Here is a 144179-nt window from a genome sequence, read left to right as displayed (position 1 = left end):
CCCGAGGCTGTCCCCCCCCATCCAATGGGCTGCGGATGGGGGGGCTGATAGCCTTTGTTGTAAAAGAAAAGATATTGTTTTTAGTAGCAGTACTACAAGTCCCAGCAAGCCTCCCCCGCATGCTGGTACTTGGAGAACCACAAGTACCAGCATGCGGCGGAAAAACTGGCCCGCTGGTACCTGTAGTACTACTACTAAAAAAATACCCAAAAAAAGACAAGACACACACACCGTGAAAGTATAATTTTATTACATACATACACACATACATACATACTTACCTTAAGTTCCCACGCAGGTCGGTCCTCTTCTCCAGTAGAATCCAAGGGGTACCTGTTGAAGAAATTATACTCACGAGATCCAGGGGTCCAGGCTCCTCGGGAAATCCAGGGGTAATCCACGTACTTGAAAAAAAAAAAAAAACGGTGTCCCGACCACGAACTGAAAGGGGACCCATGTTTGCACATGGGTCACCTTTCCACGAATGCCAGAAACCCACTCTGACTTCTGTCTAAGTGGGTTTCTTCAGCCAATCAGGGAGCGCCACGTTGTAGCACTCTCCTGATCAGCTGTGTGGTCCTGTCCTCACTGACAGGCAGCACACGGCAGTGTTACAATGTAGCGCCTATGCGCTACATTGTAACCAATGATGGGAACTTTCTGCTCAGTGGTGACGTCACTTTAGGTCAACCGCAGGGCAGAAAGTTCCCATCATTGGTTACAATGTAGCGCATAGGCGCTACATTGTAACACTGCCGTGTGCTGCCTGTCAGTGAGGACAGGACCACACAGCTGATCAGGAGAGTGCTACAACGTGGCGCTCCCTGATTGGCTGAAGAAACCCACTTAGACAGAAGTCAGAGTGGGTTTCTGGCATTCGTGGAAAGGTGACCCATGTGCAAACATGGGTCCCCTTTCAGTTCGTGGTCGGGACACCGTTTTTTTTTTTTTTTCAAGTACGTGGATTACCCCTGGATTTCCCGAGGAGCCTGGACCCCTGGATCTCGTGAGTATAATTTCTTCAACAGGTACCCCTTGGATTCTACTGGAGAAGAGGACCGACCTGCGTGGGAACTTAAGGTAAGTATGTATGTATGTGTGTATGTATGTAATAAAATTATACTTTCACGGTGTGTGTGTCTTGTCTTTTTTTGGGTATTTTTTTAGTAGTAGTACTACAGGTACCAGCGGGCCCGTTTTTCCGTCGCATGCTGGTACTTGTGGTTCTCCAAGTACCAGCATGCGGGGGAGGCTTGCTGGGCCTTGTAGTACTGCTACTAAAAACAATATCTTTTCTTTTACAACAAAGGCTATCAGCCTCCCCATCCGCAGCCCATTGGATGGGGGGGGACAGCCTCGGGCTTCACCCCTGGCCCTTGGGTGGCTGGGGGGGGGGAGACCCCTTGATTGAAGGGGTCCCCACTCCCCCAGGGTACCCCGGCCAGGAGTGACTAGTTGGATTTTTGATGCCACGGCCGCAGGGCACTATATAAAAGTGACCCCCGGCTGTGGCATTATCTGTCCAGCTAGTGGAGCCCGGTGCTGGTTTTAAAAATACGGGGGACCCCTACTCTTTTTGTCCCCCGTATTTTTGGAACCAGGACCAGGCGCAGAGCCCGATGCTGGTTGCTTAAATATGGGGGAACCCCTGTCATTTTTTTTCCCATATTTCTGCAACCAGGATCGGCTCAAAGAGCCCGAGGCTGGTTATGCTTAGGAGGGGGGACCCCACGCAATTTTTTTTGAAAAAATAAGCACTTTCCCACCCCTTCCCACTGATATACATGCACGGATCTCATGGATCCGTGCATGCCTATCCAATCACGAATAAAAAAAAAAAGGTCTGGTTTTTTTTAGCACTTTTTTACGAGTTGTAATTTTTCACGGCAGTGTTTGTTTTTTTTTTGCTTTGCACTTCTTAGTAAATGACCGAGATTCATACTTAAACAGCCGCGTTTTGACCGATGGTGTATTCATTCGTAATTTTTTACTTGGACTTGCAAAAAATTACGAATGCCCTCATCTCTGCCGTGATTAGTGTTTAGTAAATTACCGAGATGACACTTTGATGAAAAAACGGCATCTCGGTCAAAATCGGGAGCTTAGTAAATTTCCCCCACTGTGTGCATGTGTCCCAGTTGTCTGCGCACAGAGCAGTAGTACAGAGGAGGTAATTCAGACCTGATCGTAGATGTGAGAAAAAACGCACAACTACGATCAAATTCTTTGTCATGCGGGGGGATGGCCAGCACAGGGAAAGTCCGACCTGCATGCCGGATCCATCCCCCATCCCCCATGCAGACATGCAAAAGCATCGCATGGCGGCGATGCCTTCACATGTTTCGAGTAGCCCTCTGTCTATGCAGCCTAGCTGCACAGGCAGACGGCTACTCGCCATGTTACGGGTCACAGTGGCAGCGTGTGATGTCACGCAACCCACCCCAGCAACGGTCCGGATATGTCTCTGTTGTCCAGACTGCGCCCCTTAAACGGAGCGTCGACGTCCCGTTCCTACCCCCCTCCAGGTCCTAAAATGTTTTCTGAAGAGAACGCAGTTCAGGACCTGGCACGTGCGCGTACCAACGTACGCGCATGCGCAGATGTGCAAAAATTGCTCCATATCAATTTTGCACATCAGCGACAGGATCTGAATGAGGCCTTCTGAAATGTATTAGAACTGTATTGGGTGTTACTGCATAGTGACTGGGAGGTGACAGAGGGTTGGCTATTGAGACGCATAGAGATTCTGCCTCTTATGGGAGTGTTATGGAAGTGTTGCTGAAAGTGGTTGCATACAAAGACACGTCAATGCTCACATTGCAGGCCATGCTCCGACCGAGAATCTACAGAGCACCTAGCACAGGGCTGGTCAACTGATGGTTGCTAAAGACGCACCAATCGGTAGCTGAGCATCTGAAGACACTCAAAGTGACCAACTCAGTCTTTGTACATGGCTGTGCACAAGGAAAGGGCTTTGTGGTGGTTTTAGCATAAAGTCACAGACACTACAGTGTCAAAAGACAAAAACATGGATGTGGCAGACACAAACATGGATGTGGCAGAATCAAGGTGTTTTAAAATGAATGCCTGTGGGGACGGCTCTTCAGCTCCATCTTCTGAGTATATCCCACATCAGTGTATCTACATTCCATATTCCTTATCATGGTGTTTGGTTTTGTCCTCTCTAATACTTCCCTAATCTCAGGATAAAGCACTCGATTTTCTTTACTTTTTTAATTCTTGCCATTGTTGAAAAAAAATAACTGCTTTCATGAAAGAGACATTAAAGGGTGAAGTTAAAGTTGTATGTTATAAACAGAATACCAAAGGCAGGGCTATTTAATTGCCAGCTTGCTGGCACGCGACCTGATTCACTAAACGTAGTGATGTGCAGCAGCCAATAAGAAATTAGAATCTACCTGATTTATATTGGCTTGCTGCGCTGTAGCCGCAGCTTGCTGAAGGGTATCGGATTGATGCCCTCCAGTAAATACACCCACTGACATCATCATGAGTCATCAGATCATATGATCAGACCATGTGATCTCTCATATTACACATACAGTGTGCCCAGGTCCTGCAGGATGCTGCTTTAGCATAATTTTTGTGGGTTCATGCTGTTGCTTGCACTACCTTGGAAGAGTCAAAAGTAAGAAGTTGACAGGCATGTAAGGAAAGCACTGCTGGGAGGGCAGATAATGTTTGCATAATGTGAATAAGGGGCTCTATGGTGGCATAATGTGAATTGAATAAGTGCACTGCTGTGTGGCATAATGTGTATAAGGGGTACTACTGTGTGGCATAATGTGAATATAGGGCTCTACTGCATCATAATGTGAATACAGAGAACTGCTGTGTGGCATAATGTGAATAAAGGGCACTACTATGGCATAATATGAAGCTGGGGCACTACTAGTGGTGGCTCCAAATGTGTGGCTGCAGCACAGTCCAAAATTCAAATAGGTTAGCCACACCCACTGCCCCCCCCCCCCCCCAAACACTGCCAAACATCGCCTGCAGGGACACACTCGAAGTTACTGTGACATCCCTAATTTAATTTTTAAATGTGCATCTGGAGCCACTGGGCACTGCGTTGTGACATCATGTGAATAAGGGGCTATACCGTGGCTTAATATGAATAAGGGCACTACTGTCAGTAACTGCTGTGGAGCCTGATGGCATATAAAGAGGCATGCGTGATTATGATGGCATATGTCTAATATATTTTAAACTTTACTTGTGTTCTTATATTAAAACTCAAATGTTTGACCCTCCCATATCTCTCGAACTTTTCAAAGCAGACAGTTCAAAATCTCAGTTGAATAGCTCTGACCTAAGGGTACTAAATCTTTGAAACATCTATGCATCAAACCTGGACTCTTATTTATCATATTGTGGACTGAATATTTATTTATTGCTAATACAACGTCATATTGGGTAACACACAGGAGATACTGTGTATGAACTATTTTTCCATACCTGTTATCCAAAGGTGACAGTGATTAACAGTCTCAGGTAGTGATGTTTTAAACTTTCGACTGATATAAAGTGGAGAAGATAGCCATAAGAGCAAATGAACTTCTATTTATTATTTATCTAGCACAGTGTAAAATGACAGAAGCTGGTTGGGTTGGTTGCTATGGGCAACTTGTCCACTTGTCTCTCTAAAGGGTGTGATGAATCTCCCCCTTAATATTTTGTTTATTTTTCCTTTACATGCTGGCGACTCCCACCAGCTGCATGACAGCACCTACAGTACACTGCTTACTGTTGATTTGACACGCCAACTGACAATTTGACACACCTATCACATAGGACCACTTTCAAATATTTTCCTGAGTCAGGTTAACTTAGAAATTCCACCCCTTCAAAAAGTGACCACGTATCGCGGTTGAAATCACACTGTAGTAGAAAAGTCAGTTGTATGAACAAGCTTAAAGTCAAGAAAAATAATAAGATTTTACTCACCGGTAAATCTATTTCTCGTAGTCCGTAGTGGATGCTGGGGACTTCGTAAGGACCATGGGGAATAGACGGGCTCCGCAGGAGACTGGGCACTCCTAAGAAAGATTTAGTACTACTGGTGTGCACTGGCTCCTCCCTCTATGCCCCTCCTCCAGACCTCAGTTAAGGAAACTGTGCCCGGAAGAGCTGACATTACAAGGAAAGGATTTTGGAATCCAGGGTAAGACTCATACCAGCCACACCAATCACACCGTATAACTTGTGATAACATACCCAGTCAACAGTATGAACAACAACAGAGCATCAGACAAACCTGATGCAACCATAACATAGCTCTTATGTAAGCAATAACGATATACAAGTATTGCAAAAGTAGTCCGCACTTGGGACGGGCGCCCAGCATCCACTACGGACTACGAGAAATAGATTTACCGGTGAGTAAAATCTTATTTTCTCTAACGTCCTAGTGGATGCTGGGGACTCCGTAAGGACCATGGGGATTATACCAAAGCTCCCAAACGGGCGGGAGAGTGCGGATGACTCTGCAGCACCGAATGAGCAAACACAAGGTCCTCCTCAGCCAGGGTATCAAACTTGTAGAACTTTGCAAGTGTTTGAACCCGACCAAGTAGCTGCTTGGCAAAGTTGTAATGCCGAGACCCCTCGGGCAGCCGCCCAAGAAGAGCCCACTTTCCTTGTGGAATGGGCTTTTACTGATTTTGGAGGCGGCAAGCCAGCCGCAGAATGAGCCTGCTGAATCGTGTTACAGATCCAGTGAGCAATAGTTTGCTTTGAAGCAGGAGCACCCAGCTTGTTGGATGCATACAGGATAAACAGCGAGTCAGGTTTCCTGACTCCAGCCGATCTGGCTGCATAATCTTCAAAGCCCTGACTACATCTAGTAACTTGGAATCCTCCAAGTCATGAGTAGCCGCAGGCACCACAATAGGTTGGTTCACATGAAAAGATGACACCACCTTTGGCAGAAATTGCGGACGAGTCCGTAATTCTGCCCTGTCCATATGGAAAACCAGATAGGGGTTTTTACATGACAAAGCCGCCAATTTTTGACCACTTTCCACGTGAGATATTTTAACTCCACGGTCTTAAGCGACTCAAACCAGTGAGATTTCAGGAAACTCAACACCACGTTAAGATCCCAAGGTGCCACTGGTGGCACAAAAAAGGGGCTGAATATGCAGCACTCCCTTTAAAAACGTCTGAACTTCAGGTAGAGAAGCTAGTTTTTGTATGAAGAAAATGGATCGGGCCGAAATCTGGACCTTAATGGACCCCAATTCTAGGCCCAATGTCACTCCCGACTGTAGGAAGTGAAGGAAACGGCCCAGCTGGACTTCCTCTGTAGAGGCATTCCTGGCCTCACACCCAGCAACATATTTTCGCCGTATACGGTGATAATGTTTAGTCATCACGTCCTTCCTAGCCCTTATCAGCGTAGGAATAACCTCATCCGGAATCCCTCTTTTCTACTAGGATCCGGCGTCCAACCGCCATGCCGTCAAACGCAGCTGCAGTAAGTCTTGGAACATACAAGGTCCCTGCTGCAACAGATCCTGCCCTAGAGGCAGAGGCCATGGGTCCTCTGTGAGCATTTCTTGCAGCTCTGGATACCAAGTCCTTCTTGGCCAATCCGGAACAATGAGTATTGATCTCACTCCTCTTTTCCTTATGATTCTCAGCACCTTGGGTAAGAGAGGAAAAGGAGGAAACACATAAACCGACTGGAACATCCACGGTGTCACCAGTGCGTCTACAGCTATCGCCTGAGAGTCTCTTGACCTGGCGCAATACCTCTGTAGATTTTTGTTGAGGCGGGATGCCATCATGTCCACCTGTGGCAGTTCCCACGACCTATAAGCTGCGCGAAGACTTCTTGATGAAGTCCCCACTCTCCCGGGTGGAGGTCGTGCCTGCTGAGAAAGTCTGCTTCCCAGTTGTCCACTCCCGGAATGAACACTGATGACAGCGCGCTTACGTGATTCTCCGCCCAGCGAAGAATTCTGGTGGCTTCTACCATCGCCACCCTGCTCCTTGTGCCGCCTAGGCGGTTTACATGAGCCACTGCAGTGATATAGTCTGACTGAATCAGAACCGGTTGGTCGCGAAGCAGGGTCTCCGCTTGACTTAGGGCGTTGTATATGGCCCTTAGTTCCAGGATATTGATGTGAAGGCAAGTTTCCTGCCTTGACCACAGCCCATGGAAATTTCTTCCCTGTGTGACTGCCCCCCACCCTCGGAGGCTTGCATCCGTGGTCACCAGGACCCAGTCCTGAATGCCGAATCTGCGACCTTCGAGAAGGTGAGCACTCTGCAGCCACCACAGGAGAGACACCCTGGCTCTGGGGGATAGGGTGATTAACCGATGCATCTGAAGATGTGATCCGGACCACTTGTCCAGTAAGCCCCATTGGAAGGTCCTCGTATGGAACCTGCCGAAGGGAATGGCCTCGTATGATGCCACCCTCCTTCCCAGGACCTGAGTGCAGTGATGCACTGACACCTGTTTTTGGTTTTAATAGATTCCTGACCAGTGTCACGAGCTCCTGAGCTCTCTCTATCGGGAGATAAACCCTTTTCTGGTCTGTGTCTAGGATCATGCCTAGGAGAGGCAGATGAGCTGTAAGAACCAACTGCGACTTTGGAATATATAGAATCCAGCCGTGTTGCCGTTACACTTCCAGAGAAAGTGATATGCTGTTCAGCAACTGCTCTCTTGATCTCGCTTTTATGAGGAGATCGTCCAAGTACGTGATAATAGTGACACCTTGCTTCCGCAGGAGCACCATCATTTCCGCCATTACCTTGGTGAATATTCTCAAGGCCGTGGAGAGACAAAACGGCAACGTCTGAAATTGGTAATGACAATCCCGTACCGCAATTCTGAGGTACGCCTGATGAGGTGGATAAATGGGGACATGAAGGTATGCATCCTTTATGTCCCAAGTCACCATAAAATCTCCCCCTTTCAGGCTTGCAATAACCGCTTTTAGCGATTCCATCTTGAACTTGAACCTTTTCAGGTATATGTTCAGGGATTTTAAATTCAATATGGGTCCGACCGAACCGTCTGGTTTCGGGACTACAACATGGTCGAATAATAACCCCCTCCTTGTTGAAGGAGGGGAACCTTGACCACCACCTGTTGAAGATACAATTTGTGAATTGCAGTTAACACTGTTTTCCTCTCGTGGGGGGAAGCCGGCAGGGCCGTCGGTGAGGGGGCATCTTCTCAAAGTCCAGCTTGTATCCCTGAGACACAATATCTATTGCCCAGGGATCTAACAGGGAGTGAACCCACTTGTGGCTGAACTTACGAAGGCGTGCCCCCACCGGGCCTAGCTCCGCCTGTGGAGCCCCAGCGACATGCGGTGGATCTTTGTAGAGGCCGGGGAGGACTTCTGTTCCTGGGAACTAGCTGTGTTGTGCAGCTTCTTTCCTCTGCCCCCGCCTCTGGCAAGAAAGGACGCACCTCGGACTTTCTTGTTTCTTTATTTGAAAGGCTGCATTTGATAATGTCGTGCTTTCCTAGGCTGTGCAGGAATATAAGGCAAAATATCAGAATTACCAGCCATAGCTGTGGAGACCAGGTCCAAGAACCCTTCTCCACACAATCCTCAGCCTTCCATATGCCTCTTACGTCGGCATCATCTGTCCATTGCACATTCTACAGGACACGTCAAGCAGAAATCGACATAGCTTTGACTCTAGGACCCAGTATACTCATGTCTCTTTGGGCATGTTTTATATATATATACCTATCTCTTAAGACAGCATCTTTAATATATATATATCTCTATATATACATATATATATATATATATATCTATATGCATACTAGGGTCTCAATCTCTGCTGATAAGGTACCTGTCCACGCTGCCACAGCGCTATAAACCCATGCCGACACAATCGCCGGTCTGAGTAGTGTACTAGAATGTGCACGCTATCTGCAGGATCCCTGAGAATAGCTAGTGCTACCTTCTGTGCAAACGTGACATCCTAGGGGAAGATTCCCATCACATCCTGGCCCTAGTGGGGAAAGGATACTGCCTGAGAATTCTTTGTGGGAAGCTGCAGTCTCTTGTCTGGAGATTCCCGCTCTTTTTCCTCATGAGAGGAGGGAAATTTACCTCAGCTTTCTTCCCCTTAACATGTGTATCCTTGTGTCAGGGACAAATGAGTCATCAGTGATATGCAAATCATCTTTTATTACAATAATCATATATTGAATACCTTTCAGCCATTTTGGCTGTAACTTTGCATTATCGTAGTCGACACTGGAGTCAAACTCCGTGTCGATATCAGTGTTTATTATTTTGGATAGTGAGCATTGTGAGACTCTCAAGGTCTCTGTGACATAGGGACAGACATGGGTAGATTTGCTGTCTGTTCTCTAATCTTTTGTGCAATAAATTCACCTCAGCACTTACACATATCCAAACAGGTGTCGGCGTTGTCGACGGAGACACCCTCTCACACACATATTTGCTCTATCTCCTCCTTGGGGGAGCCTTTTACCTCAGACATGTCGACACACACGTACCGACACACCACACACACAGGGGATGCTCTATTTGAAGACAGTTCCCCCACAAGGCCCTTTGGAGAGACAGAAAGAGAGTATGCCAGCACACACCCCAGCGCTATATGACCCAGGAATCACACAGTAACTTAGTGTTAACCCAGTAGCTGCTGTATATATTGTTTTTACGCCAAATTTATGTGCCCCCCCCCCTCTCTTTTTCACCTTCTCTATCGTGCTTCTGCAGGTGAGAGACTGGGGAGCTTCCTCTCAGCGGAGCTGTGGAGAGTGCTGAGGAAGAAGGCCCCGCCCCCGCAGCGGCGGGCTTCTCCCGCGATTTTGTGTAAAATTAATGGCGGGGGCTCATGCATATAACAGTGTCCAACTGTATATATGCTGCTTTTTGCCAGGAGGTAATCAATTGCTGCCCAGGGCCCCCCCCCCTGCGCCCTGCACCATACAGTGACCGGAGTGTGTGGGTTAGTGTGGGCGCAATGGCGCACAGCTGCAGTGTTGTGCGCTACCTCATATGAAGACAGGAGTCTTCTGCCGCCGATTTTGACGTCTTCTTGCTTCAACCCACCGGCTTCTGACTTCTGGCTCTGCGAGGGGGACGGCGGCGCGGCTCCGGGAACGGACGACAAGGTCAGGTCCTGTGTTCGATCCCTCTGGAGCTAATGGTGTCCAGTAGCCTAAGAAGCGCAACCTAGCCGTTAGTAGGTTTGCTTCTCTCCCCTCAGTCCCACGTAGCAGAGTCTGTTGCCAGCAGAAGCTCTCTGAAAATAAAAAACCTAACTAAAATACTTTCTTATTAGCAAGCTCAGGAGAGCTCACTAAAATGCACCCAGCTCTGTCCGGGCACAGATTCTAACTGAGGTCTGGAGGAGGGGCATAGAGGGAGGAGCCAGTGCACACCAGTAGTACTAAATCTTTCTTAGAGTGCCCAGTCTCCTGCGGAGCCCGTCTATTCCCCATGGTCCTTACGGAGTCCCCAGCATCCACTAGGACGTTAGAGAAATATTATTTTAGAAAAAAGATTTTGTATCAATATAAATAATTTTAGCCAAGTTATTATGAAGGCACAGCATAAATATTAATCACAACTGGAAGTACAATCAATAGCAAATAGAATACAGAAAGAAACAATTCACCTTTCAGACAAAAGCTCACCGTCTGTCAATTTATATTGCTCCTGAATCAGCATGGGTTTTGTTGCAAATTTATATATTCCCATAGGACTACTGCAAACTTGTATAATACTTTATATTGGTGCTTTCTGTGAAATATATTGTTATGCTGCTGTGTGATGTAAAATTGCTGCTCTAAGTTAAAGCAGCTTTACAAATACTGCTCTACAGATTTTGTATTCAAAGTGGAGAGACTTTGCAGTAGTTTCACAGTTAAGTGAAAAACAGATGTAATTTTGTCCTCCCCATTGTTATCCAAATATTACAATACTTCCAATTACTTGCATTTGCTAATAACTGTATGAAAGAGGCAGCTTGACAAAACTATTCCTTGCTGTAATGTGGGCTGACACATATGCCCACCTTAACATACAGTAAATAATTGCTTCTTTAAGGTAAAGGGGGGTACACACAGAGAGATCCGTGCTTGATTTCCAAGCAATCTGACTAGTTTGTATGCATATAGCGATAATGATACGTGGCCTCGGGGGGTACACACGTAGAGATGTGTGCTGAGCTATCTATCACAGACCGCTTATCGCACATCTCTCCCCCTGCCCAGCAATGTATGCTGAGCAAAGAGGGGGGGGGGGGGGGGGACGCTCACTTCACACTGCTGTGAAGTGAGCGACCTACTAGATTGTGCCTGCAGGGACAATCTAGAACAGGCAATAGTGACGCACAGGGCCGCGCATCGTTATCGCTATTGGCATACACACAGAGAAATCTGTGCTTATCTAGTCAGATGTTAGAAAGTAAGCACAGATCTCTCTGTGTGTACCCCCTTCACCATCACCTCTGCAAACAGTAATCTGACACTAAGGTAACCAGAGGATCCTACCAACACTGACATTAAGGTCACCAATGGACTCTACCAACACTGACATTAAGGTTACCAGAGGATCCTACCAACACTGACACTAAGGTCACCAATGGGCTCCACCAACACTGACATTAAGGTTACAAACGGACCCTACCAACACTGACACAAAGGTAATTATTGGATCCTACCAACACTGCTAAGGTTACCAGAGGATCCTACCAACACTGACACTAAGGTCACCAATGGACTCTACCAACACTGACATTAAGGTTACCAGAGGATCCTACCAACACTGACACTAAGGTCACCAATGGGCTCCACCAACACTGACATTAAGGTTACAAACGGACCCTACCAACACTGACACAAAGGTAATTATTGGATCCTACCAACACTGCTAAGGTTACCAGAGGATCCAACCAACACTGGGCTAAGGTCACCAATTGACCCTACCAACACTGACAATAAGGTCACCAATGGACTTTACTAACACTGACACTAAGGTAACTATTGGATCCTACCAACACTGTTAAGGTTACAAGCAGATTCTGGCTGGCACTGGGCAACAACAGAAGATCAAGAAGAAAGAAGCAGACATCTAACCTCTGGGTCCAGAGGAGGGCTCTTGGAAAAGAGTTGACTCTTGCCCTATGCTGCCTAGGTGAGGCCTGCATCTGTCAAACTGACAAGGTCCATCAATAAAAAGATGCTAACCTCTGTGTGGAAGGGCCAGGGCAGAGATGATATGTTACAGGTGTGTGGAGCAGTACTCCAGAGCTGCAATCATGGTAACAGCTGGCTTCCTCTGTAATTATTTCTGCTGTTGGTATGTTTGTTCCTTGTAGGACAAATCTATGTGATACATGTGAGTACTAAGACAGAATGAGGGCATTTCACAGTTATGCTGTCAGGTCAGTATGCTGTCGTGTCAGGTGGGTAAGCTATCATGCAAATGACATAGACAATTAAAGGGTGTCTAAAGTGCTTGTATAAGTGATGATGAATACCAGACCAGCAAATAAGCAGTCAGAACCAGTCCCTTCCTCGCTGTGTCTGACTGGTGTGTGTCTAGTCCCAATATTTTTATTATGTTCAAGAGTAATTTGGCTGTCCAGCATCTCAGCAACTTGACAGCGGGTGAAGTAATGTGATGGACTAAATATTCTCTAACTCAGTGATTCCCAAGCTGGGTGTTGTGGCACCCTGGGCTGCCTAGGGCACTTGCAGGGGTGATCTGGGTTGGTGGTCCAGGACCAATTCAAAATATTTATGGTCACTCTAATAGGCAAAACCAGTGCTTGGGGCTTCCAATCATAAACTATGTTGACAAACAAGCAAATCATGTCCCTCACCACTTAACCGAAAGTAAGAATGACATATAAACACAATTTACTTAATTTTTTTTCTACATTTCTCAATAAGAAAGTTTTGGCCTAGGAGTGCCATAAAGAATTTAATACTCTAGCTTATTTTAAAAAGTTTGAGAACCACAGCTCTAACCAGCTCTCAACAACTATGACATCCTCCAAAAAGCAGATGAGGACTTGAATGAAAAGGTGCTGTACAAAAACTATATTCAGGTCAGGTTAGGCTATAAGAAAATTCTAAATGTCTAGTTTGGAATTTTCACAGTCAGAAACATCACCAAGATTGTCGGAAGAAACCTTTCCAATTACCAATAACGAAGAACAATGCTTAATTAAGGCAGAATTTGGGGGGGAAATGTGATGTGGACTGATGAATCTAAAATTTTCCTTTTTGGTCACAGCAATAATGATACATTTCTTTGCATAAAACTAGCAAAGAAAAGAACGCATGGGTATGGATCTATTATGCTTTAGTGCTGTGTAACTCAGGAGGTGTATAGAAGAAAAGATTCAACAAAATATAAGCAACTCCTAAAACAAATGCCTGGCAATCAGTGCCGGATTACACCCTGTGGAGGCCCCTAGGCAGTTGAAATCTCGAGGCCCCCTCACAAATCATATCCCAATACGTTTTGAATTTTACCAACCAACAGTCTATGATCTGGACACTGTAATGTGAATCTGATACCTATAGTTTATATGCTTTAAGTTGTTAAAGGTATTTTCTCTATAGTCTTTAATGTAAAGTATTTGTTTCTTTGAGTTGATTCATTTTTTGCATCTTTTGGAAACAATTAAAAAAATCTTGACATTTTCTTTCAAGATCAACTCAATATTATTTTGATCTATTGTTGCGGTGCCCCTTAAAGGCACGGGGCCTAAAGGCCGGGGCCTACTCTGCCTATTTGGTAATCTGGCATTGCTGGGAATTAATGTAAGATCCAATATTTGGGGATACTGCAGACCTTATTCAGAGTTGGATCCAAACTGCATCAAAACGCAAAAGTAAAATTTGCCTTGAAAACAATTACAATTTTGCCACTTATGCTGAGTTGAATGCAAGGATGAGATGTTATATACTCCTGCATAAGTAGCAATTACAGCTCCCTCCTCCTGGAACAAACATCAGGGGGTGGGCTTTATTGTCAGTACAAAAGATGCTAAAAACACAGCACACCTTTCATACACGTTACCGTAATGGAATGTAAAGTAGATAATAGGTACCTAAGTCACATGAATATGTTAAAAACAAACTGAACAAGATGCAAACATAATATTTTAACAATTCTCCAAAATCCACTTTAACAGATATACTAGTACTATGGACCCATCTTTCACCAAGCTGCTAGCTGTTGTCCCTGGCACTATTTCCCTCGTTCTCTTATCCCATCTATCTCTCTCTCTCCCCCCCCCCCCCTCCTTCCCTTTCTTTGCTCTGTCTTTCTTCGTCATCCTCTCTTCCGTCCCCTCTCCTTGTCTTTTCCCCCCAACCACTGTGTCTCTTTCTCCTCTTCTTCCCACATCTCTTTCCCCATCTCTCTCCCTCCCCTCCTCTCTCCCCAGTCTCTCTCCATTCTCCCTCTCTCCTCTTTCTCTTCTCCCCATCTGCCTCTCACTCTCTTCTCTCAATCCCTAATTTTTTATTGGTCTTGAAGGTATTTAGTAACAATGGGGTGTGCATATGCACATGCATCTGCTTCAATGTGTAAGTGTAATTCCAATAGCTTAAGGTAAATGTAATGTTACTTGTGGAAGTAGATTAGTGCCCTTGTGATGTTGGACCAGTGTGGGTGCATTTGAATGTTGCTAAATGTAGACAATTCTATTGGTAATGGGGAAATTTGAGCAATACATGTGTACATGTGGTACCCCAAACGTGTGAAAGTGTGAGCACAGATACGGTAGGTGTAGATGGTACCTTACATTAGAGATGACAGCTCCTGTGGACCTTCCTTTCTTCTGGCAACAATTCCACTTGCTCTTCCTTTCCACACTATACCAGAGAGGCCAGGCACAGTAAAATTAATTAACATGACAATCTTGATAGGCAGAATAATCTGGCAAATTTATTATTCACAAAGTTGAGGCTAAGGACATTATTTACAAATAATGAGATGAAGCAATGATGTACTAGATAACAGATAATTATAAACATACCAAAGACATGTAGTTTCACACAATAGTGATTATGGAAATAGATGAACAAAGTATACTTATTGCCATTCAATTGACATTTAGTACCAAAATATATGACAATATTAACGTGTACTAAATTCTTATCAATAACTCTGTATGGTGAATAACCAGCATACTGTGGCACACTTGTCAGTCAAACACAAGTCAGCAGTATTGGACCTGCCTTCCAGCTTGATTGATACAAGTGTGCATAGATTTAGGTTCAATTGTGTGGTGAGGGACAGGATTTCCTTCTGTTTGTCCACATATTTATGATTGGCAGCCACTGGTTTTGCCTATTACATTGACCTTAAATAATTTTAATTAGTCCTGGACCACCAATCCAAGCTAACCCTGCAAGTGTCCTCCTGGGGCACCCCAGGGTGCCATGGCACACAGTTTGAGAACCACTGGTCTAGCTTGCAAAATTAAATGTTATTTCTGCACTGCTCCACAAAATGTGAAACACAATATGCCTCTTCCATACTTCAGTGTCAGCAGCTTCATCCACCCTACCACACCCTGCAGATTTTGTTCTGTAACAATTAGAGTGGATGTAGTAAAGGTTAAAATGCAACAAGAACTCAGAAAGTCCCATATGCAGTGCCGTTTCTTGGGCTGGCGAGACGTGCAACCGGACGGGGCGCCCGCCGCGGCACTTTGCGGGTCCTTGTCTCCCTCTCCTCCCTCTTCCCGAGCACTCCTGCTCGGGGGGGGGGGGGAGTTTCGTGGAATGACGCGGTTGCGTTATGACGTCACAACGCAATCGCGCCATTCCACAAAACCCCGCCCCTGGTGCAGGAGTGCTCGGGAAGAGGGGGGAGGGGGAGACAAGCTGGAAGGAGGAGGCGACCGGTGCAAGGGAGGAGAGGCGGCTCGACCTGAAGAGCGGGAAGATCCTCTTCATATGTAAGTAGTCTCTCTCTCTTTCCCCCTCCCTCTCCCTTCCCCCCCCCCACTTGACACTTGCCTACATAATGTGTAAAATGGGGACACTTGCCTGCCGTACTGTGTAAAATGGGGACTCTTGCCTGCCACACTGTGTAAAATGGGGACTCTTGCCTGCGTAATGTGTAAAATAGGGACTCTTGCCTGCCGTACTGTGTAAAATGGGGACACTTGCCTGCTGTACTGTGTAAAATGGGGACACTTGCCTGCCGCGCTGTGTAAAATGGGGAGTATTGTCTGCGTAATGTGTAAAATGGGAACTCTTGCCTGCCGCACTATGTAAAATGGGGACTCTTGCCTGCCGTACTGTATAAAATAGGAACTCTTGCCTGCCACACTGTGTAAAATGGGGACTCTTGCCTGCCGTACTGTGTAAAATGGGGACTTTTGATTTTTTTTCCTCCTGTGGTGGCTGTGATGATATCAGATGAGGCCACTCCCATTTTAATGAGACCACGCCCATTTTAATGAGGCCGCAGGCACGCGGATACTTTTTCTTTTTATAGCTATGGGGGGGAGCGGGGGCGCATTTTTTTATGTCAATGGGGGGTTGGACGCATTTTGAAATCTCACACTGGGAGCCAAATTGGCTAGAAACAGCCATGCCCATATGGACCAAGCACTGGAATGCAGTAGATTCAGGAGCTTGGCCCAGTGAATAACGCCATATTGTGTTACCCAAAAGAAGTATATAGTCTTCTTTTTAATATTTATTTTGAGAGAGATCCAATCAGATCCCTCCCAGCACCCCCGCAGCGATACACATCATCTAATCCCAGAAATATTTCTATAGAAAAAGACAGCTCTTAACGGGAGAGCTGTTCTTTGTGCATTTCTAGGTACATACTGACGTTATTAACATCGGTATGTACCCAATAAGTGGCGGGATGTATCGCATTTGTGATGTTTTGTACATCACGCCATTTTACTTTTATCATATTAAAATTAGTAAAATTATTTTTTTTAAACTTTGAAACTGAATTGCAGCAATGTTGAAGAATTGCAGCAATGTTGTTTGTTACTTGGGACAAGCACATTACTATTCTGAGTTCAACAAATGTAAAACTACTAGATTACACAAGGATTTACTGTATCAGTTCTACACACTGACATTATATTGCTCAGTCATATGAAGCAGCAACAAACGTATGTCTTCATCATTTCTAGAAATACTCAGAAGAATAATCTCTAGAAATGGAAATCTTTTCCACACTCCATTACCTCTAAGAAAGTCCAGATGCCAATTAGGATAAACTGACAGACAGTTTGGAGTATTATTTTGTAGAAGATAAAAGAAGAAGCAGCTATTTATGTGGAAATTAAAGTACAGGTACACCACCGATTTTCCGGCATCCTCGGTTCAAGTGCCGTGCCGGATTATCGATTTTGCTGGATTAACGGTGGAAAATAATTTTGCACCTTCAGAACATTTCTAAAGCAATAAATAGTAAAATATATGCTACAGTATAATGTTAATTAATGAATAAACACAGTAGTGTGTGATGCTTGCTGTGTCACCTGCAGTGCCCTCAGAAGCTGTACTCACTGACACTTGTGCGCGCTGTGTCTTCCGCCCATGTGCGGTACTTGCTGTGACCTTGGACGCCATAACAGCCCCACTGATGCTTGCCGTGTCACCTGCAGTGTCCGTGGAAGCTGTACCCACTGACACTTGCGCATTGCGTGTTACGCCCATGCGCAGAAAATGTTCCAGATTAAAGGATGTCCCTAACCCCCTTTAATCCGGACAAATCAAAATTGTCCGGATTAAAAGAGGTTCCGGATCATCGGTTGCCGGAAAATCGGTGGTGTACCTGTATTAAAGTGCATTTTTCTTCTCTTTGTTATTCTATATATAATGATGATATTGATACAATTTTATAATGGTATGTACACAGCCTTCTTAAAACTGGTAACATAATTCCGACCAGTCCTGTATGTGTGAATAAAATTGATGTACAGTATATGGCTGTCACTTTGACTTGATTTTATTGGTGTCTACATATGCTTTTGTGATTTTGTATTGAGACCGGGGGTGTATCTAGGGGTCCGAGCGCCCCTGGCAAAGTAAGGGCTGGTGCCCCCCCCCCCCCCCCCCACACACACATATTTGAAATAAGGAGTGTATATCAAAAAAGGGCGTGGCCTTGTGGGGAAGGAGCGTGGCCACATAATAGTACTTCCAATTCAAATGATGCCAAACAGTAGCATATTACGCCGCACAGTAGTGTCTCTTATTCACATTATGTCACGCAGTAGTACTCCTATAGGAAACGTTGGGGCAGATGTATTAAGCCTGGAGAAGTGATAAAGCAGTGATAAGAGGAAGGTGATAATGCACCATCCAATCAGCTCCTAACTGTTAATTTACATATTGGAGCTGATTGGCTGGTGCATTATCACCTTGCACTTATCACTGCTTTATCACTTCTCCAGGCTTAATACATCTGCCCCACTGTCTATAGAAGGCATATGGGGAATGCAAATAGAAAATAGAAATGTCGACCAGTGCTAGTAAATATATTTCTATTTTTATAAGAGGAATGCGGTCAAACCATATTCAGGGATGCGACTGCAATATTTCTGTTCTCAGCGCACCGTCGATTGGATCACATTGGCTGTAAACACCTCTACCTGATTGACAGGCAGAGGCGGAGGGCGGGGGGCAGTGATGGACCTTTGCGGGGGCAGCGGGGGAAAAACGGGGTCGGTCCGTCTGCATTTTTGGGGTGGCTGAGTAACATCACACACAGCCACCCATATGGGAAAAATGGCAGCAGACCACCTGCATACGCAGCCTAGCTGCAGCTGCAGGGGGTCGTCCACAGTTGCTGTGATCACAATTAAATTGCAGTCGCAATCACTGAGCAGGCCATTCAGCATGCTGGCCGGCCTCGCCCTGCGATGGATAAGCATCCCCCAGCATGCAATAGAAAGGTTTGCAGATTCTGCTTTTCAGCAGAATCTGCAATCCTTACCGAATAACCACCACTGCCACTAGTACATCTGATCCCGCCCATAGGCACACACATATACACTTACATACATATTGTCACTCACAAAACAACACATACAGTACATACTGTATGATATACAGTACAGTCACACATGCACTATATACAAATAGTTACACACATACACACATATATACAGTCACATACATATATAGTTACACACTTATTCACATACATAGTCACACACTAATACACATATAAATACAGTAGATACTTATACACACAAACATACACATATAGTCACATACATAAATGCAGTCACAGACACACATAAAGACAGACTATATAGTGTTTACCTCCCGCACTTCACAGACAGGGTACACTCAATGCATGTACTTTAGTAGGTCCTTGTCCTCTCCCTCTCTCCTCCATGCTGCTGGGTTGCCTGGCACTGACTGAGTGCTGTGTAGCCCCACTCCCCGTTTCCATTCCGTCCACTTCCCGAAGGTCAATGCCGTGCAGTACAGTCTTGTGCCACCCCTCCCCTCACTTAATCCGGAGTGTACCTTGTGACTGTCTGTTACTGCCGACGCCGGTGTCCAGCGGCACAGCATTGCACTAGTGATCAATCAGACTCAAAGTAAACTACAGCTCCCGGAGCTCACGGCAACAAGGGATGCTGGGAGCTGTAGTTTATGTTGAGTCTGATTACGAGTGAGTTGCGGTGCGCTGCCACCTGACACTTGCGCCAGCACTAACAGACAGTCACCAAGTCTGACAGTACTACTGGATTCTACCCCCTGGACATGGATGGCACTGCCAGGCGGCACCCCCTCCTTGCCTGGAGCCCCTGGCGAGAGCCATCCTGGCCAATGGGTAGATACGCCCCTGATTGAGACATATGTACCATTATATGTATTTTGTTAAAAAGCTCAATAAAATTATTTTTTTTTAAAAGTGCACCTTTCACTTTGCCATAAAAATGAATGGGTATTTTTTTATTTTTAACTGCTATTTTTTTTAATAAAACATAAATTTTCACATGAGGTTAAATAAAAATAATTCAGAAGACTAACACCAGTCCAATACGTTCCTGATAGACCACACCCGAGAAAGAGTTACTCATGTATGCGTGAACTGGCATGTTAAGAAATGCAGACACTTTATGCTATGATAAGGAACTTCAAGACTGTTTGAGACACAATTTCCTCATCAGACATCGGCTCCTAATTTTTAAGGAATCTTGAAGTATCGGTCTGATTCATTACATAGGCCACGCAGGAGATTATCACTGATATCTCCTGCTGGGTGGTATTCAGGTGACCGGCGGTCGGGAGACCGACAGTTACATGACCTCCACCAACATCCCGCCCCCTCACTATCCCAATGGTCGGCATGCCGACCAACAAGGACTATTTCCACTTGTGGGTGTCCACGACACCCATAGAGTGGGAATAGACCCTGGGGTACTGCAGGTCATCACCGAGCCCGCAGTGTGGCGAGCGCAGCAAGGGGGTCATTCCGAGTTGATCTCATTCTGAGTTGATCGTAGCTGTGCTAAATTTAGCACAGCTACGATCATCTTCCCTGACATGCGGGGGGACGCCCAGCACAGGGCTAGTCCGCCCCGCATGTCAGTCCGCCCCCCCCCCCGCACAAAAACACTCAAAGCACCCCATACTGCATGTAGAGATGAGCGGGTTCGGTTCCTCGGAATCCGAACCCCCCCGAACTTCAGCCTTTTTACACGGGTCCGAGGCAGACTCGGATCTTCCCGCCTTGCTCGGCTAACCCGAGCGCGCCCGAACGTCATCATCCCGCTGTCGGATTCTCGCGAGGCTCGTATTCTATCGCGAGACTCGGATTCTATATAAGGAGCCGCGCGTCGCCGCCATTTTCACATGTGCATTGAGATTGATAGGGAGAGGACGTGGCTGGCGTCCTCTCTGTTTAGATAGAGAGTGAGACACTTGATTTACTAGTAATTTAATTTTAGTAATTTTGGGGAGCATTAGGAGTACTCAGAGAGTGCAGAGTTTTGCTGATAGTTATACTAGTGACCACCAGTTTTATTTATTATTTAAAATCCGTTCTCTGCCTGGAAAAAAACGATACACAGTCACATACCATATCTGTGCTCAGCCTCAGTGTGCTGCATTATAATATCATCTATGTATATCTGACTGTGCTGAGTGCTCACTGCTCACACAGCTTAATTGTGGGGGAGACTGGGGAGCAGTTATAGCAGGAGTACATAACAGTGCACACTTTTGCTGCCAGTGTGACTGACCAGTGACCACCAGTATATTGTCTGCCTGAAAAAGTTAAACACTCGTGTGGTGTTTTTTTTTTTAATTCTATAAACGCAATTTGCTGACAGACAGTGTCCAGCAGGTCCGTCATTCATTATAATATAATATATACCTGCAGTAGTGATATATATATATTTTTTATATCATTATCATCCAGTCTATACTAGCAGACGCAGTACGGTAGTCCACGGCTGTAGCTACCTCTGTGTCGGCAGTGCTCGTCCATAATTGTATACCTACCTGTGGTGGTTTTTTTTTTTTCTATCTTCTTCATACTAGTAGTTTAGGAGTCTGCTGCTGACAGTGTCCAGCAGGTCCGTCATTATATAATATATACCTGTCCTGCAGTAGTGATATATATATATTTTTTATATCATTATCATCCAGTCTATACTAGCAGACGCAGTACGGTAGTCCACGGCTGTAGCTACCTCTGTGTCGGCAGTGCTCGTCCATAATTGGATACCTACCTGTGGTGGGTTTTTTTTTTCTATCTTCTTCATACTAGTAGTTTAGGAGTCTGCTGCTGACAGTGTCCAGCAGGTCCGTCATTATATAATATATACCTGTCCTGCAGTAGTGATATATATATATATTTTATATCATTATCATCCAGTCTATACTAGCAGACGCAGTATGGTAGTCCACGGCTGTAGCTACCTCTGTGTCGGCAGTGCTCGTCCATAATTGTATACCTACCTGTGGTGTTTTTTTTTTCTATCTTCTTCATACTAGTAGTTTAGGAGTCTGCTGCTGACAGTGTCCAGCAGGTCCGTCATTATATAATATATACCTGTCCTGCAGTAGTGATATATATATATTTTTTATATCATTATCATCCAGTCTATACTAGCAGACGCAGTACGGTAGTCCACAGCTGTAGCTACCTCTGTGTCGGCAGTGCTCGTCCATAATTGTATACCTACCTGTGGTGGTTTTTTTTTTCTATCTTCTTCATACTAGTAGTTTAGGAGTCTGCTGCTGACAGTGTCCAGCAGGTCCGTCATTATATAATATATACCTGTCCTGCAGTAGTGATATATATATATTTTTATATCATTATCATCCAGTCTATACTAGCAGACGCAGTACGGTAGTCCACGGCTGTAGCTACCTCTGTGTCGGCAGTGCTCGTCCATAATTGTATACCTACCTGTGGTGGGTTTTTTTTTCTATCTTCTTCATACTAGTAGTTTAGGAGTCTGCTGCTGACAGTGTCCAGCAGGTCCGTCATTATATAATATATACCTGTCCTGCAGTAGTGATATATATATATTTTTTATATCATTATCATCCAGTCTATACTAGCAGACGCAGTACGGTAGTCCACGGCTGTAGCTACCTCTGTGTCGGCAGTGCTCGTCCATAATTGTATACCTACCTGTGGTTGGTTTTTTTTTTCTATCTTCTTCATACTAGTAGTTTAGGAGTCTGCTGCTGACAGTGTCCAGCAGGTCCGTCATTATATAATATATACCTGTCCTGCAGTAGTGATATATATATATTTTTTATATCATTATCATCCAGTCTATACTAGCAGACGCAGTACGGTAGTCCACGGCTGTAGCTACCTCTGTGTCGGCAGTGCTCGTCCATAATTGTATACCTACCTGTGGTGGGTGTTTTTTTTTCTATCTTCTTCATACTAGTAGTTTAGGAGTCTGCTGCTGACAGTGTCCAGCAGGTCCATCATTATATAATATATACCTGTCCTGCAGTAGTGATATATATATATTTTTTATATCATTATCATCCAGTCTATACTAGCAGACGCAGTACGGTAGTCCACGGCTGTAGCTACCTCTGTGTCGGCAGTCAATCGTCATCCATAAGTATACTAGTATCCATCCATCTCCATTGTTTACCTGAGGTGCCTTTTAGTTGTGCCTATTAAAATATGGAGAACAAAAATGTTGAGGTTCCAAAAATAGGGAAAGATCAAGATCGACTTCCACCTCGTGCTGAAGCTGCTGCCACTAGTCATGGCCGAGACGATGAAATGCCATCAACGTTGTCTGCCAAGGCCGATGCCCAATGTCATAGTACAGAGCATGTAAAATCCAAAACACCAAATATCAGTAAAAAAAGGACTCAAAAATCTAAAATAAAATCGTCGGAGGAGAAGCGTAAACTTGCCAATATGCCATTTACCACAAGGAGTGGCAAGGAACGGCTGAGGCCCTGGCCTATGTTCATGGCTAGTGGTTCAGCTTCACATGAGGATGGAAGCACTCAGCCTCTCGCTAGAAAAATGAAAAGACTTAAGCTGGCAAAAGCACAGCAAAGAACTGTGCGTTCTTCGAAATAACAAATCCACAAGGAGAGTCCAATTGTGTCGGTTGCGATGCCTGACCTTCCCAACACTGGACGTGAAGAGCATGCGCCTTCCACCATTTGCACGCCCCCTGCAAGTGCTGGAAGGAGCACCCGCAGTCCAGTTCCTGATAGTCAGATTGAAGATGTCAGTGTTGAAGTACACCAGGATGAGGAGGATATGGGTGTTGCTGGCGCTGGGGAGGAAATTGACCAGGAGGATTCTGATGGTGAGGTGGTTTGTTTAAGTCAGGCACCCGGGGAGACACCTGTTGTCCGTGGGAGGAATATGGCCATTGACATGCCTGGTGAAAATACCAAAAAAATCAGCTCTTCGGTGTGGAAGTATTTCAACAGAAATGCGGACAACATTTGTCAAGCCGTGTGTTGCCTTTGTTAAGCTGTAATAAGTAGGGGTAAGGACGTTAACCACCTCGGAACATCCTCCCTTATACGTCACCTGCAGCGCATTCATCATAAGTCAGTGACAAGTTCAAAAACTTTGGGCGACAGCGGAAGCAGTCCACTGACCAGTAAATCCCTTCCTCTTGTAACCAAGCTCACGCAAACCACCCCACCAACTCCCTCAGTGTCAATTTCCTCCTTCCCCAGGAATGCCAATAGTCCTGCAGGCAATGTCACTGGCAATTCTGACGAGTCCTCTACTGCCTGGGATTCCTCCGATGCATCCTTGCGTGTAACGCCTACTGCTGCTGGCGCTGCTGTTGTTGCTGCTGGGAGTCGATGGTCATCCCAGAGGGGAAGTCGTAAGACCACTTTTACTACTTCCACCAAGCAATTGACTGTCCAACAGTCCTTTGCGAGGAAGATGAAATATCACAGCAGTCATCCTGCTGCAAAGCGGATAACTGAGGCCTTGGCATCCTGGGCGGTGAGAAACGTGGTTCCGGTATCCATTATTACTGCAGAGCCAACTATAGACTTCTTTGAGGTACTGTGTCCCCGGTACCAAATACCATCTAGGTTCCATTTCTCTAGGCAGGCGATACCGAAAATGTACACAGACCTCAGAAAAAGACTCACCAGTGTCCTAAAAAATGCAGTTGTACCCAATGTCCACTTAACCACGGACATGTGGACAAGTGGAGCAGGGCAGACTCAGGACTATATGACTGTGACAGCCCACTGGGTAGATGTATGGACTCCCGCCGCAAGAACAGCAGCGGCGGCACCAGTAGCAGCATCTCGCAAATGCCAACTCTTTCCTAGGCAGGCTACGCTTTGTATCACCGCTTTCCAGAATACGCACACAGCTAAAAACCTCTTACGGCAACTGAGGAAGATCATCGCAGAATGGCTTACCCTAATTGGACTCTCCTGTGGATTTGTGGCATCAGACAACGCCAGCAATATTGTGTGTGCATTAAATATGGGCAAATTCCAGCACGTCCCATGTTTTGCACATACCTTGAATTTGGTGGTGCAGAATTATTTAAAAAACGAGAGGGGCGTGCAAGAGATGCTGTCGGTGGCCAGAAGAATTGCGGGACACTTTCGGCATACAGGCACCACGTACAGAAGACTGGAGCAACACCAAAAACGCCTGAACCTGCCCTGCCATCATCTGAAGCAAGAAGTGGTAACGAGGTGGAATTCAACCCTCTATATGCTTCAGAGGTTGGAGGAGCAGCAAAAGGCCATTCTAGCCTATACAACTGAGCACGATATAGGAGGTGGAATGCACCTGTCTCAAGCGCAGTGGAGAATGATTTCAACGTTGTGCAAGGTTCTGCAACCTTTTGAACTTGCCACACGTGAAGTCAGTTCAGACACTTCCAGCCTGAGTCAGGTCATTCCCCTCATCAGGCTTTTGCAGAAGAAGCTGGAGACATTGAAGGAGGAGCTAACACAGAGCGATTCCGCTAGGCATGTGGGACTTGTGGATGGAGCCCTTAATTCGCTTAACAAGGATTCACGGGTGGTCAATCTGTTGAAATCAGAGCACTACATTTTGGCCACCGTGCTCGATCCTAGATTTAAAACCTACCTTGGATCTCTCTTTCCGGCAGACACAAGTCTGCAGGGGTTCAAAGAACTGCTGGTGAGAAAATTGTCAAGTCAAGCGGAACGCGACCTGTCAACATCTCCTCCTTCACATTCTCCCGCAACTGGGGGTGCGAGGAAAAGGCTCAGAATTCCGAGCCCACCCGCTGGCGGTGATGCAGGGCAGTCTGGAGCGACTGCTGATGCTGACATCTGGTCCGGACTGAAGGACCTGCCAACGATTACGGACATGTCGTCTACTGTCACTGCATATGATTCTCTCCCCATTGAAAGAATGGTGGAGGATTATATGAGTGACCGCATCCAAGTAGGCACGTCAGACAGTCCGTACGTATACTGGCAGGAAAAAGAGGCAATTTGGAGGCCCTTGCACAAACTGGCTTTATTCTACCTAAGTTGCCCTCCCACAAGTGTGTACTCCGAAAGAGTGTTTAGTGCCGCCGCTCACCTTGTCAGCAATCGGCGTACGAGGTTACTTCCAGAAAATGTGGAGAAGATGATGTTCATTAAAATGAATTATAATCAATTCCTCCATGGAGACATTCACCAGCAGCAATTGCCTCCACAAAGTACACAGGGAGCTGTGATGGTGGATTCCAGTGGGGACGAATTGATAATCTGTGAGGAGGGGGATGTACACGGTGATGAATCGGAGGATGATGATGAGGTAGACATCTTGCCTCTGTAGAGCCAGTTTGTGCAAGGAGAGATTAATTGCTTCTTTTTTGGTGGGGGTCCAAACCAACCCGTCATTTCAGTCACAGTCGTGTGGCAGACCCTGTCACTGAAATGATGGGTTGGTTAAAGTGTGCATGTCCTGTTTATACAACATAAGGGTGGGTGGGAGGGCACAAGGACAATTCCATCTTGCACCTCTTTTTTCTTTCATTTTTCTTTGCGTCATGTGCTGTTTGGGGAGTGTTTTTTGGAAGGGCCAGCCTGCGTGACACTGCAGTGCCACTCCTAGATGGGCCAGGTGTTTGTGTCGGCTACTAGGGTCGCTTATCTTACTCACACAGCTACCTCATTGCGCCTCTTTTTTTCTTTGCGTCATGTGCTGTTTGGGGAGTGTTTTTTGGAAAGGCCAGCCTGCGTGACACTGCAGTGCCACTCCTAGATGGGCCAGGTGTTTGTGTCGGCCACTAGGGTCGCTTAGCTTACTCACACAGCTACCTCATTGCGCCTCTTTTTTTCTTTGCGTCATGTGCTGTTTGGGGAGTATTTTTTGGAAGGGCCATCCTGCCTGACACTGCAGTGCCACTCCTAGATGGGCCAGGTGTTTGTGTCGGCCACTTGGGTCGCTGAGCTTAGTCACACAGCTACCTCATTGCGCCTCTTTTTTTCTTTGCGTCATGTGCTGTTTGGGGAGTGTTTTTTTGAAGGGCCATCCTGCGTGACACTGCAGTGCCACTCCTAGATGGGCCAGGTGTTTGTGTCGGCCACTAGGGTCGCTTAGCTTACTCACACAGCTACCTCATTGCGCCTCTTTTTTTCTTTGAGTCATGTGCTGTTTGGGGAGTGTTTTTTTGAAGGGCCATCCTGCGTGACACTGCAGTGCCACTCCTAGATGGGCCAGGTGTTTGTGTCGGCCACTAGGGTCGCTGAGCTTAGTCACACAGCTACCTCATTGCGCCTCTTTTTTTTCTTCTTTGCGTCATGTGCTGTTTGGGGAGTATTTTTTGGAAGGGCCATCCTGCCTGATACTGCAGTGCCACTCCTAGATGGGCCAGGTGTTTGTGTCGGCCACTTGGGTCGCTGAGCTTAGTCACACAGCTACCTCATTGCGCCTCTTTTTTTCTTTGCGTCATGTGCTGTTTGGGGAGTGTTTTTTGGAAGGGCCATCCTGCGTGACACTGCAGTGCCACTCCTAGATGGGCCAGGTGTTTGTGTCGGCCACTTGGGTCGCTGAGCTTAGTCATCCAGCGACCTCGGTGCAAATTTTAGGACTAAAAATAATATTGTGAGGTGTGAGGTGTTCAGAATAGACTGAAAATGAGTGGAAATTATGGTTATTGAGGTTAATAATACTTTGGGATCAAAATGACCCCCAAATTCTATGATTTAAGCTGTTTTTTAGGGTTTTTTGAAAAAAACACCCGAATCCAAAACACACCCGAATCCGACAAAAAAAATTCGGTGAGGTTTTGCCAAAACGCGTTCGAACCCAAAACAGGGCCGCGGAACCGAACCCCAAACCAAAACACAAAACCCGAAAAATTTCCGGTGCACATCTCTAACTGCATGCCATAGTCTCAGGAATTAACAGAGACTGAGTAGCCCATTACCTTAGTACGGAACACTGGCTCCATTATACGTTTCACGTGTGAACCTGCCTGATTGAGAGACATGCTTTTACTGTACAGAAGAGCAAAAAGCGCGGAAGCTGTGTTATATCTACACCCTAAACTTCTAGGGTGAATGCTAATTGGGGTGCTCCAGTCATAGTGCGATACTGTCTATGAGGAATAAGTACATTAGACTGTTCATGCTTTAAGCCCATGTGGGTTGCAGTAAGAAAGTGTTTGAGCAGAGACTGTGAAAAATTGTATATACTCGTATATCTGCCTAAGAATTACTAGTGAAGATACTCTACCTAATACTTATTGTTGGGAACGACTAGACTGTGAAAAAAACTTAAGTGACATTCCAACGCAGTCCTCCAAGTTAATCTCCACTCCTTGTGGATCACCAACCGGCCATAACTGGACCGGGGACCATTCAATGGGTCCCATCTAATTGGAATTATACCTTGTTCACCAAATCAAATTAACAAACCATGTGCACAGGTTACTGGACAGAACTGGGACATTGATGTGTAGTAGTTATACTCAGGTACCCGACAGAGGTTTAAATTAATATACCAAAGAACAAAGTTTATGTATATCTAATTAAGAAATGAACTCAGTAATTAAAGAAAGTTGTATGGTTTACTGTTAAATAATCAACCGCCCCTGTTGCTGCCGTCCTATTGGTGCAGGTACAGGGTGACTTGTCCTTTTTGCCTCTGTTTAAAGGATATGCAATATCCATTCATTCTGTACAAAGCCTGACAGCATCTAACCGTAACAAGCGTGCAAAATGCCAAACAGCTCTTCCTGCTTCTTCAGAGAGGAAAGGCAGATAACGCCTGTAAGAGGAGGGGAAGCAAAGGCTGGAGAAGGTATCTGACGGTAAGTGACCTCTCTTCTCAGTGCTGCCATACTGTGGGTGCCTATGGCAGTGCTCAGGGAGCTAGGTGCAGCACCAGATTGTAGCCTGCTATTAGCAGTGGTAGACTGCAAACAGAGAACATCCCTTAAGTCATACCTCCCAACTGTCCTGATTTTCGTGGGACAGTCCCTTTTTGGGGGGGTCTGTCCAGCTATCCCACCCGCTGTCCACAGTGTTGTGCGGTGGGGGGGAGTTGGGAGACTTCCATCAATCAATGCTCTGCTTAACAAAGGAGCAGTGAATAGATGCTGTGCGCATGCACACAGCGTCTATTCAATGGAGACAGAGAGAATGGAGGCATGCCAGCAGCTCACTGAGTGCTGGTCATGCCCTCTTCAGTGACAGTAAATTGGGGCGTGACTCGCAACTGCAGTACTGCCGTGAGGCCATGACCTCTTATAGGCCATGCCCCTTTTTGGCTACGTGCGCTGCACACATGCAGGAGTCCTGCTTCTGGATTCTAAAATATTGGGAGGTATGCATTAGTACATACTGAGAAGCGCTATGTACAGGGATTTTCTCTGCCTGTTTTCTGCTTTTCTCCCCTTAGTACATGGATCCCAGAGTTACAAGATGATTGGTTAGTACTTTATCTTCAATCTTTTATAAATCTTTCCATGTGCCTCTTCCAGAAGGCAGATTCACAGGCAGCTGCAAACCAATGTGTGAGTTTTAATGGTGACAAGGACAAATAAAATAGATTATTTAATATAGACCAAAACAAATAATGCTCTATAAGAATGTCAGTCCCCTCTGAGCCTCAGTCTACATTATAGTGTTTCTCTTGTAATTGTCATTTCAAATTTCTCTGCTTTAAAGCTTTAAAATAAATAAAGTGCACTTGGTGGGGTCAGGAATTTAAATAGACCATTATTGAATGTTCTTTTTAATTACACATATCAAGAAGGTGCTGAAGAGGCCACAGCTGAATACTTTATTTGGGTCACTGAGATATTGCAGAAGTTATTAAATTGCATATTAAAAATCCAGTGTTTCCATAAGTAATAATGAAGCATTTACTTTATCGATCATTTACTTTCAGAAGGAAAAATAGAATTCCTGAATGTGCGTATCACTACATGGCACCATGTAAAGTGATTGATCAATGCGCAATCATTCCTTTTTTAGTTTAGTTTGATGTTACATTGCTAACTTCATTATTCTTTAATGCACTTTAACTTTTCATAAAATGGAAGCAGACATCCATTTACTGCCCCAGAGAAGATTTAGTAAGTAAATATTTCATGCTTACAAGGTTAAAGAGAATTACATGTACAGGAAAGTAAACCATCAATTAAACATTTCCTGTAAAATAATGGAGGCATTTTCTACAGTACAAAACCAGCACATTCATAATATTTTCTAAGAATGACGGAGGTGAAAATGTACATATATCCTTGACTAAGTGACACAAGAATATCTGAATTAAAACAAAAATGTCAAAATTAAGCAAAATATGTTTTATCATATACCCCCAGCTTTCACTGCCTGTAGCTGACAACAGGGCTGTCTATTCTTATGGATTCAATGGGCACTTGCCCAAGGGCCCCAGGGGTCTAAGGGCTCTAGGATGATAGCTGAGGGTCCTCTTTTTCCAGGGGTACCAGATTTTTGAAGATCGGCCCTGGGGAACTTGAGATATCCGACTTCTAAGCAGTTGTCCCCATCCGAGCATGTTAATTGCTCTTCCCAGCCAGATATCTTGGGTTCTGTCTGAGTTATGGGCCCTACAGACATGTCGATCCGCCACCGAGGTGCCCAACGGCCGATATGGCCGACGGGCGACCCGGCGGCGGGGGGGCAGTGACGGGGGGAGTGAAGTTTCTTCACTCCCCCCGTCACGCGGCTCCATTGAAGTGCAGGCAAATATGGACGAGATCGTCCATATTGGCCTGCATGCACAGTCGACGGGGGACCAGCAATGAACGAGCGCGGGGCCGCGCATCGTTCATCGCTGGAGCCTCCACACTGAAAGATATGAACGAGTTCTTGTTCATTTATGAACGAGATCGTTCATATCTTTCAAACAAATCGGCATGTGTGTAGGGCCTATTAGAGTTTTTCTGATGGTATAATCCAAAAGCTGATGTTATAATCCAAAAAATTATGAATACAGGTTGAGTATCCCTTATCCAAAATGCTTTGGACCAGAAGTATTTTGGATATCGGATTATTCCGTGTTTTGGAATAATTGCATACCATAATGATATATCATGGTGATGGGACCCAAGTCTAAGTACATAATGCAATTATGTTTCATATACACCTTATATACACAGCCTGAAGGTAATTTTATCCAATATTTTTAATAACTTTGTGCATTAAACAAAGTGTGTCTACATTCACACAATTCATTTATGTTTCATATACACCTTATACACACAGCCTAAAGGTCATTTAATACAATATTTGTCATAACTTCGTGTATTAAACAAAGTTTGTGTACATTGAGCCATCAGAAAACAAAGGTTTCACTATCTCAGTCTCACTCAAAAAATTCTGTATTTCGGAATATTCCGTATTTCGGAATATTTGGATATGGGATACTCAACCTGTATTAAGTCTACTCCACTATCCACCCCTCCCCTATGTATTATACACCCCACCACCACCCTGGAAGTCATGTATAGGGGTCCCTTCATTCAGCCCAATGCCCCCTTCTACAGTTTAGTGTTTGCCCACCCCATCTCTCACCATCTCTGCAGTGCAGGAGCAATGAGCAGAAATTTCTGCTCCAGGTCCTACATGCTGAGCGGAAGATAGAACATCCTCTACCACCCGCGGTACACCAAAGCTGCTGCTGATAGCACCTCCCACCCCTACCCCTGCAGGATGGGTAGGGGCCTCAGTGTATTGCTGTGCCCAGGGGCCTACACTGCTGTTAAGCCAGCCCTGGCTGACAACAGGAGGCACCTTTTCCAGCACACGGTAAGCAGCAAGATCTGCTACATGTAAACACCATACAGTGTTATAGAGAGCTAGTACCTGTGGATCTGAAACAGACGTGGGTAAAAAAAAAAAAACACCTAAGATCTCCGTATGATCCTGATTGATATAAATGTGGTGATTGGTGGTGTAAGACCGCTGGGTGCTGGGTAGGTATAGATCATGTAAAGCAAATTAGAGAATAAAAAATTGCTTTATAAGTAAAAAAACAAAAAAAAACAATAAGGAATGCAGTTGAAAAACACATTAAAATATATGAAAATGACAAAAAGCATGTAAAAAACATGTGATGTGAATACACCGGGTATGATCACCTTTTCATAGACAAACTTGTTTATGGTGAATGCCATCACCCATGAGTACATTTCATACCACTTGTGTTGTTTTCACATTACATGTTTTTTACATGCTTTTTGTCATTTTCATATCTTTCAATGTGTTTTTCAACTTCATTCCTTATTGTTCTTTTATTTATTTATTTATTTTTACTTATAAAGCAATTTTTTATTCTCTAACTTTGCTTTTCGTTATCTATACCTACCCAGCGCCCAGCGGTCTTACATCACCAATCACCACAATCATACAGTGTTAGCAAGCACTAAATTGGATTTCATTTAAATTTTTGCCAACTTATCTCCCAGCCTCATATAATCGGAATGTAAAGGTTACCATGTAGTATAGTATAATAGCAAACATATTTTATTGTTTCGTCTGTATTTTTCCCCCCACTTGAGCTATAGTTAATCTTGGTAAAATGAAAAATGTGCAATGATTTCTCTGAATATTGGGGTTCATTCTGAGTTGATCTTAGCTGCTATGATCAGGCACTCAGACATGCGGGGGGACGCCAAGCACAGAGCTAGTCCGCCCTGCATGTCAGTGCCGCCCCCCCCCCCCCGCAGATATGCAAAAGCATCGCACAGCGGCGATGCTTTTGCATTTGAGGAGTAACTCCCGGCCAGCGCAGCTCCTGCGGCTGGCCGGGTGAACCTCTTCGCTTCCCGGGTCGCAGCGGCTGCGTGTGACGCCACGCAGCCGCCACGGCCCGCCCCCCCCCCAATGGTCCGGCCACGCCTGCGTTGGCCGGACCGCGCTCCCTAAACGGCCTCCTCCCAACAGACCGCGCCCCCCCATCCTCCTCCTGCCCAGCGACCACCTCTGCCTGTCAATCAGGCAGAGGTGATCGCTAGGGAACAACGGCCTTCAGTGCCGGCGCATGCGCAGATCCGACCCGATCGCTGTGCTGCGATAAACTGCAGCGACCAATCGGAATGACCCTCATTGTGCAGTAATTGAGGTAGTGGGCCTAATTCAGACCTGATTGCTGCTGTGCGTTTTCGTAAAGCAGCCGATCAGGTCTGAACTGTGCATGCGCCGCAGTGCGCCGGCACATGCCAGACAGCCGACGGCCACCTCAGCCCTGCAATCACCTCTGCCTGATTGACAGGCAGAGGCAGTTGCTGGGTGGAGGAGGTGGGCCGGCAGCGTTTGGCCGCCATTTTAGGGGCGTTGTCCGGGCAATGCAGGCATGCCCAGACGGTGCGGGGGGCGGGCAGCGGCAACTACGATCAGGTCTGAATTAGGCCCATACTTGCCCACCCTCCCGGATTGGCCGGGAGGCTCCAGAAAATCGGTTTTGATCCCCAAAATTCTGACATAGATTTATCCCCAAAGTCTGACACAGAACAAAAGACTCCCATACTTTTCAACAGCTTACTCCCCCACATAGATGATGTCACAACTAAGTCTCCGATGACTGGGTGGCTTGTTTATTAACTTAGGGTCCATCCCAGAACTTAACTTGAAATTTAGGTAAAATAAATGCACATAATTTCTCCTGCTAAAATAAATATGATAGGTTTACATCAATCTCCATTATTTAAGATGTAATATTAATGTAAGTACAGCTATGTTGTGATGCGTGATTGCCCAGATATTTTCTTACAAACCATAAGTCCCAGGTATTCTAAAATCACACAGAACCTGCTTAATGATTTTAGATATTTCTTCTATGATTTCAGGGAACTTCTAGTTGTTATAGAAATATTAATTTTGCATCAAAAAGAGATACAGAGGCTGTGATCTATGCTTATAGTGCTGTCACACCTGGTGACCAAACTGCTGAGTACTTGTTCCTGCTGTGCTTGGTTCCAGCTTCACATCTCCAACTAATTAATATGCATGCCGTAGACAATGACTGTATGTATTTTACCTGGGGCACCTGGTCTGCACAGGTAATTACAGTATCCTGCTAACAGGACATCATAATGAATGTGCATACTAATGAAACTGCACTAGACTATTTCTAGTTTCCTGAGGGAGATTTACATTTTAATGAAGACCTTCGTTCAATTGACAGTTCACATATATTTTTATATACAGGTCAATTTTCTCATATCCAGAATGCTCGGGTCTAGGAGCATTCCGGATATGGGATTCTTACGGATAACAGAATGCCTGTTATCCGGATGGGTCCCGGGAGTCCACGGCATCCGTTTTGGTCACTACCATCATCAGGGGATACTCCCCTGATGACAGTAGTGACCGAAACGGCTGTTGGGAGCTGGTACTGGGTATGATGGATATCCCCAGGATGGAAGAATTCCATGTGAGGATAAGTATGATATGCTGAACTGTTCTGCCAATATGCTGCTTGTTCCCGCATTTGTCTTGGATGACATTAAATTGTGATGAAAAGTATTGAAGTGCTGGTCTCATCTTCATCATAGCCCCTGCTGGAGCCTCATGGTGTGGATATTTACATATTTAATCAATCGACCTGGCACCCTTGCATAAAGGACTTTAGTTGAGTGCGGTTTTCTTCGTTTACAAACACACACACACATATATACTGTATATATATATATATATATATAGTGATCCTTTGAGTAATAGTACAATTATTATTAATGAAGCTATTCCCTTCCCTCAATGCCCTAACATGCTTTAATCTCAACAACCATATAAAAATATGTAAGATTATTTTACATCTTTAAATTTAGTTAATGCTACTGCAATAAAATTAAATAGGGTATACATTACTGCATTTTTGCAACTGTGTTAGTAAAATGATTCACATAATATACAAACTAATAACTTCAAATTATGTGACATAAATTATTTTCCAACAATGAAAATCTATGTAGTACACAGGTATTATAAATAACAAATAATGCAATGACATTTATAACTAAGGTAAAGGTTGTATTTATGACAAATTGTTTTCCAAATGTACATTCTAATCTAAATGCTACGTGAGATTTTGAAACTAATAATGATCTGTGCCAAAATGTAATAGATCAGTTATTGGCATTGCCTGCCTTTGACTGAAGCAAATCTTTGTGAATTGATACAGTTATGAAGATTACAAATAGTTTTAAACATAATCATTAAGAACAAAGGTTATCATTAATAACAAATTAATTTTGGAAACAAATATGTAGCATTTAATCCAATCCTTGCACTTTAGCACATTGGCACGTTAGTACATTATTTCTTTATAATTATAATTTGATCCTGTATTTCATTAGTGCATATAGGGGGTCATTCCGAGTTGATTGCTCGCTATGGATTTTCGCAGCGCAGCGATTAGGGCAGAACGAGGCTAATCTGCACATGTGTATATACACCGCAATGCGCAGGTGCGTCGTACAAGTACAAAGAGCTTTGTGGTTTTGCACAGGTTTTAGCAACGCTTCCAGTTGCACTGGCAGACGCGAGGAGATTGACAGGAAGTGGGAGTTTCTGGGTGTCACTGTCAACTGACTGTTTTGTGGGAGTGTTTGGAAAAAAAACGCAGGCGTGGCCGGGCATTTGCAGGGCGGGTGTCTGATGTCAATTCCGGGACCGGACAGGCTGAAGTGATCGCAAGAGCTGAGTAAGTCGAGAGCTGCTCAGAAACTACAAAAAACGTTTTCGTCCTGCTCGGTTGCACAGGCGTTCGCACACTTGCAAAGCAAAAATACACTCCCCCGTGGGTGGCGACTATGCATTTGCATGGCTGCTAAAAGTAACTAGCGAGCGATCAACTCGGAATGAGGGCCATAGTACTGTATAAGAAGAAATAATTAAATAATTATATATCCTGGCCCAAGATGACCGTTTCTTTCAAATATTATAAAGGCCAAAGAAAATACATTCTGTAAAACCACACTCCACTATGAAACACACACAGACCATGCAAACTAGACTCCTGCAAACATACTTACCTGGAGCCTGATTCTGAGTCAGGCCCAGTGTCGATGCTGCACAAAGTTGGTCGATATTTAAAATCTTTGTCGAGAGGAAATGCCCTTTTGCAGCCCATTATCCGGCATTGTGGGGCTGCTGACAGCCGTGGAACACCAGAAGCACCCCTGGCATGTCTCTTACTCATCCATCCAAGTTCCCTTTGGGATACCCAGCTCTCTACCACTATCCGTGCTGCTGTAAATGAATGAAAAATTTCTTAAGGACAGATGATTCATATGGGATGATCAAGAAGGGTCTCGAGGATCATTTAGCTGAGAAAGTATGACGTAAATTGCACAGCAGTTGTAGCTGTAAGTTGGGTACGTCCACTTGTTTTCTCTCTGTGCACTGCTGACTGACCTACCGTAAAAAGTGGACATCTGAGGAATTGTTATAAAGATACCTTTATGTGTGGAACCTACATCACTTGGGTGGGGATGCTGTTAAGATACCGGCTTTCAGGATCCTGGCAGTCGGAATACTGCTGCAGGAATTCCGACACCTATCAGAATGCTGATGCCGGAATTCCGACAGCCAGCAGCCCGACCGTAAGTATAGCATGTGGGTTAGGGTGGTGGGGCGGGGGGTTAGGTTTAGGCGCCACCCGGGGGAATGGGCATAGAGTTAGGCTGAAGGGGGAGGTTAGGGTTAGGGTTAGGCTGCAGGGAGGGGGGGTTAGGCACCACCAGGGGCGGAGGCTAGGTTTAAGGGGGGTGGGAGAGATAGGGTTAGGCTGCAGGGAGTGGGGGTTAGGTTTAGGTACCGCCGTGGGGAGGTTATGGTTAGGCACTAAGGGGGGGAGGTTAGGGTTAGGCTAGCATACTTACCTCCCCCCTATTGGGATTTTAAAGATCGGGATGCCGACACCGGTATTGTGAGCGCCGGCATCCCTTCTGCCGGTCACACATAACAAACCCCTTGGGTGTATGTACGGTACACCAATTTGAATATATTTATATGAGAACGGTGAAGGATAACTTGGGGAATATCACTCTTTTATTTGAAATATCCACCTGTTTGGAACCTACTACACTATATTCCATTTTTTCTATATTCTATGTATTTTGAGAACATTTCTTTCTGAAGATCTACAATCACTTACAGATTGAAAGAGAAAAAAAAGCCAAGGTCCGGATTCTCTACAGTTTATAGGAGAATTCCAGATATGAACATATATACGTATTGTATACTATTTTTTATGTATTAGTGAGTGCTTTTATTGACTGTGTTCACTTTTTTGTATGTAATGTTATGTGTATGTATGTATGACATACTATGTACATAATTTTAACTGCCGCTACTAGTGTACATACTTTTTTGTGCCTTGAAAAATGGTATATATTTATATAAGTGATGGTGCCCTGTTTGTTATTGGTCTGCATCTGCATACAGTATATTACCTTTTAAATGACTCAAACTAATCCTCACTATTTCTAAATTTTTGCTCCTACACCCACCTAATTCTTCTGCATTCTACTTTGTGAAAGCAAGTTGATTTAACTTTTTATACACACTGAATAGAATGTAAAAATGTAGATTAATTGGTTAATGCTCCAGGTTACCCACAAAACGGCAAAAGTAGCAAGCTAGAAATGTAATTTAGGGCAGCACTACTGACATAATGATTAGCATTACTGCTTACAGCTCTGGGATCTTGGGTTCAATTTCACCAAGACCCTGTCTGTGCGGACTTTGTACTGTATGGTCTCATCAAATTTGCATGGGTGTCTTCTGGGGTGCACTTAAAACATACTAGTAGGTTAATTGAATACTGACAAATATATTAATCTTAGTGTATATGTGTATACATGCAAAGGCATTTCTATAATGGGTGCGGTCTGTGCGGTGCACACAGGCCCCTGGGTCCAGGGGGGCCCACACCGCACACACTGCACCTATAGAATATACTTACCCCTCCGGAGTCCCACGGTGGAGGCCCTGCTGTGCGGGCACAGATCACTTGGAAAATGATCGCCGCAGCTATTTCCGAGTGATTTGCGCATGCGCACTGGAGGTGTCCCCGGGAACAAGGTGCGGGCGCCATGTTCCCAGAGACCTGCGCATGTGCAGTAGACTCTGGCATTATGCCAGAGTCTACTGTTGCCAGAGAAGAGGGGACCCACAACGGAGGCTGCCCGCTCGTCCCCTCCTCTCTTAAAAGGCCCCTATATACATGTAGTAGTAATTATAGATTAAACTCCACTTGAGCAGGGGCTAGTGTGAATGACTGGAATATTCTCTGTAAAATGTTGCTGAATATGTGTGTACTATATAATTTGGCAGTATCAGTAAAGATTGGGCTGATGAGCAGGTGATTCAGTGTAGAGCTAGAGGGATCCACCCACACAATGCACAGAAATGGTGTGTGATCACAACAAGATGCTCTCTCTGGCGACAGAGCCCAGTTGGGGTGCTAGCAATCAAACAGTCCAGATAGGGACTGCTGTCAGAGCCCAGTGTGCTCTATACCTGCAGGAGGCAGGAAGAACCAGAAAACTCTGACACTGCATTTGTGAAGCTGTGACAGACAGCCAAGTCAGGCCGGAGCCTGTGATATACCTGCAAGAAGCAGGCAAGACTTTGTGAGAGACTTTGTGATGCAGACTAGCTGCCCAAGTATAGCGACGTTCGTAGCAGTCAGGGCCAGTTCTAGACCTTGTGGCGCCCAGGGCGAAAGTTTCCTTTGGCCCCCTAATAGGCAAAAAATGGTTAGTGCACGCCGTAGTAGTGCGTAAAAAATTAGGGGCATGGCTTTATAGGGAAGGGGGTGGTCACAGTTATGCCCCCTGTAGTTGTGCCCCCTGTAGTTGTGCCCCCTGTAGCTGTGCCCCCAGTAGAATTGTGCCCCCTGTAGCTGTGCCCCCAGTAGATTTTCCCCTGTAGTTTTGTCCCCTGTAGCTGTGCCCTCAGTAGCTATGCCCCCAGTAGTTTTGCCCCCGTAGTTGTGCCCCCAGTAGATGTGCTCTCAGTAGTTGTGCCTCCAGTAGTTTTGCCCCCTGTAGCTGTGCCCTCAGTAGATGTGCCCCCAGTAGTTTGCCCCCTGTAGTTTTGCCCCCTGTAGTTTTGCCCCCTGTAGCTGTGTCCCCTGTAGATGTGCCCCTAGTAGACGCTTACAACAAAAAATACTCCCCAGCCCCGCTCCTGCTTCCCGACCGCTGCTGCTGCTGTCCTTTGTCTCCAGCCGCCGCTCCTCGGATCTCTGGGAGAGACGTCATGACATCTCTCCCATAGCGCCACACACTGCACAGACACTGGAGGTCAATTATGACCTCTAGCATCAGCGGCCGCTCCCACAATACCGTGCGGTGCGCGATGATGTCAGGCGCACCGCACGACACCAGTAGTAGCTCTTGCCACGGCAGCGGCGGCAGTGCCCGCAGGACAGCGGCACCCCAGGCAAAATGCCTGCTTGCCCGTGGCAAGAGCTGCTACTGGAAGCAGTATGATAGTGCCCTACATGGGGGCTAGGGTGTTTGTTGATTTTGGTTTCATTTACGCTGTTAGTAAAATATAATTTTATTTATTTACCTAAAAAAAGCTATGTGTGGACCCTGATTAAACACCTAAACACTGAACCAATGCACCCCTCTACCAAGTTACTTACCCCAGATTACCACAATAACTGTTAATAACAGTAATATTGTTAGCAATATTAGATAGATAGATAGATAGATAGATAGATAGATAGATATTGTATCTCATCAAATCCACACAATACATATAATCCCACTGTAGTAATTCATACACAGCGCTCAGAACTGGATCCCATCTCTTTAATCCTCTTACTTTCATACTCATTCTGCAACAGTGACCTCAGGACTAACACCAATACTCGTACTTTCTCTCACTGCTAGTTCTGTCTCTTCTGTCTTCAGTTATGCTATAAATATCCCAATGCTCTGTTACAGAAAAAAATCATTTAAAATGTGTAGGTTTACACTGAATGAATGGTAAAGGAATGCATTATTGGTCATCATGCCACTTATTCAGGGTCCCATGATCTGCTCTGTTATAATTTATTGCACCCTATAAAGAAAAAATACAATTATTAATCATAGTACAGGTTGAGTATCCCATATCCAAATATTCCGAAATATGGAATATTCCGAAATACGGAATTTTTTGAGTGAGAGTGAGATAGTGAAACCTTTGTTTTCTGATGGCTCAATGTACACAAACTTTGTTTAATACACAAAGGTATTAAAAATATTGAGACCTTCAGGCTGTGTGTATAAGGTGTATATGAAACATAAATTATTTGTGTGAATGTACACACACTTTGTTTAATGCACAAAGTTATTAAAAATATTGGCTAAAATTACCTTCAGGCTGTGTGTATAAGGTGTATATGACACATAAATGTATTATGTGCTTAGATTTAGGTCCCATCTCCGCAATATTTCATTATGGTATGCAGTTATTCCGAAATACGGAAAAATCCGATATCCAAAATACTTCTGGTCCTAAGCATTTTGGATAAGGCATACTTACATTGACATTCTAAGTCCCTTATTTCTACTGTATATACATTAATACTTCATTTAGATACATACTGAAAAACTCACTATTGTGGAGCGGATACTGAGTGAGAACTAGGGCAGTTTGCATAGGGTGAATTTGCTGTGTGCATGCCCAGCAAATACCTGTGGAAATCTAAAGGGCCATACACACTTAGCAATTACGATGGTCGATATGAACGATAAATTGTTCATATCTTCCAGTGTGTATGCATCAACGATGAACGATGTGCGGCACCGCGATCGTTTATCGTTGATCTGTCCTCGATTATATATGTAAGTCAATTAGGACAATATAAATGTATGTGCTCTCATATCAAACTGACCATTGATATCGTCCAGTGTGTAGGCAGAATCGACCATCGATAATATCGTTGGTCGATAATATCGGTAACATCGCCCAGTGTGTAGGGCCCATTACATGTACGACTTATAATTGGATTGAGGTAGGAAAGGGATGTTCCCACCTAGCCTTGGTATATTAAGGGCTTGTTCACACAAATGTTGCTGAAACACACTGGCAAGTTTAACCATATAAACTGGTTACGAGGCTGCGGGGTCAGTGTAAATACGTGAAGATGAGCTTGACAAATGCCAATACTGCCTCATCATAGTATGATAAGTGAATCACCTACACAGCTGATGCCACTGCAATTATTAATTGCAACTTTTAGCTGATTAAATGCACTCTTGTTTGTGGCGCTTTCGTCAAGAATGGAGATATTCTTCAGAAATATGGAAATGTCAAGCAAATATTTGCAAATATTTATACACAGTAAATGACATTATTAATATTTGCTGCTGCTATATTTTTAACATGAGTTTGCCTTTATTATGCGAATGGCTGTCTTTTGTCTTTTTCAACAAGGTCAGCATTGTGTATATGTACTCAATTTGGTGATTTTTTCTGACAGACAGGGGTGTATCTTGGGGTCCGAGTGCCCCTGGCAAAGTAAGGGACTGGTGCCCCCCATATTTGAAATAGGGAAGGTGCATGTGCAAAAAAGGGACATGATCTTGTGGGAAAGGGGCATGACCATACAGTAGTTCCCCCAATTCAAATTACGCTACACAGTAGTAACCCTTATACACATCATGCCCACACAGTAGCAGTTCCCTTTACACATTATGCACACACAGTAATTCTTATAACCCTGAGGAGACATCAGCAGTGCCTGGCCTGGCTGAGGACGCAATGCCACCCAAGGACAGGTAGTATAATCAAATAGTAGTGCAAATAAGTGCAGTGCAGCGCACTACCCACTGGTGCAAGTAGAAAAAAAGTCAGTGGTACGCCGAAAAAATGGGTGTGGCCACAAGCCACATGGAGCGTGGCCAATGAAAATGGGGGCATGATACACATATGACCCCAAAACTGCAGTGCCAGATACACATATGCCCCCAATAGAGCCAGATACACATATGCCCCCACAGTGCCAGATATGCCCCCACGGTGCCAGATATGCCCCCACAATGCTAGCTATGCCCCCACAATGCCAGATACACATATTCCCCCATGTTGCCAGATATGCCCCCACGTTGCCAGATATGCCCCCACATTGCCAGATATACATGCCCCCACAGTGCCAGATATGCCCCCATGGTGCCAGATATGCCTCCACAGTGCCAGATGTGCCCCCACAGTGCTAGATATGCCCCCACAGTGCCAGATACACATACGCCCCCACAGTGCCAGATAAGCCCCCACAGTGCTAGATATGCCCCCACAGTCATATAGTCATAGTCCCCATCTCCCTCCCAGCATATAGCCATAGTCCCCTCCCAGTAAATAGCCATAGCCCCCACCTCCCCAAGCAATAGCCGTAGATCCCCCCAGCACATATCTGTAGTCTCCACCTCTCCCAACAGTCATACAGTAGTCCCCACCTCCCTCCCATCACTTAACAATTGTTCCCTGCCAACAGAGGGCCTAATTCAGAGTTGATCGCAGCAGCAAATTTGTTAGAAGTTGGGCAAAACCATGTGCACTGCAGGGGGGATAGATATAATGTGCAGAGAGAGTTAGATTTGGGTGGGGTGTTTTCTAACTGAAATCTGAATTGCAGTGTAAAAATAAAGCAGCCAGTATTTACCCTGCACAGAAACAAAATAACGAACCCAAATCTAACTGTCTCTACAAATGTTATATTGGCCACACCTGGAGTGCACATGGTTTTGCCCAACTGCTAACAAATTTGCTGCTGCAATCAACTCTGAATTACCCCCATAGATAGCCATAGTCTCCCTCCTTCCACATAGCCCTCACCGCCCCAAGCACATATCCATAGTCCCCATCCCCCTCCCTGCACATAGCTGCTGTAGTCCGTCCTCAGCACATAGTAGTAGTCTCCCCCACTCCCAGCACATACGTAGACTCCCCACACAACACATAGCACTAGTCCCCACCACACAACATCCCAGCAGATAGCCATAGCGTCTGGCAATACCAGCGGTGCCGAGCTGTCTGGAATGGAGGGTGGAGGATCGCTCTGCAGGCAGGAGCTGGCGCCGGTGTCCGGCACTGCACCAAACTACGTAGAGTAGTGCATTGCGGTGCCGGACACCGGCGCCAGCTCCTGCCTACTAAGCGATCCTCCACCCACTATCCCCAATGCACAGGCAGCTTGGCACAGCAGGTATTGCCAGACACTACAACTTCAAGGATTCAATATTGGCCAAGGGTGGCATCGTTGGTCGGTGCCCCCTGCTCGGCTGGCGCCCCTGGCGAGTGCCATCCTGGTCAATGGATAGATACGCCACCTGCTGACAGACAGGACCTTTTGGTAAATGTGACAATTTGTATTGTCCAAAGACGAAGTTGACTCCAGTGCCAGTTCAACAGCATTGCCATCCCAATCAGCAGCATGTGTATAGTGTGTAGCCTCTTTGTGATGCAATATACAAAGGTTATACAACAGTTTTGCCAACCAACTCATGTCAACATGGGCACACATGACTAAATTGTTGGCCGTGTTACATTTATATGAATTTGGGCCTTTCCAGAGCACATTGGCTGTCATGAAATGACTGTCATAGATTACTTTCAGTTGTTTTCTCAAGTGTGTACTGCAAGTGTGACAGGAGTTATTGATGGGAAAGTGGTTACCGGAGTAGGTGTTGATATCGGTGTTCGTACCTGAATTCTTCACCCGGAATCACTTCTTATTCCGAATCAGCTGCTGGTAACCTAGGCAGAGGAACAAGGCACCCCAAACCCAGTGGACCCAAAAGGCAAATCACCACACGTTAGGACGGTGACAACGAATTTATTATACTGGATCAGGAAAGTGGTCACCGCTATTGCTCTTAACTTGGTATTGGAAACAAAAGAATAATACCGTTCACAATTTCATCATAAGGAATGCAATCTGTACATATATTAGTACATATATAACATCAACTTGGAGCAATTAACATTTAAATGACATTTACTGACAATTATCCCCGGTGACTCCAAAAGGTCTCTGTTACTCAGGATTTGCTCTGGCTACAATTAGTGTGGTTAGTCTTAAAATCGTATCCAGTCGTTAACTAATCCGGTTTAGCATAAACTATATAAAACTTTGATTATTCCTCCAGCAAAGTTAGTGGTGAGTCATGCGAAAGATTACAGTTCACAGCAAGCAGATTATTGGGAGTAGAAGAAAGAAACGTACAAACTGCAAGCAATATTCAATCAATACGGCAGGCATGCATAAGCTGGCAAGAGGAGCAAGAGTCTAGTATCATGCAAGTGGTGGAGCTCAGCAGTAGGTAGCAAAGATAAGCATGTTTCAAACACAACAATGCGGTGAAGCGAAGTTAAATCCTGGCTTTAAGGAATATTGTGGTGTGCTGACTAACGGTATATTGAAACAGGGATGACGATGTCTCTCTCTCTCTCTCTCTCTCTCTTCCCCTTGCTCCCGTATCTCGATTAGTGAGTGACAGCAAAGTCTGATTTAGGGTCTCGCTGTGCTAGCTACCTTGGGGCAAGGTTCAATTGCAATACATGAAATTCAGATGGCTCCTTTTATATTTACTCGTGTAAAGAAAGAGATCCTTCACTATTTCGCACACTGGGACGGTACAAGGTCTCCCTCTCTCTCTCCCTCTAAATCTGTTAGTTATAGCAGGGGAAGGCAGGGGAACTGTTATTACTGATAGGAGGCAAGGAGTACCGGTCCTTTCTATCTGACTCTGTGGTGGTACAATAGATAAGGGGCTGTGTACCTGTGATCCACGACGGTTCCCTTCAGCTATTTTAAGACGGCTGGTGGCGATCGAGTCCCAGCTCCCTGAGTTGTCGTTGGCAGCCCTCCTCAGCCCAGTCAGACTGACGGCAGTTTCCCTCAGTGTCTGACAGCTGAGCTGCGGTGGTCAGTTCCTGGCTCCAGTCTCAGCGGCGTCTCCGGCTCCTTCTGGCTGCGGCCACTATGTGTCCTCTGCGGCGGCTGGCGGGTCCTCGTTCAGCGGCGGCTGGCGGGTCCTTGTTCAGCGGCGTCTCCGTCTCCCTCTGGCTGCGGCCACTATGTGTCCTCTGCGGCGGCTGGCGGGTCCTCGTTCAGCGGCGGCTGGCGGGTCCTCGTTCAGCGGCGTCTCCGGCTCCTTCTGGCTGCGGCCACTATGTGTCCTCTGCGGCGGCTGGCGGGTCCTCATTCAGCGGCGTCTCAGTCTCCCGGCTCTCCACAGCGCTTCCCTCAGCTCGGCTTCCTCTTCCACGCGGCAGCTCCCACCAGTCTCAGAGTCTCCTCAGCGCTGCCAACGGCTCCCCCGCGGCTCACCTTAAATATCTCTTTTTTTTTCAAAACCCCGGATGCTTCCCGCTCTGAGAAACAGCGATCAGAGATCCCCAGGTCCTTGTGCCCCCGGTGTTTTGGGGCTGCAGTTCACAACATCCGAGGACGGGGTAGAGAGGGTATTAACCCCTTCCGTGCTACTGAGCTCATTAAGGGCTAATGGGGTAGCATATAGATATATCAGAGTATCACATATCTCCCTGCTAAAAAACATGCGTGTCCCCACGCAAGGTCATCAAGGGCAAAAGTTCTGAGCAACAGTTCCACAACAACTCGATAACCTAGCAGAACAATAATGATAACAAGCAGCATACTCTAAGCAACTAAGCAACTGTTCATACATCACATACATTTCCAGGGTTCATTATGTACAGGTATCTTTGTAACAACCTCAGATAGGAATACATTTCTTGTTAACACCTTTCAATCGCGGTACCGAAGAGGTAATATACCTCTGGTACTACGTTCGGGCCTCTTGGAGTTTGGGGTATGCACCCCGTCGGCCGGTTCAGGGACAATACAAATTGGGTCATCACCTTCGATAAATTTCTTTTCCCTGGGTCTTGGGGCAATTGGGTTCACAGCATTCAGGACTGAGCTATCCAGGAATAGTAAGAGCTCAATGGGATCATGGAATGGGATGCCCCCTGGGGTTCCCCGCTCCTCTGCCAAAGGTGAGTCTCTTTCTGCTGCCGGGACTTCGACCATACAAAGCTTCAATTGGTCACGAGGGACAGTAGTCAGATGTCCATCAGGCCTTCAGATCTGGTAGGTATAAAGTCCATCAGCAGGAATTTTGACAATTTCATAAGGAGCATCCTCCCACATGACATCGAGTTTGCTCATCCGGTGATTTTTCTTTTTCCACACCTTATCTCCAATCTTCAGGGGTTTTGGCTGGGAATTTAAATTATAATTTTTCTCTTGGCGTCGGTGTACCATCTCCATTCGTTGTTCCACCAGTTGTCGGGCAGCTTCAATCCGTTGCTGATGCTCTTGTACCCAGTCGTTCTGCAGGAGATTAGATTCGTCCGATATTATCGACAATTCTAGGTCTTTTGGAAGTTTGCCTTGCCTCCCAAACATTAAATAAAATGGAGTGAATCCTGTAGAGCAATGTTCAACGTTGTTATAGAGGTATGTCAGTTCCTGCAAATGAGTGGGCCACTGCGTCCGTCTCTCTACCGATAAACTCCGGAGCATTCCAATCACGGTTTGGTTGGCTCTTTCGCATAAACCATTGCCCTGTGGGTGGTAGGCAGTAGTTCGCAGCTTCTTACACCCATACAAAGAACAAAGTTCCTGAAATAATTGGGATTCGAATGCGGGACCCTGGTCAGTCAAAACTTGCTCCGGATAGCCGTAAGGACGAACAAAGTGTTTAAGGAACAGCTCAGCAGTTGTTTTAGCTGTCAAGTCCCGGGCCGGTACCACCACCAAGAATTTGCTATAGTGATCCGTGATAGTCAGGGCATACTGGAACCCAGCGGAGCTATGCTCGAGTTTTACATGGTCTAGGGCTACAAGTTCGAGTGGGCGAGTGCTTTGAATCGGATGCAGAGGATCTTTTTGGGTAGGATCAGCTGGTCTTTTTAGACTGCATGTCACACAACTCCTGCACCACTCTTCGACATCAGCTCTCATGCCAATCCAGAAAAATCTCTGTCTAAGTACTGATTCTGTCTTCTGGGTGCCAAAGTGTCCCGACTGGTCGTGATAGGCAGATAATATCAGATCAGTCTGTTGTCTGGGTATTATAATCTGAGAAATAGGTTGATGAGTACCCGGATCAAGGCTGGTGCGGATAACAAGGTCCCCTCGGAGGCTAATTCGGTCTCGGTGGTGTAATAATTTGACCAATTCCGGATCAGCATTGGCTCTTTGTGTCTTGGTTAGCTGTTTCTTTTGTCGAATAAGATCAATCAGGCGCTGTACCACAGGACTGGCTCTTTGTACTTGTGCCCAGTCAACATCGGGGGAAGCACTGACAGAATTATCAGTTCCAATATTTCTAGTGGCAGTGACAGGGTCTGAATGGATGACTTGTTTCCGTGTACTCAGAGGTCGGAACAGGGGTGTTTCGATGTCTTCAGTCCAGTCTCGCTCTTCTTCCGCAAGGTCCGTAGTCGGTAAGCGGGACAGCGCATCAGCATTTCCATTTGCCTTACCGCTCCGGTAAGATACTGTATATCTGAAGTTTGCCAATCGTGCCAGCCATCTTTGTTCCAGAGCTCCAAGGCGGGCAGAGGATAGGTGGGCCAGCGGATTGTTGTCTGTAACAATCACGAAAGGCGTGGCAGTCAAGTAATTCTTAAATTTTTCGGATACGGCCCATATGAGGGCAAGGAGCTCCAATTTAAAGGTGCTGTAATTCTCATTGTTCCTTTCTGTCTTCCTTAGACCTCTGCTGGCATAGGCTATAACCCTTTCCTGACCGTCCTGCAGCTGGGAGAGTACAGCTCCTAATCCGTGATGGCTGGCATCAGTGTGCACCTGAAACGGCTTTTCATAGTCAGGGTAGGCCAGGATTGGAGCCTCTGTTAGAGCTGACTTTAGCTGCTCAAAAGCGTTCTGTTGCTCCTCTGTCCATGCGACCAGGGCAGTACTCCTTCTCTCTTGCCCTGACCTGCCTCTAAGTAACTCATGAAGCGGAGTAGCTATTTTTGCGAAGTGCTGGATAAAACGGCGGTAATACCCAACGAAACCAAGGAAACTACGAACATCTTTAACAGTACGAGGACTAGGCCAATCCCGCACCACTCGTATCTTCTCGGGATCGGGCTTTACTCCTCCGGAACTAACAATGTGACCCAGGTACTGCACACTTGGTTTTAATAGGTGACACTTAGATGGTTTTAACTTTAGTCCGCATTTAATCAATTGGGTGAAGACCTCCTCCAGATGTTCTATATGCTCGTCATAAGATTTTGAAAATATGATAACATCATCCAAATATAGCAAGACCATCTCGAAATTTCGGTGTCCTAAACAATACTCCATGACTCGCTGGAAGGTGGCCGGAGCATTGCACAACCCGAACGGCATCCGGTCGAATTCGAACAGGCCCATAGGAGTCGTAAATGCCGTCTTTTCCCGGTCTTCTGGAGCCATTGGGATTTGCCAATACCCGCTGGTCAGGTCAAGAGTTGAAAAATACCGAGCCGTTTTTAATGCTGTCAGTGATTCTTCTATTCTAGGTAGAGGATAGGCATCTTTGTGTGTGGCCGCATTCAATTTCCTATAATCAACGCAGAATCTGAGACTGCCGTCCTTCTTCCACACAATTACTAACGGGGCCGCCCATGGACTGTGGCTCTCCCTGATTACACCAGCTTCTTTCATTTCATTAATCATGGTCCTCACCGGTTGATACATAGCTGGCGGTAGAGGTCTGTGTCTTTCCTTGACTGGGGGATGGGTTCCAGTTGGTATATGGTGCCGGACCCCTTCAGCCTTTCCGAAGTCTGATGGAAGTTGGCTGAATGCGTTGGCATTCTTGCGCACCACCTGCAGTACACCTTCTCGTTGACTCCCTGTAGTATCTGGGCCGCCAATCTGGATGTCATTCCACCAGGGAGTCTCACCGGGGGTCATACTGGTTTGACTGACTGCAGCTCCCTCCGAAACTCTGGGTAGGGCCTCACCGATGACATCTTGAAAATCAACCATCACCACACTAGCCACGGTACAATGCCGGAACAAACGGATTGGATAACTATGAGGATTCAAAATCCTGACTGGTACTCTGCCTCTTGTTACAGTGGCAAGGGTTCGGGCCACCGCGAACAGCTGCTGCCCATCGAAGTCACAGGGTTCTAGGATTGCCTCATAATCTCTTCCCCCAGGGCCGATCCTTGCCTTGCACCACACCACGTGCTCAGAATTGGGTCTAAGAATAATATGTTGACGATCGGCGATCCTTGCCTTTCCGACTTCTCTCTTGGCATTGGTGAACCTCTTGTGCCCTTCGAGCAACCGGACCATTTGCTGGAGAGTCTTCCTCTCCTTCGGGGCAGCAGATCGCATTTCCAGTTTAAGAGCTTCCACTAATTCGTCTGGGCAATTCTGCAGAACGTTCATTCCAAGGATAACCGGGGGAAGATGCTGGTTGTACGTAGTAGTGACCAAACACCCTTGTCGTTCCAGCGTAGCTTTGCCGATAATGAGATTAGCTTCCCAATAGCCGCGGAACTCGATTGGCTGTCCATTACTGGCCAATAGATGCAACCAAGTGTTTGGTGGAGTCACAATCTCAGATTCTTCCCAGTGTTTCTGGAATTCGGCCAAATGGATTGTCGTCACCTGCGATCCTGTATCTAGAAGAGCGGGCACTTCTACCCCATTAATTCGGATCTTCAGGTGGGGACACTCGCCAACATATTGAGGCCACCACCCTGGCTTCGATGTACCTACTGCTGCATCCCCTCCCGAGGGTCGGTCCCTTGCCTCGGGGTCGAATCGTTTAAAGGACCATTAGAACATCGCCGTTCGATGTGCCCACTTTGATTACATCTTCTGCATATAGGCCTTCCTTGATCATCAAATTGATCCGTGGGACGCCGCCCCGATTCTCGTGGCACCTCCCATCGTGATCGCCCTCTTCTACCTTGGTCCCGACGCCAACCTTGGTGCTTAGCTTCTGCTTGCTCCAGTCGTATTTCCTTCAGCTCTTTCATCATCTCATTAACAAGGCTGGTGAGAGCTCCCATTTGGTCTGGACCAGCATGTGATTGTTGACTGACGGTCCCTTTATAGATAAAGGATTCAGCCATAGGGCTTAGTTGGGACTCCCCCGGCCCTCTCCCCTCAGATGGTCCCACCACCGCCACGTATTCTCCATCTGTGTTTTGGTTTAGACCTAAAATGTCCATCATATCCTCCTTAAATTCAGCGAAAGTGCAGAGAGGGTTCTGACGCTTCCACATTCGCAACTGTGCTTTTGTCGCTTCTCCTCTTGCTCCTTCAATAAGTAAATTAATCATAGTCTCCTCTGTTTGTTCCGTTTCTCGAGGGTCTCTGACCTGTATTGCTCGCCTGGCTTCTTGTAGGCCCAGGGCAAACTCCCGGAGATTCTCATTTGGTTGCTGCTTCCGAGCGTATAGGCGCCCCTTTAATTCTGCAATGGTCTGTAAATTGAAGAAACCAGCCAACTTGCACAGGATACCTTCAGCTGTTTTCCGTTCTTCGTCCGACCATGATCTGACTTCACGTAATGCTTCCCCTTTGAGTTGTCCGATAACTACCTCCACTTTCTGCTCCTCATTCAGGGGATAAAGCTTGAACATCGATCTTATTTTGTCCCGGAATTCTTTCAACGGACTCGTGCCCATTGTCTTTAAATCTCCCGAATATACGGGAAGCCATGGGGCTCCAAAATAATAGGGCATCGTAATTGGTGCAGCCGGTGTTGATGCAGCTGGTGACGACTGACTGGGTGAGGCGGGCAACTTCCTTCTAACTGCAGTAGATGTGGGCGTCTGAAGTTCCTGTGCTTCCGACATCCTGTATCCTGATCCTGTTCGTGGACGCCAATTTTGTGACAGGAGTTATTGATGGGAAAGTGGTTACCGGAGTAGGTGTTGATATCAGTGCTCGTACCTGAATTCTTCACCCGGAATCACTTCTTATTCCGAATCAGCTGCTGGTAACCTAGGCAGAGGAACAAGGCACCCCAAACCCAGTGGACCCAAAAGGCAAATCACCACACGTTAGAACGGTGACAACGAATTTATTATACTGGATCAGGAAAGTGGTCACCGCTATTGCTCTTAACTTGGTATTGGAAACAAAAGAATAATACCGTTCACAATTTCATCATAAGGAATACAATCTGTACATATATTAGTACATATATAACATCAACTTGGAGCAATTAACATTTAAATGACATTTACTGACAATTATCCCCGGTGACTCCAAAAGGTCTCTGTTACTCAGGATTTGCTCTGGCTACAATTAGTGTGGTTAGTCTTAAAATCGTATCCAGTCGTTAACTAATCCGGTTTAGCATAAACTATATAAAACTTTGATTATTCCTCCAGCAAAGTTAGTGGTGAGTCATGCGAAAGATTACAGTTCACAGCAAGCAGATTATTGGGAGTAGAAGAAAGAAACGTACAAACTGCAAGCAATATTCAATCAATACGGCAGGCATGCATAAGCTGGCAAGAGGAGCAAGAGTCTAGTATCATGCAAGTGGTGGAGCTCAGCAGTAGGTAGCAAAGATAAGCATGTTTCAAACACAACAATGCGGTGAAGCGAAGTTAAATCCTGGCTTTAAGGAATATTGTGGTGTGCTGACTAACGGTATATTGAAACAGGGATGACGATGTCTCTCTCTCTCTCTCTCTCTCTCTCTCTTCCCCTTGCTCCCGTATCTCGATTAGTGAGTGACAGCAAAGTCTGATTTAGGGTCTCGCTGTGCTAGCTACCTTGGGGCAAGGTTCAATTGCAATACATGAAATTCAGATGGCTCCTTTTATATTTACTCGTGTAAAGAAAGAGATCCTTCACTATTTCGCACACTGGGACGGTACAAGGTCTCCCTCTCTCTCTCCCTCTAAATCTGTTAGTTATAGCAGGGGAAGGCAGGGGAACTGTTATTACTGATAGGAGGCAAGGAGTACCGGTCCTTTCTATCTGACTCTGTGGTGGTACAATAGATAAGGGGCTGTGTACCTGTGATCCACGACGGTTCCCTTCAGCTATTTTAAGACGGCTGGTGGCGATCGAGTCCCAGCTCCCTGAGTTGTCGTTGGCAGCCCTCCTCAGCCCAGTCAGACTGACGGCAGTTTCCCTCAGTGTCTGACAGCTGAGCTGCGGTGGTCAGTTCCTGGCTCCAGTCTCAGCGGCGTCTCCGGCTCCTTCTGGCTGCGGCCACTATGTGTCCTCTGCGGCGGCTGGCGGGTCCTCGTTCAGCGGCGGCTGGCGGGTCCTTGTTCAGCGGCGTCTCCGTCTCCCTCTGGCTGCGACCACTATGTGTCCTCTGCGGCGGCTGGCGGGTCCTCGTTCAGCGGCGGCTGGCGGGTCCTCGTTCAGCGGCGTCTCCGGCTCCTTCTGGCTGCGGCCACTATGTGTCCTCTGCGGCGGCTGGCGGGTCCTCATTCAGCGGCGTCTCAGTCTCCCGGCTCTCCACAGCGCTTCCCTCAGCTCGGCTTCCTCTTCCACGCGGCAGCTCCCACCAGTCTCAAAGTCTCCTCAGCGCTGCCAACGGCTCCCCCGCGGCTCACCTTAAATATCTCTTTTTTTTTCAAAACCCCGGATGCTTCCCGCTCTGAGAAACAGCGATCAGAGATCCCCAGGTCCTTGTGCCCCCGGTGTTTTGGGGCTGCAGTTCACAACATCCGAGGACGGGGTAGAGAGGGTATTAACCCCTTCCGTGCTACTGAGCTCATTAAGGGCTAATGGGGTAGCATATAGATATATCAGAGTATCACACAAGCATTCTTGCCATACACCACCCAGTTAATTAATTAGCATTAGATAAGGAATCTCTTGTGCCCTAAAAGCAATAGTTTACACAAATTGTTTGTTTTCCAGTGACTAACCACCCTCTTTCATACATCTTGTCCTCCCTGATCACTGGCTTCATCCAATGCAACTTTTGGTTGCAATGTTCTTTAAGAACTGGTGTATTGGGTGTCACATGGATACTAGAGTTTACTTCTATAATAAACCACCTAAATTCCAATAGTGTAGTGTGAAAGCAAACAAATAGCAAATAAGCTTCTCACCTGTTGAGATGGGTTCAGGTTAACCACACCTGGATTTGTGTAGTGGGCAGTGAATATGCAAACAGACTCTAGTAACGCCATGACAGCAGAGCTTACAAAGTTAGATTCAACCAAAGAGCTTATAAGGTGTGACTGTGTAGCAAAATAAAGTTCAGAGGAAATAACTGTTGCAACTCTCGGAGGGATTATGTGGATGCTGATCCAAACTATAGGATTGGCTGATTCTCAGAACAGAGGCATGGAGGCAAACATTACAGTGGTTTTCACCAGGGACCCCCGTAAAAGGGGTATGGGCTTCGCTGCACCTGACACTCAGGTCATGGCTCTCTGTCTGAGTTCACAAGCACAGGGCTGGTAGACACTGGAGCTAGAAACAGATCTAATCGCCGTAAGGCATGCAGAAGCTTAGCCATCAGACCAAGGCAGGCAAACACAATACCATGGAGCGGGCAGAATCAGGTCACAGAATCGTCAAAGTCAATCGAGGAATCACGAGGAGCAGTAACAGGGGTAACACGGAATCAGGTAAAAAAAATAGATGAGGTCAGGAACAGAAGCTCAGATATCATGCACAGGTAATAACACAGGAGAACATTGGAGCTAGGTATGAAGCATAATACTCTGCCACTGGATAGTGTCCAGAGACTTTCTTTTATAGAGTGGAGAATTTGAATGTGGTTGCAGTCATGACATCACGTTTTGTCACGGAGTGCTGTGCGCCTGGGAGCCACAGTCACCTTTCAGCCACTGAGAGCAGATCTGCAGAACCTGGAGAAGATGCCACCAGCATCCAGGAGGGGGAACTGTCACCCAGAACACCTCATTGCAGTGGGTGCCAAAGACCACCTGCCTGCGGCAGACCTGCTGCAGTACCAGGAGGTCAGCGCTACCGGACCACGGTTCCACCGCACTAGGACAATAACAGGTTTTGTAATAATCTGGATCTGGAAACAGGTATATCATAAATAGCGGGACAAGCAATAAACAGGTTTTTTAGCAATCCAGGTCTAGCAGCAGGTATTTACTGGGTGTTTTGCAAGCAAGGTACAGGAGCTAGGGAGAAGGGTGTCTGCAGAAAGACTAATCACCAAACACCTGTTGCTAAGTCAGGTTTCCTTGTAACTCTTTGTTTAGCTCCAGCAGCAGCATAGACGTAGTCACAGAAGCCATGATGCAGCTGCTCATGGGGAGCAAACTGCCAATGCTGACACTGTCATGCTCTGTGAAATATGAAAGACAGCATTAGACATTATAGGCTGGCTATTCAACCACATGTTACATTCTGCTATAGAGTATGCTGTTCTTTAAATAAAAACTGTTGATGACCACAATAATTGTTGCATGGCCCGTTCTTTGGTAAAGTGTTGCCTTAGCACTATTCATGACATTTTTTTCATCACCTAAATTCATATACAGATGTGTCAGAAGTGATACAAAAATATATGTTTCACTATTATCAATTTCATGCTTTCATGTGTTTTTTAGCACCAAATACAGAATGAGTAAACATAAGTAAACAAAAACAGAATGAGTAAACATACTGAAGATAGTACTAGTTACCCATTACATGTCTGGTTGTATACTGACTATACACAATTTAGTTTATTAAATGTTATAAACTTCATTTGATTATTATATGAGCTTTATTTTATATCTTTAGAAAGGTGGTTGGTGTTTGTTATGAAAATAATATTGTGTTTTTAATAGGTTAATATCTACTTATTGGCAGTTGCCCAAAAAAAAGATTGCTTTTTTGGAGCATTCTTTTATATTTGTCTTCAATAAATTTTGTCAAGAGACAAAATTTCAAAGTTTGAAATGGCTAATTACAGCACCCTTACCGAGGATTGCAGCACAGATTGGTATTCAAATATCAAGCAAACTATGGAGACATACCAGAAGGATTTGACAAAATTTAAGTAAATAAAATCTGAAACCGTTCTCCAAGATTACGAATCCAACCGTGTGTGCCATTGGCTAATGGGGCGTGATCGTACACCGATTAGAAACCAGGCGGGCGGATCCCGACAGGGATGGCGCCGTCGACGAGAGAACAGGGGGAGAGACACTCAAACCTCAAATAGCAATAGCAAGTTTGCTGTCAGAGACTTGGATGACCCTTTAGAGGGGACATCTGCCCCTTTAGGGACACACAGCAAGTCAGTAAAAGACCCCATTGCAAACTTAAAGCCACCCGTTGCGGGAGTCAAAATGCGAGGCAAAAAAGGAGCAGTCTCCCAAAAGAAAATTAATTAATTTGTAATCTATCCTCATGCACCCTCACAGAGATGGAGGAGAGGGTCCTCTATAATCTCTAATTTGTTCTGACAGCAAACACAATGATTTAAACCTGAATGTGGAGCTCCATCGTTTCTCTAGAAAACTTTAATTACAGGAGTACTTCCAGGAAACAAGCACTTTGTCTACCACCACTCCGACACAACAGTTTCTTATGAAAAGGAGTCAGTCTTCATTTGACTCTCTGTCACAGGACAATTCCATTAAAACTTTCACGAGAATGATTGACGATTCGGTGAACAAGTTTGTGAAAGCCCAACCGACGCAACACTACAATTTAAGTCGACATGAATATACTGCATTAAAAAATCGATCAGGTTACAGAGATATTGTTGTTCATCCAGCGGACAAGGGGGGTGCAATCGTAGTACAGGATTTTGTGGATTATATGGCTGAGATCGACCGCCAATTGGCAGATGTTAACGTGTACCAGAAATTAAGCAGTGATTCAACTTCACAATACCAATCAGGATTAATAGAAATTCTACAACAAGTCAAATCTTACTACAACAAGTCAAATCTGACGAACTTTTGGATGATAAATTGTTCATGGCATTGCAACAACCATATCCAGTGAGCTCGATAATATACACTGTTCCAAAGATCCACAAAGACTCGGTGCACCCCTCTGGATGTCCCATAATATCAGCACGCGACTCACTCTACCAGGCCATCGCCATGTATCTGGACAGTATTTTACAACCGCATGTTATTAAACATCCACGATTCATTAAAGACACCACAAGTTTTTTGACACGCCTAGCAACCATTGATGAGATAACTCTGGAAACAATTTTGTGTATGTTTTACATCAATAGCTTGTATACATCAAAACCACACCAACAAGGTTTGGCGGCTGTAAGAACATTCTATATCCAGGAGGGTTTTGCCGATCTTGATATTGAGTTATTTATGAAATGATCGAATTGACACTAACTCTGAACTATTTAATCTACAATGGCGAGTTTTATAAACAACTGTCGGGATGCGTGATGGGAAGTAATGTCACGCCAAGTTATGCGAACATTTTTATGTTCATTGAAGAAGATGCAATGTTTCTCAAATCGTCAGAGAACAACAGATTCATCAAAATATACGTGTGTTTCATAGACGATCTCTTCCTCCTTTGGACGGGTGATGAGTCCTCTTTACTAAAAATATTAGAATTACGTTCCATCACAGCAAGACATCTATTCATTACTTGGGTGTCTTGGTCTCCATTGAGGATCGTAAAATAAGAACTGAAGTATTCTCTAAACCCACTGATAGGAACACATTGTTGCTGTCATTGAGCCACCATCCGAAACCTTTAAAGAAGGGATTGACGAAATCACAAATGATGCGGGTGGCCAGATTAGAGAGTAGTCTTGACATAGCAGCAACTAGCATAGATAAAGTTATCAACAAATTTGTAGCCAGGGGCTACAATTTGAAACAGCTGAGACAACAAAAACTGGAGGTATTAGCTATGGATCGGACCCAATTGCTGACAGCAAAGGTTAAAGATCAATATTCTGTGATACCATGGAAGATGGAGTTCACTACATCTAGCCAAGTTGTCCAATGGGCAAGTCGGGATTAATGGCCTATAGTTTCATCAGAAAAGGACCTACAGTGCTTTAAGAATAAAAGGCCTATGACGTGTTATACCAGAGGCCGCAACATCAAAGATATGATTGTGCACATGGATATCACTGGATTTAATAAACCCATCCCACCAGCGCACTTTCTAACCAAACCACCAGGTTGTTATTGATGCCCTTGCTGCACAACTTGCTCTCACATGATTAGTGGAACCACTTTCAAGCACCCCCATACATCTAAAGTATTTTCCATCAAGCATACTTTATCTTGTTTATCCACCCATGTGGTATATATTATTATTTGCCCATGCAATTTGTATTATGTAGGCAAAACAATTAGATTGGCACGTGAACGGATGGCATTACATCGCTCTTCTATCAGCAAAGCTATCGCTAGTGGGAATACGGACCAACCAGTAGCCTGGCATTTTTTGTAGGTGGGACATTCACTATCCTCATTAAGACATATGTTAATTGATCACATCCCATCAGCATTGCGTGGTGGAGATCGCAATGGAAAACTCCTACACTGTGAAACTAAGTGGATCCATTATTTGAATACGGTCCACCCAGCAGGGTTAAATGAACATCATAATTGGAACACTTTCCTTTAATATTATATGCGGAGGTTGTCCTTAGGACAAGACATCATCACTGTACATATGATATAAAACCATGTCCGAGGTAGTGTTAGCATTGGGGCACTGCATACAGGCTCCTCATGGGGTCAGTGCCTTGTTTAGCTTTCTGCCCATAGCATCCATTTAACTCTCGCCCTAATTATCACCTTAGTCTGTATGGATTAATTACTAGAGTACCACACTGGCATGACTCCGATAAACTGTGAATGCAGTAGGCTAGGGTGGTCTTCAGTATGCCGAATGTCGGGATCCCGGTGCACAGTATACCGGCACCGGGATCCCGACACCCGGCGTACCGACAGCTATTCTCCCTCGTGGGGGTCCACAACCCTCCTGGAGGGAGAATAAATAGCGTGGCACGCGTAGCGTGGCACGCGTGCCACCGTGCCCGCAGCGTGGTGAGCGCAGCGAGCCCGCAAGGGGCTCCTTTGCGCTCGCCACACTGTCGCCGGTATGCTGGTCGCCGGGAGCTCGGCCGTCGGCATACCATACTACACCCAGTAGGCTAGGCATCATCAAGCATGTTACAGTAATTTCATATAACAGTATCTCGATTAGAGTATTGGCCCTCATTCCGAGTTGTTCGCTCGGTAATTTTCTTTGCATCGCAGCGATTTTCCACTAATTGCGCATGCGCAATGTTCGCACTGCGACTGCGCCTAGTAAATTTGCTATGCAGTTAGGTATTTTACTCACGGCATTACGAGGTTTTTTCTTCGTTCTGGTGATCGTAATGTGATTGACAGGAAGTGGGTGTTTCTGGGCGGAAACTGGCCGTTTTATGGGTGTGTGTGAAAAAACGCTGCCGTTTCTGGGAAAAACGCGGGAGTGTCTGAAGAAACGGGGAAGTGTCTGGGCGAACGCTGGGAGTGTTTGTGACGTCAAACCAGGAACGAAACTGACTGAACTGATCGCAGTTGCCGAGTAAGTCTGGAGCTACTCAGAAACTGCTAAGAAGTGTCTATTCGCAATTCTGCTAATCTTTCGTTCGCAATTTTACTATGCTAAGATTCACTCCCAGTAGGCGGCGGCTTAGCGTGTGCAAAGCTGCTAAAAGCAGCTTGCGAGCGAACAACTCGGAATGACCACCATTATTGTATATCTTGCTTGATAATATTCAATTGATATATTATATTGATTCGCCAATGCACAGAAGCCTGCAAACCGATCGCCAAGATACCCCACCTTCTTGCAGGTCCTACACTATCACAGAGTCTTAAAACCGGACAACTGTTTCACACATAATATAACTGCAAATATGCCTACTTGGTTTAATGTGCACCTGCCAAATACCTTATGGCTTTTAAAGGTACACTAGTCACCTGACAATGGCTGATAAATTACTAAGGAACAGCTGACACAGGTTTGCAGGCTTCTGTGCATTGGCCAATTCACTAACTAAAGCCCCATCATTTATTTATTTATTGATGTGGTGAGGATAAGTGAGCTTGTTATGGTGAGTGCTGAATTTTCTGTTTGTATTTATTTAAGTATGTGCTCATGGGCTACATGCACCCCACCCTATGAGTGGTATGTGCAGTCATGTACCCCGCTTCTGGGGTGGCGAGTGCTGTGGTTTTATATCTGTTTGTATATTGCAGGGTTGATCTTTGGTAAACTCTTACTATCTGTGGCCACATCTTTTTCATGCACCCCTATGTAGACTCAATCATCCTTAACCTGTGTCAGCTGTTCCTTAGTAATTTATCAGCCAGTGTCAGGTGACTAGTGTACCTTTAAAAGCCATAAGGTATTTGGCAGGTGTACTTTAAACCAAGTAGGCATATTTGCAGTTATATAATATGTGAAACAGTTGCCAGGTTTTAAGACTCTGTGATAGTGTAGGACCTTGGCGATCAGTTTGCAGGCTCCTGTGCATTGGACTATTTACTTACTAACTAAACCCCCATTATTTATTTATTTATTGATGTGGTAAGAATAAGTGAGCTTGCTATGGTGAGTGCTGAGTTTTCTGTTTTTATATATATATATATATATATATATTAGTGATGAGCGGGTTCGGTTTCTGGGAAACCAAACCCCCCCGAACTTCACCCTTTTTACACGGGTCCGAGCCATACTCGGATTCTCCCGTATGGCTCGGGTAACCCGAGCGCGCCCGAACGTCATCATCCCGCTGTCGGATTCTCGCGAGATTCGGATTCTATATAAGCAGCCGCGCGTCGCCGCCATTTTCACTCGTGCATTGGAAATGTTAGGGAGAGGACGTGGCTGGCGTCCTCTCCGTTATTGTTGAACTTGATTGTGCTGTGCAGTGCACTATTGCTTAATTGTGGGGAGGGCTGGGGAGCAGCTGTATATAGGAGGAGTACAGTGCAGAGTTTTGCTGATCAGTGACCACCAGTTATCCGTTCTCTGCCTGAAAAAAACGCTCCATATCTGTGCTCACAGTGTGCTGCATATATCTGTGCTCACACTGCTTAATTGTGGGGACTGGGGAGCAGCTGAATTATATAGCAGGAGTACAGTGCAGAGTTTTGCTGACAGTGACCACCAGTATACGTTGTCTGTCTGAAAAACACTCCATATCTGTGCTCAGTGTGCTGCTTTATTGTGGGGACTGGGGACCACCAGTATAATATTATATAGGAGGAGTACAGTGCAGAGTTTTGCTGACCAGTGACCACCAGTATATAATATATAGCATTACGGTACAGTAGGCCACTGCTGTACCTACCTCTGTGTCGTCATTAAGTATACTATCCATCTACATTCTATACCTGTGGTGCATTTTAGTTTTGCAGTTTGCTGACACAGTGACCACCAGTATACTATATATAGCAGTACGGAAGGCCACTGCTGTACCTACCTCTGTGTCGTCATTAAGTATACTATCCATCTACATTCTATACCTGTGGTGCATTTTAGTTTTGCAGTTTGCTGCCACAGTGACCACCAGTATACTATATATAGCAGTACGGAAGGCCACTGCTGTACCTACCTCTGTGTCGTCATTCATTAAGTATACTATCCATCTACATTCTATACCTGTGGTGCATTTTAGTTTTGCAGTTTGCTGACACAGTGACCACCAGTATACTATATATAGCAGTACGGTACGGAAGGCCACTGCTGTACCTACCTCTGTGTCGTCATTCATTAAGTATACTATCCATCTACATTCTATACCTGTGGTGCATTTTAGTTTTGCAGTTTGCTGATACAGTGACCACCAGTATACTATATATAGCAGTACGGAAGGCCACTGCTGTACCTACTTCTGTGTCGTCATTCATTAAGTATACTATCCATCTACATTCTATACCTGTGGTGCATTTTAGTTTTGCAGTTTGCTGACACAGTGACCACCAGTATACTATATATAGCAGTACGGTACGGAAGGCCACTGCTGTACCTACCTCTGTGTCGTCATTCATTAAGTATACTATCCATCTACATTCTATACCTGTGGTGCATTTTAGTTTTGCAGTTTGCTGATACAATGACCACCAGTATACTATATATAGCAGTACGGAAGGCCACTGCTGTACCTACCTCTGTGTCGTCATTCATTAAGTATACTATCCATCTACATTCTATACCTGTGGTGCATTTTAGTTTTGCAGTTTGCTGACACAGTGACCACCAGTATACTATATATAGCAGTACGGTACGGAAGGCCACTGCTGTACCTACCTCTGTGTCGTCATTCATTAAGTATACTATCCATCTACATTCTATACCTGTGGTGCATTTTAGTTTTGCAGTTTGCTGATACAGTGACCACCAGTATACTATATATAGCAGTACGGAAGGCCACTGCTGTACCTACTTCTGTGTCGTCATTCATTAAGTATACTATCCATCTACATTCTATACCTGTGGTGCATTTTAGTTTTGCAGTTTGCTGACACAGTGACCACCAGTATACTATATATAGCAGTACGGTACGGAAGGCCACTGCTGTACCTACCTCTGTGTCGTCATTCATTAAGTATACTATCCATCTACATTCTATACCTGTGGTGCATTTTAGTTTTGCAGTTTGCTGATACAGTGACCACCAGTATACTATATATAGCAGTACGGAAGGCCACTGCTGTACCTACCTCTGTGTCGTCATTCATTAAGTATACTATCCATCTACATTCTATACCTGTGGTGCATTTTAGTTTTGCAGTTTGCTGACACAGTGACCACCAGTATACTATATATAGCAGTACGGTACGGAAGGCCACTGCTGTACCTACCTCTGTGTCGTCATTCATTAAGTATACTATCCATCTACATTCTATACCTGTGGTGCATTTTAGTTTTGCAGTTTGCTGATACAGTAACCACCAGTATACTATATATAGCAGTACGGAAGGCCACTGCTGTACCTACCTCTGTGTCGTCATTCATTAAGTATACTATCCATCTACATTCTATACCTGTGGTGCATTTTAGTTTTGCAGTTTGCTGACACAGTGACCACCAGTATACTATATATAGCAGTACGGTACGGAAGGCCACTGCTGTACCTACCTCTGTGTCGTCATTTATTAAGTATACTATCCATCTACATTTTATACCTGTGGTGCATTTTAGTTTTGCAGTTTGCTGATACAGTGACCACCAGTATACTATATATAGCAGTACGGAAGGCCACTGCTGTACCTACCTCTGTGTCGTCATTCATTAAGTATACTATCCATCTACATTCTATACCTGTGGTGCATTTTAGTTTTGCAGTTTGCTGACACAGTGACCACCAGTATACTATATATAGCAGTACGGTACGGAAGGCCACTGCTGTACCTACCTCTGTGTCGTCATTTATTAAGTATACTATCCATCTACATTCTATACCTGTGGTGCATTTTAGTTTTGCAGTTTGCTGATACAGTGACCACCAGTATACTATATATAGCAGTACGGAAGGCCACTGCTGTACCTACCTCTGTGTCGTCATTCATTAAGTATACTATCCATCTACATTCTATACCTGTGGTGCATTTTAGTTTTGCAGTTTGCTGACACAGTGACTACCAGAATACTATATATAGCAGTACGGAAGGCCACTGCTGTACCTACCTCTGTGTCGTCATTCATTAAGTATACTATCCATCTACATTCTATACCTGTGGTGCATTTTAGTTTTGCAGTTTGCTGACACAGTGACCACCAGTATACTATATATAGCAGTACGGTACGGAAGGCCACTGCTGTACCTACCTCTGTGTCGTCATTCATTAAGTATACTATCCATCTACATTCTATACCTGTGGTGCATTTTAGTTTTGCAGTTTGCTGATACAGTGACCACCAGTATACTATATATAGCAGTACGGAAGGCCACTGCTGTACCTACTTCTGTGTCGTCATTCATTAAGTATACTATCCATCTACATTCTATACCTGTGGTGCATTTTAGTTTTGCAGTTTGCTGACACAGTGACCACCAGTTTACTATATATAGCAGTACGGTACGGAAGGCCACTGCTGTACCTACCTCTGTGTCGTCATTCATTAAGTATACTATCCATCTACATTCTATACCTGTGGTGCATTTTAGTTTTGCAGTTTGCTGATACAGTGACCACCAGTATACTATATATAGCAGTACGGAAGGCCACTGCTGTACCTACTTCTGTGTCGTCATTCATTAAGTATACTATCCATCTACATTCTATACCTGTGGTGCATTTTAGTTTTGCAGTTTGCTGACACAGTGACCACCAGTTTACTATATATAGCAGTACGGTACGGAAGGCCACTGCTGTACCTACCTCTGTGTCATCATTCATTAAGTATACTATCCATCTACATTCTATACCTGTGGTGCATTTTAGTTTTGCAGTTTGCTGATACAGTGACCACCAGTATACTATATATAGCAGTACGGAAGGCCACTGCTGTACCTACTTCTGTGTCGTCATTCATTAAGTATACTATCCATCTACATTCTATACCTGTGGTGCATTTTAGTTTTGCAGTTTGCTGACACAGTGACCACCAGTATACTATGTATAGCAGTACGGTACGGAAGGCCACTGCTGTACCTACCTCTGTGTCGTCATTCATTAAGTATACTATCCATCTACATTCTATACCTGTGGTGCATTTTAGTTTTGCAGTTTGCTGACACAGTGACCACCAGTATACTATGTATAGCAGTACGGTACGGAAGGCCACTGCTGTACCTACCTCTGTGTCGTCATTCATTAAGTATACTATCCATCTACATTCTATACCTGTGGTGCATTTTAGTTTTGCAGTTTGCTGATACAGTGACCACCAGTATACTATATATAGCAGTACGGAAGGCCACTGCTGTACCTACCTCTGTGTCGTCATTCAATAAGTATACTATCCATCTACATTCTATACCTGTGGTGCATTTTAGTTTTGCAGTTTGCTGATACAGTGACCACCAGTATACTATATATAGCAGTACGGAAGGCCACTGCTGTACCTACTTCTGTGTCGTCATTCATTAAGTATACTATCCATCTACATTCTATACCTGTGGTGCATTTTAGTTTTGCAGTTTGCTGACACAGTGACCACCAGTATACTATGTATAGCAGTACGGTACGGAAGGCCACTGCTGTACCTACCTCTGTGTCGTCATTCATTAAGTATACTATCCATCTACATTCTATACCTGTGGTGCATTTTAGTTTTGCAGTTTGCTGATACAGTGACCACCAGTATACTATATATAGCAGTACGGAAGGCCACTGCTGTACCTACCTCTGTGTCGTCATTCATTAAGTATACTATCCATCTACATTCTATACCTGTGGTGCATTTTAGTTTTGCAGTTTGCTGACACAGTGACCACCAGTATACTATATATAGCAGTACGGTACGGAAGGCCACTGCTGTACCTACCTCTGTGTCGTCATTTATTAAGTATACTATCCATCTACATTCTATACCTGTGGTGCATTTTAGTTTTGCAGTTTGCTGATACAGTGACCACCAGTATACTATATATAGCAGTACGGAAGGCCACTGCTGTACCTACCTCTGTGTCGTCATTCATTAAGTATACTATCCATCTACATTCTATACCTGTGGTGCATTTTAGTTTTGCAGTTTGCTGACACAGTGACCACCAGTATACTATATATAGAAGTACGGTACGGAAGGCCACTGCTGTACCTACCTCTGTGTCGTCATTCATTAAGTATACTATCCATCTACATTCTATACCTGTGGTGCATTTTAGTTTTGCAGTTTGCTGATACAGTGACCACCAGTATACTATATATAGCAGTACGGAAGGCCACTGCTGTACCTACCTCTGTGTCGTCATTCATTAAGTATACTATCCATCTACATTCTATACCTGTGGTGCATTTTAGTTTTGCAGTTTGCTGACACAGTGACCACCAGTATACTATATATAGCAGTACGGTACGGAAGGCCACTGCTGTACCTACCTCTGTGTCGTCATTTATTAAGTATACTATCCATCTACATTTTATACCTGTGGTGCATTTTAGTTTTGCAGTTTGCTGATACAGTGACCACCAGTATACTATATATAGCAGTACGGAAGGCCACTGCTGTACCTACTTCTGTGTCGTCATTCATTAAGTATACTATCCATCTACATTCTATACCTGTGGTGCATTTTAGTTTTGCAGTTTGCTGACACAGTGACCACCAGTATACTATATATAGCAGTACGGTACGGAAGGCCACTGCTGTACCTACCTCTGTGTTGTCATTCATTAAGTATACTATCCATCTACATTCTATACCTGTGGTGCATTTTAGTTTTGCAGTTTGCTGATACAGTGACCACCAGTATACTATATATAGCAGTACGGAAGGCCACTGCTGTACCTACCTCTGTGTCGTCATTCATTAAGTATACTATCCATCTACATTCTATACCTGTGGTGCATTTTAGTTTTGCAGTTTGCTGACACAGTGACCACCAGTATACTATATATAGCAGTACGGTACAGAAGGCCACTGCTGTACCTACCTCTGTGTTGTCATTCATTAAGTATACTATCCATCTACATTCTATACCTGTGGTGCATTTTAGTTTTGCAGTTTGCTGATACAGTGACCACCAGTATACAATATATAGCAGTACGGAAGGCCACTGCTGTACCTACCTCTGTGTCGTCATTCATTAAGTATACTATCCATCTACATTCTATACCTGTGGTGCATTTTAGTTTTGCAGTTTGCTGACACAGTGACCACCAGTATACTATATATAGCAGTACGGTACGGAAGGCCACTGCTGTACCTACCTCTGTGTTGTCATTCATTAAGTATACTATCCATCTACATTCTATACCTGTGGTGCATTTTAGTTTTGCAGTTTGCTGATACAGTGACCACCAGCAGGGCCGGCTCCAGGCCTACTAGCACCCTGTGCGAGAAAATGGAAAAGCGCCCCCTCCCATACTCTATGCACGCGCCGAAGGCGTGCGCGCTCCCGGAAAAGTGGGCGTGGCCTCTGAAAAAGTGGGCGGGCCTCACAACTTCATATTATCACACTATAAATAAATAAATATATTTTCACACACCCTCTACGCACACAATTAGCAGCATTACACATAACAGCTACAGTAGTGTTCCTTACACACAATGTCTCCAGTATAGTGCCAGCTACACATAATGTCTACAGTAGTGCAGTGCCAGATAGACATGACATGCCCCGCAGCAGTGCCAGCTACACATGACATGCCCCCAGCAGTGCCAGCTACACGACATGCCCCCCAGCAGTGCCAGATAGACATGATATACCCCCCAGCAGTGCCAGATAGACAGGACATGCCCTGCTGCAGTGCCAGCTACACATGATATGCCCCCCAGCAGTGCCAGCTACACATGATAGTGTTCACTCTAGGATTTTTTTAGGGCAGGGGTGCTGATCACGGGGAGGGCACATTTTGCATTTGGGAGGGCACATATTTAAGTTAGAAGGGAAAAATTATGTACATACTGTAATGCTTGTTGCCCCGTTCAAAATCATGGACCTTGCGCGCCTAAGGCGCGCATCAAAAATTTAGGGGCGTTGCTTCGTGGGGAAGGGGCACGGCCACATAATAGTGGCAATTCGCATTACACCACACAGTAGTGCAGCTAATACACATTGCACCAGGTAGAACCTCCTATACACACTGCGACAGGTAGAGCACGTTAAGACACTTTGTGCCAGGCAGAGCACGTTAGACACTTTGCACCAGGCAGAGCACATTAGACACTTTGCGCCAGGCAGAGCACGTTAGACACTTTGCGCCAGGTATTGCACTGAGACATGGGAACACTACATGATATGCCCCCCAGCCGTGCCAGATGCACATGACATGCCCCCCAGCAGTGCCAAATGCACATGACATGCCCCCCCAGCAGTGCGAGAAACATAATTGCCCCCACAGTGCCAGATACATAAATGCCCCCCACAGTGCCAGATATATAAATGCCCCTCACAGTGCCAGATACATAAATGCCCCCCCACAGTACCAGATACATAAATGCCCCCCACAGTGCCAGATACATAAATACCCCCCACAGTGCCAGATATATAAATGCCCCCCACAGTGCCAGATAGATAAATGACCCCACAGTCCCAGATAGATAAATGACCCCACAGTGCCAGATACATTAATGCCCCCTCACAGTGCCAGATAAATGCCCCCACAGTGCCAGAAACATTAATGCCCCCTCACAGTGCCAGATAAATGCCGCCACAGTGCCAGATACATCAATTCCCCCCCCCCCCAGTGCCAGATATGCCCCCACAGAACCAGATAGATACATGACCCCACAGTGCCAGATACATTAATGCCCCCTCACAGTGCACAGATAAATGCCCCCACAGTGCCAGATAAATGCCCCCCCCACAGTGCCAGATACATTAATGCCCCCCCCACAGTGCCAGATAAATGAATGCCCCCCACAGTGCCAGATAAATGCCCCCCACAGTGCCAGATAAATGTCCCCCACAGTGCCAGATACATTAATGCCCCCCCAGTGCTAGATATGCCCCCACAGTCCCAGATAGATACATGACCCCACAGTGCCAGAAATGCCCCCACAGTGCCAGATACATTAATGCCCCTTCACAGTGCATAGATAAATGCCCCCACAGTGCCAGATAAATGTCCACCACAGTGCCAGATACATTAATGCCCCCCCCCCCCCAGAAATGCCCCCACAGTGCCAGATACATTAATGCCCCCTCACAGTGCACAGATAAATGCCCCCACAGTGCCAGATAAATGCCCCCCCCCACAGTGCCAGATAAATGCCCCCCACAGTGCCACATATGCCCCCAAGCCCCCCAATACCTGCTGTGCCGAGGGAGGGGGAGTGCTGCAGTGCGCGCCGCTGTCTGACACAGAACTGTGCGCGCTGTGCGGCGCCGGTGTCTGACATCAGACGCCGGCGCCGCATAGCGCACACAGCGCACACAGCGGGAGGACAGCAGGGGAGATCAGGGCCGGCTCCAGGCTCCGACATGGCGGCGCCAGCGCGCGGAGGCCTTTAAGGGTGGCGCCCTGCGCGGCCGCTTGAGTCGAACATGCCTCGAGCCGGCCCTAACCACCAGTATACTATATATAGCAGTACGGAAGGCCACTGCTGTACCTACCTCTGTGTCGTCATTCATTAAGTATACTATCCATCTACATTCTATACCTGTGGTGCATTTTAGTTTTGCAGTATGCTGATACAGTGACCACCAGTATACTATATATAGCAGTACGGAAGGCCACTGCTGTACCTACCTCTGTGTCGTCATTCATTAAGTATACTATCCATCTACATTCTATACCTGTGGTGCATTTTAGTTTTGCAGTTTGCTGACACAGTGACCACCAGTATACTATATATAGCAGTACGGTACGGAAGGCCACTGCTGTACCTACCTCTGTGTCATCATTCATAAAGTATACTATCCATCTACATTCTATACCTGTGGTGCATTTTAGTTTTGCAGTATGCTGATACAGTGACCACCAGTATACTATATATAGCAGTACGGAAGGCCACTGCTGTACCTACCTCTGTGTCGTCATTCATTAAGTATACTATCCATCTACATTCTATACCTGTGGTGCATTTTAGTTTTGCAGTTTGCTGACACAGTGACCACCAGTATACTATATATAGCAGTACGGTACGGAAGGCCACTGCTGTACCTACCTCTGTGTCGTCATTCATTAAGTATACTATCCATCTACATTCTATACCTGTGGTGCATTTTAGTTTTGCAGTTTGCTGATACAGTGACCACCAGTATACTATATATAGCAGTACGGAAAGCCACTGCTGTACCTACCTCTGTGTCCTCATTCATTAAGTATACTATCCATCTACATTCTATACCTATGGTGCATTTTAGTTTTGCAGTTTGCTGACACAGTGACCACCAGTATACTATATATAGCAGTACGGTACGGAAGGCCACTGCTGTACCTACCTCTGTGTCGTCATTCATTAAGTATACTATCCATCTACATTCTATACCTGTGGTGCATTTTAGTTTTGCAGTTTGCTGACACAGGGACCACCAGTATACTATATATAGCAGTACGGTACGGAAGGCCACTGCTGTACCTATCTCTGTGTCGTCATTCATTAAGTATACTATCCATCTACATTCTATATCTGTGGTGCATTTTAGTTTTGCAGTTTGCTGATACAGTGACCACCAGTATACTATATATAGCAGTACGGAAAGCCACTGCTGTACCTACCTCTGTGTCGTCATTCATTAAGTATACTATCCATCTACATTCTATACCTATGGTGCATTTTAGTTTTGCAGTTTGCTGACACAGTGACCACCAGTATACTATATATAGCAGTACGGTACGGAAGGCCACTGCTGTACCTACCTCTGTGTCGTCATTCATTAAGTATACTATCCATCTACATTCTATACCTGTGGTGCATTTTAGTTTTGCAGTTTGCTGATACAGTGACCACCAGTATACTATATATAGCAGTACGGAAGGCCACTGCTGTACCTACCTCTGTGTCGTCATTCATTAAGTATACTATCCATCTACATTCTATACCTGTGGTGCATTTTAGTTTTGCAGTTTGCTGACACAGTGACCACCAGTATACTATATATAGCAGTACTGTACGGAAGGCCACTGCTCTACCTACCTCTGTGTCGTCAAGTATACTATCCATCCATACCTGTGGTGCATTTCAGTTGTGCGCAGTAAATATATAGTAGGCCATTGCTATTGATACTGGCATATAATTCCACACATTAAAAAATGGAGAACAAAAATGTGGAGGTTAAAATAGGGAAAGATCAAGATCCACTTCCACCTCGTGCTGAAGCTGCTGCCACTAGTCATGGCCGAGACGATGAAATGCCATCAACGTCGTCTGCCAAGGCCGATGCCCAATGTCATAGTAGAGAGCATGTAAAATCCAAAAAACAAAAGTTCAGTAAAATGACCCAAAAATCAAAATTGAAAGCGTCTGATGAGAAGCGTAAACTTGCCAATATGCCATTTACGACACGGAGTGGCAAGGAATGGCTGAGGCCCTGGCCTATGTTCATGGCTAGTGGTTCAGATTCACATGAGGATGGAAGCACTCATCCTCTCGCTAGAAAAATGAAAAGACTTAAGCTGGCAAAAGCACAGCAAAGAACTGTGCGTTCTTCTAAATCACAAATACCCAAGGAGAGTCCAATTGTGTCGGTTGCGATGCCTGACCTTCCACCATTTGCACGCCCCCTGCAAGTGCTGGAAGGAGCACCCGCAGTCCAGTTCCTGATAGTCAGATTGAAGATGTCAGTGTTGAAGTACACCAGGATGAGGAGGATATGGGTGTTGCTGGCGCTGGGGAGGAAATTGACAAGGAGGATTCTGATGGTGAGGTGGTTTGTTTAAGTCAGGCACCCGGGGAGACACCTGTTGTCCGTGGGAGGAATAGGGCCGTTGACATGCCTGGTGAAAATACCAAAAAAATCAGCTCTTCGGTGTGGAAGTATTTCACCAGAAATGCGGACAACATTTGTCAAGCCGTGTGTTGCCTTTGTCAAGCTGTAATAAGTAGGGGTAAGGACGTTAACCACCTCGGAACATCCTCCCTTATACGTCACCTGCAGCGCATTCATAATAAGTCAGTGACAAGTTCAAAAACTTTGGGCGACAGCGGAAGCAGTCCACTGACCAGTAAATCCCTTCCTCTTGTAACCAAGCTCACGCAAACCACCCCACCAACTCCCTCAGTGTCAATTTCCTCCTTCCCCAGGAATGCCAATAGTCCTGCATGCCATGTCACTGGCAATTCTGACGAGTCCTCTCCTGCCTGGGATTCTTCCGATGCATCCTTGCGTGTAACGCCTACTGCTGCTGGCGCTGCTGTTGTTGCTGCTGGGAGTCGATGGTCATCCCAGAGGGGAAGTCGTAAGCCCACTTTTACTACTTCCACCAAGCAATTGACTGTCCAACAGTCCTTTGCGAGGAAGATGAAATATCACAGCAGTCATCCTGTTGCAAAGCGGATAACTGAGGCCTTGACAACTATGTTGGTGTTAGACGTGCGTCCGGTATCCGCCGTTAGTTCACAGGGAACTAGACAATTTCTTGAGGCAGTGTGCCCCCGTTACCAAATACCATCTAGGTTCCACTTCTCTAGGCAGGCGATACCGAGAATGTACACGGACGTCAGAAAAAGACTCACCAGTGTCCTTAAAAATGCAGTTGTACCCAATGTCCACTTAACCACGGACATGTGGACAAGTGGAGCAGGGCAGGGTCAGGACTATATGACTGTGACAGCCCACTGGGTAGATGTATGGACTCCCGCCGCAAGAACAGCAGCGGCGGCACCAGTAGCAGCATCTCGCAAACGCCAACTCTTTCCTAGGCAGGCTACGCTTTGTATCACCGGTTTCCAGAATACGCACACAGCTGAAAACCTCTTACGGCAACTGAGGAAGATCATCGCGGAATGGCTTACCCCAATTGGACTCTCCTGTGGATTTGTGGCATCGGATAACGCCAGCAATATTGTGTGTGCATTAAATATGGGCAAATTCCAGCACGTCCCATGTTTTGCACATACCTTGAATTTGGTGGTGCAGAATTTTTTTAAAAACGACAGGGGCGTGCAAGAGATGCTGTCGGTGGCCAGAAGAATTGCGGGACACTTTCGGCGTACAGGCACCACGTACAGAAGACTGGAGCACCACCAAAAACGCCTGAACCTGCCCTGCCATCATCTGAAGCAAGAAGTGGTAACGAGGTGGAATTCAACCCTCTATATGCTTCAGAGGTTGGAGGAGCAGTAAAAAAGGCCATTCAAGCCTATACAATTGAGCACGATATAGGAGGTGGAATGTACCTGTCTCAAGCGCAGTGGAGAATGATTTCAACGTTGTGCAAGGTTCTGCAACCTTTTGAACTTGCCACACGTGAAGTCAGTTCAGACACTGCCAGCCTGAGTCAGGTCATTCCCCTCATCAGGCTTTTGCAGAAGAAGCTGGAGGCATTGAAGGAGGAGCTAAAAGGGAGCGATTCCGCTAGGCATGTGGGACTTGTGGATGGAGCCCTTAATTCGCTTAACAAGGATTCACGGGTGGTCAATCTGTTGAAATCAGAGCACTACATTTTGGCCACCGTGCTCGATCCTAGATTGAAAACCTTCCTTGGATCTCTCTTTCCGGCAGACACAAGTCTGCTGGGGTTCAAAGACCTGCTGGTGACAAAATTGTCAAGTCAAGCGGAACGCGACCTGTCAACATCTCCTCCTTCACATTCTCCCGCAACTGGGGGTGCGAGGAAAAGGCTCAGAATTCCGAGCCCACCCGCTGGCGGTGATGCAGGGCAGTCTGGAGCGACTGCTGATGCTGACATCTGGTCCGGACTGAAGGACCTGACAACGATTACGGCCATGTCGTCTACTGTCACTGCATATGATTCTCTCACCATTGAAAGAATGGTGGAGGATTATATGAGTGACCGCATCCAAGTAGGCACGTCAGACAGTCCGTACTTATACTGGCAGGAAAAAGATGCAATTTGGAGGCCCTTGCACAAACTGGCTTTATTCTACCTAAGTTGCCCTCCCACAAGTGTGTACTCCGAAAGAGTGTTTAGTGCCGCCGCTCACCTTGTCAGCAATCTGCGTACGAGGTTACTTCCAGAAAATGTGGAGAAGATGATGTTCATTAAAATGAATTATAATCAATTCCTCCGTGGAGACATTGACCAGCAGCAATTGCCTCCACAAAGTACACAGGGAGCTGAGATGGTGGATTCCAGTGGGGACGAATTGATAATCTGTGAGGAGCGGGATGTACACGGTGATATATCGGAGGATGATGATGAGGTGGACATCTTGCCTCTGTAGAGCCAGTTTGTGCAAGGAGAGATTAATTGCTTCTTTTTCGGTGGGGGTCCAAACCAACCCGTCATTTCAGTCACAGTCGTGTGGCAGACCCTGTCACTGAAATGATGGGTTGGTTTAAGTGTGCAAGTCCTGTTTATACAACATAAGGGTGGGTGGGAGGGCCCAAGGACAATTCCATCTTGCACCTCTTTTTTCTTTCATTTTTATTTGCGTCATGTGCTGTTTGGGGAGTGTTTTTTGGAAGGGCCATCCTGCGTGACACTGCAGTGCCACTCCTAGATGGTCCAGGTGTTTGTGTCGGCCACTAGGGTCGCTTATCTTACTCACACAGCTACCTCATTGCGCCTCTTTTTTTCTTCTTTGCGTCATGTGCTGTTTGGGGAGTGTTTTTTGGAAGGGCCATCCTGCGTGACACTGCAGTGCCACTCCTAGATGGGCCAGGTGTTTGTGTCGGCCACTAGGGTCGCTTATCTTACTCACACAGCTACCTCATTGCGCCTCTTTTTTTCTTCTTTGCGTCATGTGCTGTTTGGGGAGTGTTTTTTGGAAGGGCCATCCTGCGTGACACTGCAGTGCCACTCCTAGATGGGCCAGGTGTTTGTGTCGGCCACTAGGGTCGCTTAGCTTAGTCATCCAGCGACCTCGGTGCAAATTTTAGGACTAAAAATAATATTGTGAGGTGTGAGGTATTCAGAATAGACTGAAAATGAGTGGAAATTATGGTTTTTGAGGTTAATAATACTTTGGGATCAAAATGACCCCCAAATTCTATGATTTAAGCTGTTTTTTAGGGTTTTTTGAAAAAAACACCCGAATCCAAAACACACCCGAATCCGACAAAAAAAATTCGGTGAGGTTTTGCCAAAACGCGGTCGAACCCAAAACACGGCCGCGGAACCGAACCCAAAACCAAAACACAAAACCCGAAAAATTTCAAGTGCACATCCCTACTTATGGATGACGAGTGACTGACGACACAGAGGTAGCTACAGCCGTGGACTACCGTACTGCGTCTGCTAGTATAGAGATGATAATGATATAAAAAATATATATATATCACTACTGCAGGTATCTATAATATAATGACGGACCTGCTGGACACTGTCAGCAGACTCCTAAACTACTAGTATGAAGAAGATAGAGAAAAAAAAAACCACCACAGGTAGGTATACAATTATGGACGAGCACTGACGACACAGAGGTAGCTACAGCCGTGGACTACCGTACTGCGTCTGCTAGTATAGAGATGATAATGATATAAAAAATATATATATATCACTACTGCAGGTATATATAATATAATGACGGACCTGCTGGACACTGTCAGCAGACTCCTAAACTACTAGTATGAAGAAGATAGAAAAAAAAACCCCACCACAGGTAGGTATACAATTATGGACGAGCACTGACGACACAGAGGTAGCTACAGCCGTGGACTACCGTACTGCGTCTGCTAGTATAGAGATGATAATGATATAAAAAATATATATATATCACTACTGCAGGTATATATAATATAATGACGGACCTGCTGGACACTGTCAGCAGACTCCTAAACTACTAGTATGAAGAAGATAGAAAACAAAACCCCACCACAGGTAAGTATACAATTATGGACGAGCACTGACGACACAGAGGTAGCTACAGCCGTGGACTACCGTACTGCATCTGCTAGTATAGAGATGATAATGATATAAAAAATATATATATATCACTACTGCAGGTATATATAATATAATGACGGACCTGCTGGACACTGTCAGCAGACTCCTAAACTACTAGTATGAAGAAGATAGAAAAAAAAACCCCACCACAGGTAGGTATACAATTATGGACGAGCACTGACGACACAGAGGTAGCTACAGCCGTGGACTACCGTACTGCGTCTGCTAGTATATATAATATAATGACGGACCTGCTGGACACTGTCAGCAGACTCCTAAACTACTAGTATGAAGAAGATAGAAAAAAAAAACCCACCACAGGTAGGTATACAATTATGGACGAGCACTGACGACACAGAGGTAGCTACAGCCGTGGACTACCGTACTGCGTCTGCTACTATAGAGATGATAATGATATAAAAAATATATATATATCACTACTGCAGGTATATATAATATAATGACGGACCTGCTGGACACTGTCAGCAGACTCCTAAACTACTAGTATGAAGAAGATAGAAAAAAAAACCCCACCACAGGTAGGTATACAATTATGGACGAGCACTGACGACACAGAGGTAGCTACAGCCGTGGACTACCGTACTGCGTCTGCTAGTATAGAGATGATAATGATATAAAATATATATATATATCACTACTGCAGGTATATATAATATAATGACGGACCTGCTGGACACTGTCAGCAGACTCCTAAACTACTAGTGTGAAGAAGATAGAAAAAAAAACCCCACCACAGGTAGGTATACAATTATGGACGAGCACTGACGACACAGAGATAGCTACAGCCGTGGACTACCGTACTGCATCTGCTAGTATAGAGATGATAATGATATAAAAAATATATATATATCACTACTGCAGGTATATATAATATAATGACGGACCTGCTGGACACTGTCAGCAGACTCCTAAACTACTAGTATGAAGAAGATAGAAAAAAAAACCCACCACAGGTAGGTATACAATTATGGACGAGCACTGACGACACAGAGGTAGCCACAGCCGTGGACTACCGTACTGCGTCTGCTAATATAGAGATGATAAAGATGATAGAGATGAACAAAAAAAATATAACACTACTGCAGGTAAATATTTATATAATATTATGAATGACAGACCTGCTGGACACTGTCAGCAGAATGCGTTTATAGAATTTAAAAAAAAAACACCACAGGAGTGTTTAACTTTTTCAGGCAGACAATATACTGGTGGTCACTGGTCAGTCACACTGGCAGCAAAAGTGTGCACTGTACTCCTGCTATAACTGCACCCCAGTCTCCCCCACAATTCAGCTGTGTGAGCAGTGAGCACTCAGCACAGTCAGATATACATAGATGATATTATCATGCAGCACACTGAGGCTGAGCACAGATATGGTATGTGACTGTGTTTAATTTTTTTTCAGGCAGAGAACGGATTATATTAAATAATAAATAAAACTGGTGGTGGTCACTAGTAACTATCAGCAAAACTCTGCACTCTGAGTACTCCTAATGCTCCCCAAAATTACTAAGTTAGTAGTAAATCAACTCAAGTGTCTCTATCTATTCTAACGGAGAGGACGCCAGCCACGTCCTCTCCCTATCAATCTCAATGCACGTGTGAAAATGGCGGCGACGTGCGGCTCCTTATATAGAATCCGAGTCTCGCGATAGAATACGAGCCTCGCGAGAATCCGACAGCGGGATGATGACGTTCGGGCGCGCTCGGGTTAACCGAGCAAGGCGGGAAGATCCGAGTCTGCCTCGGACCCGTGTAAAAAGGCTGAAGTTCGGGGGGGTTCGGATTCCGAGGAACCGAACCCGCTCATCTCTACTTTCTCCACGCTTCTACATACGCTAGTTACTAAACTAATACCCCCTATGGGACCTCCTATGCCGGTGCTACCGTATGTGGTCCCTGCTGCTAACCTACCGTGGGCAGACAATTTATCTGCTCAATTGAAGAAGTTGAACCAGTCCTTGACTACTAAAAAGTCTGACCCTCGCTCGCCTAAGACCAAGGGGTCCTCTTAGCGAGCTCTTATCTCCTCACAATCCACTGCTGTCACTGACACCTCGTCTGATGAAGATGGCGCTTAGACTGACCCCTCAGATTCTGACACAGATACTGCTAATGGGGGGAGGGGGGGGGAGTTCACATGTGGATGTTCCTGATCTTTTGGAGGCTATTAAGTTAATTTTACAGATTACGGATGATCCCGAGCCATCCGCCCCTCTTAAGAAACCAGATAGGTTCAAGCGTCAGAAGGTGGTTAAACAAGTTTTACCTCACTCTGACCACCTGGTGGATATACGTCAGGAACCCTGGGGAAACCCGGGAAAGAAGTTTGTGCCTCAAAAGAAGATGCTGGCTCGCTAACCCTCTCGCGCCAGAGCTGTCTAAAATTTGGGAAACGCCTCCTCCAGTAGACTCACATGTGGCTAGGATGGTGGTTTCCTCAGCTCTACCTGTCACTACCGTCACGTCTCTAAAAGAGCCTACGGATAAATGTGTGGAGGGTTGTCTGAAAGCGATTTACACCCTCACGGGTGCTGCACAAAGGCCCACTATTGCAGCAACATGGGCTGCAGAGGCTATTGAAGCATGGGCCCTGGAGTTAGAAGCTGAAATCTCTTCTGACCATGCTAGACAATGCTTGTCATATATTGTCACAGCTTCTCACTATATTAAAGAGGCGGCTTCTGATGCCGGTATCCTAGCAGCCAAAGCCTCTACTACATCAGTCCTGGCTCACCTAATATTGTGGCTGAGATCCTGGTCTGTGGATCTGGACTCTAGAAAAACCAAGGAGGTACTCCCTTTCAAGGGAGATATTCTATTTGGGGAGGACTTAAATAAGATAGTGGCTGACTTGGCTACTGCCAAAACTGCCTGTCTGCCAAGTACCGCTCATTCTGTGTCGAAGGCTAATGGTACTTCATTTCGCCCCTTTCATCCTTCAGGTAAAGCAAAAGGTCAGGCGTACAACAAGCAGGCCCGCACTTCCAAACCTGGTAAGCCGAAGCCCAAGAGAGCCTGGGCTGCCCGTCAGCCAACTTCCAAGACCGATAAGCCTGCCGCATGATGGGGCGGGCCTCCCCCTGGGGGATCCCAGGGTGGGGGCTGGCTTCTAGGGTATACCCAGGAATGGTTGAAGACCACTTCAGATGCCTGGGTACGGGAAGTCGTCACTCAAGGTTACGCCATAGCCTTCAAAAACCGACCCCCTCATCAATTTTGCCAGACAGACGTCCCGTTGGACCAGACAAAGGCAAACACTCTACATTCGGTGGTACAGACCCTCCTGGATATAGGAGTCGTAGTACAGGTGCCTCTTGCTCAGAGGGGCCGGGGGTACTATTCTCCGCTGTTTCTGGTCCCGAAACCGAATGGGTCCTCCCGGCCCATTCTCAAACTCAAGGCATTGAACAGGTTTGTGAAAGTTTCCAAGTTCCGTATGGAAACCCTTCGCTCTATAGTTCTGGCCTTGGAACCTGGGGACTACATGGTCTCTGTGGACATACAGGATGCTTACCTGCATATTCCTGTAGTAGTGTCACATCAGCAATACCTGAGGTTTGCGATTGACAACCTCCATTACCAGTTTTGGGCGTTACCTTTTGGTTTAACTACGGCTCCGCGAGTCTTCACCAAAGTTATGGCGGTGATGACGGTGGTACTCCGCCGTCAAGGGGTCAGGATACTGCCGTATCTGGATGACTTGTTAATCCTGGCAAATTCCCCAAAAATTATCCTACGTCATCTGGATATGAATGTCCAGTTTCTACAAGCCCACGGGTGGCTCATCAACTGTAAGAAATCCTCCCTGATCCCTGCTCAGAGCATGGTGCTCCTGGGAGCGCTATTGGACACTCACAACCAGCAGTTGTTCTTGTCTCAGGAGAAAGTCCTGAAGCTTCAGGACAGGATTCGTTGCTTCCTTTCTCGTCCGCAAGCGTCGATACATTCGGCGATGCAGGTGCTGGGCCTCATGGTATCAGCATTCGACATGGTGGAGTATGCTCAATTTCATTCTCACCCCCTCCAGAGGCTTATTCTAGCCAAATGGGATGGCCTGCCTCACTGGATCAGGTCTCACATGATCTCATTGACTCCGGAGGTCCATCTGTCGCTGCACTGGTGGCTCAAGGACCAACGATTGTGCAGGGGCCGTCCCTTCTGGATATCCAACTGGGTCCTGTTGACGACAGATGCCAGTCTAAGAGGTTGGGGAGTGGTGCTGGAGCAACACTCCCTTCAGGGTCGGTGGACCAAGGAGGAATCTCTCCTCTCGATCAACATTCTGGAATTGCGGGCGGTCTTCAATGCGTTGAACCTGGCCCAGCATTTAATTCAGAACCATCCTGTTCAAGTACAGTCGGACAACGCCACCACAGTGGCTTACATAAATCATCAAGGCAGCACTCGAAGCTGTTTGGCAATGAAGGAAGTCTCACGGATTCTACATTGGGCGAAATGCCATCTACCGGCCTTATCGTCAATATTCATTCCGGGAGTCCTAAATTGGGAAGCGGACTTTCTCAGTCATCAGGATGTACACGCTGGAGAGTGGGGCCTCCATCCAGAAGTGTTTAAACTCCTAGTGTAAAAGTGGGGCCTTCCAGACGTAGATCTGATGGCGTCTCAACACAATCACAAGGTTTTGGTCTTCTGAGCAAGGACAAGGGATCCTCAAGCAGCATTCGTGGATGCGCTGGCGGTGCCGTGGAGGTTTCGGCTGCCGTACATGTTCCCTCTGGTGTCACTCATGCTCAGGGTAATTCGGAAGTTCAAGCAAGAGGAATTCTGCTTCTCATAGCTCCAGCGTGGCCCAGAAGGCACTGGTTCTCAGACCTGCAGGGCCTGTCGTCAGGGCGTCCAATTCTACTTCCACAATGTCCAGACCTCCTCGTTCAGGCCCCTGTGTCTACCAGGACCTAGCCCGGCTGTCTTTGACGGCGTGGCTCTTGAAGCTTCCGTCTTAAGGGCTAAAGGGTTTTCTGAGGCGGTCATTCAAACTATGTTGCTGGCCCGGAAACCGGCTTCTGCTCGGATTTAATATAGGGTCTGGCATTCTTACTTTGTTTGGTGCGCATCTAACAATTATGACGCTTCCAAGTTTAGTATAGCCAAGTTGTTGGCCTTTCTTCAGCAGGGCCTGGATTTAGGCCTGCGTCTGGCCTCCCTCAAGATTCAAATATCTGCCTTGTCGGTGTGGTTTCAGAGAAAGATTGCGACCTTACCTGATGTGCATACCTCCACTCAGGGTGTGTTGCATATCCAAACTCCCTATGTCCCGCCTGTGGCTCCTTGGGACTTGTCGGTGGTTTTGGAGGCATTACAAGAGTCTCCGTTTGAACCTCTTGGTTCAGCTGATCTTAAGTGGCTTTCCCTTAAGGTGGTGTTTCTGCTGGCTATTGCTTCAGCTAGAAGAGTGTCGGATTTGGGTGCCTTGTCTTGTAGTTCCCCATATCTGATATTTCACCGTGACTGGGCGGTTCTTAGGACTCGTCCCGGATATTTACCTAAGGTGGTTTCTTCGTTCCACCTTAACCAGGAGATTGTGGTTCCGGCACTTGTTTCTTCTGATCTGTCTCCCAAAGAGCGGTCTTTGGATGTGGTACGTGCTCTCCGTATCTATGTGAAGAGAACTGCTTCTATTAGGAAATCTGATTCTCTATTTATGCTGTTTGGATTTCACAAACGGGGCTGGCCTGCTCACAAGCAGACTTTGGCCAGATGGATTAGAATGGTGATTGCACATGCTTATGTGAGGGCTGGTCTACCAGCTCCTGCTCACATTACGGCCCATTCTTCTCGGTCTGTTGGACCTTCTTGGGCGGACCGCCGTGGTGCGACCCTTGAACAATTGTGCAAGGCGGCTACGTGGTCCTCAGTGAACACGTTCATAAGGTTCTATGCCTTCGATACTGCCGCTTCCCAGGATGCTTCCTTTGGACGCCGGGTTCTTGTGCCCGCTACAGTGCGTCCCCTCCCATAAGGAACTGCTTTAGGACACCCCATATGTCTTTCCTTGTGGAGCCCAGTGTACCCCGCAGCAGAAAACGAGTTTTATGGTAAGAACTTACCTTTGTTAAAACTCTTTCTGCGAGGTACACTGGGCTCCACAAGGCGCCCACCCTGACGTACTTAGCTTCTTTGGGTTGGTATGACATTAGCCGCTAACACTTCTCCTGTCGTGAGAGTGTGGTGTATGTGGCTACTAACTGTTGTCGTCTCTCTTCCTGCTACTGCATTCGGCTGGTTAACTAAAAACTGAGCTCTTGTGCAGGGAGGTGGTGTTATAGAGGAGGCGGCGCTATGCATTCTGGGAACAGTCAAAGCTTTTGAGCCTGTTGGCGCCTCGGATCAAGATCCTACTCTACACCCCCTATGTCTTTCCTTGTGGAGCCCAGTGTACCTCGCAGAAAGAGTTTTAACAAAGGTAAGTTCTTACCATAAAACTCGTTTTTTGGGTACTGGCTGCAAATGATAATAATTAGAGCCCTGATGAGGGGTTTAATTAAGCTCGAAGAGAGAGAAAATTGTGAGAGAAAAAGTACCAGCCAATCAGCTTCTGCCTTACATTTTAAATGTATTTTAAATGACAGGAGCACATTAGTTGGTACTTTATTTCTCACAATTTTATCTCTCTTCAAGCTTTCTTCAAATACCTCCCTTAAAAGTTTTATTATAATAATTATTGCATTTTTAAACAAACAACTTCCACTCTCCTTTCTTTCCTCATATAAGACACAGCAGCAGAGCTGTAGCTCACTGTACACACTTTGATCTGTTATGAGACACTTTCCAGATTCTTCAGTTGAAGGGGTCTTCAGCATGGGTTTCTGAGCTTGGACACTGCCCCAAATCACTATGAAATGAGTGGAGTGAAATATTTTCTAGTTCAGCAGCCCCCTTGGTATTTCTTTCTTTCTTTGCACCCCTCTGACAGCTGGAGCCCGGTGTCCAATGCCTCTATTGTCTCTTTGAGTTATGCCACTGGGTTTGTTGTCTCCAGTTATTTTATTTATTTTATTTATGTGAATAAGATGCATATTTTAAGTGAGAAAGAAAATTGGGTGAGGCTGAATCTCCTAGGACCTGGTAAACAGAGAGGTGCTGTTTGGTGCAACATCTGTGTGCATGCATGGGTGAATTGACCTAAGGAAACTCAGGGCAGTTCCATAAGCTGCAAGGTGATGTAACAGTTCTAGTGCTACTGACTGCTGTTGGTCAGTGACAGTGCTGCCCCCCTACCCTCCGGCCCTGGGACTTGAGTGATGACACCACTCACACACAGTTAAAGCCCTGATATGATGTATTTAGCAAGAGCCATTAATGTATAATGGCTAATGAGCCCAAATGTTGCCACAGAGGCATTTTCAATCTTGGTTGGTTGAAGTGTAAAGGTGGCAACCAGAAACCCGCTGCATGCACTATCCGTAGGCAAACACAGGGGGGTTCCAGTTACCCAACCTCCCCCCCTGTTGCCAATAGAAATGTCTGCCTATATGTGGCCTATACAGTCTCCGTTGATAGTTTATCAATGCATAGATACAAAACTACTAGTAGAAAATAATGTTCTGCTCTAAGATTTTGCAGCATAACCACTGGAATCTCCTCATCATCTACTTGGATGCCTACTAATGTCAAATTCTAAGAAATGGGCAGCATCCTATCTATAAAGTTATTCATGTTCTTGCACACACAGCTTAATGCTGTACAGAGCACGCTTTAGGTTGATTTACTTCATTAAGCCTTTGTATTCATATGATGTCTATAAAGTGACCCACTTTTTATATGCTGTCATCTTCCCGTGAATTATGGAAATGGAGTTCATGTGTTACTCTACAGCTATGGTCCTCATGGCTTGATCCACATCATTTAGGTTGGGGTTATCCCTGGGATCACCTAACTTTTCCCACTTTAACTGCGTCTGCATGGAAAATAGTGTAATTCTTTGAGCCTGTTAACTTGGAGAAGCTCATACAAGCACCTGCAGTACATTTTCACCTTTATTATGTGTAAAGGACTTCTCTGTATCACTCAGATCCTTTTATTGCGTGTTGCTACAGCTACTTACTCTGTGTCATTTTTACAATACAGTGGTGTGTGGCCCATAACATATTGGCAGAACCTATAGCTGTTTTTATAGGTGGCAGCAGTGTGTGATCGAGGTCACTCCACACAATGAATAACTTTACCAGGTTGTAGTTAACCAGGCAGAATGGGCTGCAGAATAACACTGGGCTAATGCAATAGATACACAATGTATATATAGCAGGTTAAACAGATCCAGGCAGGATTGTGCTGGGGTTAATACAGGCGGTGTGCTGTAGAGTGAAGTGCACACCAGTGTTAGTACACAGTAGTGGCAGTGGAGTATATTGTGTAACTAGAAGTGGTGACAGTAGCACATGTAGGGTCTTTGGCGTTGCTCACACTCCACGCACAGAAGAGACCCACAGGGACAGGTCCTTCCACAATGGAACGTGGAGCTGGAACATGTGCAGACAAGCCGCACATGTGCAGTAGCGAGTTCAGCCTGGCCAGGTTGGAGGTCACTGTGATGTGGCCCCAGCAGTGCGGGGTCCCAGTGCAGGGCTGTTTCTAGCTAATTTGGCTCCCAGTGTGAGATTTAAAAATGTGCCCCCCCCCCCCCCGACAAGGGTGTGTGGCTTCTCTAAATGGGCGTGGTCTTGCTAGAGTGGGCATGGTCTCGCCTGAAAAGACTACCTTACACCCCAGTTTTTGAACCTGCACCAAGAGATCACGGCCATCACAGGGAAAAAAATAAAGTCCGCCATATTAAGCTTCACACAGTAAAGCAATGCTTACATACCGCAATGCTTTTGATACATTATGCCCTACAGTAAAGCTTCTAACTATTTTTAAATTACCTGCTCGTTGCCAACGGTTTAATGCACTGGGTGTCATGCTGGCTGCCAGGGTTTCATGCTCTGGGATCCATGCTGGATGCCAGGGGTTTCATGCTCTGGGACGTGTGTCATGATCGTTGCCAGGGCTGTGTAATGCTAGTTGCCATGGCTATGTAGTGCTCTTTGGGTGTTTACAGCACCCACTTGGTAGCATCTCCCACCCTCCCGCCCGTTACTCTGTCCTAGTCTCCTAGTGTCCTGGCTCCCCCTCCTCCCTGTCATTAGTACTCCGTTCGGAGGTAGAGTTTCACATAATGACGCGTTTGCGACATGATGTTATGATGCAAACACGTAATTACGCGAAACTCCGCCCCCCCGAGCGGAGTAGTAATGAAGGAGCCACAAAAAAGAGCGGCGGCTCTGTCCCAGTGGCTCAGAGGAAACTGCATAGAGTGCTCTCCTTCCAACATGCTGTACCCACAATGTACCAGAGATCCTAAAATTAGAGTCTACAGCATTAGGCTTAAGGTTAATGTTTCTGTTATAACTTTATTTCTTTTTGCACACTGTATTGGTTTAATAAGTGTTTCCATAGCAATCATTAAATCCTCACTATTTCTTCTGCTCATTGAAAATCATTGGTATTGAAGCTGTCTTCACCATGTATTTCTGCTTTATCCCTTTTATGGTTAACTACCTCTTTGCTAAGCAGCAACAAAGAGCAATGAAATGTGAGATGTGGAAGCTGATCTGACACAAGATTTAGTTAAAAAAAAACACACCAAACACTATGATTTGGGCCTTGGGCGAAAAAAAAGAAACCATATGCTGAAACAAATTGGAAAACATATTTGAAATAATTAATAGATGAGCTTGCAAAACATATATAAAACAAAGAATATACTATACTGTATCTTGTTATTTGTGTCTTTAGTTGATTCTTCTTTTTCTGAATTTCATGCTTACTGCAGTTAAGGTGCATACACACTGTGAGATCCTTGCTTTGCCCGATTTTGACTATACGATTTCCCTTGAACTCACCCAGAAGCACCGATATTGACTATCTGTACTTTCGATTTTGTCTATGTATGATTTTGACTAAGTGCCAATTTTGACTATACTTTGTACTAGATAGTACACTAGATAGTCAAGATTAACTTGCCCTCACAGTCTATCTAGCCTTGCGATACCGACCCCGCGGGAGTGCGCATCTTGATCGAATCAGTATTACAAGCTGCCTAACACCTTGCAAGTTCCACTAAATTTCCTTGCAATTTTGACTATATAGCCAAAATCGAAAGGATATATTTCACTGTGTGTGTACACAGGGGCCTATATTTACTAATAATCCGAGTTTGTCCGATTTGTGTTTTTTTCTAAGTCCCAACACGGGAATTCACTAATCACAAATTTCGGCAGTGTTTGGGCTATTCATAATGGTTTTAACGGCAAAGTTCAGAAATACGAATGAATAGACCATCGGTCAAACGCGGCTGTTATTTCATACAACACGGGTATTCACTATTCATTCGTATTTGGGTGTTAGTCTCTGAGTGCTCAATTGCGGGCAGCGGTGAGGTTACTTTCGGTCACCCGCTGACTACAAAGTTCCCACCATTGGTTACAATGGAGCGCATAGGCGCTAGAGATGAGCGCCGGAAATTTTTCGGGTTTTGTGTTTTGGTTTTGGGTTCGGTTCCGCGGCCGTGTTTTGGGTTCGACCGCGTTTTGGCAAAACCTCACCGAATTTTTTTTGTCGGATTCGGGTGTGTTTTGGATTCGGGTGTTTTTTTCAAAAAACCCTAAAAAACAGCTTAAATCATAGAATTTGGGGGTCATTTTGATCCCAAAGTATTATTAACCTCAAAAACCATAATTTACACTCATTTTCAGTCTATTCTGAATACCTCACAATATTATTTTTAGTCCTAAAATTTGCACCGAGGTCGCTGTGTGAGTAAGATAAGCGACCCTAGTGGCCGACACAAACACCGGGCCCATCTAGGAGTGGCACTGCAGTGTCACGCAGGATGTCCCTTCCAAAAAACCCTCCCCAAACAGCACATGACGCAAAGAAAAAAAGAGGCGCAATGAGGTAGCTGACTGTGTGAGTAAGATAAGCGACCCTAGTGGCCGACACAAACACCGGGCCCATCTAGGAGTGGCACTGCAGTGTCACGCAGGATGTCCCTTCCAAAAAACCCTCCCCAAACAGCACATGACGCAAAGAAAAAAAGAGGCGCAATGAGGTAGCTGACTGTGTGAGTAAGATAAGCGACCCTAGTGGCCGACACAAACACCGGGCCCATCTAGGAGTGGCACTGCAGTGTCACGCAGGATGTCCCTTCCAAAAAACCCTCCCCAAACAGCACATGACGCAAAGAAAAAAAGAGGCGCAATGAGGTAGCTGACTGTGTGAGTAAGATAAGCGACCCTAGTGGCCGACACAAACACCGGGCCCATCTAGGAGTGGCACTGCAGTGTCACGCAGGATGTCCCTTCCAAAAAAAACTCCCCAAACAGCACATGACGCAAAGAAAAAAAGAGGCGCAATGAGGTAGCTGACTGTGTGAGTAAGATAAGCGACCCTAGTGGCCGACACAAACACCGGGCCCATCTAGGAGTGGCACTGCAGTGTCACGCAGGATGGCCCTTCCAAAAAAACCTCCCCAAACAGCACATGACGCAAAGAAAAAAAGAGGCGCAATGAGGTAGCTGACTGTGTGAGTAAGATAAGCGACCCTAGTGGCCGACACAAACACCGGGCCCATCTAGGAGTGGCACTGCAGTGTCACGCAGGATGTCCCTTCCAAAAAACCCTCCCCAAACAGCACATGACGCAAAGAAAAAAAGAGGCGCAATGAGGTAGCTGACTGTGTGAGTAAGATAAGCGACCCTAGTGGCCGACACAAACACCGGGCCCATCTAGGAGTGGCACTGCAGTGTCACGCAGGATGTCCCTTCCAAAAAACCCTCCCCAAACAGCACATGACGCAAAGAAAAAAAGAGGCGCAATGAGGTAGCTGACTGTGTGAGTAAGATAAGCGACCCTAGTGGCCGACACAAACACCGGGCCCATCTAGGAGTGGCACTGCAGTGTCACGCAGGATGTCCCTTCCAAAAAAACCTCCCCAAACAGCACATGACGCAAAGAAAAAAAGAGGCGCAATGAGGTAGCTGACTGTGTGAGTAAGATAAGCGACCCTAGTGGCCGACACAAACACCGGGCCCATCTAGGAGTGGCACTGCAGTGTCACGCAGGATGGCCCTTCCAAAAAAACCTCCCCAAACAGCACATGACGCAAAGAAAAAAAGAGGCGCAATGAGGTAGCTGACTGTGTGAGTAAGATAAGCGACCCTAGTGGCCGACACAAACACCGGGCCCATCTAGGAGTGGCACTGCAGTGTCACGCAGGATGGCCCTTCCAAAAAACCCTCCCCAAACAGCACATGACGCAAAGAAAAAAAGAGGCGCAATGAGGTAGCTGACTGTGTGAGTAAGATAAGCGACCCTAGTGGCAGACACAAACACCGGGCCCATCTAGGAGTGGCACTGCAGTGTCACGCAGGATGTCCCTTCCAAAAAACCCTCCCCAAACAGCACATGACGCAAAGAAAAAAAGAGGCGCAATGAGGTAGCTGACTGTGTGAGTAAGATAAGCGACCCTAGTGGCCGACACAAACACCGGGCCCATCTAGGAGTGGCACTGCAGTGTCACGCAGGATGTCCCTTCCAAAAAACCCTCCCCAAACAGCACATGACGCAAAGAAAAAAAGAGGCGCAATGAGGTAGCTGACTGTGTGAGTAAGATAAGCGACCCTAGTGGCCGACACAAACACCGGGCCCATCTAGGAGTGGCACTGCAGTGTCACGCAGGATGGCCCTTCCAAAAAACCCTCCCCAAACAGCACATGACGCAAAGAAAAAAAGAGGCGCAATGAGGTAGCTGACTGTGTGAGTAAGATAAGCGACCCTAGTGGCCGACACAAACACCGGGCCCATCTAGGAGTGGCACTGCAGTGTCACGCAGGATGGCCCTTCCAAAAAACCCTCCCCAAACAGCACATGACGCAAAGAAAAATAAAAGAAAAAAGAGGTGCAAGATGGAATTGTCCTTGGGCCCTCCCACCCACCCTTTTGTTGTATAAACAGGACATGCACACTTTAACCAACCCATCATTTCAGTGACAGGGTCTGCCACACGACTGTGACTGATATGACGGGTTGGTTTGGACCCCCCCCAAAAAAGAAGCAATTAATCTCTCCTTGCACAAACTGGCTCTACAGAGGCAAGATGTCCACCTCATCATCATCCTCCGATATATCACCGTGTACATCCCCCTCCTCACAGATTATCAATTCGTCCCCACTGGAATCCACCATCTCAGCTCCCTGTGTACTTTGTGGAGGCAATTGCTGCTGGTCAATGTCTCCGCGGAGGAATTGATTATAATTCATTTTAATGAACATCATCTTCTCCACATTTTCTGGATGTAACCTCGTACGCCGATTGCTGACAAGGTGAGCGGCGGCACTAAACACTCTTTCGGAGTACACACTTGTGGGAGGGCAACTTAGGTAGAATAAAGCCAGTTTGTGCAAGGGCCTCCAAATTGCCTCTTTTTCCTGCCAGTATAAGTACGGACTGTGTGACGTGCCTACTTGGATGCGGTCACTCATATAATCCTCCACCATTCTTTCAATGTTGAGAGAATCATATGCAGTGACAGTAGACGACATGTCCGTAATCGTTGTCAGGTCCTTCAGTCCGGACCAGATGTCAGCATCAGCAGTCGCTCCAGACTGCCCTGCATCACCGCCAGCGGGTGGGCTCGAAATTCTGAGCCTTTTCCTCGCACCCCCAGTTGCGGGAGAATGTGAAGGAGGAGATGTTGACAGGTCGCGTTCCGCTTGACTTGACAATTTTCTCACCAGCAGGTCTTTGAACCCCAGCAGACTTGTGTCTGCCGGAAAGAGAGATCCAAGGTAGGCTTTAAATCTAGGATCGAGCACGATGGCCAAAATGTAGTGCTCTGATTTCAACAGATTGACCACCCGTGAATCCTTGTTAAGCGAATTAAGGGCTCCATCCACAAGTCCCACATGCCTAGCGGAATCGCTCCGTGTTAGCTCCTCCTTCAATGTCTCCAGCTTCTTCTGCAAAAGCCTGATGAGGGGAATGACCTGACTCAGGCTGGCAGTTTCTGAACTGACTTCACGTGTGGCAAGTTCAAAGGGCATCAGAACCTTGCACAACGTTGAAATCATTCTCCACTGCGCTTGAGACAGGTGCATTCCACCTCCTATATCGTGCTCAATTGTATAGGCTTGAATGGCCTTTTGCTGCTCCTCCAACCTCTGAAGCATATAGAGGGTTGAATTCCACCTCGTTACCACTTCTTGCTTCAGATGATGGCAGGGCAGGTTCAGTAGTTTTTGGTGGTGCTCCAGTCTTCTGTACGTGGTGCCTGTACGCCGAAAGTGTCCCGCAATTCTTCTGGCCACCGACAGCATCTCTTGCACGCCCCTGTCATTTTTTAAAAAATTCTGCACCACCAAATTCAAGGTATGTGCAAAACATGGGACGTGCTGGAATTTGCCCATATTTAATGCACACACAATATTGCTGGCGTTGTCCGATGCCACAAATCCACAGGAGAGTCCAATTGGGGTAAGCCATTCTGCGATGATCTTCCTCAGTTGCCGTAAGAGGTTTTCAGCTGTGTGCGTATTCTGGAAAGCGGTGATACAAAGCGTAGCCTGCCTAGGAAAGAGTTGGCGTTTGCGAGATGCTGCTACTGGTGCCGCCACTGCTGTTCTTGCGGCGGGAGTCCATACATCTACCCAGTGGGCTGTCACAGTCATATAGTCCTGACCCTGCCCGCTCCACTTGTCCACATGTCCGTGGTTAAGTGGACATTGGGTCCAGCTGCATTTTTTAGGACACTGGTGAGTCTTTTTCTGAGGTCCGTGTACATTTTCGGTATCGCCTGCCTAGAGAAGTGGAACCTAGATGGTATTTGGTAACGGGGGCACACTGCCTCAATAAATTGTCTAGTTCCCTGTGAACTAACGGCGGATACCGGACGCACGTCTAACACCAACATAGTTGTCAAGGCCTCAGTTATCCGCTTTGCAGCAGGATGACTGCTGTGATATTTCATCTTCCTCGCAAAGGACTGTTGAACAGTCAATTGCTTACTGGAAGTAGTACAAGTGGGCTTACGACTTCCCCTCTGGGATGACCATCGACTCCCAGCAGCAACAACAGCAGCGCCAGCAGCAGTAGGCGTTACACGCAAGGATGCATCGGAGGAATCCCAGGCAGGAGAGGACTCGTCAGAATTGCCAGTGACATGGCCTGCAGGACTATTGGCATTCCTGGGGAAGGAGGAAATTGACACTGAGGGAGTTGGTGGGGTGGTTTGCGTGAGCTTGGTTACAAGAGGAAGGGATTTACTGGTCAGTGGACTGCTTCCGCTGTCGCCCAAAGTTTTTGAACTTGTCACTGACTTATTATGAATGCGCTGCAGGTGACGTATAAGGGAGGATGTTCCGAGGTGGTTAACGTCCTTACCCCTACTTATTACAGCTTGACAAAGGCAACACACGGCTTGACACCTGTTGTCCGCATTTCTGTTGAAATACTTCCACACCGAAGAGCTGATTTTTTTGCTATTTTCACCAGGCATGTCAGTGGCCATATTCCTCCCACGGACAACAGGTGTCTCCCCGGGTGCCTGACTTAAACAAACCACCTCACCATCAGAATCCTCCTGGTCAATTTCCTCCCCAGCGCCAGCAACACCCATATCCTCCTCATCCTGGTGTACTTCAACACTGACATCTTCAATCTGACTATCAGGAACTGGACTGCGGGTGCTCCTTCCAGCACTTGCAGGGGGCGTGCAAATGGTGGAAGGCGCATGCTCTTCACGTCCAGTGTTGGGAAGGTCAGGCATCGCAACCGACACAATTGGACTCTCCTTGTGGATTTGGGATTTCGAAGAACGCACAGTTCTTTGCGGTGCTTTTGCCAGCTTGAGTCTTTTCAGTTTTCTAGCGAGAGGGTGAGTGCTTCCATCCTCATGTGAAGCTGAACCACTAGCCATGAACATAGGCCAGGGCCTCAGCCGTTCCTTGCCACTCCGTGTGGTAAATGGCATATTGGCAAGTTTACGCTTCTCCTCCGACAATTTTATTTTAGGTTTTGGAGTCCTTTTTTTACTGATATTTGGTGTTTTGGATTTGACATGCTCTGTACTATGACATTGGGCATCGGCCTTGGCAGACGACGTTGCTGGCATTTCATCGTCTCGGCCATGACTAGTGGCAGCAGCTTCAGCACGAGGTGGAAGTGGATCTTGATCTTTCCCTAATTTTGGAACCTCAACATTTTTGTTCTCCATATTTTAATAGGCACAACTAAAAGGCACCTCAGGTAAACAATGGAGATGGATGGATACTAGTATACAATTATGGATGGACTGCCGAGTGCCGACACAGAGGTAGCTACAGCCGTGGACTATTGTACTGTACTGTGTCTGCTGCTAATATAGACTGGATGATAATGAGATGTAGTATGTATAAAGAAGAAAGAAAAAAAAACCACGGGTAGGTGGTATACAATTATGGACGGACTGCCGAGTGCCGACACAGAGGTAGCTACAGCCGTGGACTACCGTACTGTGTCTGCTGCTAATATAGACTGGTTGATAATGAGATGTAGTATGTATAAAGAAGAAAGAAAAAAAAACCACGGGTAGGTGGTATACAATTATGGACGGACTGCCGAGTGCCGACACAGAGGTAGCTACAGCCATGGACTACCGTACTGTACTGTGTCTGCTGCTAATATAGACTGGATGATAATGAGATGTAGTATGTATAAAGAAGAAAGAAAAAAAAAACCACGGGTAGGTGGTATACAATTATGGACGGACTACCGAGTGCCGACACAGAGGTAGCTACAGCCATGGACTACCGTACTGTACTGTGTCTGCTGCTAATATAGACTGGATGATAATGAGATGTAGTATGTATAAAGAAGAAAGAAAAAAAAACCACGGGTAGGTGGTATACAATTATGGATGGACTGCCGAGTGCCGACACAGAGGTAGCTACAGCCGTGGACTACCGTACTGTGTCTGCTGCTAATATAGACTGGTTGATAATGAGATGTAGTATGTATAAAGAAGAAAGAAGAAAAAAACCACGGGTAGGTGGTATACAATTATGGACGGACTGCCGAGTGCCGACACAAAGGTAGCTACAGCCGTGGACTACCGTACTGTACTGTGTCTGCTGCTAATATAGACTGGATGATAATGAGATGTAGTATGTATAAAGAAGAAAGAAAAAAAAACCACGGGTAGGTGGTATACAATTATGGATGGACTGCCGAGTGCCGACACAGAGGTAGCTACAGCCGTGGACTGCCGTACTGTGTCTGCTGCTAATATAGACTGGTTGATAATGAGATGTAGTATGTATAAAGAAGAAAGAAAAAAAAAACCACGGGTAGGTGGTATACAATTATGGACGGACTGCCGAGTGCCGACACAGAGGTAGCTACAGCCGTGGACTACCGTACTGTACTGTGTCTGCTGCTAATATAGACTGGATGATAATGAGATGTAGTATGTATAAAGAAGAAAGAAAAAAAAAACCACGGGTAGGTGGTATACAATTATGGATGGACTGCCGAGTGCCGACACAGAGGTAGCTACAGCCGTGAACTACCGTACTGTGTCTGCTGCGACTGGATGATAAATAATGATATAAAAAATATATATATATCACTACTGCAGCCGGACAGGTATATATTATATAATGACGGACCTGCTGGACACTGTCTGTCAGCAGAATGAGTTTTTTATTTTATAGAATAAAAAAACACCACACAAGTCACACGACGTGTGTTTAACTTTTACAGGCAGACATTCACAATACAATATAGTATACTATATACTGGTGGTCAGGTCACTGGTCAGTCACACTGGCAGTGGCACTCCTGCAGAAAAAAAGTGTGCACTGTTTAATTTTAATATGTACTCCTGGCTCCTGCTATAACCTAACTGCTCCCCAGTCTCCCCCACAATTAAGCTGTGTGAGCACAGTCAGATATTATACATAGATGATGCAGCAGCACACTGGGCTGAGCACAGATATGGTATGTGACTGAGTCACTGTGTATCGTTTTTTCAGGCAGAGAACGGATTATATTAAATAATATAAAACTGCACTGGTGGTCACTGGTCAGTCACTAGTATAACTAACTAATACTATCAGCAAAATTCTGCACTCTCTGTCTGAGTACTCCTCCTAAGCTCCAGTAAATGAAGTGTCACTGTCTCACTCTGTCACTAGTATAACTAACTAATACTGTAATACTATCAGCAAAATTCTGCACTCTCTGTCTGAGTACTCCTCCTAAGCTCCAGTAAATGAAGTGTCACTGTCTCACTCTCACTCTCCTATCTATTTCTTCTCTAAACGGAGAGGACGCCAGCCACGTCCTCTCACTATCAATCTCAATGCACGTGTAAAATGGCGGCGACGCGCGGCTCCTTATATAGAATCCGAGTCTCGCGATAGAATCCGAGCCTCGCGAGAATCCGACAGCGTCATGATGACGTTCGGGCGCGCTCGGGTTAACCGAGCAAGGCGGGAAGATCCGAGTCGCTTGGATCCGTGTAAAAAATCATGAAGTTCGGGCGGGTTCGGATTCCGAGGAACCGAACCCGCTCATCTCTAATAGGCGCTACATTGTAACACTGCCGTGTGCCGCCTGTCATACAGTACAGGAGCACACAGCCGATCAGGAGGGTGCCACAACGTGGCGCTCCCTGATTGGCTGAAGAAACCCTCTTAGACATAAGTCAGAGGGGGTTTCTGGCATTCGGGGAAAGGGGTCCCATGTGAAAAAATGGGGCCCCTTTCAGTTCGTGGTCGGGTGTCCGTTTTTTTATTTTTACAAGTACGTGGATTACAAATGGATTACCCGAGGAGCCCTCTACACTGGATTTGGTGAGTAGAATTTTTTCAACAGGTACACCATGGATTCTACATGGAGAAGAGGACCGACCCTCGTGTGAACATAAGGTAAGTATGTGTATATGGTGGTGTGTATGTATGCATTAAAGTTATACTTTCAAGGTGTGTGTGTTATGTCTTTATTGGGGTATTTTTTTAGTAGTAGTACTACTACAGGTACCAGTGGGCCCGGTTTTCCGCCGCATGCTGGTACTTGTGGTTCTCCAAGTACCAGCTTGCGGGGGAGGCTTGCTGGGACTTGTAGTACTGCTACTAAAAACAATATTCATAACTTACAACAAAGGCTATCAGCCCCCCATCCGCAGCCCATTGGATGGGGGGGACAGCCTCGGGCTTCACCCCTGGCCCTTGGGTGGCTGGAGGGGGGGGACCTCTTGATTGAAGGGGTTCCCACTCCTCCAGGGTACCCCGGCCAGGGGTGACTAGTTGGGTATTTAATGCCACGGCCGCAGGGCGCTGTATAAAAGTGACCCCCGGCTGTGGCATTATCTGTCCAGCTAGTGGAGCCCGGTGCTGGTTTCAAAAATACGGGGGACCCCTACGCTTTTTGTCCCCCGTATTTTTGGAACCAGGACCAGGCGCAGAGCCCGGTGCTGGTTGCTTAAATATGGGGGAACCCCTGTCAATTTTTTTCCCATATTTTTGCAACCAGGACCGGCTCAAAGAGCCCGAGGCTGGTTTGGCTTAGGAGGGGCGACCCCACGCAATTTTTTTTTAACTTTAAACATTTTTTTTTTGTTTACAAGGTGCACAATGACAGAGCCGGCCCTAGCCAATTTGATGCCCTAGGCAAAATTTTGTCTGGTGCCCCCTAGCTCCGCCGCTAGTTCTGCATCTGTACCTGCAACGCTCAGGTAGTGGGGCCCACCGGGGGGTTACCCTGTGGGCCAGTTCAACTCTGCACAATGCCACACAGTAATGACCATAATACATATAATTCCACACAGTAAAGGAACCTTACACATATGCCCCACATTAGTAATGCCCATAATACACATAATGCAACACAGTAATGCACCTTACACATATGCCCCACATTAGTAATGCCCATAATACACATATACTGCCACAGATACTGCCACACTTGCTGGTTATACAAAAAGACCAGTATCAAACATGTAGAAACTGTCCATTCTCTTCACTATTCAGTGTGTTTGCTGGTGTCTGTTACTGCATGCCCTTTACTTTATACTGTGGGAGTGATATGCTCTGCCCTCCAGTCTGACGCGTCCGAAAGTCACGCTGCACTGATGTTTCATATAGAAATAGCTCAATGCAACTTATTGACCACGTTACAGTGCTGGCTGGCAGGAGAATTTTACGGCATGGACTGACTAGGAATTAAAGTGTGGGGAGAACACTGCCCATGTTATGTCCCTGCAGACACCTGGGGTTTGCACAGGGATAAGGGACACACACAGGATGGCAGGGTCCCCCTCCCCCATTTGCACAAGCAGTATAGGTGATGTCAGGTTTCTGTGAAGCAGTCTTCCAAAATACACATGTGTTATCATAAGAAGCCATCCAGTAATAACCTTATATAGTCAGTAAAAATGTCACAGGTCCAGGAATTGCATTTACTGGGCTTCTGCTGTCTGTCTGAGGTCTCACAAGTCAGGGGCATTCAAGCATGTCGGAGGAAGTTTAAGGCACAATGTGCATTTTTTTTGACAAATGTAAACAGCAGTGTATACAAGTACTGATTGAATACATTTGAAAAGTAACAGTTAGATTGCGGACTGTCCCTCTCAGCATGAGATACTGCAGGGACATGCTTGGATGCCCCTAGACATGCTTGAATGCCCTAGGCAAATGCCTAGCCTGCCTATAGCTAAGGCCGGCTCTGCACAATGAAGCCCAGCACGGATCTCTCAGATCCGGCCGAGATTCATTGTATTAAAGTCGGCAGTGTTTTACAAGTCACTCACGTAAAACACTGCCTAAAAAAACGAATGACATCAACATCGGAAAAACCGAAAATGCAGAATACGGCAGCTTAGTAAATTAGTCGTAATCAATTCAAAAAGTTGCATATTTACACTTTCGATGTCATTCGTGATTGAACTTTGACCTCAAACGGGAAAATACGATTCTTAGTAAATTTACCCCACGGTTAGCAGGTTGTCCAGGTTCCTAGGAGCCACCGCAGGCCTTTTTTATGCTCTTCCCCATGCTGACTACATCAGACCCTCTGTGTGTTGTTCCATGGTGTTTAAGGGACACAAACTTAGTACCATTCAAAATGTTTTATTAGCTTCTGATAGCTTGCTAAAATCAGCATATTTTCAAAACACAACACAACCAACAATATTGGCCCATTATTACACACCTAACTTTTTTTTTCATGGATGTTGTATTTTTTATCAGCATACAAACAAATGATCATACAACGTCTTTGTAGCACTTGCAAACATGGCATGACATTACTGACAAACTTGGAAAAAAACAACAAACAATAATCACCCATTGTTGTTTGCCCATATTCGGACATTTGCTTGTTGACCAGTACTGTTATTGAAGTATACAACAACAAACCTTTAGCCCCACCCAAAAAAATATTTTGTATAGGGGATGTGTTACTTTGCATGCCTGTGCATTATACAGGCTGATGTATGAGAGATTGATTAGAATTTGGATACTGAATCATTAGAAAATCAAACACTGGTGCCTCATTATTGCATGCATATCACTATGTGCATGCCTGTGCATTATACAGGCTGATGTATGAGAGATTGATTAGAATTTGGATACTGAATCATTAGAAAATCATACACTTGTGCCTCATTATTGCATGCATATCACTATGTGTATCCCAGTTAACATTTGACTGGCTCAAAAAGGGGTAAGAGTGGTAATTAGCAGTGTCAAGAACAAATGATATTAGAAACTTAGTTTTTGGTTAATTAAAGATGTTTTTGTCCATTTGATGCTGCTAACAGGCCAATCTGTAGTGTCCATCATCCAGTTATGTTTTTTCTTTTTTGTATCCAACACACAAAGCACTACTTCCTTATTTTATTTTTGGGGGGCTGGCTGCTTGGTTGCTGCTTTGTCTTTAGCACTGTCAAGCGTGCGTGTTCTTGTGGAGCGCCTTGGTGGTGAGGCCATTGGCGAGGCAAGTGGAGTAGTTGATGCAGAACTGGTGCTTTGTTGGTGTTGCTGCTGGGCCCTGAGGGTTTCATTGATGTTGTTGAGTGTGACATTGAGCTCCCGTGTTGCTGCCGTGTGATTATCCATGCTGCGTGGTATACTTGCAATGAGGCTTTGATTGTTTTCTAATATATTGATATAGCTTTGTTGTTGTCTGTGCTGCTCATCCATTATGCGTTGTAAGTTGCCCATTACTTGGGTCATGTCTGCACTCATGATTTCCATTGTGTTTGATATTCTCGTGGTGGATTCGTTTTGTCTGCTGATATTGTGGCTTATTCGCCTGAGGTGATTTGGCAGGCTTGTTAAGATTTGTGTCTGTCTACGCAGGCAGTCCTGGTTAGTGGCCTGCTGTGTAGCCCAACTGTCCCAAAAAAATTGATCCGGGCCTTGGGGTACTGGTGTTGTTGGGGTCAGTTGTGCTGGTGGTGTGTGTTGTGGGGGAGGAGTACTTACAGGTGCTGGGGCAGTGTTTGCTTCAGTGATTGGCTGCAGTTGTAACACAAATGTCTCCTCCATTTCACTTTCTTGCTGTTGTGTTGGTGGACTGCTGGGCTCGTTGTTGGATTCTGGGAGGAGAAAGCATTTAGGTTTATCTAGCCATATCTGTTTTTAAATTGTTGCCAAAACAAAGGTCACTACACACAAGTGAATTCATCTTCGACATAATCTGCATAACTACAACATCACTACTGCCTTTAAAGGCTGGACATGGCTCTCTCATTGTTGGTTTGGTGCTTCTATCAATGGTAGAGCAACAACATTTTTACTTTTATATATACACGACATACTCCACGAAAAATTGGTTTGCTGGTTAACAAAGGCCAAAATTTTTTTGTAACCCAATTTAAGAGTACAATATTGTAGCATGTTAAAACTAACGTATGTAAAAGCATCAACACACAACAATGATCACACACTAACTCTTTGACACGCTTGGCCATCTGTTTCTGTTTCCGCATCTTCCAGACAATCTTCAACTGTATGGCTGAAGTGGATACACATATATTGAATGTTGGTGAAAATCAAACATCCACTTTGTAGCCATTCAGTGATTGTTGTTTTTCAGTACGTTTTGTTGGTTGTACTGTGTCTTCAGTTTTCCCCAATATTTTTTCACTCATTTACAGATGACTAATAACTTATTATATTTTAGGTGACTACTCACCATCCAGATGAGGAGAGTGTGGTTGTCGTCTTGGTGGAGTCTGTAAAATTTTCTGTGGTGGTTTGGAAGAGACTACTGATATTCTTCGTGTTGGTGGAACCTCCTGTGTTTTGGGCTGGACATCCAACCGTGGTCTCTTGGGTGGGACGTGTGTGCGCTTTTTGTGCGGTTCGGGAGGGTGTCTTCTGCTCGCAGTGCCTTGTATTGAAGGTCCTATTTGTACAAACACAAATATTGTAGTAACATTCCTTAACAAACAAAACCGGCACTACAATGGGCACTTTACCTGCTGCCGCAGCCTCATCATCATCCGATGTCGTAGGACTGACTGGAGGTTGGTCAGTTGTTTTCTTGGGCAACACTGTCCAACAACATTAAAAATTTTACAATACAAAACACACAAGATTGCCAAATACACATGTACACTCAGGATAGTGATAAGCAAACACAGACACAACTTCTGGAGGTATTAGGCTCTGCATGGTCTCCTCGTAGTCCAGATATCTGGCAATGTAGGGCTGACCCCCACCGGTCTTCCCAGCCGACTTTGCCTCCTTGGCCATTTTTGCCTTCACACGGCGCTTGATGTCATAGTACCGTTTGCGGCACGTGTCCTCCGTCCGCTTGACCACCCCCTCACTACTCACTGCAGTAACAACTTTGGCCCACAGCACCGACTTCCTACGTGATGTTACCTTTGCTCACTCAGGCCCAAATAGCTGCCGCTGATACTTCATAAGCTCCTGCACCAATGCCACATTTTCAGCATAACTAAATTTTACATTGCGGCCAGTCTTTGTAGTGGTGCGTGGCTGCGGAGCAGCATGACTGTCACTGTCACTCGAGGCTGCAGCAGCAACCTCACCTACCTCCTCCACCTCACTAACCTCCTCCACCTCACTCCCACCCTCCACCTCACTCACCTCACCCACCTCAGCCACCTCAGAGTCAGACATAATTTGGACTAACAACAATTAACACAGAAAAAAAAACCTCCTCCACTACCACTACACAACTCACAACACACACACACACAAACACACAAACACTGAGACTCAAAAAATCCCCACTAGGACAAAAAAGAAGCCAAACCCAAAAAATACAAGACTACAAGAATGACAAGACTACTTTCAAACACAATACAACACTCAGAACTCGCAATAAAAATACTCCTCCAAAAAAACCACTACTCACCAAACTCCACAGCACAACCTCTCTCCTCACCATTAACTAAACCCACGAGGTGCGGACGGTTTGGGGCGTATTTATATGGTTGCGCACAGACACTCCTACATCTGTAACACAACCAATCACGAATGAAGGTCAAAAACGAAAGTAAAAGTGTAAATGCGGCCGTAGTTGCTTAAAAACCCTGCCACGTTTAACATAGTCACAATTCAAGTAAAAAAAACAAAAACACGAACGAAACAGTGAATTACGGCCGGAAACACTTAAAAAAAACACGAAAGACATCGACATCGGAAAATACGAATGTTGCAAATTTGGCAGCTTAGTAAATGACCATATCAGGATTCAAAAAGTTGCAGTAAAATGCACCCAATAGCATTCGAGATCAAACTCCCTTAAAAACGGCTAAAACACGAATATTAGTAAATATACCCCAGGATTGGCATATTAAAACATTGATTTACAATGTAACTTCAATTCTAGCAGTAGCTCCTATTTAAATCAAGTATGTGTTGCTGGCTACAGAGACTGTGTGTGTGCTATTGTTTTCTTTTGATATGTGGTTAACACTACATGAATGAAGCATGGATGAAAAAATAAAGACTGTTGATCTGGATGGTAAACATGTTGCATTTATACTGTCCAAGCGTTTGCAGAGAGGGTTCCTGACGTCAATTCCGGTCCCTGACAGGCTGATGTGATAACAGCAGCTGAGTAAGTCCTGGGCTGCGCAGAGACTGCACAAAATCTGTTTGTACAGCTCTGCCACACATGCGTTGCACACGTGCATAGCTAAAATATACTTCACCTGTAGGCGGCGACTATCTGATCACAGCAGTGCAAAAATCGCAAAAATTAGGCCCATTGTCTTCATCAAGCTTCTGAAAATAAATGTCTAATTACTCACACAAATCAGAAAAAAAGAGGGAAATTGCTTTGAAATTGCTTTGGGTTTGAAAGATACCTGAAAGCTCAGGCTCAAACCCAAGCATGAAAGGGAGTGTATATATAACGGGTGTAGGGTGTGCAGTGCCTTAGTCATGGGAGGCCTACACTCTGTACCCTAGATCAGGGGTGTAGCGAGGGTGGCTCCGGTGGAGCACGAGCTCCAGGCGCCGGAAAAGTTAGAGGGCGCGCCGCAAAGTAGGAGGAGCAGAGTAGGCGCACGCTGAGGCGACAGCCGGAGACACTGACATGCTGGAGGTCTCTCTGCCCCTTAATCTGCTGCTGAGCTGCTATTTATGCCCCTCAGGCAATTCTGGGACATTATTTTCATTGACAAACTGGGAAATTATCAGATCTGGGGAGAGGGTCAGTTTTGGGGCATTATTTTCATTTTGAGATTGGGGGGATTATCAGGTCTGTGGTAGAGATGAGCGCCTGAAATTTTTCGGGTTTTGTGTTTTGGTTTTGGGTTCGGTTCCGCGGCCGTGTTTTGGGTTCGAACGCGTTTTGGCAAAACCTCACCGAATTTTTTTTGTCGGATTCGGGTGTGTTTTGGATTCGGGTGTTTTTTTCAAAAAACACTAAAAAACAGCTTAAATCATAGAATTTGGGGGTCATTTTGATCCCAAAGTATTATTAACCTCAAAAACCATAATTTACACTCATTTTCAGTCTATTCTGAATACCTCACACCTCACAATATTATTTTTAGTCCTAAAATTTGCACCGAGGTCGCTGTGTGAGTAAGATAAGCGACCCTAGTGGCCGACACAAACACCGGGCCCATCTAGGAGTGGCACTGCAGTGTCACGCAGGATGTCCCTTCCAAAAAACCCTCCCCAAACAGCACATGACGCAAAGAAAAAAAGAGGCGCAATGAGGTAGCTGTGTGAGTAAGATTAGCGACCCTAGTGGCCGACACAAACACCGGGCCCATCTAGGAGTGGCATTGCAGTGTCACGCAGGATGGCCCTTCCAAAAAACCCTCCCCAAACAGCACATGACGCAAAGAAAAAAAGAGGCGCAATGAGGTAGCTGTGTGAGTAAGATTAGCGACCCTAGTGGCCGACACAAACACCGGGCCCATCTAGGAGTGGCACTGCAGTGTCACGCAGGATGTCCCTTCCAAAAAACCCTCACCAAACAGCACATGACGCAAAGAAAAAAAGAGGCTCAATGAGGTAGCTGTGTGAGTAAGATTAGCGACCCTAGTGGCCGACACAAACACCGGGCCCATCTAGGAGTGGCACTGCAGTGTCACGCAGGATGTCCCTTCCAAAAAACCCTCCCCAAACAGCACATGACGCAAAGAAAAAAAGAGGCGCAATGAGGTAGCTGACTGTGTGAGTAAGATTAGCGACCCTAGTGGCCGACACAAACACCGGGCCCATTTAGGAGTGGCACTGCAGTGTCACGCAGGATGTCCCTTCCAAAAAACCCTCCCCAATCAGCACATGATGCAAAGAAAAAGAAAAGAAAAAAGAGGTGCAAGATGGAATTGTCCTTGGGCCCTCCCACCCACCCTTATGTTGTATAAACAAAACAGGACATGCACACTTTAACCAACCCATCATTTCAGTGACAGGGTCTGCCACACGACTGTGACTGATATGATGGGTTGGTTTGGACCCCCCCCAAAAAAGAAGCAATTAATCTCTCCTTGCACAAACTGGCTCTACAGAGGCAAGATGTCCACCTCATCATCACCCTCCGATATATCACCGTGTACATCCCCCTCCTCACAGATTATCAATTCGTCCCCACTGGAATCCACCATCTCAGCTCCCTGTGTACTTTGTGGAGGCAATTGCTGCTGGTCAATGTCTCCGCGGAGGAATTGATTATAATTCATTTTAATGAACATCATCTTCTCCACATTTTCTGGATGTAACCTCGTACGCCGATTGCTGACAAGGTGAGCGGCGGCACTAAACACTCTTTCGGAGTACACACTTGTGGGAGGGCAACTTAGGTAGAATAAAGCCAGTTTGTGCAAGGGCCTCCAAATTGCCTCTTTTTCCTGCCAGTATAAGTACTGACTGTGTGACGTGCCTACTTGGATGCGGTCACTCATATAATCCTCCACCATTCTATCAATGTTGAGAGAATCATATGCAGTGACAGTAGACGACATGTCCGTAATCGTTGTCAGGTCCTTCAGTCCGGACCAGATGTCAGCATCAGCAGTCGCTCCAGACTGCCCTGCATCACCGCCAGCGGGTGGGCTCGGAATTCTGAGCCTTTTCCTCGCACCCCCAGTTGCGGGAGAATGTGAAGGAGGAGATGTTGACAGGTCGCGTTCCGCTTGACTTGACAATTTTGTCACCAGCAGGTCTTTCAACCCCAGCAGACTTGTGTCTGCCGGAAAGAGAGATCCAAGGTAGGCTTTAAATCTAGGATCGAGCACGGTGGCCAAAATGTAGTGCTCTGATTTCAACAGATTGACCACCCGTGAATCCTTGTTAAGCGAATTAAGGGCTCCATCCACAAGTCCCACATGCCTAGCGGAATCGCTCCGTGTTAGCTCCTCCTTCAATGTCTCCAGCTTCTTCTGCAAAAGCCTGATGAGGGGAATGACCTGACTCAGGCTGGCAGTGTCTGAACTGACTTCACGTGTGGCAAGTTCAAAGGGCATCAGAACCTTGCACAACGTTGAAATCATTCTCCACTGCGCCTGAGACAGGTGCATTCCACCTACTATATCGTGCTCAATTGTATAGGCTTGAATGGCCTTTTGCTGCTCCTCCAACCTCTGAAGCATATAGAGGGTTGAATTCCACCTCGTTACCACTTCTTGCTTCAGATGATGGCAGGGCAGGTTCAGTAGTTTTTGGTGGTGCTCCAGTCTTCTGTACGTGGTGCCTGTACGCCGAAAGTGTCCCGCAATTCTTCTGGCCACCGACAGCATCTCTTGCACGCCCCTGTCGTTTTTTTAAAAATTCTGCACCACCAAATTCAAGGTATGTGCAAAACATGGGACGTGCTGGAATTTGCCCATATTTAATGCACACGCAATATTGCTGGCGTTGTCCGATGCCACAAATCCACAGGAGAGTCCAATTGGGGTAAGCCATTCCGCGATGATCTTCCTCAGTTGCCGTAAGAGGTTTTCAGCTGTGTGCGTATTCTGGAAAGCGGTGATACAAAGCGTAGCCTGCCTAGGAAAGAGTTGGCGTTTGCGAGATGCTGCTACTGGTGCCGCCGCTGCTGTTCTTGCGGCGGGAGTCCATACATCTACCCAGTGGGCTGTCACAGTCATATAGTCCTGACCCTGCCCTGCTCCACTTGTCCACATGTCCGTGGTTAAGTGGACATTGGGTACAACTGCATTTTTTAGGACACTGGTGAGTCTTTTTCTGACGTCCGTGTACATTCTCGGTATCGCCTGCCTAGAGAAGTGGAACCTAGATGGTATTTGGTAACGGGGGCACACTGCCTCAATAAATTGTCTAGTTCCCTGTGAACTAACGGCGGATACCGGACGCACGTCTAACACCAACATAGTTGTCAAGGCCTCAGTTATCCGCTTTGCAGCAGGATGACTGCTGTGATATTTCATCTTCCTCGCAAAGGACTGTTGAACAGTCAATTGCTTACTGGAAGTAGTACAAGTGGGCTTACGACTTCCCCTCTGGGATGACCATCGACTCCCAGCAGCAACAACAGCAGCGCCAGCAGCAGTAGGCGTTACACGCAAGGATGCATCGGAGGAATCCCAGGCAGGAGAGGAATCGTCAGAATTGCCAGTGACATGGCCTGCAGGACTATTGGCATTCCTGGGGAAGGAGGAAATTGACACTGAGGGAGTTGGTGGGGTGGTTTGCGTGAGCTTGGTTACAAGAGGAAGGGATTTACTGGTCAGTGGACTGCTTCCGCTGTCACCCAAAGTTTTTGAACTTGTCACTGACTTATTATGAATGCGCTGCAGGTGACGTATAAGGGAGGATGTTCCGAGGTGGTTAACGTCCTTACCCCTACTTATTACAGCTTGACAAAGGGAACACACGGCTTGACACCTGTTGTCCGCATTTCTGGTGAAATACCTCCACACCGAAGAGCTGATTTTTTTGGTATTTTCACCTGGCATGTCAACGGCCATATTCCTCCCACGGACAACAGGTGTCTCCCCGGGTGCCTGACTTAAACAAACCACCTCACCATCAGAATCCTCCTGGTCAATTTCCTCCCCAGCGCCAGCAACACCCATATCCTCCTCATCCTGGTGTACTTCAACACTGACATCTTCAATCTGACTATCAGGAACTGGACTGCGGGTGCTCCTTCCAGCACTTGCAGGGGGCGTGCAAATGGTGGAAGGCGCATGCTCTTCACGTCCAGTGTTGGGAAGGTCAGGCATCGCAACCGACACAATTGGACTCTCCTTGTGGATTTGGGATTTCGAAGAATGCACAGTTCTTTGCTGTGCTGCTTTTGCCAGCTTGAGTCTTTTCATTTTTCTAGCGAGAGGCTGAGTGCTTCCATCCTCATGTGAAGCTGAACCACTAGCCATGAACATAGGCCAGGGCCTCAGCCGTTCCTTGCCACTCCGTGTCGTAAATGGCATATTGGCAAGTTTACGCTTCTCCTCCGACAATTTTATTTTAGGTTTTGGAGTCCTTTTTTTTCTGATATTTGGTGTTTTGGATTTGACATGCTCTGTACTATGACATTGGGCATCGGCCTTGGCAGACGACGTTGCTGGCATTTCATCGTCTCGGCCATGACTAGTGGCAGCAGCTTCAGCACGAGGTGGAAGTGGATCTTGATCTTTCCCTAATTTTGGAACCTCAACATTTTTGTTCTCCATATTTTAATAGGCACAACTAAAAGGCACCTCAGGTAAACAATGGAGATGGATACTAGTATACAATTATGGACTGCCTGCCGAGTGCAGACACAGAGGTAGCCACAGCCGTGAACTACCGTACTGTACTGTGTCTGCTGCTAATATAGACTGGTTGATAAAGAGATGTCTATGTAACTATGTATGTATAAAGAAGAAAGAAAAAAAAACCACGGTTAGGTGGTATACAATTATGGACGGACTGCCTGCCGAGTGCAGACACAGAGGTAGCCACAGCCGTGAACTACCGTACTGTACTGTGTCTGCTGCTAATATAGACTGGTTGATAAAGAGATGTCTATGTAACTATGTATGTATAAAGAAGAAAGAAAAAAAAACCACGGTTAGGTGGTATACAATTATGGACGGACTGCCTGCCGAGTGCAGACACAGAGGTAGCCACAGCCGTGAACTACCGTACTGTACTGTGTCTGCTGCTAATATAGACTGGTTGATAAAGAGATGTATATGTAACTATGTATGTATAAAGAAGAAAGAAAAAAAAACCACGGTTAGGTGGTATACAATTATGGACGGACTGCCTGCCGAGTGCAGACACAGAGGTAGCCACAGCCGTGAACTACCGTACTGTACTGTGTCTGCTGCTAATATAGACTGGTTGATAAAGAGATGTCGTAGTAGTATGTATGTATAAAGAAGAAAAAAAAACCACGGTTAGGTGGTATATACAATTATGGACGGGCTGCCGAGTGCCGACACAGAGGTAGCCAGAGCCGTGAACTACCGCACTGTACTGTGTCTGCTGCTAATATATAGACTGGTTGATAAAGAGATAGTATACTCGTAACTAGTATGTATGTATAAAGAAAGAAAAAAAAACCACGGTTAGGTGGTATATACAATTATGGACGGGCTGCCGAGTGCCGACACAGAGGTAGCCACAGCCGTGAACTACCGCACTGTACTGTGTCTGCTGCTAATATAGACTGGTTGATAAAGAGATAGTATACTCGTAACTAGTATGTATGTATAAAGAAAGAAAAAAAAAACACGGTTAGGTGGTATATACAATTATGGACGGGCTGCCGAGTGCCGACACAGAGGTAGCCACAGCCGTGAACTACCGCACTGTACTGTGTCTGCTGCTAATATAGACTGGTTGATAAAGAGATAGTATACTCGTAACTAGTATGTATGTATAAAGAAAGAAAAAAAAACCACGGTTAGGTGGTATATACAATTATGGACGGGCTGCCGAGTGCCGACACAGAGGTAGCCACAGCCGTGAACTACCGCACTGTACTGTGTCTGCTGCTAATATAGACTGGTTGATAAAGAGATAGTATACTCGTAACTAGTATGTATGTATAAAGAAAGAAAAAAAAAACACGGTTAGGTGGTATATACAATTATGGACGGGCTGCCGAGTGCCGACACAGAGGTAGCCACAGCCGTGAACTACCGCACTGTACTGTGTCTGCTGCTAATATATAGACCGGTTGATAAAGAGATAGTATACTCGTAACTAGTATGTATGTATAAAGAAAGGAAAAAAAACCATTGTTAGGTGGTATATACAATTATGGACGGGCTGCCGAGTGCCGACACAGAGGTAGCCACAGCCGTGAACTACCGCACTGTACTGTGTCTGCTGCTAATATATAGACTGGTTGATAAAGAGATAGTATACTCGTAACTAGTATGTATGTATAAAGAAAGAAAAAAAAAACACGGTTAGGTGGTATATACAATTATGGACGGGCTGCCGAGTGCCGACACAGAGGTAGCCACAGCCGTGAACTACCGCACTGTACTGTGTCTGCTGCTAATATAGACTGGTTGATAAAGAGATAGTATACTCGTAACTAGTATGTATGTATAAAGAAAGAAAAAAAAACCACGGTTAGGTGGTATATACAATTATGGACGGGCTGCCGAGTGCCGACACAGAGGTAGCCACAGCCGTGAACTACCGCACTGTACTGTGTCTGCTGCTAATATATAGACTGGTTGATAAAGAGATAGTATACTCGTAACTAGTATGTATGTATAAAGAAAGAAAAAAAAACCACGGTTAGGTGGTATATACAATTATGGACGGGCTGCCGAGTGCCGACACAGAGGTAGCCACAGCCGTGAACTACCGCACTGTACTGTGTCTGCTGCTAATATATAGACTGGTTGATAAAGAGATAGTATACTCGTAACTAGTATGTATGTATAAAGAAAGAAAAAAAAACCACGGTTAGGTGGTATATACAATTATGGACGGGCTGCCGAGTGCCGACACAGAGGTAGCCACAGCCGTGAACTACCGCACTGTACTGTGTCTGCTGCTAATATAGACTGGTTGATAAAGAGATAGTATACTCGTAACTAGTATGTATGTATAAAGAAAGAAAAAAAAACCACGGTTAGGTGGTATATACAATTATGGACGGGCTGCCGAGTGCCGACACAGAGGTAGCCACAGCCGTGAACTACCGCACTGTACTGTGTCTGCTGCTAATATAGACTGGTTGATAAAGAGATAGTATACTCGTAACTAGTATGACTATAAAGAAAGAAAAAAAAACCACGGTTAGGTGGTATATACAATTATGGACGGGCTGCCGAGTGCCGACACAGAGGTAGCCACAGCCGTGAACTACCGCACTGTACTGTGTCTGCTGCTAATATATAGACTGGTTGATAAAGAGATAGTATACTACTAATATTATATATACTGGTGGTCAGGTCACTGGTCACTAGTCACACTGGCAGTGGCACTCCTGCAGCAAAAGTGTGCACTGTTTAATTTTAATATAATATTATGTACTCCTGGCTCCTGCTATAACCTATAACTGGCACTGCAGTGCTCCCCAGTCTCCCCCACAATTATAAGCTGTGTGAGCTGAGCACAGTCAGATATATATATACATTGATGCAGCACACTGGGCTGAGCAGTGCACACAGATATGGTATGTGACTGAGTCACTGTGTGTATCGTTTTTTTCAGGCAGAGAACGGATATATTAAATAAAACAAACAACTGCACTGTCTGGTGGTCACTGTGGTCGTCAGTCACTAAACTCTGCACTCTCTTCTACAGTATCACAGCCTCAGGTCAATCTCTCTCTCTCTCTCTCAACCCTAATCTAAATGGAGAGGACGCCAGCCACGTCCTCTCCCTATCAATCTCAATGCACGTGTGAAAATGGCGGCGACGCGCGGCTCCTTATATAGAATCCGAGTCTCGCGAGAATCCGACAGCGTCATGATGACGTTCGGGCGCGCTCGGGTTAACCGAGCAAGGTGGGAGGATCCGAGTCTGCTCGGACCCGTGAAAAAAACATGAAGTTCGTGCGGGTTCGGATTCAGAGAAACCGAACCCGCTCATCTCTAGTCTGTGGGAGGTCACATTTGGAGCATTATTTTCAATAAGGGATTGAGGGTTGTGCGGTCAGGTCAGTCGAGGGGCACACGTAGTGTAATTAATTTATTTGAATTAAAAAAGTAAATAACTGAATACAGCTACTTCCATAGTGGCTCTACTGTAGTGTAACGTGTATGAGGAGCTCTACTGTGACATAATGTGTTTAAGCGGCTCTACTGTGTGGTTTAAGGTGTATAAGCAGCTCTACTGTGTGGTGTAATGTGAATAATGAACACTACTGTGTGGTGTACTGTGAATTGGTACTATTATGTGTCCCCGCCCAATATTTTAGTTGCTCGTCTTTAACGCGCACTGTCCATATTCTATACATGGGGGCACCCAAAGGAAACTTTGGGTGCCCCCCAATGAGCTCTACAAGGTCTAGAACTGACCCTGTCACCAATTTAAATATTGGTTCTTTCTGCTGCGGGGTACACTGGACTCCACAAGGATTGGACAAGGGGGTGTAGAGTAGGATCTTGTTCCGAGGCACCAACAGGCTCAAAGCTTTGACTGTTCCCAGAATGCACAGTGCCGCCTCCTCTATAACCCCGCCTCCCTGCACAGGAGCTCAGTTTTGTAAGTTGGTGCTGCAGTAAGCAGGCACTTAACAGGGGGGGCTGCTCCAGGCAGCCCTAAAAAGAGCTTTTTTGTGAAGAAAAAGTGAAGACTTCAAGGGCAGCAGCGGTGGTAAATGTCAGGAGACATTCACTGCTGCTGCTCCAGCTCTCCCCAGCGGCGCCGTACACTCCCGAGCCCTGGTTGCCGGGTACCTACAGCGGAGGCTCCGGTTTTCTTCACGTTAGACACACACGGCTGGGGCTCTCCAGGATCGCGTGGCCGCGCTTCGGGAGGTGGTAAGTGGGTCCCGCTTGTGGGACCCGGTCTTTATCGTGATCCGTCGCGGTCAGTGGGAGGCGAGCCGCGCGCGCTGGCGGTGGACACTGTGGCAGTACAGGCGATCCCACTAGATCACCAGGGCATGGGCGCAGGTCAGGTTTTCTCTTTAAACTGATTTTTATATCGCCCACAGTACCCGGTGGTTTTGCCAGCAGGGGGATAAGGCTTAGACCTGAAACCCCTCCTCCAGCCCCAGGGTGCCATTTCTAGCAAGTGTTACCGCCCTGGAGCTGCATATCTGTCTTTTCCTCACTCCCTGTCAGTTTCTGCGGCACCATTATCCCTCAGCTCACTGTTCCTGGGACTGCTTGGGCAAATCCTCCTATGTAAAGCCGCCTGGTTGTCAGTGCTGTGACTTTACATGACACTTAAGTATTCTACCTGTCTTTTTTAGTCAGTGTTAGTAAGAAAGAGTGCATTTAGTCAGGGTTTTCTAGTACAATTACCCTGTGATATACATCCAGTTCTTACTGTGTAGTGTTATATCTATTGACTATATAGCTGTGTAAGCTAGTCCAGTGCAGTATTATTGTCAGTAATAACCTCTGCATTGTACAAACTGTGACTATCTGTGTGTGCATTTGATAGCTGAGTGGTGTCCATTTCGTGTCTTTCACTCAACTTGCTATCCCTATATTCTATAACCTGAGGGGGCTTGGTGCGTCAGGTTTTATCTAATATAGGATTTTCACAAAGATATACTGTATTGCGTATTTTTCTCTGTGATTTAGTCACCGTATCTCTCCTTTATCTCTGCTAGTGCTGACTACACTGCGCAGGGGTTTGGGTTTAGAGGTATAGTGCTGCTGATAATTGTACTGTGTTACCTCATACTGCAAGTTATATCATGTCTGCTTCTGAGGGTAATGGTCCTGGGGCTGAACACACTGCTGGTGTTGCTGAAGTCACAGACCCATATGAGGAGAATATAGCAGCTGTGGGCTCTAATTCTGGGGGCTCCTTGCCCCCCAGTGGGACTGTGGCAACGGAGGCACATACTGAACCACCGTGGGCCGCTTTTTCCACGCTTCTGCATACGCTAGTTCATAAACTAACACCCCCTATGGGACCCCCAATGCCGGTACAACTGTATGTGGTCCCTGCAGCTAACCCGCCGTGAGCGGACTATTTATCTGCTCAGTTAAAGAAGTTGAACCAGTCCCTGACTACTAAAAAGTCTGACCCTCGCTCGCCTAAGTCCAAGGGGTCCTCTAAGCGAGAGCTTGTCTCCTCACAATCCACTGCTGTCACTGACACCTCGTCTGATGAAGACGGCACGTATACTGACCCCACAGGTTCTGACTCAGATACGGCTGATGGGGAGGGTAGTTCACATGTGGATGTTCCTGATCTTTTGGAGGCTATTAAGTTAATTCTACAGATTACGGATGATTCAGAACCATCCGTCCCTCCTAAGAAACCATATAGGTACAAGCGTCAGAAGGTGGTTAAACAAGTTTTACCTCAATCTGACCACCTAGTGGATATACGTCAGGAACCCTGGGAAAACCCGGGTACGAAGTATGTACCTCACAAGAAGATGCTGGCTCGCTATCCCCTCGCACCAGAGCTGTCTAAGAATTGGGAAACGCCTCCTCCAGTGGACTCACATGTGGCTAGGATGGGGGTTTCCTCAGCTCTGCCTGTCACTACCGTCACGTCTCTAAAAGAGCCTACGGATAAGCGTGTGGAGGGTTGTCTGAAAGCAATTTACACCCTCACGGGTGCTGCGCAAAGGCTTACTATTGCAGCTACATGGGCTGCCGAGGCTATTGAAGCATGGGCCTTTGAGTTAGATACTGAAATCTCCTCTGACCATGCTAGACAATGCTTGTCATATATTGTCACAGCTTCTCGCTATATTAAAGAGGCGGCTTCAGATGCCGGTATCCTAGCAGCCAAAGCCTCTACTACGTCAGTCCTGGCTCGCCGGATATTGTGGCTGAGATCCTGGTCTGTGGATCTGGACTCTAGAAAAACCCTGGAGGTACTCCCTTTCAAGGGAGATATTCTGTTTGGGGAGGACTTAAATAAGATAGTGGCTGACTTGGCTACTGCCAAAACTGCCTGTCTACCAAATACCGCTCCTTCTGTGTCGAAGGCTAAAGGTACGTCCTTTTGCCCTTCAGGTAAAGCAAAAGGTCAGGCGTACCACAAGCAGGCCCGCAATTCCAAACCTGGTAAGCCGAAGCCCAAAAGAGCCTGGGCTGCCCGTCAGCCACCTTCGAAGACCGATAAGCCTGCCGCATGACGGGGTGGGCCTCCCCCTGGGGGATCCCAGGGTGGGGGGCCGGCTTCTAGGGTATACCCAGGAATGGTTGAAAACCGCTTCAGATGCCTGGGTATGGGAAGTCATCACTCGAGGTTATGCCATAGCCTTCAAAAACCGACCCCCTCATCGATTTTTCCAGACAGACATTCCGTCGGATCAGGCAAAGGCAAACACTCTGCATTCGGTGGTACAGACCCTCCTGGATACAGGAGTTGTAGTACAGGTGCCTCTTGCTCAGAGGGGCTGGGGGTACTATTCTCCGCTGTTTCTGGTCCCGAAACCGAATGGGTCCTCCCGGCCCATTCTCAACCTCAAGGCATTGAACAGGTTTGTGAAGATTTCCAAGTTCCGTATGGAAACCCTTTGCTCTATAGTTCTGGCCTCGAAACCTGGGGATTACATGGTCTCCCTGGATATAGAGGATGCTTACCTGCATATTCCTATAGCAGCGTCATATCAGCAATACCTGAGGTTCGCTGTTGGTAACCTTCATTACCAGTTTCGGGCGTTACCTTTTGGTTTAACAATGGCTCCGCGAGTCTTCACCAAAGTAATGGTGGTGATGACGGTAGTACTCTGCCGTCAAGGGGTCAGGATACTGCCATACCTGGACGACTTGTTAATCCTGGCAATTTCCCCAGATATTCTCCTGTGTCATCTGAAGATGACGGTCCGGTTTCTACAAGCCCACGGGTGGCTCATCAACTGGACGAAATCCTCCCTGGTCCCTGCTCAGAGCATGGTGCACCTGGGAGTGCTATTGGACACTCACAACCAGTGGTTGTTCTTGTCTCAGGAGAAAGTCCTGAAGCTTCAGGACAGGATTCATTGCTTCCTTTCTCATCCGCAAGTGTTGATACATTCAGCGATGCAGGTGCTGGGCCTCATGGTCTAAGCATTCAACATGGTGGAGTATGCTCAATTCCATTCTCTCCCCCTCCAGAGGCTGATTCTAGCCAAGTGGGACGGCCTGCCTCACCGGATCAGGTCTCACATGATCTCGTTGACTCCGGAAATCCGTCTGTCGCTACTTTGGTGGCTCCAGGACCAACAGTTGTGCAGGGGCCGTCCCTTCTGGATATCCAACTGGGTCCTGTTGACGACAGATGCCAGTCTAAGAGGTTGGGGTGCGGTGCTGGAGCAACACTCTCTTCAGGGTCAGTGGACCAAGAGGAATCTCTCCTATCGATCAACATTCTGGAATTGCGGGCGGTCTTCAATGCGTTGAATCTGGCCCAGCATTTAATTCAGAACCGTCCTGTTGAAATACAGTCGGACAACGCCACCACAGTGGCTTACATAAATCATCAAGGCGGCACTCGAAGCGTTGGGCGGAACGCCATCTGCCGGCCATATCGGCAATATTCATTCCGGGAGTCCTGAATTGTGAAGCGGACTTTCTCAGTCGTCAGGACGTGCATGCCGGCGAGTTGAGCCTCCATCCAGAAGTGTTTCAACTCCTAGTGGAAAAGTGGGGTCTTCCAGATGTAGATCTGATGGCGTCTCGACACAATCACAAGGTTCCGGCCTTCGGAGCAAGGACAAGGGATCCTCAAGCAGCATTCGTAGATGCGCTGGCGGTGCCGTGGAGGTTTCGGCTGCCGTACGTGTTCCCTCTGGTGTCACTCCTGCCCTGGGTAATTCGGAAGTTCAAGCAAGAAAAAGGAAATCTGCTTCTCATAGCTCCGGCGTGGCCCAGACGGCACTGGTTCTCAGACCTGCAAGGCCTATCGTCAGAGCGTCCACTTCTGCTTCCACAACGCCGAGACCTCCTCGTTCAGGGCCCTGTGTCTACCAGGACCTAGCCCGGCTGTCTTTGACAGCGTGGCTCTTGAAGCTTCCGTCTTGAGGGCTAAGGGTTTTTCTGAAGAGGTCATTAAAACTATGTTGCGGGCCCGGAAACCGGCTTCTGCTCGGATTTACTATAGGGTCTGGCATTCCTACTTTGTTTGGTGCACATCTAATAATTATGACGCTTCCAAGTTTAGTACAGCCAAACTTTTGGCTTTTCTGCAGCAGGGCCTAGATTTAAGCCTGCGTCTGGCCTCCCTCAAGGTTCATATTTCGGCCTTGTCGGTGTGGTTTCAGAAAAAAATTGCGACTTTACCTGATGTTCATACTTTCACTCAGGGTGTGTTACATATCCAATCTCCCTATGTCCCGCCTGTGGCTCCTTGGGACTTGTCGGTGGTTTTGGAGGCATTGCAGGAGCCTCCGTTTGAACCCCTGGGTTCAGCTGACCTTAAGTGGCTTTCCCTTAGGGTGGTGTTCTTGCTGGCTATTGCCTCTGCTCGAAGAGTGTCGGATCTGGGTGCCTTGTCTTGTAGTTCCCCATATCTGATTTTTCACCGTGACCGGGCGGTTCTTAGGACGCGTCCCGGATATTTACCTAAGGTGGTTTCTTCGTTCCACCTTAATCAGGAGATTGTGGTTCCGGCCTTTGTCTCTCCTGATTTGTCTCCCAAAGAGCGGTCTTTGGATGTGGTACGGGCTCTCCATATCTGCGTGAAGAGAACTGCTTATATCCGAAAATCTGATTCTCTCTTTGTTTTGTTTGGATTTCACAAATGTGGCTGGCCTGCTCACAAGCAGACCCTGGCCAGATGGATTAGAATGGTGATTGCACATGCTTATGTGAGGGCTGGTCTGTCAGCTCCTGCTCGCATTACGGCCCATTCTACTCGGTCTGTTGGACCTTCTTGGGCGGTCCAACGTGGTACGACCCTTGAACAATTGTGCAAGGCGGCTACGTGGTCCTCCGGGAACACGTTCATAAGGTTCTATGCCTTCGATACTGCCGCTTCCCAGGATGCTTCCTTTGGATGCCGGGTTCTTGTGCCCGCTACAGTGCGTCCCCTCCCATAAGGAACTGCTTTAGGATATCCCCATTGTCCAATCCTTGTGGAGCCCAGTGTACCCCGCAGCAGAAAACAAGATTTATGGTAAGAACTTACCTTTTGGTAAATCTCTTTCTGCGAGGTACACTGGGCTCCACAAGGCGCCCACCCTGACGCACTTAGCTTCTTTGGGTTGGTATGGCATTAGCCGCTGACACTTCTCTTGTCGTGAGAGTGTGGTGTATGTGTTACTAACCGTTGTCGTCTCTTTTCCTGCTACTGCATTGGGCTGGTTAACTAAAAACTGAGCTCCTGTGCAGGGAGGCGGGGTTATAGAGGAGGTGGCGCTGTGCATTCTGGGAACAGTCAAAGCTTTGAGCCTGTTGGCGCCTCGGATCAAGATCCTACTCTACACCCCTTTGTCCAATCCTTGTGGAGCCCAGTGTACCTCGCAGAAAGAGATTTAACAAAGGTAAGTTCTTACCATAAATCTCGTTTTTCAAATGTAACATGCCATCACATGTTGGCAAGCACCCCAATTCAGAGCAGGGGAGAGGGTCGTCAAAACATACCCTTGCTCTGGGCACCATGGCACCTAGCTACACCTCTGCCCTAGATTAGAACAAGTCTGCTTGTACTGTGGAAGTTGACAGAAATATGACGCATGCACACAATATATTAGGGACTCAGGCATTGTTCTATTCATCTCTATATTCTGTGCATGCGCTGGAGATTTGTCTGGGGAAAGTGGGCCAGACAAAAACTTGTAGATGGGCCAAATCAAATGTTAAAACATGAGTGTGAGCCAGATTAAGGGATCCCTGGCGTGAATACAGAGAGATGTTTGGCCTCCATTTATTAGGACAATTTGGGTCAGAATACAGCCTAACTAACACTTGCAGATGTAAAGTCCAAATTTAAGGTGTGTAAGTCTGCTGAGTAAACTCACTACCTGGGAAAGAGGCTGGAAGTCTATTCAGAGAGAGAACTTTTATTTTTAAATATGACATGCTTACCATCAGCTTTTATGTTTGTGATTTGTACATTAGGTCAATTCACAAACAGGACCATATTTATCAATATTTATTTTACTAAAATAATGTGAAAACGGGTCTTTTCACATCCTTTAAACATTATTTTTGTATCACTTAAATGTTTGAGGGGGCTTTTGGAGGAGAATTCGACAAATTTTCAACCATTCCATCAAATTTGCATATTTTTAGTATACAGATCAAATTTCTCAGATTTACTATACACAGATTGTAAAATAATAACAAAGGAAGTCTCATTAAAAAAACACCATCTTCAGAGCAAAGCCCAGAGCCGGCTTCTGTGATAATAGACCACAGGCTGATCACAGATAAAATAAATGGTTATAATAGAAAAAGAAATAAAATAAACCTCCATTAAGGGATCGGTGATCTCCTTCTCTGTGACATGGTCAGCTGATCTGTGCTATGTGCTGAGATGCTAGCTGGGACTTTTATTGTACCTCAGCTTCCCGAGTCACAGAGAAGGAGCCCACTGATCACTTATCCCTGGGTGCAGGTAAGTTTTACTTCATTATCAGGTAAGTTTTACATCATTATTTTCTGCTAGCGTTTTTCCGCGGCATCGCTCATGCGGATGTCTGGTAAGGCTCAGCAGAAGAAACTTGACAAAGACAGTAGTGCCATATAATATTGTGATGTATATTTAAATATTGTACACATTGATCACAATATTTATTTGTAAACAATATTTGCAGTTTTTCTTTCAGGGTTTAATGCAAAAAGATGCTTGGGGCTACTATTTCATGACCAAGCCACATAAAGCTGCCCATGGGAGAATTAGATGGTCCTGAGATATACACCTGCAGCCTAGAGATGAGCGCCTGAAATTTTTCGGGTTTTGTGTTTTGGTTTTGGGTTCGGTTCCGCGGCCGTGTTTTGGGTTCGAACGCGTTTTGGCAAAACCTCACCGAATTTTTTTTGTCGGATTCGGGTGTGTTTTGGATTCGGGTGTTTTTTTCAAAAAACACTAAAAAACAGCTTAAATCATAGAATTTGGGGGTCATTTTGATCCCAAAGTATTATTAACCTCAAAAACCATAATTTACACTCATTTTCAGTCTATTCTGAATACCTCACACCTCACAATATTATTTTTAGTCCTAAAATTTGCACCGAGGTCGCTGTGTGAGTAAGATAAGCGACCCTAGTGGCCGACACAAACACCGGGCCCATCTAGGAATGGCACTGCAGTGTCACGCAGGATGTCCCTTCCAAAAAACCCTCCCCAAACAGCACATGACGCAAAGAAAAAAAGAGGCGCAATGAGGTAGCTGTGTGAGTAAGATTAGCGACCCTAGTGGCCGACACAAACACCGGGCCCATCTAGGAGTGGCACTGCAGTGTCACGCAGGATGGCCCTTCCAAAAAACCCTCCCCAAACAGCACATGACGCAAAGAAAAAAGGAGGCGCAATGAGGTAGCTGTGTGAGTAAGATTAGCGACCCTAGTGGCCGACACAAACACCGGGCCCATCTAGGAGTGGCACTGCAGTGTCACGCAGGATGTCCCTTCCAAAAAACCCTCCCCAAACAGCACATGACGCAAAGAAAAAAATAGGCGCAATGAGGTAGCTGTGTGAGTAAGATTAGCGACCCTAGTGGCCGACACAAACACCGGGCCCATCTAGGAGTGGCACTGCAGTGTCACGCAGGATGTCCCTTCCAAAAAACCCTCCCCAAACAGCACATGACGCAAAGAAAAAAAGAGGCGCAATGAGGTAGCTGACTGTGTGAGTAAGATTAGCGACCCTAGTGGCCGACACAAACACCGGGCCCATTTAGGAGTGGCACTGCAGTGTCACGCAGGATGTCCCTTCCAAAAAACCCTCCCCAATCAGCACATGATGCAAAGAAAAAGAAAAGAAAAAAGAGGTGCAAGATGGAATTGTCCTTGGGCCCTCCCACCCACCCTTATGTTGTATAAACAAAACAGGACATGCACACTTTAACCAACCCATCATTTCAGTGACAGGGTCTGCCACACGACTGTGACTGATATGACGGGTTGGTTTGGACCCCCCCCAAAAAAGAAGCAATTAATCTCTCCTTGCACAAACTGGCTCTACAGAGGCAAGATGTCCACCTCATCATCACCCTCCGATATATCACCGTGTACATCCCCCTCCTCACAGATTATCAATTCGTCCCCACTGGAATCCACCATCTCAGCTCCCTGTGTACTTTGTGGAGGCAATTGCTGCTGGTCAATGTCTCCGCGGAGGAATTGATTATAATTCATTTTAATGAACATCATCTTCTCCACATTTTCTGGATGTAACCTCGTACGCCGATTGCTGACAAGGTGAGCAGCGGCACTAAACACTCTTTCGGAGTACACACTTGTGGGAGGGCAACTTAGGTAGAATAAAGCCAGTTTGTGCAAGGGCCTCCAAATTGCCTCTTTTTCCTGCCAGTATAAGTACGGACTGTGTGACGTGCCTACTTGGATGCGGTCACTCATATAATCCTCCACCATTCTATCAATGTTGAGAGAATCATATGCAGTGACAGTAGACGACATGTCCGTAATCGTTGTCAGGTCCTTCAGTCCGGACCAGATGTCAGCATCAGCAGTCGCTCCAGACTGCCCTGCATCACCGCCAGCGGGTGGGCTCGGAATTCTGAGCCTTTTCCTCGCACCCCCAGTTGCGGGAGAATGTGAAGGAGGAGATGTTGACAGGTCGCGTTCCGCTTGACTTGACAATTTTGTCACCAGCAGGTCTTTCAACCCCAGCAGACTTGTGTCTGCCGGAAAGAGAGATCCAAGGTAGGCTTTAAATCTAGGATCGAGCACGGTGGCCAAAATGTAGTGCTCTGATTTCAACAGATTGACCACCCGTGAATCCTTGTTAAGCGAATTAAGGGCTCCATCCACAAGTCCCACATGCCTAGCGGAATCGCTCCGTGTTAGCTCCTCCTTCAATGTCTCCAGCTTCTTCTGCAAAAGCCTGATGAGGGGAATGACCTGACTCAGGCTGGCAGTGTCTGAACTGACTTCACGTGTGGCAAGTTCAAAGGGCATCAGAACCTTGCACAACGTTGAAATCATTCTCCACTGCGCTTGAGACAGGTGCATTCCACCTACTATATCGTGCTCAATTGTATAGGCTTGAATGGCCTTTTGCTGCTCCTCCAACCTCTGAAGCATATAGAGGGTTGAATTCCACCTCGTTACCACTTCTTGCTTCAGATGATGGCAGGGCAGGTTCAGTAGTTTTTGGTGGTGCTCCAGTCTTCTGTACGTGGTGCCTGTACGCCGAAAGTGTCCCGCAATTCTTCTGGCCACCGACAGCATCTCTTGCACGCCCCTGTCGTTTTTTTAAAAATTCTGCACCACCAAATTCAAGGTATGTGCAAAACATGGGACGTGCTGGAATTTGCCCATATTTAATGCACACACAATATTGCTGGCGTTGTCCGATGCCACAAATCCACAGGAGAGTCCAATTGGGGTAAGCCATTCCGCGATGATCTTCCTCAGTTGCCGTAAGAGGTTTTCAGCTGTGTGCGTATTCTGGAAAGCGGTGATACAAAGCGTAGCCTGCCTAGGAAAGAGTTGGCATTTGCGAGATGCTGCTACTGGTGCCGCCGCTGCTGTTCTTGCGGCGGGAGTCCATACATCTACCCAGTGGGCTGTCACAGTCATATAGTCCTGACCCTGCCCTGCTCCACTTGTCCACATGTCCGTGGTTAAGTGGACATTGGGTACAGCTGCATTTTTTAGGACACTGGTGACTCTTTTTCTGAGGTCTGTGTACATTTTCGGTATCGCCTGCCTAGAGAAATGGAACCTAGATGGTATTTGGTACCGGGGACACAGTACCTCCAACAAGTCTCTAGTTGGCTCTGCAGTAATGATGGATACCGGAACCACGTTTCTCACCACCCAGGATGCCAAGGCCTCAGTTATCCGCTTTGCAGTAGGATGACTGCTGTGATATTTCATCTTCCTCGCAAAGGACTGTTGGACAGTCAATTGCTTGGTGGAAGTAGTAAAAGTGGTCTTACGACTTCCCCTCTGGGATGACCATCGACTCCCAGCAGCAACAACAGCAGCGCCAGCAGCAGTAGGCGTTACACGCAAGGATGCATCGGAGGAATCCCAGGCAGGAGAGGAATCGTCAGAATTGCCAGTGACATGGCCTGCAGGACTATTGGCATTCCTGGGGAAGGAGGAAATTGACACTGAGGGAGTTGGTGGGGTGGTTTGCGTGAGCTTGGTTACAAGAGGAAGGGATTTACTGGTCAGTGGACTGCTTCCGCTGTCACCCAAAGTTTTTGAACTTGTCACTGACTTATTATGAATGCGCTGCAGGTGACGTATAAGGGAGGATGTTCCGAGGTGGTTAACGTCCTTACCCCTACTTATTACAGCTTGACAAAGGGAACACACGGCTTGACACCTGTTGTCCGCATTTCTGGTGAAATACCTCCACACCGAAGAGCTGATTTTTTTGGTATTTTCACCTGGCATGTCAACGGCCATATTCCTCCCACGGACAACAGGTGTCTCCCCGGGTGCCTGACTTAAACAAACCACCTCACCATCAGAATCCTCCTGGTCAATTTCCTCCCCAGCGCCAGCAACACCCATATCCTCCTCATCCTGGTGTACTTCAACACTGACATCTTCAATCTGACTATCAGGAACTGGACTGCGGGTGCTCCTTCCAGCACTTGCAGGGGGCGTGCAAATGGTGGAAGGCGCATGCTCTTCACGTCCAGTGTTGGGAAGGTCAGGCATCGCAACCGACACAATTGGACTCTCCTTGTGGATTTGGGATTTCGAAGAATGCACAGTTCTTTGCTGTGCTGCTTTTGCCAGCTTGAGTCTTTTCATTTTTCTAGCGAGAGGCTGAGTGCTTCCATCCTCATGTGAAGCTGAACCACTAGCCATGAACATAGGCCAGGGCCTCAGCCGTTCCTTGCCACTCCGTGTCGTAAATGGCATATTGGCAAGTTTACGCTTCTCCTCCGACAATTTTATTTTAGGTTTTGGAGTCCTTTTTTTTCTGATATTTGGTGTTTTGGATTTGACATGCTCTGTACTATGACATTGGGCATCGGCCTTGGCAGACGACGTTGCTGGCATTTCATCGTCTCGGCCATGACTAGTGGCAGCAGCTTCAGCACGAGGTGGAAGTGGATCTTGATCTTTCCCTAATTTTGGAACCTCAACATTTTTGTTCTCCATATTTTAATAGGCACAACTAAAAGGCACCTCAGGTAAACAATGGAGATGGATACTAGTATACAATTATGGACTGCCTGCCGAGTGCAGACACAGAGGTAGCCACAGCCGTGAACTACCGTACTGTACTGTTTCTGCTGCTAATATAGACTGGTTGATAAAGAGATGTCTATGTAACTATGTATGTATAAAGAAGAAAGAAAAAAAAACCACGGTTAGGTGGTATACAATTATGGACGGACTGCCTGCCGAGTGCAGACACAGAGGTAGCCACAGCCGTGAACTACCGTACTGTACTGTGTCTGCTGCTAATAATATAGACTGGTTGATAAAGAGATGTCGTAGTAGTATGTATGTATAAAGAAGAAAGAAAAAAAAACCACGGTTAGGTGGTATACAATTATGGACGGACTGCCTGCCGAGTGCAGACACAGAGGTAGCCACAGCCGTGAACTACCGTACTGTACTGTGTCTGCTGCTAATATAGACTGGTTGATAAAGAGATGTATATGTAACTATGTATGTATAAAGAAGAAAGAAAAAAAAACCACGGTTAGGTGGTATACAATTATGGACGGACTGCCTGCCGAGTGCAGACACAGAGGTAGCCACAGCCGTGAACTACCGTACAGTACTGTGTCTGCTGCTAATATAGACTGGTTGATAAAGAGATGTCGTAGTAGTATGTATGTATAAAGAAGAAAAAAAAACCACGGTTAGGTGGTATACAATTATGGACGGACTGCCTGCCGAGTGCAGACACAGAGGTAGCCACAGCCGTGAACTACCGTACTGTGTCTGCTGCGACTGGATGATAAATGATATAAAAAATATATATATATCACTACTGCAGCCGGACAGGTATATATTATATATTATATAATGACGGACCTGCTGGACACTGTCTGTCAGCAGAATGAGTTTTATTTTTATAGAATAAAAAAAACAACAACACACAAGTGAAGTCACACGACGAGTGTTTAACTTTTTCAGGCAATCACAATATAAGTATACTACTAACTATACTGGTGGTCAGTGTGGTCAGGTCACTGGTCAGTCACACTGGCAGTGGCACTCCTGCAGCAAAAGTGTGCACTGTTTAATTTTAATATAATATTATGTACTCCTGGCTCCTGCTATAACCTATAACTGGCACTGCAGTGCTCCCCAGTCTCCCCCACAATTATAAGCTGTGTGAGCTGAGCAGTCAGACAGATATATAATATATATAGATGATGCAGCACACTGGGCTGAGCCTGAGCAGTGCACACAGATATGGTATGTGACTGAGTCACTGTGTGTATCGCTTTTTTCAGGCAGAGAACGGATATATTAAATAAACTGCACTGTCTGGTGGTCACTCACTATATAATATTATGTACTCCTGGCTCCTGCTATAACCTATAACTGGCACTGCAGTGCTCCCCAGTCTCCCCCACAATTATAAGCTGTGTGAGCTGAGCAGTCAGACAGATATATAATATATATAGATGATGCAGCACACTGGGCTGAGCCTGAGCAGTGCACACAGATATGGTATGTGACTGAGTCACTGTGTGTATCGCTTTTTTCAGGCAGAGAACGGATATATTAAATAAACTGCACTGTCTGGTGGTTACTCACTAGTAAACTCTCTGCACTCTCTACACTTCTACAGTACTCCTCCTAGTCCTAAGCTCCAGTAAATCTCTCTCTCTTATAATCTAAATGGAGAGGACGCCAGCCACGTCCTCTCACTATCAATCTCAATGCACGTGTGAAAATGGCGGCGACGCGCGGCTCCTTATATAGAATCCGAGTCTCGCGAGAATCCGACAGCGTCATGATGACGTTCGGGCGCGCTCGGGTTAACCGAGCAAGGCGGGAGGATCCGAGTCTGCTCGGACCCGTGAAAAAAACCATGAAGTTCGGGCGGGTTCGGATTCAGAGAAACCGAACCCGCTCATCTCTACTGCAGCCCTGAGCATTTGTCCCTGCAACTTGTTCATCATCATTGTCAAGCAAACACTTAATGGAAACTGCAGGTGCTTGAATTCAAAAGGAACATTGGGGGTATTTCAGACTGGATTGCTGCAGCGGCAGTGATTGTAGTCTGAAATCCCTTTGTGGAGTGCACCCGCGGGAGCCCAGTGAGATGCTAACAGCATCTCTGGGCTGCGATCGCATCTGTATTGTCAGGCAGAGGCAGTCGCTGGGCAGGAGGGGGCGTCCCAATGGCATTAGAACGCCATTGGTGGGACCCGATCCGGACAGTTGTGGGGGCGGGCCGTGGTGGGTAGGATACCTGACGAAAGGGTCTAAATAAATGATCCTGAAACATTGACATATTCCAGAGTGATGGTGTTTTAATTCCTTGGAGAATTCGTCGCTGAGTGCCGCTACTGCGAACTATAGTGGCTGATTAAAACCAGCTGAAATGTAGGCATGAAGTCAGCCAGCCACAGAACCTGTTTTTTTTATTATTGTATGTTACATGTTGTTATGTCTTTGTAAGTCATTTGAAGTCATATTAAAAGTCAAGTTTGAATTAATTTAATTCATTCTAAAGGAGTACCCCCAAAAAGTAGAGTTGTCTTTTTCTTCGGTAATCTTTGATGGTAATCCATGAGCGTCCCAGGTAAAAGGGATAATATGGTCACTCAACACATCTGGTTATATCTGCCCCCCTTCCCTGCAGTGCACATGGTTTTGCCAATTAGCTAACAAATTTTCTGCTGCGATCACATCTGAATTAGGCTCTGTGCTTCCTTACAGGTTGTGTTAGCAGCAACCAGCTTGCACAATATCCAAATGACGCGTTTCCTCGCCTCGGGATAGTATCAGCAGCTTCCTCAGATCATATGTGTTAGCGCATCTCCATCCTTTTTAAAACCGCTGGGACTCTTTGCGCATGTGCACTCCAAGTGTGTTCCACAACTCATAGCGGATTTATTATTGTCATAAATGTAAACTTTATTGAGGAAAAAAGGAGGGTAGATTTGGGGATTCCGCACAGGACTGTGGGTCAGTTTAAGAATAAAAGATATTGTGAGTCTTATCAGTAGGGATTGTACAAAAGTAATTATCCATGTGGGGGCATCCTCTTCTAAAAGGGGATGGTGGACATTAGAATTTTGTCCTGCCTTTACTTTGGCATATTATTAGTCACTTTTTATGTTTCCTATGTGTCATTGGATACTTGCCACAAAATTTCAATATAAAAAGGCAATGTGTTTTGGCTCATGACTTGATACAATGAAGCTATGATATAGTGATGAGCGGGTTCGGTTCGTCGGGATCCGAACCCCCCGGAATTTAACCTTTTTTTACATGGTTCTGAGCAGACTTGGATCCTTCCGCCTTGCTCGGGTTAACCCGAGTGCGCCCGAATGTCATCATCCCGTGGTCGGATTCTCGCGAGATTCGTATTCTATATAAGGAGCCGCGCGTCGCCGCCATTTTTAACTCGTGCATTGGAGATGATCGTGAGAGGACGTGGCTGACGTCCTCTCAGTTTCTATGTTCAGTGTGATGCAAATATCTGTGCTCAGTGTGCTGCAAGTGCAAATATCTACGTTCTCTGCCTGAAAAACGCTCCATATCTGTGCTCAGTGTGCTGCAAATATCTGTGCTCAGTGTGCTAATTGCTTTATTGTGGGGACTGGTGACCAGCAGTATTATATAGTAAGAGGACAGTGCAGAGTTTTGCTGACCAGTGACCACCAGTATTATACGTTCTCTGCCTAAAAAATGCTCCATATCTGTGCTGCATTGTAGTATATAGTAGGAGGACAGTGCAGAATTTTGCTGACCACCAGTATAACTATATATAGCAGTACGGTACAGTAGTCCACTGCTCTACCTCTGTGTCGTCAAGTATACTATCCCATCCATACCTGTGGTGCATTTCAGTTTTGCACAGTTTGCTGACCACCAGTATATAATATATAGCAGTACGTTACAGTAGGCCACTGCTCTACCTACCTCTGTGTCGTCAAGTATACTATCCATCCATACCTGTGGTGCATTTCAGTTTTGCACAGTTTGCTGACCACCAGTATATAATATTTAGCAGTACGGTACAGTAGGCCACTGCTCTACCTACCTCTGTGTCGTCAAGTATACTATCCATCCATACCTGTGGTGCATTTCAGTTTTGCACAGTTTGCTGACCACCAGTATATAATATATAGCAGTACGGTACAGTAGGCCACTGCTCTACCTACCTCTGTGTCGTCAAGTATACTATCCATCCATACCTGTGGTGCATTTCAGTTTTGCACAGTTTGCTGACCACCAGTATATAATATATAGCAGTACGGTACAGTAGGCCACTGCTCTACCTACCTCTGTGTCATCAAGTATACTATCCATCCATACCTGTGGTGCATTTCAGTTTTGCACAGTTTGCTGACCACCAGTATATAATATATAGCAGTATGGAACAGTAGGCCACTGCTCTACCTACCTCTGTGTCGTCAAGTATACTATCCATCCATACCTGTGGTGCATTTCAGTTTTGCACAGATTGCTGACCACCAGTATATAATATATAGCAGTACGGTACAGTAGGCCACTGCTCTACCTACCTCTGTGTCGTCAAGTATACTATCCATCCATACCTGTGGTGCATTTCAGTTTTGCACAGTTTGCTGACCACCAGTATATAATACATAGCAGTATGGTACAGTAGGCCACTGCTCTACCTACCTCTGTGTCGTCAAGTATACTATCCATCCATACCTGTGGTGCATTTCAGTTTTGCACAGTTTGCTGACCACCAGTATATAATATATAGCAGTACGGTACAGTAGGCCACTGCTCTACCTACCTCTGTGTCGTTAAGTATACTATCCCATCCATACCTGTGGTGCATTTCAGTTGTGCGCAGTATATATAGTTGTAGGCCATTGCTATTGATATATTACTGGCATATAATTCCACACATAAAAAAATGGAGAACAAAAATGTGGAGGGTAAAATAGGGAAAGATCAAGATCCACTTCCACCTCATGCTGAAGCTGCTGCCACTAGTCATGGCCGAGACGATGAAATGCCATCAACGTCGTCTGCCAAGGCCAATGCCCAATGTCATAGTAGAGAGCATGTAAAATCCAAAAAAAATAAAGCTCAGTAAAATGACCCAAAAATATAAATCAAAATCGTCTGAGGAGAAGCGTAAACTTGCCAATGTGCCATTTATGACACGGAGTGGCAAGGAACGGCTGAGGGCCTGGCCTATGTTCATGGCTAGTGGTTCAGATTCACATGAGGATGGAAGCACTCATCCTCCTGCTAGAAAACTTAAAAGAGTTAAGATGGCAAAAGCACAGCAAAGAACTGTGCGTTCTTCTAAATCACAAATCCCCAAGGAGAGTCCAATTGTGTCGGTTGCGATGCCTGACCTTCCCAACACTGGATGGGAAGAGGTGGCGCCTTCCACCATTTGCACACCCCCTGCAAGTGCTGGAAGGAGCACCCGCAGTCCAGTTCCTGATAGTCAAATTGAAGATGTCACTGTTGAATTGAACCAGGATAAGGATATGGGTGTTGCTGGCGCTGGGGAGGAAATTGACAAGGAGGATTCTGATGGTGAGGTGGTTTGTTTAAGTCAGGCACCCGGGGAGACACCTGTTGTCCATGGGACGAATATGGCCATTGACATGCCTGGTCAAAATACCAAAAAAAATCACCTCTTTGGTGTGGAATTATTCCAACAGAAATGCGGACAACTGGTGTCAAGCCATGTGTTGCCTTTGTAAAGCTGTAATATGTAGGGGTAAGGACGTTAACCACCTAGGAACATCCTCCCTTATACGTCACCTGGAGCGCATTCATCAGAAGTCAGTGACAAGTTCAAAAACTTTGGGTGACAGCGGAAGCAGTCCACTGACAACTAAATCCCTTCCTCTTGTAACCAAGCTCCTGCAAACCACACCACCAACACCCCCTAAGTGTCAATTTCCTCCTTAGACAGGAACGCCAATAGTCCTGCAGGCCATGTCACTGGCAAGTCTGACGACTCCTCTCCTAACTGGGATTCCTCTGATGGATCCTTGAGTGTAATGCCTACTGCTAATGGTGCTGCTGCTGTTGTTGCTGCTGGGAGTCGATCGTCATCCCAGAGGGGAAGTCGGAAGACCACTTGTACTACTTCCAGTAAGCAATTGACTGTCCAACAGTCCTTTGCGAGGAAAATGAAATATCACAGCAGTCATCCTGCTGCAAAGCGGATAACTCAGGCCTTGGCAGCCTGGGTGGTGAGAAACGTGTTTCCGGTATCCACTGTTAATTCACAGGGAACTAGAGAATTGATTGAGGTACTGTGTCTCCGGCACCAAATACCATCTAGGTTCCATTTCTCTAGGCAGGCGATACCGAAAATGTACACAGACCTCAGAAAAAGAGTCAAGAGTGTCCTAAAAAATGCAGTTGTACCCAATGTCTACTTAACCACGGACATGTGGACAAGTGGAGCAGGGCAGACTCAGGACTATATGACTGTGACAGCCCACTGGGTAGATGTATTGCCTCCCGCAGCAAGAACAGCTGCGACGGCACCAGTAGCAGCATCTCGCAAACGCCAACTCGTTCCTAGGCAGGCTACGCTTTGTATCACCGCTTTCCATAAGAGGCACACAGCTGACAACCTCTTACGGAAACTGAGGAACATCATCGCAGAATGGCTTACCCCAATTGGACTCTCCTGGGGATTTGTGGCATCGGACAACGCCACCATAATTGTGCGTGCATTACATGTGGGCAAATTCCAGCACGTCCCATGTTTTGCACATACATTGAATTTGGTGGTGCAGAATTTAAAAAAAAACAACAGGGGCGTGCAAGAGATGCTGTCAGTGGCCCGAAGAACTGCAGGCCACTTTCCTCATTCAGCCACCGTGTGCCGAAGACTGGAGCACCAGCAAACACTCCTGAACCTGCCCTGCCATCAGCTGAAGCAAGAGGTGGTAACGAGGTGAAATTCAACCCTCTATATGCTTCAGAGGATGGAGGAGCAGCAAAAGGCCATTCAAGCCTATACATCTGCCTACGATATAGGCAAAGGAGGGGGAATGCACCTGACTCAAGCACAGTGGAGAATGATTTTAACGTTGTGCAAGGTTCTGCCACCCTTTGAACTTGCCACACGTGAAGTCAGTTCAGACACTGCCAGCCTGAGTCAGGTCATTCCCCTCATTAGGCTTTTGCAGAAGCAGCTGGAGAGATTGAAGGAGGAGCTAAAACAGAGCGATTCCGCTAGGCATGTGGGACTTGTGGATGGAGCCCTTCATTCGCTTAACCAGGATTCACGGGTGGTCAATCTGTTGAAATCAGAGCACTACATTTTGGCCACCGTGCTCGATCCCAGGTTTAAAGCCTACGTTGTATCTCTCTTTCCGGCAGACACAAGTCTGCAGATGTTCAAAGACCTGCTGGTGAGACACTTGTCAACTCAAGCGGAACGCGACCCGTCAACAGCTCCTCCTTCACATTCTCCCGCAACTGGGGCTGCGAGGAAAAGGCTAAGAATTCCGAGCCCACCCGCTGGCGATGATGCAGGGCAATCTGGAGCGAGTGCTGACATCTGGTGTGGACTGAAGGACCTGCCAACGATTACTGACATGTCGTCTACTGTCACTGCATATGATTCTGTCACCATTGAAAGAATGGTGGAGGATTATATGAGTGAAAGCATACAAGTAGGCACATCAGACAGTCCGTACGTATACTGGCAGGAAATAGAGGCAATTTGGAGGCCCTTGCACAAACTGGCTTTATTTTACCTAAGTTGCCCCCCCTCCAGTGTGTACTCTGAAAGAGTGTTTAGTGCAGCCGCTCACCTTGTCAGCGATCGGCGTACGAGGTTACTTCCACAAAATGAGGAGAAGATGATGTTCATCAAAATTAATTATAATCAATTCCTCCGTGGAGCCATTCACCATCAATTGCCTCCAGAAAGTACACAGGGACCTGAGATGGTGGATTCCAGTGGGGACGAATTAATACTCTGTGAGGAGGGGGATGTACACAATGAAAGGGGTGAGGAATTGGAGGATAATGATGAGGTGGACATCTTGCCTCTGTAGAGCCAGTTTGTGCAAGGAGAGATTGCTTCTTTTTTTGGTGGGGGCCCAAACCAACCAGTCATTTCAGCCACAGTCGTGTGGCAGACCCTGTGGCTGAAATTATGAGTTTGTTAAAGTGTGCATGTCCTGTTTATACAACATAAGGGTGGGTGGGAGGGCCCAAGGACAATTCCACCTTGCACCTCTTTTTTATTTTATTTATCTTTGCATTATGTGATGTTTGGGGCCAATTTTTTTAAGTGCCATCCTGTCTGACACTGCAGTGCCACTCCTAGATGGGCCAGGTGTTTGTGCCGCCCACCTGGGTCACTTAGCTTAGTCATCCAGCGACCTCGGTGCAAATTTTAGGACTAAAAATAATATTGTGCGGTGTTCAGAATAGACTGGAAATGAGTGGAAATTATGGTTTTTGAGGTTAATAATACTATAGGATCAAAATTACCCCCAAATTCTATGATTTAAGCTGTTTTTGAGGGTTTTTTGGGGAAAAAAACACCCGAATACAAAACACACCCGAATCCGACAAAAAAGTTTCAGGGAGGTTTTGGCAAAACGCGTCCGAATCCAAAACACGGCCGCGGAACCGAATCCAAAACCAAAACACAAAACCCGAAAACTTTCTGGTGCACATCTCTAACTAAAACATATTGTTAGGGTCTCCTGCCCTGTGCTGCCACGTCGTCATGGCAACCGGGAGACAAGTGCTAGCGGAGTAACCTGAGCGCAGCTGATACTCCGGTTCGGGTCTTTTGCTGTGCAGTGGTTACAGGCATGGGATCCGGTGCTGGTTTTTGTGCTCACAGTCTGTGAGGTCTGAGGGGGGCGTGGACAGCACCTGCTTTATAAGGCCTCTTCTCAGGTTAAGCAGATGCTGCTGAATCTTTGTTGGTTAGTCAGTTCCTGAAAGTTAGCCAGTACTGTGTAGCTTTGTATTTTGTTGTTGCTTACTGCAAATAGGCCTGGGCATTTGGTACTACACTCTGCCAATCCAGACCTAGCAGTAAGACTGGAGTCAGTCGTTTAGCCTGCTGAGGTTCTTTTGCTATTCTGTGAACCCAGCAGGTTTGTGGCTGTACTTTCAGACCTGCCTGCATAATCCTCTCTCACTGTGCAGGGCGTCCATGTGTCAGTTTAGTGGCAGTAAGCTGAACCTGGGCCCTGCAAGTGAGAATTAGGATTGTGGAGACTCTCCTTGTGTCTATTATTCCATCTCTGACCAAGGAGTTTACTGCCACACCCGTTGGTAACCCTTTAGGGTTTTGCTGTTGCCCTTAGCAACAGCATTTCGGGTTCTCTACGTATTAAAACACAACATCTTGCTTTTTCCATCTGAGCATTTCTAATACTAGGGAGACACCCAGTTTCTTAGCCTCTGGGCTTCTCTGTTCACTCTGTGTTGGTTTTGTTACCCTATCACCTTCTGTGTACGTTATGTCATATTTCCCAGTCTGTCTGTGAGTTCATTTGTTTTGCATCCCTCTCTGTTCAGACACCAGTACATTCCTGCAGGCACTGGTGTGTATAACAGTTCAAACACCAGTACATTCCTGCAGGCACTGGTGTGCATAACATATTCAGCAGCCCAATACTCCTGTTGAAATTTTGTGGGAATATGGAGCATACCCCTCAAAATACGTTGCAACAGGTGGTCGATCAGGTGCAGGTCCTGACTCGTCAATTTAATGATTTGTCCATTAAAATGCACACCTCCCAGGCCGCTGGCGGAGCTCCCGCAGCAGCAGCACCTTCAGGGGTTAAGGAGCCGAAAGTAAATTTTCCGGATCGTTTTTCTGGAGATCGCTCGCAGTTCTTTTGTTTCAAGGAGAGCTGCAAGTTATATTTCCAGCTTAGGCCTCAGTCTTCTGGGTCAGAGATTCAGCGGGTGGGCATAGTGATTTCCTTGCTACAAGGAGACCCACAGGTCTGGGCATATGGGTTGCAGCCTGACTGTCCGTCGCTTAAAAGTGTTGATGCTTTTTTTACGGCACTGGGCATGTTGTATGATGACCCTGACAAGACGGCCTCAGCCGAGGCTCAGATTTCGATCCTTAAGCAAGGGCGAAAGCCAGTTGAGGTTTACTGTACGGAGTTTCGGAGGTTGGCCCATGATACCCAGTGGAATGACCCAGCCCTGAGACACCAGTACCGAAGAGGTCTTTCTAACCAGATAAAAGACCAACTGGTACAATATCCCTTGCCTGATAGCTTGGATCAGCTCATGCAGTTATCCATCCGGGTGGATAGACGGCTGAGAGAGCGTAGGCTTGAAAGGGAGACCGAGGTTTCCTTCTTTCCCAAGGGAACCTCAGACTCTGAGGAATTTTCCGAGGAGCCTATGCAGATTGGGGCTACCCGCCTCTCCTCGCGTGAGAAGACGCGGAGGAGACAGCAGGGGTTGTGTTTGTACTGTGGGAATAAGGGTCATGTGGTAGTATCATGCCCAGAAAAGCCGGAAAACTTCAGGGCCTGAGGGTGATGGGAAATATCCTGTCAGGCCAGAAGTCAGAATTTCCCAAGAAGACTTTTATCATTCCGGTGACCTTGAAGATCCTCGGTCAAACTGTCAAGACTGAGGCCTTTGTGGACAGTGGGGCCGACGGGGTTTTTATGGACCGCCAATTCGCCCTGAAACACTCTGTTTCCTTAGTACCCTTGGCGTCGGAAATTGAGATTTGTGGGTTAAACGGGGAACCATTATCCCAGGGTAAAATTACCTCTTGCACTAGCCAGATTTCTTTGTTTATTGGAGCCACACACTCTGAAAAATTGTCCTTTTATGTGACTGTCTGTACTTTTGCCCCATTGGTGTTGGGGTTACCCTGGTTAAGGGCCCACAATCCTCAATTTGACTGGGTCTCTGGGGAGATTCTTAGTTGGGGTACTGATTGTTTCAGGAGTTGCTTGAGCCTTCCAGTCAGGCTCTCGCAGCTAAGTTTGCCAGGATTGCCAGGGTGTTATGCAGATTTTGCGGACGTGTTCTCCAAAAAAGTTGCAGAGGTACTACCTCCCCATCGCCCCTATGACTGTGCCATTGATTTGTTGCCGAATGCTAAGCTTCCCAAGAGCAGGTTGTACTCCCTGTCACGTCCTGAGACTCAGGCTATGGCAGAGTACATTCAGGAGAACTTGGCTAAAGGATTTATCAGACCTTCACAGTCTCCAGTTGGGTCGGGGTTCTTCTTCGTGGGTAAAAAGGACGGTTCATTGCGACCCTGCATCGACTTCAGGGAATTGAACCGTATCACGATTAAAAACTCATACCCACTGCCTCTCATTTCGGTCTTGTTTGACCAGCTTCGTACTGCCACCATTTTTTCTAAGATTGACCTACGCGGTGCGTACAATCTAATCCGAATAAGAGAGGGGGATGAATGGAAGACTGCCTTTAATACCCACTCAGGGCATTATGAATATTTGGTGATGCCTTTTGGGCTCTGTAATGCCCCGGCAGTCTTCCAGGATTTCATGAACGATGTGCTCAGGGAATATTTGGATAGATTCTTAGTTGTATACTTAGATGACATCCTAATCTTCTCCCATTCCCTGGAGGAACATCGGAAGCATGTACGCTTAGTCCTCCAGAAACTCAGAGACCACCGGCTTGGGGCGAAGCTGGAGAAGTGCGAATTTGAAGTTCAGCAAATCGCATTTCTAGGATATATTATCTCCCCAGAAGGTTTCCAAATGGAGGGTTCCAAGGTACAGGCAGTCCTGGATTGGGTGCAGCCCACTAGTTTGAAGGCGCTTCAGCGTTTCCTGGGCTTTGCAAATTTTTATAGACGATTTATCGCTGGATTTTCGTCTATAGTGGCGCCCTTGGTGGCACTCACTAAGAAAGGGGCGGATGTTGCTCACTGGTCTCGTGAGGCCAAAGCGGCTTTTGCCCGTCTCAAAAGGGCATTTGTCTCGGCCAAGGTGCTGCGACACCCAGATCCAGAGCGTCCTTTTGTGGTGGAGGTGGATGCCTCTGAGATGGGTATTGGGGCAGTGCTCTCTCAGATGGGAGTGTCTGATAATCGCCTTCATCCCTGTGCTTACTTTTCCCGTAAATTTTCGCCTGCCGAGATGAATTATGACGTGGGTAACCGGGAATTGTTGGCTATTAAGGATGCACTCGAGGAGTGGAGACACTGGCTTGAGGGGGCTAAGTTTGTGGTCTCAATTCTCACCGACCATAAGAATTTGGCATATTTAGAGTCAGCGAAGCGTCTCAATGGCAGGCAGGCACGATGGGCTTTGTTTTTTGCTCGCTTTAATTTTTTGATAACATATCGCCCTGGGTCAAAAAACATCAAGGCTGATGCTCTCTCGCTGAGTTTTGCTCCAATCCAGGAGACCACCGAGGAGCCGTTGCCCATTGTGTCCCCATCATGTATTAAAGTGGGCATTACCCAGGACCTCTTGTCATTAGTCCTTAGAGAACAGGAGCAGGCTCCTCCAGACCTACTGGTAGGTCTTTTGTTTGTGCCTCCTAGGTTAAGACAGCGAGTGTTCCTGGAATTCCATGCCAAGAAGTCGGCAGGTCACCCGGGTATTGCCAGAACTCGGGAGTTGCTATCTAGGGCGGTGTGGTGGCCCTCGGTGGCTAAGGATGTGGATCAGTGGGTTCGGGCATGTGACATCTGTGCCCGAAATAAGACTCCTAGAGGGGTTCCTGTTGGCCCATTACATCCACTCTCTATTCCATCTAAGCCATGGACCCACATTTCAATGGATTTTGTTGTGGACTTGCCCAAATCCTCTGGGATGACAGCCATCTGGGTTGTCGTTGACAGGTTTTCGAAGATGGCGCACTTCGTTCCACTGGTTGGGCTGCCATCGGCCAGACGCCTGTCTGAATTATTTATGCTGCATGTTGTGCGCCTCCACGGGTTGCCACTTGATGTGGTCTCTGACCGCGGATCCCAGTTTGTGGCCAAATTATGGAGGGCATTTTGTTCCGATCTCCAGATTTCTGTCAGCTTGTCGTCAGGCTACCATCCGCAGTCTAATGGGCAGACTGAAAGGGTGAACCAGACCTTGGAGCAGTTCCTCAGGTGTTATGTCTCCAAGTGTCAGACTGACTGGGTTGCTCATCTGTCAATGGCGGAGTTTGCCTATAACAACGCGGCTCACTCTGCTACAGGGATCTCTCCCTTCCTTTGTGTGTATGGGCATCATCCTAAGGCCAATTCTTTTGACCCCCTGGACTCCACGCCTGGTGGTTCCTCTGTCGTTTCGGTCCTTAGAGGTATTTGGAGGAAAGTGAAGAAAGCCCTTGTGTCTGTGTCATTAGTGACCAAAAGGGTTTTTGATAAGCGGAAAAGACCATGCAGCTTCAAATTAGGAGACTTCGTCTGGTTGTCTACCAAGAATTTGAAGTTGAAACAGCCATCTCATAAGTTAGGCCCCCGGTTCATCGGCCCTTATAAGATCACCAGGGTTATCAATCCGGTGGCATTTCAGTTAGATCTGCCCCGTTCTTTGGGTATCAATAAAACATTTCATTGTTCCCTTTTAAAACGGGCGATTAGTAATCCTTCTTCCAGAGGAAGACCTTCCCCTCTTCTGATACGTGGCCAGAGGGAGTTTGTTGTTGAAAGGATTCTTGACTCCAAGATGGTTCGGGGTCGGCTGTCATTTTTGGTGCACTGGAAGGGGTATGGCCCGGAGGAGCGGTCGTGGGTGCGCAGTTGTGATCTTCATGCCCCCAGACTGATACGCTCTTTCTTCTCGCAGTTCCCCGATAAACCCGGTGGTAGGGGTTCTTTGACCCCTCGTCAGAGGGGGGGTACTGTTAGGGTCTCCTGCCCTGTGCTGCCACGTCGTCATGGCAACCGGGAGACAAGTGCTAGCGGAGTAACCTGAGCGCAGCTGATACTCCGGTTCGGGTCTTTTGCTGTGCAGTGGTTACAGGCATGGGATCCGGTGCTGGTTTTTGTGCTCACAGTCTGTGAGGTCTGAGGGGGGCGTGGACAGCACCTGCTTTATAAGGCCTCTTCTCAGGTTAAGCAGATGCTGCTGAATCTTTGTTGGTTAGTCAGTTCCTGAAAGTTAGCCAGTACTGTGTAGCTTTGTATTTTGTTGTTGCTTACTGCAAATAGGCCTGGGCATTTGGTACTACACTCTGCCAATCCAGACCTAGCAGTAAGACTGGAGTCAGTCGTTTAGCCTGCTGAGGTTCTTTTGCTATTCTGTGAACCCAGCAGGTTTGTGGCTGTACTTTCAGACCTGCCTGCATAATCCTCTCTCACTGTGCAGGGCGTCCATGTGTCAGTTTAGTGGCAGTAAGCTGAACCTGGGCCCTGCAAGTGAGAATTAGGATTGTGGAGACTCTCCTTGTGTCTATTATTCCATCTCTGACCAAGGAGTTTACTGCCACACCCGTTGGTAACCCTTTAGGGTTTTGCTGTTGCCCTTAGCAACAGCATTTCGGGTTCTCTACGTATTAAAACACAACATCTTGCTTTTTCCATCTGAGCATTTCTAATACTAGGGAGACACCCAGTTTCTTCTGGGCTTCTCTGTTCACTCTGTGTTGGTTTTGTTACCCTATCACCTTCTGTGTACGTTATGTCATATTTCCCAGTCTGTCTGTGAGTTCATTTGTTTTGCATCCCTCTCTGTTCAGACACCAGTACATTCCTGCAGGCACTGGTGTGTATAACAGTTCAAACACCAGTACATTCCTGCAGGCACTGGTGTGCATAACACATATAAATAATACCAATAAAATTGTGGACTATGTATTCAATGTATTTTTCCATAATGGGGCTCATGTGAATTTGATGTCTAAAAACAACATATGTTTTCGTAGTATAACTGCCCATATATTAAAGATGCAACTAGCTGGACAAAAGTAGTATATGAGCCAGGTTCAAGTAAGGGGTCAATTCAGAGTTGAGCTACATATTGCATCGCAAGTGGTGGAATTTAGCCCAATGCACATGCGCAAAGTCACGAGTGCCGTGCGACAAATGTGCAGACATACACATGAAATTTGTTAACGCAGTCAGGCAACGATAGAGAGGCGTGGTGAAGGCAGTGTGGGGCAAGGCTTCGCAGGCCAGCGACATGGGGCGTGAAGGTGGGTGTGTTGCGGGGGAGTGTTCTACAGGTGTGGCTGCAAAGCAATCACTGGCAGTACACACTGAACGTTCGCAGATGCTGAGTAAGTCCAGGGCAGAGCACAGCTTGCGAACGCTCAGCAAAGGTGTCCTGCCAGCGGTCTCCCAGCAAATAATTGCATATCACACACACCTGTTTGCAATGCAAACGCCTCAACAGCTCATTACATCTCTAGAGCTCTGTGAAATGGTATGTAGCCTCTCACTCCCTGGATATGTGCAACACACAATATACAGACATGTTTGTTAACAACTATTACATGTGTACTGCATATGTACTACATGTGTCATTGGTCAAACAATTGTACACATTACACACAACACATTAACTCATTTTAAAGGCCCTCTTTCATGTGTACACATTGCTTTTAGCTATCAATCAGCATTGTGCTTTCAAAATACGCATACTATATTCATCTCACCCACATACATGCCATGTTTTTCACTCCCAACACTTGACTTGTGTGACTGATTTTAAATTCCCTCTTTCTTGTGTAGACATTGTTTTTAGCTGTCTATCAAGCAGGATTGTGTTTTCAAAATACGCATACTGTATTCATCTCACCCACATACATGCCATGTTTTCTGTAGGAATATATTTTTTGTGTGACTCATATTACAACATTACCACCATACTGCACATCTACATATAATGTTCAGTAATGATGCTTCAGGTACTACATTGATAGTATTTTTTTGTTCCAAAATAAAAAAAACCATAGCATTATGTTTTTAAAACAAAATCAGCCATTACCATGCATCACAATCAAAAAAACACTATTTGTGGACACAGTGTATGGTATAATCATAAATCAAAATCATAAATAAAAAATAAAAAAACATAGTACAAACACAAAGTCAACCAAAAGAAAGACTATGCCAAATGGCACAGCAACAAGCACCTGGCTGTGCAGAAAAGAGGATTACAGTACCCAGTAGTCAGTTACCCCCATCTCTGCAACAAACACAACAAGAAGCTGGTCTGAGTACCCTGGCTGAGGAATATGTGAGGCAAACAGAAGAAGAAACTGGTCCCAGTATCCAGACACAGGGCTGTTTCTAGCCAATTTGGCTCCCAGTGCGAGATTTAAAAATGCACCCCCCCATGACATTAAAAAATGTGCCCCCCCACACACACACCTACATAAAAAAAAACTTGCGCGCGCACCAGACAAGGGGGCGTGGCCTCGTCTAAATGGGTGTGGCCTCGTCTGAAAAGACTACCTCACAATCCAGTTTTTGACCCTGCTCCAACAGATCACGACCACCACAGGAAAAAATAATTATACCATATTAAGCCCCACACAGGTATGCCCCCTGCACCATATTATGCCACACACCGCAATGCCCTTGATACATCAAATCCCCACACTACGGCAGGCAAGAGTCCCCATTTCACACATTACGGCAGGTGTCCCCATTTTACACATTGAGAGAGAGAGAGAGAATACTTACAGAGGCGATTACCGCTCTTCGGCCCGCCTCACCAGCTGCTCCTCGCACCGGCCTTTCCCTCTTCCTAACTTGGATCCCCCTCTGTACTCTGCTCGGGGGGGGGGGGAGTTTCGCGGAGTGACGGGGTTGCGTCGCGACGTAACAACGCAACCGCGTCATTCCATGAATCTCCGCCCCCTGAGCGGGTTACTCGGGGAGAAATAGGAGGGGGAAGCAGGTAGCCACAGTTAGTGCCGCGGCGGGCGCCCAGTGCGGTTGCACTGCTCGCCTGCCCCAAGAAACGGCCCTGTCCAGACACAACAATCAGGCCCACACACTGAAGAGGAAGATGACTCAAGTTCTCAGGCTATTGCATTGCAGGCAGAGAAAGAGAAGACAAAACGTCAAACCACATTCGGCAGAAGGGAGTTGTTCATTCTTGTCCTGCAAGCCAATGACACAATTCACTTATGTCACCAAAAACATATGCGCTGGAACCAAGGAGTGCATCCGGAGAGAAATCACTGTCTAGCTCTTTTTTTGGCAGGCTGAAGGGGTGGTTCTTCAGAGTGATTTCTGCACGTGGATCTGCGAGGGGTCTGCCCAGTGAGATCTTGTTCCTGGGCAGGGCTAGGGGATGGGGCAGGTGTTGAAGCCTCCCTGAGAGTCTGGCCAAGGAGGGCTGCGATGGTCTGCATACCTTGGCCAATAGTGGTGGATATGTCATGCATGGATTTGGCGACAGAGATCTCACACATGCCTTGTTGCATAATGGAAGTCTGCTCACGGACCTCCAGAAGCATCTGTTCTTGAGAGTAGACGTTGTCTCTGCTTTGCTGTTGCACTTGAACCAGAATCTCCTAAAGAGTGGGTTGGGGGTGTGTCTCAGTGTGTTGGCGGGATGGTGGGTTTTCTGGCCCCACACTGGAGCTGTCATCGTTAGGACCCTCCCCAGCCTTAGTGAGCTGCACCTCCTGTGCTGTGATTGAAAAAAGGAGACAAAATGTAAAAAAAAAAACATAATTTTTTTAATAATATCCAATCATTATCTAAATTTATCTGGCAAGGCATGTGGAGATTCAAGGGCAGGCATGTATGTGTACATTTTGGACACACCTGCCACCTCCTTATCCATCACACAGACCAAGGCTTTCTCCTCCAAGACCGTGTATTCAAGACTCTCAGGGATTCACCCTCCCCCTCTCCACCATGCAGACATCTTGTTCTTCAGCCGGCACTTGAAGGCAGCCCAACTACACATGTTGGAAAAATAAATTACACAAAAAAGCATTGCATTATTACATTGTAGACATTGTAAATATATATATAGTTTTTCATAGTTATTGTTGCAATTGTGTACATCAAACAATCAGAAATATCATACCTTACATTATTTTGGTCAACTTCTACACATACATAGCAGTAAATAATGTAAGATATAATTTTAATTCAAGATAGCTTATTGCATATAGCAAACACAAATTAAACTGCTAATTTATTTAGCACCTTTTACAAGGTTATATACGTAATAGTGTTGGTTGCTATAGGCAAAATCACATCAAAAAAGGTAATTCCATCTTAGTAAATGTACACAATAGTGTTTTTGAGTGTTATTCAGTATGTACTTACCGTCTTCTTACTTCTTGGGGTGTGCGGACAATTGGGGCAACCTCATTCACCGTGTCGGTGATGTCTATCCAGATACACTCCTTGGTCACTACGCCCATGTTCTTATTGCCAAAATGAATGTGGTCTTGTGGGACAGGAATGTCCAACTGCATCCTGCCAAATGGGGGTTGACATCTTCTCTTTTCTTTCTCTGGCTGCGATGCAGTAGCCTGTGAACTTGGAACACCTTCCTCTTCAGTTTGTGGCCCTGATTGTTGCGTTTGGGTAGTGGGCACAGATTCTTCTTCAGTTTGGCCCACATCTCCCTCAGCCAGGGTACTGTGACCAGCTTCTTGTTGTGTTTGCACAGTAGATGGGGGTACTTCACTAATAAATCCTGCTCCTCTCTACTCTCCACAGCCACGTGCTTGTTGGTGTGTCATTTGGCGTCATGTTTCTTTCCTTTGTCGTTGATAGCTTCATATTCTGCTCTTAGACTTCGAAGCTCATGTGCTGTATCACTATCTGAAGACACGATGGAGGTAGCGTGTGGATCAAGGGGGAGCTGTTTTATACCTGCATATGCATGCTTAGCAGTAAGTATCACATGTGATGCATACACAATTGCTTTGATTGCTGACACTATTTAAGCATGTTCTGGGCATCCGTGGTTTGTTGGTGTTTGGAGGTTGGGAAGTTGAGAGAGAGAAGAGACAGAGAGAGAGGGAGGTTTTTGTAGGTAAGTTTTTTATTTTGTGTTTTTTGTTACATGTTTTTTTATTTAGTTTGACTAAGTATGTATTATTGTGTTATGCAGAGTCAAAAAGATAATCAAAACTGAAGTTTTAATAGGAAGCGCTGTCCAGTCACATTCATATAAAAAAAATACATTTAATTTTACAAATCAAGCATATATGGCCATATAATATACATAAAATAACAAAATTAAAATATAATCACCAATTTGATAATAGCCGATAAATAGAATAAAATAGAAAGTCCGGATATTAGTCAATTAATAAGGGCATGCAATCTTGCTCACAACTGCTATTAGTCATTCATTCGTATTAATACGTCAGTCCATTAATAATTGGATCCAGTATAATCAGTTGTTAATTCCTCAGAAGTCACTGGTAATTTTAACTCCTACCTCCCGTGTATAGCAATTTACGGGGGCTTTGCAAGATAGAGACCAATGTTTATAACTAATGAAAAAACGGATCCAGCATGGACTTACAAACCAGGGAGCGCTCCCTCTCCTTCCTCCTTTTGGCAGCGTGAGTCACAGTGTACCAATCGTCCACAGCACAGGACGCAGCTGGTAAGAAGCACTGGTTCACAAGTTCACAACAATTGCAGACTGATCACGTGACGCGTTTCTCCGCCTCTCCATTTCCGGGTACTATGTGCGGAGTCCGGGGCGAGCCTGGTCATAGATAACATGCAGACGCCAGACTGGTGACTAGGCCAGAGGTCTATATATCAACTATATCCATGCTGGATCCGTTTTTTCATCAGTTATAAACATTGGTCTCTATCTTGCAAAGCCCCCGTAAATTGCTATACACGGGAGGTAGGACTTAAAATTACCAGTGACTTCTGAGGAATTAACAACTGATTATACTGGGTCCAATTATTAATGGACTGACGTATTAATATGAATGAATGACTAATAGCAGTTGTGAGCAAGATTGCATGCCCTTATTAATTGACTAATATACGGACTTTCTATTTTATTCTATTTATCGGCTATTATCAAATTGTTGATTATATTTTAATTTTGTTATTTTATGTATATTATAAGGCCATATATGCTTGATTTGTAAAATTAAATGTATTTTTTTATATGAATGCAGTGTTTGTGTCGGCCACTTGGGTCGCTTAGCTTAGTCACACAGCTACCTCATTGCGCCTCTTTTTTTCTTTGCATCATGTGCTGTTTGGGGACTATTTTTTTTGAAGTGCCATCCTGTCTGACACTGCAGTGCCACTCCTAGATGGGCCAGGTGTTTGTGTCGGCCACTTGGGTCACTTAGCTTAGTCATCCAGCGACCTCGGTGCAAATTTTAGGACTAAAAATAATATTGTGAGGTGTGAGGTGTTCAGAATAGACTGAAAATGAGTGGAAATTATGGTTATTGAGGTTAATAATACTATGGGATCAAAATGACCCCCAAATTCTATGATTTAAGCTGTTTTTGAGTTTTTTTTTGTAAAAAAAACACCCGAATCCGACAAAAAAATTTCAGGGAGGTTTTGCCAAAACGTGTCCGAATCCAAAACACGGCCCGGAACCGAATCCAAAACCAAAACACAAAACCCGAAAAATTTCCGGTGCACATCACTAGTGTTTTCTGGTAAGTATGTGGCATGGCAATGGATGTGTTTGTCCGCACAGCGTGTTTGCATAATGTCTTTGTGTAGTTTGGTTTTGGGATGATTAGCGTTTATGTGGTGTATTGCAGTCGCATAGCGTGTAGGACAAATACTGCATGTTGTATTTGTTTTTAAGAATGGGTTTGTCTGTTTGACTTTAAGTATGTTTGTAGTGTGGATGATTTGACTGATATACTATTTTATTTTTGTTTTGTTTTCTTCTGTCATTTATTCTCAAGGTCACATAAGTTTTCGTTGTTTTTTTGGCAAATTAGCCTTATTTTTGGTTGTTTATCTAAGGCCTTTTGCATATTATATTTTTTCTCTATATGGGGGTAATTCCAAGTTGATCGCAGCAGGAATTTTTTTAGCAGTTGGGCAAAACCATGTGCACTGCAGGGGGGGCAGATTGAATTTACCACACCCAAATCTAACTCTCTCTGCAAATGTTATATCTGCCCCCCCCCCCCCCTGCAGTGCACATGGTTTTGCCCAACTGCTAAAAAATTTCCTGCTGCAATCAACTTGGAATTACCCACTATATCTTCTGGAAAGTATATGTATGTTTCTAGTGTTGGAGTGGTGATGTTTTCTCTTAGTGTTCTTATTATGGTTATTCTTTTCTTTTATCAATGAAGCTGCATTTTTTTGTTGTATTTTTGGCAAATTAGCCTTATTTTTCGTTATCTAAGGCCTTCTGCCTATTAGATTTTTTTCTCTATATATCTGCTGGTAAGTATATGTATGTTTCTAGTGTTGGTGTGGTCTGTGTGGAGTGTGATGTTTTCTCTTAGTGGGGGTCATTCCGAGTTGTTCGCTCGCAAGCCGTTTTTAGCAGCTTTGCACACGCTAAGCCTACGCCTACTGGGAGTGAATCTTAGCATAGTAAAATTGCGAATGAAAGATTCGCAATATTGCGAAAAGACATCTCTGTGCAGTTTCTGAGTAGCTCCAGACTTACTCGGCATCTGCGATCAGTTCAGTGCTTGTCGTTCCTGGTTTGACGTCACAAACACACCCAGCGTTCGCCCAGACACTCCTCCGTTTCTCCAGCCACTCCCGCGTTTTTCCCAGAAACGGTAGCGTTTTTTCCCACACGCCCATAAAACGGCCTGTTTCCGCCCAGAAACACCCACTTCCTGTCAATCACATTACGATCGCCTGAACGAAGAAAAAGCCGTGAGTAAAATTCCTAACTTAATAGCAAATTTACTTGGCGCAGTCGCAGTGCGAACATTGCGCATGCGCACTAAGCGGAAAATCGCTGCGATGCGATGAAATTTACCGAGCGAACAACTCGGAATGACCCCCCGTGTTCTTAATATTTTTTGTTGTGTGTCTTTTCTTCTCAAGGGTTTTTCTTTTTTTGTTTCCAAATTTAAATTTGAATTTTTTCAATCAGCTTTTTGCTGATTTTGTTGGTGTGTGATTTCCTTTGGTAAGTATATGCATGCTCTTTGTGGTGGTTTGGTGTGTGTGTGCAGTCTGTTTGTTCTTTACTTGTCTTGTTTTCTTTGGGAAATGTAAACAATGTTCCTTTCTTCCCATTGTGCACATTTTAGAGATGGAAGTCGCCACACCTGTAAGTAGATTGTAGTCCTTAAATTTCAAATTACATGAATGTTTGTTAGCAATCATTGGTTTTGGTATTAACACTGAAAAATGTGTATTTCAGCTTGTGTCAGTGGCATACCTGTATGCCTTATACGGCCATCCCCAACCTGCCCCTCATCCTCGAAGGCCAAGGAGGCATGCAAGGCCTCGTATCTTTTGAACCTGTGTTAGCCTTTTTGGAATGCCAAATGACGAGTTGGTGCAGCGCTATAGGCTGCCCCCTCATGTCATCCTAGAAACTCAATAATAGAGAGTGATTTAGAGAATTCAATTCGCATTCCTACAGCAATTCCATCACTGACACAATTCATTGCTGTCTTACATTTTTGCACCTCAGGGTCCTACCAACATATAGTTGGAGTCCTAGGAGGTGTCTCCCAGGCCTCATTCTCAAGGATCTTGAGGTGCGGATTTGCTGCATTCCTGAAAAGAACTAAACAGTTCATATCAATGCCATTGGATGTGGAGTCCCTAGCTGTGTTGAAGCGGAAATTCCGTGAAGAGGGTTCGCTTCCCACACGTTATTGGGGTAGTGGATGGGACACATGTTCCACTTGTGGCACCAACACATAATAAAATAATCTTTAGGAACAGGAAAATGTTCCACTGTTTGAATGTGATAGTTGTTTGTGGACCATCCCTCCAGATCCTTTCCCTGAATGCCCAGTAACTAGGAAGTGCCCATGATTCACACGTGATTAGGCAATCAGGGATATGGCAAAAATTATTAAGGTTAAAAGGTCAAGATGCATGGATCTTGGGTGAGTTAGAGCCACATCATGTAGTAAAGGATCAGTTTTGTGCGTGTTTAATTGTTATCCATATTTTGAAAATAAAGTTTTCTGTGTTTTTGCAGGAGATCGTGGATATCCTGGCACCCCCGGGCTCATGACTCCTTACAGCACACCAACACCAGGACCACAATTGGCATTTAATTCCACCCTTACAGCCACCAGACAGCTGGTGTAGCGCATGATCAGAGTTTTAAAAGGGTGTTTTCGGGTGCTCCACCTCACTGGTAGCGACCGCATGTATTCGCCAGAAATGGTTAGTAAGATAGTGGTCCTGTGTGCAATACTGCACAATATTGCTGTAAGGAGGTGTGTGGAGCTGGCCCAAAATGAGGTTTTGGGCCCAGATGATGAGGAACCAGGTGGAGGCGGGTCTCAGAGACACAGCATGGCCATGCACTTAGGGCCAGAATAGTAGAACAATATTTCAGGTATGTTTGAGTTATGAGCACGTCAGGCAACTGTTTATTGTTAATACATCTATATTTGCGAAATGTATAATATATTTAGCTACTTAAAAAACAAAACAAAACAAAAAACCATACAAATTTGATGGCAGATTTTGATTTGTTTACAAACATTATTAATGCATTTGTAGGTAATTTTTACCAAATTTCAACAATGCTAGTGGTTGTACAGAAAACATATTATAATGGTTTACAAAACCAAAATAAGTCATGAGTTAATGTACACCAGTAGTGTTGTGTTGTCAACATATAATTTGTTTTACAACAAAACAATGATATGTGTTTAACTTTCTTGACACATTACAATGATTTTTTTTCTTGTTATCAATGTTGCTG

This window comes from Pseudophryne corroboree, chromosome 5 (assembly GCF_028390025.1).
Source record: "Pseudophryne corroboree isolate aPseCor3 chromosome 5, aPseCor3.hap2, whole genome shotgun sequence".
Classification (NCBI taxonomy): Eukaryota; Metazoa; Chordata; class Amphibia; order Anura; family Myobatrachidae; genus Pseudophryne; species Pseudophryne corroboree.
The sequence above is the reverse complement of the archived record's forward strand: the minus strand, read 5'-3'. Positions refer to the sequence as shown.